The sequence below is a fragment of the Macaca nemestrina genome, chromosome 18, assembly GCF_043159975.1.
Source record: "Macaca nemestrina isolate mMacNem1 chromosome 18, mMacNem.hap1, whole genome shotgun sequence".
Lineage (NCBI taxonomy): Eukaryota > Metazoa > Chordata > Mammalia > Primates > Cercopithecidae > Macaca > Macaca nemestrina.
In genome coordinates, this window is record NC_092142.1 from 3,676,669 (window position 1) to 3,818,550 (window position 141,882).

Sequence of the window (141,882 nt, forward strand, 5' to 3'; positions counted from 1 at the left end):
AAGTATTCATTCCTTCTGCAGTCTATAGCAGTAAAAATGTTTCCAATTCTTTGTTTAGAATGTTTCCATTCTTGTTCAGTAGCTGAGGAAGATCTGACTCTTGGAGGACAGGATATTTTGGTCTTGCAACTGGTTTCCAGGGTAGAAGCTAAGATGGTCCCAGTATAATTGAGTTATTGATTATTAATGGTGGGAAGATACAGGGGATGGCACAATTATTAAGGGAAAACATTATATTTATTTTTTGGTAGAGATGGGGTCTCACTGTTTGCCCAGGCTGGTCTTGAGTTCCTGAGTTCAAGCTCTCTTCCCATCTTGGCCTCTCAAAGTGCTGGGATTACTAGCATTACATTTTAGAATGGCATATCAGAAATAGCAATTCTAGTAGTGTGTATCTGTGGGAAATGGGGGAGTATTCTAAGAGCAGGAAATCAGATGCCAGGAAAACACCTCAGGATATGGCCCTGGAGGAAGGTATCCAGCTGTTCTTTTGGTGAAAAAGATGAAGAAACAGTCCTTTGGCAATAGGTTGATGGATATAGCAACTTGAAGTCATGGAAACAGTGCTCCGTTGCTCCTCCTCTCAGCCCTGCCTTAGTTTAGTATGAGTTTTTCTTTGGTTGTCTGAGCCAGTTTTTAAATATCTCACTATTTCTCATTTCTGAAACTTCCTCTTAATCACCTTGTTCACAGAGGAGGGCAGTGGTGGTGTGGGGGTTGAGGGCAGGGAAGTGGAGGCTTAGGATTAGAGAGATCAGTGTAGGATCAACAGTGGTGGGAGCAGGAACACACTCCAGTGGAGCAGTGCAGGGTCAGCCAGGCTGCTGATGCCATGAACTGGGTGGAATGTAAAGCTTGTGTTCCTACAAAGCACTCTGGTTAAGATGGCAGTTTATGTGGACAGACTGGAAAGCGCCCCTTCCATCTACTCTTCCTCGGTAACATCACCCACAATCTTATGATGTGCTCCAACTGATGCTGCTCATACTTGGAACACTACAGCTTGAAGCTAGAAAATGACTCTCAGGTATTTGCCCTAAAAAGGCGTTCCAGTGGAACCCTTCACTCAATCTTCAGTCTAGTTCCCCTTCCAGCAAACTTCACATGCGTAACTGTTCTTGGCTTGTTTTAATGAGATGACATCACAGAAAATAACTACATAAAGCAGCACCATGCCTGGCATGTAAGGAAGTATTTGTGCCAAACGTCGACAGATGATCCAAAAGATTTCCTTCTAAGCACCTAACACTGACTGAGGTCACTAAGACCACACTGGCAGCAATTTCAGGGACTGATGACATCTCCTTCCCTTGTACTCATCTTTCAGAGAGCAGGTCTGATTCCCTTACTGCAGGCCCCCATGAAGTCTGATACCGTTTGACTCTGTGTCCCCACCCAAATCTCATCTCTAATTGTTATCCCCACGTGTCAAGGGAGGGACCTGGTGGGAAGTGCTTGGATCATGGGGACGGTTTTCCCCCATGCTATTCTCGTGATACTGAATTCTCCCGAGAGCTGATGATTTTAAAAGTGTGGCAGTTCCCCCTTCACTTGCGTGCTTGCTTCCCCTTTGCCTTCCACCATGATTGTAAGTTTCTTAAGGCCTCCCCAGCCACACAGAACTGAATCAATTAAACCTCTTGTTTATAAATTATGCAGTCTCTGTATCTTCATAGCAGTGTGAGAACTAGGTCACTGCAAGAGATGTCCAAGTTACTGCTTTTTCATACATACTTTTTTACATTAATACTTTACCCACTAGGGGTCTTGTAAAAGAAGCCAAAACCGAGTTTGAGTGGCACTTATGTCAAAGGGAGACTAGCCCTGGGACAATAAGGACCTCTAGCCCCTAAGTCCAAATGGGTACAAAGGGGTCTTGGGAGATGTGGAGTGACCCTAAGCAGCAGCCACACATCCTTAGCAAAGGTAGCACATGAAACCAGCAGGAAGGCTGGTGGGTGAGAAGCAGTGCCACATCTAAGCAGTGTGAAAAGGCCTGGCAGGGTCAGGTTGGGGAGCAATACTGACAAAGCCAGAGGTGGGATACAGACTGGAAGCAAGTGTTTTAAAAGCACTGAATTTTTCAGAAAAACCCATCAGAAGTCACTTTAAAAGTTTTGATTGCTGTAATGAAAGAACTTTTGGGTCTCGGCACTGTAATCTGAAATTTGAGGGCTTAGACTCCACTTTTTGTTTTGTTTGAGATGGAGTCTTGCTCTGTCTCCCAGGCTCGGGTGCAGTGGCGCACTCTCTGCTCACCTCAAGCTTCGCCTCCCGGGTTCACGTCATTCTCCTGCCTCAGCCTCCCAAGTAGCTGGGACTACAGGCGCCTGGCACCACGCCCGGCTAAGTTTTTGTATTTTTAGTAGAGACGGGGTTTCACCATGTTAGCCAGGATGGTCTTGATCTCCTGCCCTCGTGATCCACCCACCTCAGCCTCCCAAAGTGCTGGGATTACAGGCGTGAGCCACCGCGCCCTCGCGGCCTAGACTCAGCACTTTTTAAAGAAGAGTTTACTGTAGATTCATTACATTAACTGATACAATTTAGGAATGTGCAAAGTCAGCACTGCTTTACAACTTGTAATTTTTGTAAATGTTTCACATGCATTTGAAACAACTAAGTATTGTAAAGTGTCTTAATGTGTGTTACAGGAAAACCAACTAGCAAATTTCTTAGCACTAGGAGACTTAATTTTGGGGGTCAGGAACTCAGGAATAGCTAGATGAATTCAAGCAAAATGCATTTATTTATTTGAAGTATTTTCTTTTACTCTTCAGTCTAGCTTGCGAGCATTCCCAATTAAAAATTGACTTCTGTTCTTGAAAGGGCAGTTAATATTTCCTTCCCATCATACACTTTTTAATAAGAGCAGCTAAACCTTGCCTGAGTGGTGCAGTGAAGAGGCACTGGGATGATCTAGGTTAAGTTCAACAACGACAAAATGGTTGAGGAAAAACGACTCAGATCACAAAAAAAATTCTGATCTTCCAGTTAATGTTACTGTTCTCAATTAGCTACAGAGACACCTTAAATGTCTCAAAAGATTCCGTCAGAAATCTGGTGGCTCTCAAGCATCCCCAACCTGTTCCAAGGAGAGTAATATTTCTCCAGGCAGCGAGAATGGGAAAGAAAAACATTAAGGAGTATCGTTCTCAAGTCCAGGCTATGCTTTTGGACATCATGAGGAAATTGCTTGCCCTCCATTACGTCCAGGGGGGCCAGTTCCCTACTCCTGAGGTGCTGCTGCCCTTGAGGGAGTTCTCGGCTCTGCTGGGCTTTTCGGGAGGAGTCCAGCCCCAGCACACGGCACAAGGGTGAGTGCCTGGGCTTCTCGGAGAAGTTCCAGTCCCCAGGAGTGATTTGCAGAACCAGAGACTCCCTTTTCAGGCTTGGGCAAAGCAGACGACTCCTGCTCCGCATCGGATCACACGCGGCCGGGCCCACGAGCCTCCTCCAACCGCCGTCCCGGGCCTCGGGGCTGCCGCTCCCCTCAGCTTCGGCTGTGCCCCTAGAGGCGAAGGCCGCCCTGCGCCCGGTCCCAGCCTTTCCCTCCCCTCTGGCCGGTCCTACTTACGTGGCCGTCCTGGGACCTGTGCCCAAACCCCTGGGGCCACGATCACGCCCCTCCCCTTCCTTCCCGCGTTCCCGCCCGGGTGGTGTACGGTGGTTCCGGGCCGCACGCACAGCCGCAGGGGTTTCCTCTCCTAGACTCGAGGCGGTGGCGCACCTGCAACCTCTAAAACTCCCGTCGACCCTCGCGGTCTAGCGGGAGGCGCGGAGGGCCGAGCAAGGCGATGGGAGAGCCGAGCCGGGGTGCGTGCGAGCGGGTGCCGGGAAAGCGCGGGGCCGCCCTAGGGGCTGGGCCTCTCTTTAAACAGTGGGAGGCCCACGAAGCGTCTAAAGCCCCAGGCTTCTCTTTTTGTTTGAGTTCGCTCTCTTCTGGTACAGGGTCGGAAAGAATGGAGAGGGGACAGAAAAGGCAGGCAGGGCAACTGAAGAGGCAGAGTCGAGGCAGAGGGTCAACGGGGCCTGGACCAGGGCAGGGCAGTGAGGAGGAAGAGTAGAGACGAGAGATTCAGGAAGTGTAGCGGTCAAGACTACGTGGGCCGAGACCCGTCTAAAATCGTAGGATGTCCCCCAAAGACCCTGGCCTTGACCTCTTTCCTGCTCTTCTCCGCCAGAGGCCCCCAAGGCAACGGTCCAGGGACCTTTCAGCTTGCCTGGGACATCGCAGAGACTGAGCCCCTGCGTCACAAATTTAAAGCCCATCTCAAAAGTCACGCACTGTCCTCTCAGACACCTCCCCTGCTATCCAAGTCTCAAAGCCCCTTCCTATGTTCACTTTGGCTCCCGCCCTTACACATGCCATGGTGGTTTGTTCTCATTCATTTTCTTGGTTATTCAGAGCTGAATCTCCAACAACATGCTTATTGTCTAGTGACATGAAACAGTTAACAGGAAGTTTCCAGAATCAATGAGTACTTTTGAAAACTGGGGTGACTTTCGGTCACTCTAGGAATTTATTATCACTAAAAAGAATGATGTTTGATGCAAAGACCCAAACTAAAAGGAACTAGAGAACTGCCCAGAGTCCTCATCTGCCATTCCCCTCCACTTCCACAATCCATCCTGTCCCAGGCTTGTAAGGTCTTTCAAAAGAGGCAAAACAACAAGCAAAGAGTAATTACTGCCCTCGCCCGCACCCAACCCCAGCGTGCGGTCATTATGGACTAATCTAAGAAAAAAAAAAAGTCAAGCTGCTTCATGTGAAAGGTCTCCCACCTTCCACCAAGCTGCAGACTGAATAAGCCAGGGAAGCACAAATCAAGCCAAAACTGAATGTAAAAAGGATGCCCAGTGGCAATGTGGATACACTTTGTCTACAAGTTCTGGGTAATAAGACAAAAAAGAGATAACTACTGAATTTATAAGGTGAAAATATCAGCAATCACTACTAATAAAAAAGGATCCCACTTACAGCAACAACAAACCTACCTAGGAACAATAAAAAATATGAGAACTCCATTAAATGAAAACTGCACTTACAATTTGAAAGGAGAAAAAAGGAATGTAAATTCTTCCCAATTTTACTTAAGTTATGAATAAATTCCCAGAGGGAGTTGGTGTCTGGAGGAGGCTTGAATAAATTTTATGCTGAAGGTGACTCAGGATAGTAAAAATAGCTTGTATATTTTCAAACATGGAAAGTGGGCATTTGCTTTTTATTAAAATTCACAGGCTGGGCGCGGTGGCTCACACCTGTAATCCCAGCACTTTGGGAGGGTGAGGCAGGCGGATCACGAGGTCAGGCGTTCAAGACCAACCTGACCAACATGGTGAAACCGCATCTCTACTAAAAATACAAAAATTAGTCGGGTGTGGTGGCGCATGCCTGTAATCCCAGCTACTCAGGAGGCTGAGACAGGAGCATTGCTTGCACCCGGGAGGCGGGGGTTGCAGTGAGCTGAGATCGTGCACTGCACTCCAGCTTAAGTGACAGAGTGAGACTCCATCTTAAAAAAAAAGAAAGAAGAAAAAAAAGAAAAATTCACATTAACCAGTAATGAAAACGGCAAGGTACTAGAGCAAGAGTAGACACCAGTAGTACTGTATTTAGTCACTAATTTTATACTATAATTGCCTAGTATTCACCAGTGTAATAGAATATGCATCTCGGAAACAGATTCTTGAATATATGAGAAAGGAAACACTGAAAGCCAATAACTAATTATCCAAAGCAAGCTTATTATTTGCAAATATCAGCTCACCTGACACCTTATATTATACTAAATAGGGAACAGCCATAAAGATACCATTCTTTTGGTTACAAAATTAGCAAAAACTAACAGCATAACAATATTCAATGTTGGGATTGGTGCATAGGGAGAAGTACTTTCAAAATAATGGCGGGAATGTGAAAGCAATTTAACAGTGTGTATCGAAGTTTTTTCAAAAGTTCATTCTTTGACCTGGTAGTTCAACTGATGTTACATCCCCTGTTGGGGTATTAAAAAACCATCCATTGTGAGGTTAAGAGATTTTAATGATCTAAGGGAAACTCTAAGAAATAGTGCAGCATGAATGATGGTTAAAAGCCTGAGATTTGGCATTAAATAGAATTTAACTCTCATCTCTGCTATTTACTAGTTTATGTGACCTTTGTTACTTAATCTCTCTAAATGTTTCCTTATGTATTTGAAAAGGGAAGGCATTATTATGAAGACTAACATATATATACAATCCTATATACTCAATAAATGCTAACTTATTAACAAACCATAAAATATGTTAAGACAGTAAGAGGTAGGATTTTATTTACAATGTAATCTGCCTATTTAAAAAATATATGGTATACACCAAAGTGTTGAGGATATCGTTAGTCAACAGAATTGAGTGCTTTTGATCTTTTTTATATATCCCTATAATCAGCACGCTACTTTCACAGTAAGAGGAAAACAAACACTAAATAGGTAGTAACAGAGTTAAGAAAGCAGCGTGTTTTATCATTAAATTGAAAACCTAACCTATCCTTATCTTAAAGCTAACTAGAACTAGTCAGCACAGTTTCCTTGTCGTAGGCTATGATTACAAACTAATGCTTTTCTCAAAGGTATTCCACCTTAGATAATCTGGGACAATACTTCATTATTCAGATCCTTATGTAAAATTAAAAAAAATGAATTTATGAAACATAAATTTATTTAAATAAATTTAAAGAAACACAAATGTGTTATTTTCAAATTGTAAATTTTATAACCATTATATAAATGGGCACTGATATACAAAATAATGTCAGTTGCTAAAACATGACAATTCACAGCAGGCCTACATCATATAATGGCAGAAATCTTTAAACACAAAATCTAATGATTAGAACCAGAAGTTGAAGGCCCACTGAAGGAGTCCTTAATATTATGAGGCCTAGGTTTCAAAAAGCTACCAGTTCTAGAACGGATTTTACTCTGGAACTGTTTCTTGACTATTTCTTGTTGCATCTCTTTCAGCGTGAAGTGGAATCTCTGAAACTCAGGTGTGGCATCAACAAAGTCAAGAAGGTAGTCCAAATTCTCTCTTACAGCAGATAATTTAAATTCAGCAGTCTGCTTCTCAGTTTCTCCTCCTTTTTGAACAACTTCCTTTGTTATTCCACCTTTGGTTTTTAGGAGACAACCCTTTTCTTCATCTCCATTTAACCACACCCTATTATCATCCAACTTAGTTTCCAACTCCCCACATTTTTCAAGAATTTCTCTATAATCCCCATCTTCTAAGCCTTGAAAATCATATTCAGGTTCCTTTTTGTAAAGAAGATTTTCCCATGCATTTGCTATGGTTATTTGTTTTACTTCATCCCAACTTTTTGCCCAGTTAAAAATTGCACTTTTTATATTGTACATTTTAATTTTGGAAACTCCTTTATCTCCTTTCTCTTGCTCATCATCACTTTCTTCAAATATTACAAGACTCTCTTCAAGTTGCTTCCATCTATACAGTCGTTTGCAACTCAAGATCACACCTTGATTCATTGGCTGAATCAAGGTTGAAGTGTTATGGGGAAAGAACATACATTTTATTCGACCATCCTCACTGGTTAGTGATTCAGAGGAAGGATGAGCTGGGCAACTGTTCAGAAGTAACAACGCCCTGATGTCCTCTTCATGAAATCTTAGGACATTAACTTGAAAATGTCGGACCTCAGGAACAAAGTTTTGAAAAAACCATTCTGAAAACAATTCTCTGGTGAACCAAACATCTTTACTGGGTTTATATATCACAGGCAATGTACTTGTGTCCTCTTTCACACTTTTGGGCAGTTTTGATTTTCCAATAATGATTGACTTTAATTTATGAGTTCCATCTGCATTTGCACATAAAAGGGCAGACAACCTTTCTTTGTTTATTTTCTTCCCTGGTAGGCAGATATCCTTCCTACTTGCCTGAGAATTTTCTGGCATTGACTTCCAAAAGAGGTCTGTTTCATCCCCACTGTATAGCTGAGCTAGACACAGCTTCTCCTCTTTGATTATCATGGACAGTTTTTGTCGAAATGGTTCAACATTTTCAGAAACTGAACTTAGGACTTGTTCGCCACATCCTTTTCGGTTCCCAATTGCATGCCGATTTCGAAATCTAAAAAGCCAACCAGTGCTAGCTTTGAAATCTGTTCGCCCAAAACACTGTGCGAATCTCTCTGCAGCAGCCTGAAGCTCCACGCCTCTTACCGGAACACCAGCTGAGCGTTTCTGTTGGTACCACATGTAGACCGCATCATCTACATCACCATATTTGGCTCCGGTTGTCCTCTTTCTCTTCTCAGCCCCTACTAATGGCATGTCCTGCTTTAGTACAAAGTCTAGAATTAACTTCTTATTTTTTTTAATGTCATAAAATGTTGACTTACTGATTCCAAATTCATCCATTACACTTTTAAGTGATCGTCCAGCTTCAATTCTACTTAGAACCTTCATTTTCTCCTCCAGATTCAGTGTTGTATATTTCCCTCTCTTATTCATACTGAATTTAACTCTGAACAACCAACAGGAAAAAACAAAGGGAAAAGCCTTAATGAACTGGCAAAAAAAACCCCCACATTTTTAAAACAAAACAGCTCAAAGCCCCAGAAGGCATGGGCATTGTATTGGAGGATAATGGACTGAAGGGGATAACCATGGCTGAAGAGTTAGTCTAGAGGTGGAGGTCTTACGTACTCCGAAAGCTCCCAGTTCCAAAGTCCTGTCTGGCTCTTGCTCCTGCAAGCCATGAGTCATCATTTTTCGGAATGCCACCTACTTCTTCTCTTTTGACAGATATAACAGCCTCGGTCAGGAATGACAAGAATACCTGCATACTTTCCCTAACTCAATACAGGAAAAGGGACAATATCAAGAGAGGAGGGACTGAGCAAGATGTGCTCACAAGAAAGGACCCAGGTGGAATAAGTTTCAATAAAAACCGATGCTTGAGAAGAAGGGAGTGTGAAAGACCCAAAGGCAATGACAGAGTAATCTTGTGTGTAGCAGAGATGCAATGTGGCTTCTCCCCTTCCAAAAAGACCTGATTTTACCTCACTGCCTGAAAAGAGAATGGCGCTCATATTGCTTTGTATATAGCGCTCACTGGGCAGCAGTTCATTTATCTGGATAAGGGCTACAAGGACCCTGACATCGGGATGTATGGAGAGTTGGAATTTAGGAACAGTTGTACCGAATCTTGAAGTGAAGAAGAAAGTAAGTCGTTTTTGTTGTACGTATGAAAGAAATCCAACTTTTACTGCATTCAATATAGTATTCTCAAGCACCGTGCTTTAACTTGAGTGTCTCTTGTGTTTGCCAAGGTAATATATAAGTATGTAAATAATTCGTTAGTGGCACTTTACCATTCTCAGGTCTTCTTTCTTGGGAACATCTGATGTATTCTCAAGTGCTATTTTTCACTGAAACTGTTCTCTGAGAACAAGTTTCAGAATCACAGTAATTCTTAGAGATGAGCCCAAAAGTTTTACAAATATTTCACCATAGTTAAAACATTTTAAAGATCTGTCCTTTCATTTGCTTTCCTAAATTTACATTGTAAGTAACATGCTTTTCATATTTGAGAGTTTGATTTCTCTTCAGTGTTTATTTTACTTAATTTGAACCAAGACTCAACTTTTCCACAGAAGAAATCTAAAAGGTTTCTCTGCTGCTGTTTCTGATCAATTGTTTCTCATAAATCCTGCTGGCAAACTCTTCTGTCCCTCTAGCCCTCAAATACTCTTTTCGGGTCCTCCTGGTGCTCCCCAAAGCCATTCCAGGTCCTTAGAAATGTCTTAGTCTAGATTAATTTCCTGGTTCTCATTCCAGATACACAACCTCATGGGAAGAAACAAAAACTGCCACTTTTATCCATTCCAGGTGCTATGAAGAAAAAAAAGTATGTCAGAGAAATAAGGGAAATGGCTGGTATCTCAGTTATTCTTCCTCTTATTTAGGGCAGAATCTGACTGGCCCATTCATTCCCCAACTACATAGAATTCTCTCTCTCTCTCTCTCTCTCTTTTCTGAGACAGAGTCTTGCTCTGTCACCCAGGCTGGAGTGCGATGCCACTGTCTCAGCTCACTGCAACCTCCGCCTCCTGGTTTCAAACAATTCTCCTGCCTCAGCTTCCTGAATAGCTGGGACTACAGGTGTGTGCCACCACACCCGGCTACTTTTTGTATTTTTTTGGTAAAGACAGGGTTTCACTATGTTGGCCAGGCTGGTCTCGAACTCCTGAACTGGTGATCCGCCCGCCTCAGCCTCCCAAAGTTCCGGGATTACAAGCGTGAGCCATCACGCCTAGCCCAAAGAAATCTCTTAAGTCTCTCATCTAATAACCCAGAAGAGTCAGACTACTGGTTTTCCTCTAACATTCACTGCAAGAAATGCCAACTATGAGTGATGGAGCATGGAGAAGATTACAAGAGAATATGGTAGTAATTAGGGTGTGGAACCAATGGCAGGCTAAGATAAAGCAACTTTCTAAATGAGGCAACTATAAGGCAATTAGTAAGTGATAACTCAGAGATAAATCTTGGTTTATTTCTTTCACTTGTAAATGGAAAAATAAAGTATCTGCTAACCAATAGCAGCACCATTAACTCCAGCCAGTCACCTAGCAAAAATATTCAGTTCACTATGGCAGTTGTGTGGGTGTCTCAAAATTAATGTATTTGCTTTCAATGCTTCTCAGCTGTACCGTCGTCTCTTTTTTTTTTTTTTTTTTTTTTTTTTTTTGAGATGGTGTCTGGCTCTGTCGCCCAGGCTGGAGTGCAGTGGCGCAATCTCAGCTCACTGCAACCTCTGCCTTCAGGGTTAAAGCCATTCTCGTGCCTCAGCCTCCCAAGTAGCTGGGATTACAGGCACGCACCGCCATGCCCCGCTAATTTTTGTATTTTTAGTAGAGACAAGGTTTTGCCATGTTGGTCAGGCTGGGCTCGAACTCCTGACCTCAAGTGATCCACCCACATAGGCCTCCCAAAGAGCTGGGATTACAGGTGTGAGCCACTGCGCCAGCTATGGTCATCATCTCTAAAACAGTGCCCAAGCAAGGGGAGGTGAATGAAACCAAAAGGAAAGGCTCGAGAAACATTTGTGGGCTTCAAAGGATAAGCCACTATGGCAGCAAACCTCACATAATGAAAATCATCAGTGGCCCTCATTCACTATTCACAATTTGTGCCTTGCATGCCTCTTTTTCCCATGAATCCCTTTTCCATTTTCTTCTCCCTTTAACCAACTTCCTAACTATATTATGAATCAGGCCTGTCAACGATATCCAAGGGCACTGCTTAGCACTGCTAGCAGAACTTCACTTATTCAACTTAATAAATGCTAATTATATATTCAGCATTGGGCCAAGTGATAAGAATCTTAATGCTGAGGGCGTTACTGTCCACTGGTTCTGACAGACTGAGAACAATACTTACTTCTGAAGAAATGAAGTCCCAACCTGGCTGAGATATTAAGGAAATGAACCTACTTAGACACATATTCAAGTGACTTAGGCAGACGCTCATTATTAAATCTGTTTATCTTTCCCTCTCACTTAAAAAGGATCAAGATCTATGCCTAAGATGAGTTACATCCCACCCTATCCAAAAGCAAACATAGCATAATGACCTGGCAATGGCCTCTCATCTTCATTCTCACCTTAAACTTACCTTAGATGAACTGCCCTAGAAAGAAGCTCGGTCAAAAACGCTCAAATGGTGCTCCAGGATTTACTTTCTTTTTTCTTTTTTTTTTTTTGATACGGAGTCTCGCTCTGTTGGCCACGCTGGAGTGCAGTGGGCAGATCTCAGCTCACTGCAAGCTCCGCCTCCCGGGTTTACGCCATTCTCCTGCCTCAGCCTCCCGAGTAGCCGGAACTACAGGCGACCGCCACTGCGCCCAGCTAGTTTTTTTACTCTTTAGTAGAGACGGGGTTTCACCATGTTAGCCAGGATGGTCTCGATCTCCTGACCTTGTGATCCGCCCGTCTCAGCCTCCCAAAGTGCAGGGATTACAGGCTTGAGCCACCGCGCCCGGCCCCTCAGGATTTACTTTCTTAAATGCACTCTTTTCATTCCCATTCAAAGGACTCCAGTATAAGTTCTACATAAACTCGTTTTCTAACTTTTAAAACTCTTCCTCTAAATGCAGCCCAACTCAGTAAAAACGTACTTAAGATCTCACACTCTAATAGTTTCCAGCTTTTAAAGCCTTTACTCCCACCCTTCCCTCGGCCTGGAATGTGTCTCCATACCCTGCTGTGGACAAAATCCCTGTGGACAAAAGGTCTTTTATAATTTCCCCAACCCCAAATCAACTTTGATTTTCTCGGAGTTCTCACAGAATTCAGTTTATGTCCTATTCTTACTTTGTGTTACTGATATTCATGACATTGCCTCAGTCCTTTCAATAGACTGCTTAAGGACAAAGACGTCTTTTTTTTTTTTGAGACGGAGTCTCGCTGTGTCGCCCAGGCTGGGGTGCAGTGGCGCGATCTCGGCTCACTGCAACCTCCACCTCCCGGGTTCACGCCATTCTCCTGCCTCAGCCTCCGAGTAGCTGGGACTACAGGCGCCCGCCACCACGCCCGGCTAGTTTTTTGTATTTTTAGTAGAGACGGGGTTTCACCATGTTAGCCAGGATGGTCTCCATCTCCTGACCTCGTGATCCACCCGCCTCGGCCTCCCAAAGTGCTGGGATTACAGGTTTGAGCCACCGCGCCCAGTCAAGGACAAAGACGTGTTACTCAGCTCTGTAACACTGGCTACGCATAGCTGACTTAATAGTCCCTTGACTGCTATAGGCTGACGTTACAAAAACTGGTAATTCGGAAACCACTCATACTGGACTTATTAAATAATCCCTCAACTGGTACAGACTGACATTACAAAAACTGATTAATTCAGAGATCACCGAACACCCAAAACACTTAGATTCTTATAACTATGATTCAGTAAATATGTGTGGAATGCTTATCTTATCCAGGTGACTATGTTAGGCGCTGCATGAGATACGAGATGAAAACAAGGTTCCCATTTTCCTGGGAAGAATACTGGAGTGGAAAACGCAGAAGATATCACAACAGGAGAGCTATTTCCGATTAGCCGCCGCCACTGCTGAGCTATGTGACCCTGAGCAAGTCATTAGGTCTTCGTTTGTCTGTCAAGGAGAGGTAGAAAAAGTACCTATTTCACAGGTTCAAACCTACCTCACAAGAAAAAATAGTTGTGGGGAATGCGTCTCGAGACCTAGAAAACGGTACAAAACCCTCGGGGGGCCGTTGTTTCTGAGCTAACCAGTGGCCCGACCCGGACAAAAAGCCTCTACGTCGAGGAGGCTGCGACGAGCCCAGCAACAGCTCGAGCACTGCCGGCCGGGCCGCGGGAAGCCCGAGGACGCGGCGCGCGCAGCTGGGCGGCGACCCTTACCCGGCGAGGCTCCCGGGCCCCGACAGCCACACAGAACAGACGTGGCAGTGCGACGCCTCCCCCACTGGGGACACCAGACGGCGACAGCCACGCGGTGAGCCGGTGCAAGGCCCTCTAGGCTTCCGCGGGTCTGGAGACTCGGTAGCGTTAACCCTTCCCCACCTCCGGGGCCGGCAGCAGTTTCTCTGGCGAGGAAGTAGGACGGTTTCAGACGCCTTAGCCGGAAGGCGGGCCTCCGCGCGCCCTCGGAAAGCGTCACTTCCACTTCCGGCCGACTCTCGGGCTCTGAGCCTGGACAGGGCAGCGGTAGGGCAGCACCGCTGTGGGACGGCGGTTGCGCGCCTCAGGTCGGCAACCTTCCGCGCGGCGGCTTGAGTTTGAGCGTCAGAAAGCGAGGAGCGGCCTTCACGGAAGCCAGGCTGGCCGAGGTAACCGAGAAGCAGCTTCCCCTATGGCTTAGACCCTGAAGTCGCTGAAGCGGCGGCGGCCGCAGGGAGGCAGACATTTTCCGTAGGCGGCGGCCGCGGCGCTTCCGGGCCGCGCGGCTGGATCCTGAGGCGGGGCCCCCGTCGGGCTCGAGAAACCATTCTCTCCCTGCTTTTCGCAGCTATAGTCCAGAGGCGCGGCTGAAGCTCGCTGGGACACTGCCCGCTTGCTTAGTGCCCGCCGGCACGCCTGTCGCAGACACAAGCTGTGGCGAATCCGAGTGCTGGCAGGCAGCAGTGCCTGCAGCTCCTTTACCTCAGACCCTTTACCGCCTCCGCTGGCATTTCCGTGTCCGGCTGATGTTATGCGGTCGGTTGAGCCTCAGGGCTAGCGGCTTCTGCTGATGCAAAAACACAGGAAGTGTCTCTGTGCTTCCGGAGCCGGGGTGGGCAGCGGGGCGCTGGCCACTTCTTTGAATACCGGTGGCATCCTGGCCAGAATTTCGGTGCCGTTTCTGCTGGCTTACTTCAGGAAAAGTGAGGCTCACGGCTCTCCTCAGCCCCACTTAGAAGTCTAAATGACCTTCCGAGAAATGTAAAGTCAGCAAAAGTTTCACTTTCATCGTCACCAGCTCCTATTGGAGTTGATAATTCGTAGACATCAGCGACAAAAAGAAAATATGACTTGATATTTTGTAAATAAAATATCCTTTCTTACAACGTGATATTTTGTAAACAGACCAGTTGTGATTTTGTCCAGATCAAGTAAGCACAGTTAAAAATGCGTGTAGGCCTGGCGCGTTGGCTCGCGCCCGTAATCCCAGCAATTTAGGAGGCCAAGGTGGGTGGATCACGAGGTCAGGAGTTCGAGACTAACCTGGCCAAGGTGGTGAAACCCTGTCTCTAATAAAAATACAAAAATTACCCGGGCATGGTGGTGTGTTCCTGTAATCCCAACTACTCGGGAGGCTGAGGCAGGAGAATGACTTGAACCCGGGAGGTGGAAGTTGCAGTGAGCTGAGATCACGCCACTACACTCCAGCCTGGGTGACAGGGAGAGACTTCATCTCAAAAAAAAAAAAAAAAAATTAATATAAATCATCTGCATGGCACGCTTTATGTGTCTTGCAAAGAAGAATGATGGGCATATTTTTGCTTACTTGGGAGACATGGTCTGACAATAGTTTACTTTTTTACTTTCCTTCTGTAGTAACCCCTCCCCCCACTTTATCTGGGTTTCACTTACCCGCTGTCAACTGCGGTACAAAAAATATTAAATGGAAAACTCTAGAAATAAATAGTTCATAAGTTTTAACCCTTTTTTTTTTTTTTTTGAGATGGAGTCTCGCTTTGCTGCCCGGGCTGGAGTGCCCTGGCGCGGTCTCAGCTGACTGCAACCTCTGCCTCCCGGATTCAAAGAGTTCTCCTGCCTCAGCCTCCTGGGTATCTGAGACTACAGGCACGCACCACCACACCTGGCTAATGTTTGTATTTTCAGTGAAGAAGGTTTCACCATATTGGCCGGGCTGGTCTTGAAGTCCTGATCTCAGGTGATCCACCCACGTTGGGCCTCTGAAAGTGCTGGGATTACAGGCATGAGCCACCGCGCCCCGCCAGTTTTAAGTAACTTATTACAGTGTTTTATTGTTAATCTCTTATTGTATCTCATTTATAAATTAAACTATCATAGCCATGTATACATAGAGAAAATAGTAAAATGCAGTTAGATGCTGTTGGGGGTTTTAGGTATTCACAGAATGTACTGGAACTTACACCCCTTGGATAAGGGGGTACTACTGTATTTTGATCTCACTGTCTCAGCTCTTTTGCCAGTATTCCTACAATGGAAAATCTAAAATGTTGTTTTTTAAGGTGCCTTTATTTTTAGTTTTTAAATTAGAGAGACAAAGTCTTGCTCTAACTCCCAGGCCAGAGTGCAGTGATGAGGTCATGGCTCACTGCAACCTTGAATTCCTAGGCTCACGTGACTCTCCCACCTCAGCCTCCTGAACTAGAACTACTAGTGTGCTCTACCATCCTGGCTTTTTTTTTTTTTTTAATTTTGTGTTTTGTAGAAACGGGGTCTTGCTATGTTGCTCAGGCTGCTCTGAAACTCCTGGCTGAAGTGATCCTCCCACCTCGGTCTCCAAAAGTGCTGGGAATACAGGCATGAGCCACTGCACCTGGCCTAAAATGTTTTTAAAGTGAAGGCTTCCATCTTCACAAGAGGGTGAAGGGTCATAAAAGTTGTACTCCCCTTACTAAAGACAGACTGGGATGATCTGTTAAAATTTAAGAGAATCTCAGAATGTTTTCCTAATCTTATTTTCTCCTATTCTTATGGGGAAGATGGGATAGGAGGCACACCAGTTAAATCCTTGGAAAATCCCAAAATACCTTTCAGCCAGTGGGTGCCAATTTTCTTACCCACCAACCTTTCCTAAATTGTTTTTCTTTTTATAAAAAAGACAGTTGTCCACTGACATTTGTCTGTTTTGTGCTGTGCTTGAGCTGAATAATAGAAAAGGAGAAAAACAAAGAACCTGCTAGTTGATTTTGAAGGGAAGACAGGACATCTTTTCTGTTCTTTTTTCTCATAAGTAGCAAGTGATGAGGGTCATGTGAGTTTCTTATTGATATGTACTTTTTTTTTCTTGTCCTCAGTGCTTTTAGGAAGAAGATCCTTTTATTGCTTTTGTACAAGACCAGACGGGATCTCATTTGTCAAACGTGGTACCAATTGGGTGTCTTAACATAGGAACAGAACTTCCTAGAGCAGAATGATGATGGTAGATCTGAAAGTGGCTGCATACTTGGACCCTCAGATCAGGGCTTTGTGGGAGACCAAGGGACCTGCAAGAGAGAGCTCCGGTCAGAGTAAAAAATCTCCTCAAATGGACAGTCTCGATCCTAAGAGCTCTTGCTGGCACTTCCGGAACTTCACTTACGATGAAGCAGCTGGACCTCGTGAGGCTGTCAGCAAACTTCAAGAATTATGTCATCTATGGCTGAGGCCAGAGATCCACTCAAAAGAGCAGATACTGGAACTGCTTGTGCTAGAGCAGTTCCTGACTATTCTGCCCAGGGAGACACAGACCCAGATGCAGAAGCACCATCCACAGAGCATTGAGGAGGCTGTGGTTCTGGTAGAACACTTGCAGAGGGAATCTGGTCAAACATGGAATGGGGTGAGAAGAAAGATTCCTGGCATGTACAGTGAAATAGGATGCAGGTGGATATAGTAGCGATGGTGGCAGTTAGTTGAGAAATTAGATGCATTAGGTCACTGTTTTTTTTTTAGGACAGTTAAGGTGGGAGTTGAAACTACAGACCCACAGAAAAGTTCAGAGGTTTCAGAGATTGTGGCAGATACTTCCCTGGCCTTAGAGAAAGAGAGTTGCTTTTGCCCTCTTTGGAGCCAGGGTGAATTGAGGGTGATGGGCCTAGTCTGGCTTGGCCAAGGAGACAGGACTTAAGTACTTAGAAACAGAATAAAAGGTAATAAAGAGTCAGGGAGGCCGGGTGCAGTGGCTCACATCTGTAATCCCAGCACTTTGGGAGGCTGAGGTGGGTGGATCATCTGAGATCAGGGGTTCAAGACCAGCCTGGACAACATGGTGGAACCCTCTCTCTACAAAAATAAACAAATTAGCTGGGCATGATGACTGGTGCCTGTAATCCCAGCTATCCTGGAGGCTGAGGAGGGAGAATCATTTGAACCTGGGAGGTTGCAGTGAGCCAAGATCACGCCATTGCACTCCAGCCTGGGTGACATAGCAAGACTCCATCTCACGAAGAAAAAAAAAAAAGGGGGGGGGGCCGGGCACAGTGGCTCACACCTGTTATTCCAGCACTTTGAGAGGCCGAGGCAGGCAGATCCCCTGAGCCCAGCCTGGGCAACATGGTGAAACCCCATCTCTACAAAAAACATCAAAATTAGCCAGGCATGGTGGCACACACCTGTGGTTCCAGTTACTTGGGAGGCTGAGTCAGGAGAATCACCTGAGCCCAGGAGGTGGAGGTTGCAGTGAGCTGAGATCGCACCACTGCACTCCCTTGGGTGACAGAGTGAGACCCTGTCTTAAAAAAAAAAAAAGGGGGCAGATCCACAAGGAGAACACAGGAAAACAAGGACATTTAAAGAAAAGGAGAAATTGCCAGGTTCGGTGGCTCATGCCTATATTTTGAACACTTTAGGGGTCGAGGTGGGAGGATCACTTGAGACCAGTCTTGGGAACATAGTGTGACCTTGTTGCTATGAAAAAAAAAAAGAAAACAAGCCAGGCTAATGGCACATGCCTGTAGTCCCAGTTTCACAAGAGGCTGAGGTGAGAGGATTGCTTGACCCAGAAGTTTGACGCTGCAGTGAGTTGTTATTGCAGCATTGTACTCTGGCCTGAGCAACAGAGTGAGATCTTGTCTCTAAAAAAAAAAATGTTTTAGGCCGGGCACGGAGGCTCACACCTGTAATCCCAGCACTTTGGGAGGCTGAGGCGGATGGATCACAAGGTCAGGAGTTTGAAACCAGCCTGACTAACATGCTGAAACCCCGTCTCTACAAAAAATACATAAACTAGCTGGGCGTGGTGGCATGTGCCTGTAATGCCAGCTACTCAGAAGGCTGAGGCAGGAAAATTGCTTGAACCCAGGAGGCAGAGGTTGCAGTGAGCTGAGATCACACCACTGCATTCCAGCCTGGGCAACTGAGCGAGACTCCATCTCAAAAAAAAAATGTTTTTAAATATTAGGAAAAATCCAGCCTGGGCAACATGGTGAAGCTCTGTCGCTACAAAAAATACAAAAATTAGCTGGGCGTGGTGTCGTGTGCCTGTAGTCCCAGCTACTCGGGAGGCTGAGGTAGGAGGATCACCTGAGACTGCAGTGAGCCATGACTGCACCACTGTACTGCAGCCTGGGTGACAGAGTGAGACCCTGTCTCAAAAAAAAAAAAAAATAAAATAACTAGGGGAAGACTGCAAAAGAAAAGAGAACATAGAAAAAAGGGAAACAAAGATTTGGAAAAAAGAAAAATCCCAACAGAATAGCCAAGGAGAAGAAATGCACTGATGGGTAATGTCCTCCCTACAGTAGATGAAAGCCTCTACTGCCTTCCCTTAATGGTGGTTCCTTGGCTCTGCTGACAAGTAGGGAGCCAGGGTATGACTTTGGTGGGTGGCGACACATCTACTGACCTCAGGTCTGCTGGGAAGAATACAGGGCAGGACCTATGTACTGTGTCAAAATCATCTGGAGGTAGGTTGGAGCCACTCTTTCCCCTTTTTTCTCCATTCTGTCCCAATTCTCTGAAAACCTGTGGCTGTAGGCATAATCAGGCTGACAGGAAGACTTTTAAATTAATTTCTTTGAATTTTAGTGAAAAGTAGAAGATAGAAAACCACAATTGTGGGTTTGAAGTCAAGAGAAAAAGCCTGACAAGACAGCATTAGAATGAGTGGCCTGCCCGGCCGGGCACAATGACTCACACCTGTAATCCCAGCACTTTTGGGAGGCCGAAGTGGGCAGATAATCTGAGGTCGGGAGTTCAAGAGCAGCTTGACCAGTATGGAGAAACCCCATCTCTACTAAAAATGCAAAAATTAGCCGGGCATGGTGGTGCATACCTGTAATTCCAGCTACTTGGAAGGCTGAGGCAGGAGAATCACCTGAACCTAGGGGGCAGAGGTTGTAGTGAGCTGAAATTATGCCACTGCACTCCAGCCTGGGCAACGAGCGAAACTCTTCACAAAACAAACAAAAAAAAGATGAGTGGCCTGCCCAACCCTGCCAGTGGCCTGACCTAGACCATATACAGAGGAGTAGAAGCTGCTGTGTTGAAGGGCTGGCAGGAATCATGGTTTGTTTCCTTTTACCCTAGTTTTCTCCTATTTGTGTATAGACATTTGTGGAACATTGGTGGCCCAGTATCTTTAAGCCTTTGTCATTTTTTTTAGTGTCTTACACTACCGACAATGTGGGCTGTATACCTGTTGCTCTGCCTCCATCCCCACAAACCAAAAGTAAGTTCTGTGGTAACAAGGATGGGAATTATTTCTAGGTTGCAGTCCATGAGCTGGGAAAGGAGGCAGTGCTCTTGGGAGAAACAGCAGAGGCCTCAAGTTTCAGGCTGAAGTCAGCAGATTCCCAACCAGTGGACGTATCCCAAGATGAAGAATTTTGGAATACATACCAGGGTCTGCAAGAACAGCTCAGCAGGAATACTCATAAAGAGACTGAGCCTGTGTATGAGAGGGGTAAGGAGCTTCATGATAATTTCCTTCTCCTGGGAGCTGTGATAATAGTTTATTCACCCAAAATGTCATAGGCATTTTTTGAATACTCTGCTCTGTGGATTTGTAAAACCAGCTTTGATAGCAACTATGATGTCCTTCCAGACAGCAGTAGAAATGCCAACTGTGGATGAAAGTGGGAGTTGGCCGAGGGAACAGAAATAGCTAAACCCCAGAACTCTTCTTGGTAATAACACATGAACTCTGTTCCTTAGAAAAGTGGAGAGGAAGGAAAGAAATAGAGTGAGAAGGCTTAGGGTCACCTCATCGTCATAAAATACAGAAGGAGTTGGGATCAGATGGGCTGTTAGTGGCAGAATGTGAAAACAATTGTGTACCAGGAAAAACAAAAGACAAAAAACTTCATCTCCTACCATACGGTGGAGTCCCTGAGTACTTCATTTTAAGATATCAAATTTTGGTCTAACTCAGAAAAATATGAGAGGAAAAAGAGATTTCCCTTTTATTTCTCTGATGAAGACTGAGGAAATGGTTAATTGGGGAACTGGTTCTAGGGGCTGGTGGATATTTGGTTCTTATTTATGAAGAGACTGCTTCAGGCATCACATACACCACACGTGTAAAGGTGTCCTATCTGTACTTAAGTCAGGATCAGTATTTTAGAAATGAGCTCAGGATTTTATAGATAAAAGAGATTTCTTCTGGCTCTTTTCCCCCCACAGCTGTGCCTACTCAACAGATTATAGCCTTTCCTGAGCAAACAAACACCAAAGACTGGACAGTGACACCTGAGCACGTCTTGCCTGAGTCCCAGGTGAGCTGTGCTTTCCAGCTGTTTAGGGCTACCTTTCTCTGCTATACACGATTCAAACTGTCCAGGAGGGGTTCAGAGGTGTGTTAGTCCCGGGTGTTCTCTGGGCAACTGGGTACCTCCCAGGCTGTGGGCTGACCCCTTGGCTCCTTTTTTTTCTGCCTTCTCACTTAAAAAAAAAAATGTTCTGTTAATTCCTTTATCGCCTGGCCTAACATGCAGTTCACAGCCAGGTGGCTAGGCTGCTTCTGTATCGTGGCAGGTTCTGAGCTGAAGTCCATTCTCTTCTTTAGAGCTTGTTGACATTTGAAGAAGTGGCCATGTATTTTTCCCAGGAAGAATGGGAGTTATTGGATCCCACTCAGAAGGCCCTCTACAATGATGTAATGCAGGAAAACTATGAGACTGTCATCTCTCTAGGTAAAGATTTTCCCTTCCCTTTATGTAGTTGAGTACTCTATTCTTGGCTTACTGAGAAGGAACCCCAGTGAGGGGTGTCTCACTGTTCCAGGAGCTGGTTGATTCTCAACTAGATGGTGTAGGGGAGGGTGTAGGTAGTGTATCCAGATCACCTGGGGAGCTTTTTCCAAATGTACGTGCTGATTGCTTACCCTACATGGAGTTCTTAATCCCTTCCCTCTCTCTTCCACCAAACTTCCTCTTCTATGTCTTTCTTATCTCAGTAAGGGGCACAACCATTATCCAGTTGCTCAAGGCATACAAAGTAACAGTCCTCCTTTGTTCTGATCTTGTCATCATACCCCATTGTTAATTCATTAGCAAGTTTTCTTAGCTTTACTTTGACGTATCCTAACTCCAACCATGTCTCAGCTTCTTGCACTGTTAGCATCCTGGTGTAAGCCAGTGTCATCTTGAACCAGGCGTACATGAGTAGCTTTTTAACAGGGGCCCCTGCATCTCCTTGTGCCCTTACACAGTCTGTTTTCTATACAGAAGCTAGATTGAGCTTTTAAAAACCTAATCAGATCATGACATTTCCTTGCCTCAAAAGCCTGTGGTCACTTACATTCAGAAAAAAAAAAAAAGTCTGATATTACCAGGGCTCCAGAACACTCTACAGTCTGGTTCCTGCTCACCTGTCTGCCCTCATCTGCTACTCAAGCCCTTGCTCAGTCCTTACCAGCCACTTAGCTGGTCTCCTTGCTGTTAGTTGAATTTGTCAAGTTCATTTTTACCCTCTTGTTTAATTTTATTTGGCACACTGGGCTTCCTGAGTACTTCATTTTCAAATTGAGTACTTCTAAGTTTTGCTCAACTCAGAACAATTTATATCATGCGAGGGGGCAAAAAACCCATATATATATACATATCTCTTTTTATTAACTTTCCTCATGAAAACCGAGGATAATCATCTGGGGAACCGGTTCTAGGGGCTGGTAGACACTTGGTTCTAATTTACAAAGAACCAGGTGGTTACCATATACACTCTTAAAAAGGCGTCCTATCTTTCCAGAAAGAATCAGAATCTTCTGTATTTTAGAAATGAGCTACGGATATTCATAGAAACAAGAGAAATGCCCTCTGGCTCTTTTCCACCCACAGCTTTGCCTGCTCAACAGATTTTAGTCTTTCCTGAGCAGACAAACACCAAAGACTGGACAGTGGCACCTGAGCTCCTCTTGCCTCAATCCCAGGTGAGCTGTGCTTTCCAGCAGTGTAGGGCTACCGCAGCATGACCTTGTCTGCCTTTCCCTGCTGCCCAAGACCCATACTGCCCAGCATGTGCCCTGAGGCATGTTAGCCCCAGAGGTTCTACCCTGGACAATTAGGCTTGGCCCAGAGGGAACTGGGTACCTCCTAGGCTGTTTGCTGACCCGTTGGCTCCTTTTTTTCTGCCTTCTGCCCTGCTTTTTTTTTTTTTTTTTTTCCCTTAAATCGTGTTGTTAATTTCTTTAGCGCCTGGCCTACCATGCAGTTCATACCCAGTTAGGCTGCTTCTGCAGTGGCAAGTTTGGAGCTGAAGTCCATTCTCTTCTTTAGAACTTGTTGACATTTGAAGAAGTGGCCATATATTTTTCCCAGGAAGAATGGGAGTTACTGGAATACACTCAGAAGGCCCTCTACAATGATGTAATGCAGGAAAACTATGAGACTGTCATCTCTCTAGGTAAAGATTCTCCCTTCTTTTTGTGTAGAAGTTGAGTAATCTGTGCCCAGCTTACTGAGAATGAACCCCTGTGAGAGGGTCTCAGTGTTCCAGGAGCTGGTTGATTCTCAACTAGACAGTGTAGGGGAGGGTGTAGGTAGTGTATCCAGATCACTTGAGGAGCTTTTTCCAAATGTACATGCTCATTCCTTATCCTACGTGGAGATCTTGATCCCTTCCTTCCCTTTCCCCAAATCTTCTCCATCATGTTTTTCCCATCTGAGTAAGGGGCACCACCATTATCCAGTTGCTCAGGGCGAACAAAGTACTGTCATCTTTTTTTTTTTTTTGAGACGGAGGCTTGCTCTGTCACCCAGGCTGGAGTGCAGTGGCGCGATCTCAGCTCACTGCAAGCTCTGCCTCCCGGGTTCACACCATTCTCCTGCCTCAGCCTCCCAAGTAGCTGGGACTACAGGCGCCCGCCACCATGCCCAACTCATATTTTTTGTATTTTTTTAGTAGAGTCAGGGTTTTACCATGTTAACCAGGATGGTCTCAATCTCCTGACCTTGTGATCTGCCTGCCTTGGCCTCCCAAAGTGCTGGGATTACAGGCATGAGCCACCGTGCCCAGCTAGTACTGTCATCTTTTACCCTGATCTTGCCATCATACCCCACTGTTAATTCATTAGCAAGTTTTCTTAACTCTACTTCGACATATCCTGACTGCAGCCATGTTTCAGCTCCTTGCACTGCCAGCATCCTGATCTTAGCCAGTGTCATCTTGAAGCAGGTCAATGTCAGTAGCTTTCTAACAGGTCCCCTGCCTCCGCTCTTGTCCTCCCACAGTCTGTTTTCTACACAGAACGCCGATTGATTGTTTGAAAACATAATCAGATGGTTGCGTTTCCTTGCTTCAGAAGGCTGTGGTTACTTCTTACCATATTTGGAGAAAAATCTAAACTTCTTACCAAGGCTTCAGGACCCTCCATGGTCTGGTTACTATGGACTTCTTTGCACATGTGTCCTGCTACTGGTGTGCTTGTGCACTCAGTCCTCTTTAGCCACACTGGTCATCTTTCTGTTACTTGAACTCACCAGGCTTATTTCTACTTTTCCTTTGCCTTGCATACTTTTCTGCCATGCGGCAAAACTCACTTTTAGGTTTCTGCTCAAGTATTACTTTCTCAAAGAGGTGTCCCACAGGACCTTATCTAAAATAGCTTCACAGGAGCAGAATCTTAAATACTGTTTACCATGATTTAGTTTTCTTTAAAACATTTATCACTCCCTGACATTATTTTGTTTATTGATTGATTGTGCCACCCCTATACTATAATGTAAAGTCCATGAAATTAGGGGTCTTCTTCACTGCTATATCCCTAGCCCTCGAGCAGTGCCTAACACACCATAGCCACTCAGTACATGTTTGTTGAATGAATGAGTGACAGTTTCATATCTAGCAATCTGTAATTAGAGAAATTTCACGAAGTGATTTTGGTCTATTTCTTGTACCTGCATATGAACCAGTAATCTATAGGAATGGTAGAAATCTATCCTAGCTGAGGGCCTGTGGCTAAAGAATAAAGGCTAAATAAAAAGTAACTGTAATTATAATAGTAATCACTTGTGCTTATGATACTCAAGTCAGCATCCTTCACATTGGCTCCGCCATACCTGGTCTTATCCAGGCTGAGTCCTTCTAAAGAGTTAATAAGACCAGCTTATATTCCCTGCAACTTCTGGAGCTTGGTTCCCCCTTGGTTGGATATAGGGTATTGATGGCAAAAGAGGGAGAATGTGTACTGGATTCCCATTCCCTGTATCCTTTTCATTGATCCACCATAGGTTTATTTCTTAGTCTCTGCTTTGCATAGCTACCTATAAGTATAGCACAGTATAAACATGATACTAGATCTTGGAGTCTATCCATTTAACCATTTGGAGTAACAAATTGTAAAATGTCTTTGGTCATCCTGAAACAGTCTGGGATTAGTGGACCAATTCACTGTTAAGTTACCAGTCCTTGACCTCATTTTGTCCATTTGACAGCATTGTTTGTGCTCCCCAAACCTAAAGTGATCTCCTGTCTAGAGCAAGGTGAAGAGCCATGGGTTCAAGTATCCCCCGAGTTTAAGGATAGTGCCGGAAAATCTCCTACAGGTAAATATACCATGGGAAGTGGAGAAATGTGCCTTGATATGAACTTTTGCAAGGGCTTAACATTTTAAGATTTTGTTCCTTTTTTTAAAAATCATTGAATTTTTCTTTTTATTCCTATGATTTTCTTGTTCTGGGATACAGATGGGTGATTATGTTTATTCCAACAGGGTTAAAGCTCAGAAATGACACTGAAAATCATCAGCCTGTATCTCTTTCTGACTTAGAAATACAAGCATCAACAGACATCATATCAAAAAAGGCCAAAGTAAAAGTTCCCCAGAAAACAGCAGGCAAAGAAAATCATTTTGATATTCACAGATTGGGGAAATGGCACCAAGATTTTCCAGTGAAGAAAAGAAAGAAACTTTCAACCTGGAAACAAGAGCTGCTCAAACTTATGGATCGTCACAAGAAGGATTGTGCAAGAGAGAAGCCTTTTAAATGTCAGGAATGTGGGAAAACCTTCAGAGTTAGCTCTGACCTGATTAAGCACCAAAGAATTCACACTGAAGAGAAACCCTATAAATGTCAACAGTGTGATAAGAGGTTTAGGTGGAGTTCAGATCTTAATAAGCACTTAACAACACACCAAGGAATAAAACCATATAAATGTTCATGGTGTGGGAAAAGCTTCAGTCAAAATACAAATCTACATACACACCAAAGAACTCATACAGGAGAAAAGCCCTTCACGTGTCATGAATGTGGAAAAAAATTCAGTCAGAACTCCCACCTTATTAAACACCGGAGAACCCACACAGGTGAGCAGCCATACACTTGCAGCATATGCAGGAGAAATTTCAGCAGGCGGTCAAGCCTTCTTAGACACCAGAAACTCCACCTGTGAAGAGAAGCTTGTCCAGTGTCCTCATTCTGAAGACATTCACCAAATGGAGCTTGACACTAAAATTTGTGTAAAACAGAAATCACAAACCTTGAAAAATTTTACATCAGAAAATGGCGGGGATAAACATATGTTTCACAGAAAATAATCAAGACTTGGTCTGCAGCCACTCAGTAGTTTTCTGTGGTCACAGAAGTAAACATTGTTCGTTTTGCATTGATCTCTCCAGTCATTCTTGAACACATCCAATAGATACATTTGCAGCGTGGTCTTCCAAAATGAAAAGCAATAACATGCATGTTTAATTGCATACCATTCTCTTCACAGTAGCAGGCTTACTAATTTCAATAGTCTCATGAGGCAGAAATGAATTACAATGTAAAGTGTTCCAAGAATGAAATTGGATTTTCTTTCTTTTGTCATTGGACACGGTTTGCAAAGTTGAACATCATTTGAGTTCCTTCTTGAACTTTTTGGCAACTTCTGCTCTTGGATCCTGTTATCACAGTTTTCTACTGTGATGAAATCATGTTAACTTCACCACTAGGGAATCTTCAGATGAACTATTAATGCACTAACTTGTGCCTTTCTCATTGGTGATGTTTGGAAAACAGAAAACATCTCTAATGGAATCATGGGTAAACGGGTTGGAATTTGTAGCCATGGAATATAAGATGTAAAGAATTTTCTGCAATAAAAGAAACTAGACTTACAATGTCAGTAGGATAAAGCAGGTATAAAAATTCGTACTTGGCCAAGGCCTGAAAGAAAATTAGTGGGAATTAAGATCAACTCAGAATTTTGTTTATTTACTTTTTAATTGGTTTTTCTTTGTTACTAAGAATAAGAGACTTGGCCGAGCACGGTGGCTCACGCCCGTAATCCCAGCACTTTGGGAGGCTGAGGCAGGCGGATCACGAGGTCAGAAGATTGAGACTATCCTGGCTAACAAGGTGAAACCCCGTCTCTACTAAAAATAAAAAAAATTAGCCGGGTGTGGTGGCGGTCGCCTGTAGTCCCAGCTACTCAGGAGGCTGAGGCAGGAGAATGGCGTGAACCCGGGAGGCGGAGCTTGCAGTGAGCTGAGATCGCGCCACTGCACTCCAACCTGGGCGACCGAGTGAGACTCCGTCTCAAAAAAAAAAGACTTAATGTTTGTATGAGAGTTGGAGTGTGTGTGCTGCAGACAGGATCCTGTGGCTCATTTGGCATGGAGACCTGGACATTTAGTCAGGAGGAGACGGTTCCCTAAATAAAGGGTTTGGGAACTGGTGCTGCGTGTTGGGCGAGGATGAGCAAATCCACATCCATGTTGTTTTGTCCTACACTGTAAGCTCTACCTGTCTTTGTTCTTTCCAGCACAGCATTTAACAGCAGCGTCAGGTGATTAATTTGATGGATTGCCAAAAGTCTGTATAGCCTATGGATTTTCTTACAACTTGCTTATTTAGGTACAGCAGTGACTCAGGTGCATTCCTTTTAGAGCTCTTAGGTATATCAGGAAAGGGGTTAAATAACTGACCTCTTCCAAACTGCTTATTTATTTATTTATTTATTTATTTATTTATTTATTTATTTATTTTGAGACAGAGTTTTGCTCTTATCGCCCAGGCTGGAGTGCAATGGTGTGATCTCAGCTCATTGCATCTTCCGCTTCCCAAATTCAAGTGATTCACCTGCCTCAGCCTCCAGAGTAGCTGGGATTACAGGCGCCTACCACCACGCCTGGCTAATTTTTTGTATTTTTAGTAGAGACAGGGTTTCACCATGTTGAGCAGGCTGGTCTTGAACTGCTGACCTCAAACGCCCACCTCGGCCTCCCAAAGTGCTGGGATTACATGCATGAGCCACCATGCCCAGCCTATACTAATTATTGTTTCTTAAGTACAGCCAACTCTGGAGCTCTGGTCTGCATAGCTCTTACCCAGCACATTCTTAACCTAAGACCTCCAGGATTCTGTTTCTTCTCCCAGATCATGTGTGGCTTTCTTTCTGGCACTACATTCATTCATTCTGGTCAATTTAATGAAGGCCTATGATGTGCCAGGCACTGTCCTATACTCTGAGGACACAGGAGTGGCCAAGAGACAAAATTGCATCCCCTCATGGAACTTGTAGTGAACAGTAAAAAGAATGGTTTTTGCTTTCCTGCTCCTTGCACTAAGATGAGGTTATGAGACAGTTTTGGTCAATGAGTTGTGAGCAGAAGAAGCCTCACTTCTGGCTGAAGCTTTTCTTTTTTTTTTTTTTTTCTTCTTTTTTTTTCTGGTACAAGACCAGTGCTCTCCTTTCCTGCCTTAATCATGGAACCACATACAGTGAGAGGAGCCGTGAAATCAAAGCAGTCCAGAACACTGAGCCACTGCATGGAAGGCGGCTATTCCTGAGAGTCTCCAGACCGATAATGGACTTTGTGAGAACAAGAAATAAACATTCGTTCTATTAAACCACTGAGACATTGGTGTTGTGTGTTTCTGTACCATAACCTGGCCTATCTTTTTTTTTTTTTTTTTTGAGACGGAGTCTCGCTCTGTTGTCCAGGCTGGAGTGCAGTGGTGCAATCTTGGCTCTCTGCAAGCTCCACCTCCTGGGTTCACACCATTCTCCTGCCTCAGGCTCCCGAGTAGCTGGGACTACAGGTGCCCGCCACCACGCCTGGCTATTTTTTTTTTTTTTTAGTAGAGACGGGGTTTCACCTTGTTAGCCAGGATGGTCTCCATCTCCTGACCTCGTGATCTGCCCGCCTCGGCTTCCTAAAGTGCTGGGATTACAGGCGTGAGCCACCGCGCCCAGCCAACCTGGCCAATCTTAATAGAGCTTAGAAAAGGGCAGTTGGGGGAGTGACTGTTCTGCTGGAGCTCTGAACCTTTCTGTTTTCATTCTACCTAGCCTTTGACCCTCAAAAGAGATCTGGCTTCCCATGGATGCTAAACTGAGCTGATGCAACACTAATGGGACCACATAGGAGCTCCCAAGATTGTAGATGATAGGGAAGAAAGACATTGCTGTCTGGGACAAATCTTACGGGAGGTCAGTTCAAGGGGACAAGGCAACCCTCCTTCCCTATCTGGCCCACTTCCCTTATTCTTTGTCTCCCGGCACGTTGCCTCATGCACAAAACAGGCATTTCTATTGAATGGGCTGTGGTGGGGGGTAGGGGGTAGGGATTGCCTCCCTCATATGAGTGCAGATTTCAAAGAATGGTTTGTTAACTACCTCTGTCGTATCTTCAGTGAGTTGTGCCTCAGAAAACAGATGAGATACAGGGCAAAAGCAAATTTGCCCAGATCAGTGTAGACAGTAAGGTGTCTTGTCTTCCTGGACTAAGGGATGATAGACAATTGGGGAGAAACGGGCAGGGAGGCAGGAGCAGGACAGTTCCAGTTGTGGAGTGAGAATCCTCCAGGGGGAAAGTCATAGCTTAGCCAGTACTCAGCTGTTGCGCATAACATGATGTCTCATAACAACCTTCGAATTTGTGGGGTGGGGAGTGGAAGAAGGGTTTTCTGTAGCTTGAGATGAGACTGGATTACTAAAATGATACCAGATGATATGAGAACAGATTACTTACACCATGATATTAAAATCTATTGAGGCTTGCTTTAAAAATGAAATATGAGAAACACATAATCCTAGGTTTAGCCTTAAACATTAGTACTAAAGTTCTCACAAATATGTCCTCCATAAACCAGCAGGTGATTTCCAGGAAACAAGAAGGAAGCTTTATTTTAGCATGTTCAGATAGCAGCCTTACCATGGCTTCAAGGTTATATCTGAGAACTGTATCTTTGACCCCGTCTAGTCTCCTGACCTCTCCCCTGCACTAGTCTAAGTACAGTGCTGGGACTATCCCAGACCTAGAGTTCTCCCTGCCATTAAGCAGACTGGAACCTTGAGCTCACCTTGAGAACCTCAGATACATTTTATTTTTGAGACAAGGGTCTCACTCTGTTGCCCAGGTTGGGCTCACCACAGCCTCAATCTCCCAGGCTCAAGCAATCTTCCCACCTCAGCCTCCTGAGTATCTGGGACTCCAGGCATGTGCCACCATGCCTGGGTTATTATTTTTTTATTTTTAGTAGAGATGAGGTCTTGCTATGTTGCCCAGGTTGATCTTGAACTCCTAAGCTCAAGTGATCCTCCTGCCTTGGCCTCCCAAAGTACTGGGATTACAGGCATGAGCCACCATGCCCAACCTCAGATATCTTTTAACTTGAGGGAAAGAACAGAAGGGCTTAGAATCAAACTAAATCTCAAAACTAAAACTCCTAGGGTTTCTGTTAACTTTTGGAACTACTAAGAACAGCGTTGAATGTCCCAGGTGAGTCTGTGGAAGAATACCCAGCAGCCTCTTTTATCCAAATGGACAACTGGTAACAAAAGATTAGAGTTCATAAAGGATTTTCCAAATATTTGTTGAGTCATGCCACTGAAGCATTTACTCTTGCATTTCCTGGTTACTCCTCCCCGTTATGTATAATGAAGGCTGCCCTGTTACTCTTCACTTACAGGTTTTCTAGTGCATAAATACTTGCTGAAACTCTCCCCACATTCTTTCTGTGGACTGAATTCTCTGCTGTATAGACTGTCTGAAGTGCCCTCAAGTGGGAAACAAAGTTTTGCCCATACTTCGCGTTTTTACTGTTCGTCCCAGTAGAAATCCACCCAAACAAAAAGCATACTTTTGTTTCTGAATCTTTTCTACACTTGTCGCTTTTTCTTTCTTGTGTGGGTTCACTGGGGACCAAGGCGAGGGCACTGTTTGAAACATCAACCAAATTTGCTACGTGCCTAAGATTCCTTCATATATTAATCCTCCACTGGGCAATGGTAGATGGGCTGTACTGAAATGCCTTCTTCAGTCAAGCATCTGTAAGACTTTTCTCCTGTACAATTCACCCAAATCTGATAATGCATGTACTTTGCCTAAAGCAGTTCCTCTAGTCCTAATCCCTCCTGTGAAAGGAATTAAGCAAGCTACCTCTTGCATTGCATTTCAGATTTTCAGATTTAGAAAAACTATCTGAATCACTTTTCATTTCTGCCACAGTTTGGATAATGAATCTTGAGTTGCACCAATCTTAGTGCTAACATTAAAAATTAAGCTTTACAGTGTTTGGATACGATGCACCTTTTAGGAAAAACTAAGAAAGCTTACTGTTGAATTTTTTTTTTTTTTGACAAGTTAACATTTATTTTTGGGTCTTTCTTCCTATGTGTATTTCAAGTCTTTTTCAAAACAAGTCCCCAGGAATCTGCAGATTCAATTATGTCCCCGGACTTGGTCGACTGCTCCAGGAGTCTTAGGGAGCCTTGTACAAATGCCAGAGTTACTCATTTACCAACATTAAACCCTAGGAGAGAAGATGCAACAAAGCAGAACTCCTTCAGCAGACAAGGCGGCAGCCAATGTAGAAAACGCTGGAATTTTTCCTTGGAACTGGACTGCGGTGAGAGGTACTTGCCATGAACATAAGCTACTGTCTTTTCTTTAACCCTTCCTTTCCAGTTTTTGAAGATAAAGCAGGAAATAATCTCTGAAGATACTTGATAAAGAATCTCAAAACAAAAAAAACAAACAAAAAAACACACATGCTTCCACTTCACTGATAAAAATTTACTGCAGTTTTGGCCAGGCGTGGTGGCTCACGCCTGTAATCCCAGCACTTTGGGAGGCCGAGGCGGACAGATCACCTGAGGTCAGGAGTTCGAGACCAGCCTCAACATGGAGAAACCCCGTCTCTACTAAAAATACAAAATTAGTTGGGCGTGGTGGTGCATGCCTGTTATCCCAGCTACTCGGGAGACTGAAGCAGGAGAATTGCTTGCACCTGGGAGGCGGAGGTTGCGGTGAGCCGAGATCGTGCCATTGCACTCCAGCCTGGGCAACAAGAGCAAAACTCCATCTCAAAAAAAATTTTTTTTTTTTTTTTACTGTAGTTTGGCACCTGGATCTAGTTCAGCTGGCAGATGAGCTGATTGATGTGTTCACTCCAATAACCAGGTGTGCCCATCTCCTTGAGGAAGCCCACTGTATTTTTGGTAGCATGATGGGCCACTGAGAGGTGGAAAGGGCACAAGAACCGTGAGATCTCCTGGAAATGCTTCCCTGGGAAGGCAATTTCATGAATGAGGTCTTCCAAGCAAATGACACCAAACTTCCCCAGGTGCTCCTCAATCACTGTGTTGTCTGTCAGAGGGATGGTCTTATTCTTGACCTTGGCTTGTCCACGTTTCGGAATGAATTCCCAGACAGACTTCAGATTTGGAAATCCCCAGATCACATAAGTGTCCACTATACGCAGCATTTTTAGGTTCTGGGGGGTGACTTTTACAAAGACACCACTAAAAATTTTCTTTAGGCGAAGTCTTGCAGTGGTTCTCTGCACCAGTAAGTTCACGCCATTAATCCTTTTGATGCGTACAACAAAGGTCAAGGAATGTTTTTCTGGCAATTCCAAGACACGAGGTTTCACTTTAGTCATCTGAGACACACCTTGTCACGTTTCTGGAATCATGTAGGAATGATTCCAGTTGCTTAAACCTGAACCCTTTTCCTTTCCACTGCTCCTTCTTTAAGTCTTCCTATTTTTCAGGAGATTTTTGTGGAACCAAAGGGATTTTTCTTTGCTCTTGCTCCGCCATCTTTCTGGTGTTGTGCTACTGATCCTTACTGTTGAATTTTTAAAACCAATAGATATACTTCCAACATAATTTTCACACTAAGCATTTGTCCATGATTTGTACAATCAACTGAATGATTTCAGAGCATTTGAAACAATCAAAAAGTAAAGGATCTTTACTGTTCACAAAGACAAAATTAAATATTTGTAACATTAGAAAAATTCCTTAAAAATTTAGTATCATAGGGAACAACAGCTTGTTACACAAAAGAGTTAGGAAAAACAAATTTTTTTTTTTTTTTTGAGATGGAGTCTCGCTCTGTCGCTCAGGCTGCAGTGCAGCGGCTGATCTTGGCTCACTGCAAGCTCTACCTCCCGGGTTCACGCCATTCTCCTCTCTCAGCCTCCCGAGTAGCTGGGACTTACAGGCGCCCGCCACCACGCCCGGCTAATTTTTTTTTTTGTATTTTTAGTAGAGATGGGGTTTCACCATGTTAGCCAGGATGGTCTTGATCTCCTGACCTCGTGATCCGCCCGTCTCAGCCTCCCAAAGTGCTGGAATTGCAGGCATAAGCCACCGTGCCCGGTCAAAAAAATTTATTTTATTTTATTTTTTTGGAGACAGAGTCTCACTCTGTCCCTCAGGCTGGAGTGCAATTGCCCGATCTTAGCTCACTGCAACCTCTACCTCCCCAGTTTAAGCAATTATCGGGCCTCAAGCTTCCCAAGTAGCTGGGACCACAAGTGTCAACCACCACACCTGGCTAATTTTTTGTATTTTAATAGAGACAGGGTTTCACCATGTTGCCCAGGCTGGTCTTGAACTCCTGAGCTCAGGCAATTCACCTGCATAGCAGAGTTAATAGATTGGCAAAGGCCATTGAGTTGAGGAAAGCACATTATGCTGCGTCAGGCTCATGTTCTGAGACCAAATCAAAGTACTCACTCTACCGAATTGATCAAGCAATCATGAGAAAAATATCTAACTAAACTGCTGAGTGTTGTAATGGATTTCTCTCTGTGTATGTTTGTTTTATATATATTTTAGAGATGGGAGTTTTGCTCTGTTACTCAGGCTGGCCTTGAACTCCTGGACTCAAGTGATCCTCCTGCCTAAACCTCCCAAAGTCTGGGACTACAGGTGCATGCCATCACACCTCGCTCCTACACAGATACATATATATACTATATACCTACATATACATATATATGCTTACCTCAAATATATTGCAGGTTTGGTTCCAGGCCCATGCGATGATATGAATATCACAGTGAAGTGAGTTACATAAATTTTTTGGTTTTCCAGTACATATAAAAGTTATGTTTACACTGTACTGTAGTCTTTTTTATTTTTCAATTTTGTATTGTATTGTATTGTATTGTATGTTTTGAGGCAGAGCCTCACTGTCACCTAGACTGGAGTGCAGTGGCATCTCAGTTCCCTGCAACCTCTGCCTTCCAGGTTCAAGTGATTCTTTTGCCTCAGCCTCTGAAGTAGCTGGGATTACAGGCACCTGCCACCATGCCCAGCTAATTTTTGTGCTTTTAGTAGAGATGGGGTTTTACCATGTTGGCCAGGCTGGTCTTGAACTCCTGGCCTCAACTGATAAGCCTCCCTCAGCCTCCCAAAGTGCTGGGATTACAGGCATGAGCTACCATGCCCGGCCTATTTACTTATTTTTAATAGAGATGGGGTCTCAATATGTTGTCCAGGCTGGTCTGAAACTCCTGGGCTTAAGTGATCCTCCTGCCTTGGCTTCCCAAAGTGCTGGTATTACAAGTGTGAGCCATCACGCCTGGCCTGTAGTATAGTCTTTAAATGTGCAATTGCATTATGTCTAAAAAAATCAATGTATATATACCTTAATTTAAAAATATTGGCATAGGCCAGGCGCGGTGGCTCAAGCCTGTAATCCCAGCACTTTGGGAGGCCGAGATGGGCGGATCACGAGGTCAGGAGATCGAGACCATCCTGGCTAACACGGTGAAACCCCGTCTCTACTAAGAAATACAAAAAATAGCCGGGCGAGGTGGCGGGCGCCTGTAGTCCCAGCTACTTGGGAGGCTGAGGCCGGAGAATGGCGTGAACCTGGGAGGCGGAGCTTGCAGTGAGCTGAGATCCGGCCACTGCACTCCAGCCTGGGCTACAGAGCGAGACTCCGTCTCAAAAAAATAAAAAAATAAAATAAAAATATTGGCATGGAGACACGAAGTGAGCATGTGCTGTTGGAAAAATGGTAACGATAGACTTGCTCAACACAGGCTTGCCACAAACCTTCAATTCATAAAAAATACAGTATCTGTGAAGTGCCATAAAGTAAGGTACAATAAAATAAGTTATGCCTGTACATTAATACGTATATGAATACACTCTATGGATACCTATATTTCATATAGATATCTTAAGTGTATATATTTTTAAATATTAAGACATTTTTCATTACGTTTTTGCTTTGTTGGTGTAAAAGGGGAAAAATGTAAAAATATAAAATATTTCTCAAATTGCCACGCTAAATGAGGCATGTAGGTACCTGATGTGAGTATTAGTGATGGAGATTATCTCCAAAGCATGGAGATATTATACTGCAAGAGTACTCAAGTGCATTCTTTTTTTTTTTTTTTTGAGACAGAGTCTCACTCTGTTGCCCAGGCTGGAGTGCAGTGGCGCGATCTTGGCTCACTGCAAGCTGTGCCTGCTGGGTGCAAGTGATTCTCTTGCCTCAGTCTCCTGAGTAGCTGGGATTACAGGTGCGCCCTACCACGCCCGGCTTATGTTTTTATTTTTAGTAGAGACAGGGTTTCATCACGTTGATCAGGCTGGTCTTAAACTCCAGATCTCTTGATCGGCCCACCTCGGCCTCCCAAAGTGCTGGGATTACAGGCGTGAGCCACCGTGCCTGGCTCAAGTGCATTCTTATCATGACAGCCTGGGATGCCCAGAACAAACCCAGCACTCGCCCTACACCAGGCAAAATGATGCCTTTCTTCTAGGAGTAAATACACTCTCCAAAATGAAGCACATTGCACTTTCAAAACCATTCCCATCCACACCAGACACTGCCTTAAGGAAATGTTCCACCTCTACAGACTATCTAGGTCCCTGATCTCTGACCACAGCTTTACACCTCTATTGCAGTTTTAGAAGATATGGTTCAATGCCCTCTGTTCTATTCTACTAGAAGCTTTACACATGGGGAGTGTAGCAGACATTTGTTGATGGCCTCCTAACATCCATTTCACCCTTTTTCCTTTCCATCAATCCTGATTCCATTTGGAGATCTGAGAGGTTCCTGATCCTGGTTTCCAGGAATGGAGAATGTGACCTAACCTCAGTAAGAGAAAGATTCTACCTCCTTGATTAGACAATGGCTCAGGGTTAGGCATATGGCCTTAAGCTGGTCCTGTTGGGAGTTTTCTTGGAGATGCTAGAACAAATCCAGCTTTTGCCGGATGACGCATGTAACCCAGTACCTGTTCACAATCTTCTTGAAACTGGGAGATATATGATCCTTAGCATGAAACCAACATCATAGAAAACAGAACAGAGTGATAGAAATTCAGTCCTTGGTAACATCATTGAGCTATAGGATCAAGCATCACCTGATACCTAGAACTGCCCAGTACTTTTCAGCTACATGAATCTATACATTCCCTTTATTGTTTAAGCCAATGTGAATTGGGGATTCTGTTAATTGTAACTGAAAGAATTCTAATAAATACATAGAGTAATAACTGATTTAAAATAATATATATAGGAAATGGACAATCCTTTTCTATGTACCCACTTAGAGGTTTTTCTTATGGAAGTTATCAAACATATATAAATATGAAGAGACTAGTATAATGAACCCCCTCCAGGCCTTAAAAATCACCAACATTTTCCCAATCTTGTTTCATTTATCCCCTCCAGATTTTTTATTTTTTGCTTTTAGAGGGTTGTTGGTTTGCTTTGGAGTATTTTAAAGTACATCTCAGACATTCTAACGTTTTACCCATAAATAGTTCAGTTTATAAGAGATAATTCTTGACAATCTCTGCCCTAAACCATCTTTGAGGAACAGTTCCCACTCAGTGGAGGACCTCTCTCCCATAGGAGCAAAGCTCATCGAAAACACGGGAGCTGCCTTTCCCTTCCCCAGAGGGCGACCAAAACTTTACTGACAACTTCTCAAGATGGCTTTGTAAGAGGACCCTCTTGACCTCCTCCCTGGAGCATCCATTTATGAGAACACCAGGCATCCCAGATGCCTCATAATGAGAGTGGTCTGGAAGGGATACTAGATACCTGTAATGATCCCTGGAGCAACTTATTAATAACTTGAAACTAAGTGATCTACTCTTGCACTTTTAACAAGCCCCAGAGTGCTTCATTCATTAAGAGTTCAGTGGCATCAGTTAATTGTCGGTTTCCAGAAAGCCTACTGAACAAGAAACTAATAATAATTACACTGGGCATCTCCCCAGGAGTTCAAAGTGCCCTCAGAAGACTTTCTCATTTACTCACTTGCATTGGCTTTAATTTCTTTTTCTTGAAACAATGTGTAAATAAATATTCAAAGCATTAAAATTTCATTATAGTTCACCTCCCTCTTAGTGTACCTGCTTGATTTTATTTTGTTTTAATTAGCATTTGACCATCCCATTTGGGTAACTTCTAAGAAGAAAAATGACCTCAAAATTTAATATCCCTATTCTACTTTCTTCCTCATTTGTTATCATGCTTCCTTGTAATGAGGAATTTTCTCTCCTTTCCCTTGGTTAGTGTTCCTTCCTTACCTTGATCCTCTGTCTGGAGTTTTTCTTTTTTTTTTTTTTTTTTTTAAGACAGAGTCTGGCTCTGTCACCCAGGCTGGGGTGCAGTGGCCAGATCTCAGCTCACTGCGAGCTCCGCCTCTTGGGTTTACGCCATTCTCCTGCCTCAGCCTCCCGAGTAGCTGGAACTACAGGCGCCCGCCACCTCGCCCGGCTAGTTTTTTTGTATTTTTTAGTAGAGACGGGGTTTCACCGTGTTAGCCAGGATGGTCTCGATCTCCTGACCTCGTGATCCACCCGTCTCAGCCTCCCAAAGTGCTGGGATTACAGGCTTGAGCCACCGCGCCCAGCCTTGTCTGGAGTTTTTCTAAAGTAGTTACTCTATACTTTAACACCCAATGTCCTGATAGTCAAGAAGTGTGCTACAAACTGCTGCGAAAGATCCTTTATGGCCAGTTAATACTTGCCATAATTTATCAGTGTGGTTTTATAAAAACATACTTAGCCAACCAAGAGTTATTTGCAACCAGAATTCCTCGTGCCATAAGCTACTGTTAATTACCTTCTGCATTTCTCAAGTCAACACTTACATTAGCCTGCTGACAAAAATTCATTCTGTTCTTTTTTTTTTTTTTTTTTTTTTTGAGACGGAGTCTGGCTCTGTCGCCCAGACTGGAGTGCAGTGGCCGGATCTCGGCTCACTACAAGCTCCGCCTCCCGGGTTTAAGCCATTCTCCTGCCTCAGCCTCCGGAGTAGCTGGGACTACAGGCGCCCGCCACCTCGCCCGGCTAGTTTTTTGTATTTTTTAGTAGAGACGGGGTTTCACCGGGTTAGCCAGGATGGTCTCGATCTCCTGACCTTGTGATCCGCCCGTCTCGGCCTCCCAAAGTGCTGGGATTACAGGCTTGAGCCACCGCGCCTGGCCCATTCTGTTCTTATCTCTGCCTAAGGATTACTGAGGATTACTCTGCCTAATTTTACTCCCTAAAACTTTTTGAAAGATATGTACTCTGTGTGCTCATTCATTCATTCAACGTTGGGAAGATATTTATTGGTCACTTTTTATGTCAAAACTGCAAGGGAGGGAAAACAACAAAAACGTAGCACCTGTCTCCCGGGAGGACAATGTAAGCTTGGGTAGGTAGCCAGACTAGGATGGAGAGCAGAAAACAACTGGTATAGGAAACTGTCTCCCCTTTGGGATTCTGTGCTCACCCTCCCTCTCCTTATCCCAACAACTCTCTTGAAAAGAACATACCCAAATCAGAAGCATAGCACGTTAACTGAAGGCAGGGTCCCTGGTGGAGCAATGACAAACAGGGTTGACAAATAGGAAGAGTTCAAGCCCAGAGAGTGTTGCCAGAAGTACTATGCTCTGAGGGTGTTGCTCCACTCCCTGTATAAACTTGCCTGGTGGAGCACAGCTGGGGCCTGACCTTTGGTCTTTCCTTCACTCACTTTATCACCAAGGTAGCTGATGTGCACAGGGAACAGTCAACACAACACATGAAATAAAGACACATGAAATAAAACAGTTGGGCTGACTAGGAAAATTAATTAATTAATTAATTAATTTGAGGCAGGGTCTCACTTTGTCACCCAGGCAGGAGTACAATGGCACGATCTTGGCTCACTGACGGAGCCAAAGGAAACAGTCAAATAAGGAGTCAGTAAGCAGAAAGATCAGAAAGAGGAACACCTTTAGAAGGCATCAGGAAGGGATGGGAGGGAAGACACAGACACACACACACACACATAACTTAGATACGGAGTGGGAAGAAGAAATGGAAACATTCCGCTTGCATTTGTGTGAGGAGTATTAGGAGAGAAAAATAAACAATAATTAATATAGAAAATATCTGAAGAATGACCAAAAATGTCCCAGGATTAAAGACAAAAGAACACCAAGGAAAGAGTTTACAGGATAGATAAGAATAAAGGCCAAAAAGAGGGAAAAACATGCATACCTGGAAACATTACAGTAAATTATTATTATTATTATTTATTTTTTTTTTTTTGAGATGGAGTCTTGCTCTGTCGCCTAGGCTGGAGTGCAGTGGCACAATCTTGGCTCACAGCAAGCTCCGCCTCCCAGGTTCATGCCATTCTCCTGCCTCAGCCTCCTGAGTAGCTGAGACTACAGGCACCCGCCACTATGCCTGGCTAAGTTTTTGTATTTTTAGCAGAGATGGGGTTTCACTGTGTTAGCCAGGATGGTCTCGATCTCCTGACCTCGTGATATGCCTGCCTCGGCCTTCCAAAGTGCTGGGATTACAGGTGTGAGCCACCGCACCCAACCTTTTTTTTTTTTTTTTTTTTTTTGAGACGGAATCTCGCTCTGTCACCCAGGCTGGAGTGCAGTGGCGGCGCAATCTTGGCTCACTGCAACCTCTGCTTCCCGGGTTCAAGTGATTCCCCTGCCTCAGCCTCCCAAGTAGCTAGGATTACAGGCGCCCGCCACCATGCCTGGCTAATTTTTGTATTTTTAGTAGAGATGGGGTTTCACCATATTGACCAGGCTGCTCTCGAACCCCTGACCTTGTGATCCGCCTACCTTGGCCTCCCAAAGTGCTGGGATTACAGGTGTGAGCCACCGCATCTGGCCTTAAAATTTAACAACATCAAAGAAAAAGTGTGTTTGGTTTTGTTTTTTTGTTTTGTTTTGTTTTTTGTTTTTGTTTTGAGACAGAGTCTTGCTTTTGTCGCCCAGGCTGGAGGGCAGTGGCGTGATCTCGTCCCACTGCAAGCTCTGCCTCCCAGGTTCACGCCATTCTCCTGCCTCAGCCTCCTGAGTAGCTGGAACTATAGGCATCTACCACCATGCCCAGCTAACTTTTTGTATTTTTTTTTTTTTTTCAGTAGAGACGGGGTTTCACCGTGTTAGCCAGGATGGTCTCAATCTCCTGACCTCATGATCTGCTTGCCTCGGCCTCCCAAAGTGCTGGGATTACAGGTATGAGTCACTGCACCCAGCTAATTAGAAGACTTTTTCTAAAGCTACATTAATCCATTAATCAAAAATAGTGTGGTGTTTGTAAAGGAATAGACACATAGATCAATGGAACAGAATGGAGAGTCCAGAAATAGACCCACATAGATAGAGCCAATTAGTTTTACATAGGTAACTTTTTTTTGCCTTCTGAACTATTATAATCTTTATTTTTTTATTGATACATATATGTGTATATTTTGGAGGTACACGTGATCATCGAATACATTCATATAATGTGTAAACATCAAATGAGAGCCATTTGTATATCACATCAAATATTTATCTTTTCTTTACGCTAAGAACATCTGAATTATTCTCTTCTAGGTATTTATTTTTATTTTTTAGAGACAGAGTCTTATTTTGTAGCCCAGGTTGCATGTAGTGGCACAATCACAGCTCACTGCCATTTCAAATTGCTGGGCTCAAGAGATCCTCCTGCCTCAACCTCCTGAGTGGCTAGGACTACAGGTGTGCACCACCAGGCCCAGCTAATTTGTAATTTAAATTTTTTTTTTTTTTTTTTTTTTTTTGTAGAGACAGGGTCTTGACATATTGCCCAGGCTGGTCTTGAATTCTTGGGGTCAAGTCATTCTCCTCACTCAGGCTCCCAAAGCGCTGGGATTACAGACGTTCTTCTAGCTATTTTGAAAAGTGTAATAGATTGTTGTTGACTATAGTCACCTTAGTGACCTATTGAACACTGGTTCTTATTTTTTTTTACCTAACTGTATATTTGTACCAATTAATCAACCTCTTTTTATCCTCCCCTCCCCCTACCCTTCCTGGCCTCTGCTAATCTTCTCAGGCTTCATGAGATCCACTTTTTTAGCTCCCACATGTGAGTGAGAACATGTGCTATTTGTGTTTCTGTGCTTGACTTATTTCACTTAACGTAATGACTTTCAGTTCTATCTGTGATGCTACAAATGACAAGATTTTTATTCTTTTTTATGGCTGAATAATAATATTCTATTGCATATATTTATACATACACCACATTTTCTTTATCCATTCATCCATTCATGGACACTTAGGTGGCTTTCACATTTTGGCTTTTATGAATAGTGTTGCAATAAACATGGGAATTCAGATATCTCTTCAGTATATTGACTTCCTTTCTTTTGAATATATATCCAGTAGTGGAATTGCTGGATCACATGGTAGTTCTATTTTTAGTTTTTTGAGGAACTTCCAACAGTTTTCCATACTGGCTGTACTAATTTACATTCCCAACAACAGTGTACAAGGGTTCCCCTTTCTCCACATCCTCGCCAGCATCTGTTATTTTCTGTCTTTTAAAATTAAAGCTATTTTAAAATGGGGTGAGATGATATCTCATGGTGGTTTTGATTTGCATTTCTCTGATGATTAGTGATATTGAGCATTTTTTCATATGCCTGTAGGCCATTTTTATGTCTTCATTTGAGAAACGTGTATTCAGATCTTTTGCCCATTTTCTAATTGGATTTTTTTCTTTTCTTTTTTTTTTTTTTGCTATTGAGTTGTTTGAGTGCCTTATATTATTGGTTTTTAGTTTCTTGTCAGAGGGAGAGTTTGCAAATATTTTCTATGGGTTGTCTCTTCACTTTATTGTTTCCTTTGATGTACAAAAGCTTCTTAGTTGGATGTAATTCATTTGTCTTGTTGCCTGTGCTTTTGAGATCTTACACAAAAATATCTTTGCCCAGACCAATGTCCTGGAGCATTTTCCCCATGATTTCTTCTAGTAATTCATAGTTTCAGGTCTTAGATTTAAGTCTTTAATCCATTTTGAGTTGATTTTTGTATATGGTGAGAGATAGGGGGCTAGTTTTATTATTCTGCCTATGGATATCCACTTTCCTGAGCACCATTTATTGAAGAGATTGTCCTTTCCCCATTGTATATTCTTTTGTGTGTGTGTGTGTGTGTGTGTGTGGAGGGGACAGGGTCTCACTCTGTTACCCAGGCTAGAGTGCAGTGGTGCAGTCTTGGCTTACTGCAACCTTCTCCTCCTAGACTTGGGTGATCTTCCTACCTCAGCCTTCTGAGTAGCTGGAACTATGCGCATGCCCCACCATGCTTGGCTAATTTTTTTTTTTTTTTTTTTTGAGATGGAGTATCACTCTCTCGCCAGGCTGAAGTGCAATGGTGCGATTGCGGCTCGCTGCAACCTCTGCCTCCCAGGTTCAAGTGATTCTCCCGCTTCAGCCTCCCGAGTAGCTGGGACTACAGGCGTGTACCACCACGCCCAGCTAGTTTTTGTATTTTTAGCAGAGACGGGGTTTCACCATGTTGGCCAGAATGGTCTCAATCTCTTGACCTTGTGATCCGCCCGCCTCGGCCTCCCAAAGTGCTGGGATTACAGTCTTGTGTCTCTTCAGCCAGCTGCTAATTTTTGTTAAGTTTTTGTACAGACAGGGTTTTACCATGTTGCCCAGGCTGGTCTCGAACTCCTGGACCCAAGCAATCTGCTCAACTCAGCCTCCCAAGTGCAGATGTTGGGAGACCAAGGTGGGCAGATTACTTGAGTCTAAACTATTCCCAAAACACAGGGATTACAGGCATGAGCCATCATGCCCAGCCTTCCCATTGTATATTCTTGACACCTTTGTTGAAAATGAGTGGGTTGGCCGGGCGCGGTGGCTCAAGCCTGTAATCCCAGCACTTTGGGAGGCCGAGACGGGCGGATCACGAGGTCAGGAGATCAAGACCATCCTGGCTAACACGGTGAAACCCCGTCTCTACTAAAAAATACAACAAACTAGCCGGGCGAGGTGGCAGGCGCCTGTAGTCCCAGCTACTCGGGAGGCTGAGGCAGGAGAATGGTGTAAACTCGGGCGGCGGAGCTTGCAGTGAGCTGAGATCCAGCCACTGCACTCCAGCTTGGGCGACAGAGTGAGACTCCGTCTCAAAAAAAAAAAAAAAAAGAAAATGAGTGGGTTATAAATGCATGAATTTATATCTATGTTCTGTATACTGCTCCGTTGGCCTATGTGTCTGTTCTTATGCCAGTACCACGCTGATTTGGTTATTATAGCTTTGTAGTATACTTTGAAGAAAGCTAGCGTGATGCTTCCACTTTGTTCTTTTTTCTTTTCTTTTTTTTAAAGACACAGTCTTACTCTTGTCGCCCAGGCTGGAGTGCAATGGCTCAATCTCGGCTCACTGCAACCTCCGCCTCCCGGGTTCAAGTGATTCTCCTGCCTCAGCCTCCCCAGTAGCTGTGATTATAGGTGTGTGCAACCATGCCTGGCCAATTTTTATGTTTTTAGTAAAGATGGGGTTTCACCATGTTGGCCAGGCTGGTCTTAAGCTCCAGACCTCAGGTGATCTGCCCGCCTCAGCCTCCCAAAGTGCTGGGATTACAGGTGTGAGCCACCATGCCCGTTTCCACTTTGTTCTTTATACTCAGGATTACTTGCTATTAGGGGTCTTTTCTGGGTCTATATAACTTATAGGAATTTCTTATTTCTGTGAAGAATGTCATTGGCATTTTGATAGGAATTGCATTGAATCTATAAATTGCTTTGGATAGTTTTGTCATGTTAACAATTTTAAATCTTTCAATACATGAGTATGGAATATCTTTCTTTTTTTTTTTTTTTTTTTTTTTTTTTTTTTTTTTTTTTTTTGAGACGGAGTCTCGCTCTGTCACCCAGGCTGGAGTGCAGTGGCTGGATCTCAGCTCACTGCAAGCTCCGCCTCCTGGGTTCACGCCAGAGTATGGAATATCTTTCTATTTTTTGGTGTGTATACTCTTCAATGTCTTTCACCAGTGTTTTATAGTTATCTTTGTATAGATCTTTTACTTGTTTGGTTAAATTGATTCCTAGGTATTATATATTATTTGAAGCTATTGCAAGTGGGATTGCTTTCTTTATTTCTTTTTCATTTTTCAGATTGTTTGTTATTGGCATGTATAAATGCTACTGCTTTTTTTTTTTTTTTTCAGATTGAGTCTCGCTCTATTGCCCAGGCTGGAGTGCGGTAGTGCAATATTGGCTCACTGCAATCTCCACCTCCTGGGTTCAAGCGACTCTTATGCCTCAGCCTCCCCAGTAGCTGGGATTACAGGTGTCCACCACCACACCCAGCTAGTTTTTGTATTTTTAGTAGAGATGGGGTTTCACCATGTTGACCAGACTGGGTTGATTTTGTTGATTTTGTATCTACCAACTTTACTGAACTTGTTTATTAATTCTAAAAAACTTTGTGTGGAGTCTTTAGGTATTTCTGTATATAAGATCATGTCATGTGCAAACAAGACTAACTTCGCTTCTTCCTTTCTAATTTGGAAGCCCTTTATTTCTTTCTTTTTACCTAATTACTCTGGTCAGAATTTCCAGTATTATGTTTACAAGTGGTAAAAGTGGGTATCCTTGTCTTATTCTGAATCTTAGAGGAAAGGCTTTCAATTTTTCCCTATGTCAATATGTGGGTCTGTCATATATGGACTTTATTATTTTGAGGTGTATGCCTTTTATACCTAGGTGGTGAGAGTTTTTATCACAAAGAGATGTTGAATTATATTAAATGCTTTTTCAGAAACTATTGAAATGATAATATGGTTTTTATTCTTGGTTCTGTAAATATGATGCATTATGTTTATTGATTTGTATAAGTTGAACCATCCTTGCATCCCTGGGCTGAATCCCACTTGATCATGGTGAATGATCTTTTTAATGTGTTACTGAGTTTGGTTTGCTAGCATTTTGTTGAGAATTTTTATGTTCATCGGGAATATTGGCCTGTAGTTTTCTTTTTCTTTATTATTTATTTATTTATTTATTTTGAGATGGAGTCTTGCTCTGTTGCTCAGGCTGCAGTGCAGTGGCATGATCTTCGCTCACTGCAACCTCTCCCTCCTGGTTTCAAGCAATTCTCCTGCCTCAGCCTCCTGAGTAGCTGGGACTACAGGCACTTGCCACCATGCCTGGCTAATTCTGTGTTTTCAGTAGACATGGAGTTTTGCCATGTTGACCAGGCTGGTCTTGAACTCCTGACCTCAGGTGATCTGATTTCCTCGGCCTCCCAAAATGCTAGGATTACAGGTGTGAGCCACTGCACCCAGCCCTAATTTCTTTTTCTTTTCTTTTCTTTTTTTTTTTTTTTTTTTTTTTGAGACAAAGTTTCACTCTTGTTGCACAGGCTGGAGTGCAATGGCACGATATCCACTCAGCACAACCTCCGCCTCCTGGGTTCAAGCAATTCTCCTTCTTCAGTCTCCCGAGTGGCTGGGATTATAGGCATGTGCCACTACGCCTGGCTAATTTTGTAATTTTAGTAGAGATGGGGTTTCTCTATGTTGGTCAGGCTGGTCTCGAACTCCTGACCTCAGGTGATCCACCCATCTTGGCCATCCAAAGTGCTGGGATTACAGGCATGAGCCACTGTGCCCAGCCCATGCCTGGCTAATGTTTTGTATTTATAATAGAGACTGAGTTTCTCCATGTTGGTCAGGCTGGTCTCAAACTCCTGACCTTAGGTGATCCACCCACCTCAGCCTCCCAAAGTGCTAATATTACAGGCGTGAACCATTGTGTCCAGCCTTTTTTTTTTTTTTTTTTTTTTTTTTCTGAGATGGAGGCTCACTCTGTCTCCCAGGCTGGAGTGCAGTAGTGCAATCTCGGCTCACTGCAACCTGCACCTCCTGGGTTCAAGTGATTCTCATGCCTCAGCCTCCCAAGTAGCTGGGATTACAGGCAAGGGTCACCATGCCCAGCTAATTAAAAAACATTTTTTTTTTTTGTATTTTTAATAGAGATGGGGGTTTCACCATATTGCCCTGGCTGGTCTCGAACTCCTGACGTCAGACAATCCATCTGCCTCAGCCTCCCAAAGTGCTGGGATTACAAGCATGGACCACCACGCCCAGCCCTGACTGTGTATTTTAAAATAGCCTGTCTTGGCTGGGCACGGTGGCTCATGCCTGTAATCCCAGCACTTTGGGAGGCTGAGGTGGGTGGATCATGAAGTCAGGAGATCGAGACCATCCTGGCTAACATGGTGAAACCCCATCTCTACTAAAAAATACAAAAAATTAACCAGGCGTGGTGGCAGGCACCTGTAGTCCCAGCTACTCAGGAGGCTGAGGCAGGAGAATGGCATGAACCTGGGAGGCAGAGCTTGCAGTGAGAGGAGATTGTGCCACTGCACTCTAGCCTGGGCGACAAAGCGAGACTTCGTCTCAAAAAAAAAACAAAAAAAAAATAGCCTGTATCTCCTCTTCTTGATCCATTCTGCTGTTGAGCATCTCTAATGATGCAAGTATATTTCTCATTTCCAAGATTCCTGTTTGATTTTTTTTAAAAATTATCTCAATCTTTTTGTTATATTTCTCTGATACATTTTTGAATTGTTTTCCTGTATTATCTTGATGACCACTGAGTTTCCTTACAAATGCTATTTTGAAATGTGGGTCAGAGAGCTCACATATTGCTATCTTGTTAGGGACAGTTCTGGTTCCGTCCTTGGTCTATTCATGAAGGTCAGGTTTCCGTGTTTGCTGTGGATTCTTGTGGATGTCTGTCTGTCTTTGCATTGAAGGAGTAGTTATTTATTCTGGTCTTCTCTGTCTGGCTTGCTTTGATTTTTATCGAATATGTTTTCTTAGGGATTTTTTGTAATTTACTTGTTGAATTTATTTCTCCCCTGTGCCTCCCCACAAGCTGCCCCCAACCCTAGGTAGGTCACTGCATCATTTTTGGCAGTAGACGGTGCCTTAAGCCCAGGTTTGCCTTGTCTCTAGTGAATGATTGGAGCACTGACCTTTCTGAATGGAGAAGGTCCCAAAGGGCTTATCCCAGTAGTGTGGGAAGACTGGCTAAGGTTTGGGTCCAGAGGACCTGTGGAATGCACTTCCTACGGCATGGTGCAGCCAAGCAATCACTCTGATTTGGTGTCTCCTTTGACTGAGTTACACAGCAGAGATTTCAGGGTTGGGAATGGTAGTTCCACTTACCCCCTTTGACTCTGGCAGTTCTCAGGGATATTTCTCCCTTAAGGCACTCATGATGCTTCCTGTGTGTTGAGGGAAGGACAGGTTTCCTGCCAGGGGACCCAAGATGGTGAGGAAGCTGGTTGTCCACCTTGATCTCATATCTTCCAGTGTAGAAACCATGACTTGGAAATTTTTCCATGTGTTTGGTGCTGGGCAGATTGGGGGCAAGGGGCATCATGGATATGGAAGTCTGATTCTCTTGTTTTTGGTTTTCTGTGGGGCTGGACAGGAGTCAAATATAGGCAACTTTTTAAATAAGGTGATAGTCACATAAAATAAAATTAACCATTTTAAGTGAACAATTTAATGACATTTAGTACGTACACAATGTTGTTTAACCACTAGCTTCATCTAGTTCCAAAATATTTTAATTGGCCGGGCGTGGTGACTCACATCTGTAATCCCAGCAATTTGGGAGGCCAAGGTGGGTAGATCGCGAGGTCAGGAGATCGAGACCATCCTGGCTAACACGGTGAAACCCCGTCTCTACTAAAAATACAAAAAAATTAGCTGGGCATGGTGGTGGGTGCCTGTAGTCCCAGCTCCTGGGGAGGCTGAGGTGGGAGAATGGTGTGAACCCAGGAGGCGGAGCTTGCAGTGAGCCGAGATCGGGCCACTGCACTCCAGCCTGAGCAACACAGCAAGACTCTGTCTCAAAAAAAAAAAAAAAAAAAAAAAAAAAAAATCAAAAAACAACAAAAAAAACCCTATTTTAATCACCCTGAAAGAGATTCCTTATTTGTTAGGTATAAACGTTTTCCCCTCCCCACAGTCCTTGGAAACCACAAATCGGCTTTTTGGTCCTATAGATTTAAATATTCTGAATATTAAACATAAATGGAATTACACAATATGTGACCTTTTGGGTCTGGTTTCTCTCATTTAGCCTAATATTTTAGGCTCATCTTCCTTGTAGCATATATCAGTACTTTATTCATTTTTGGACTGATTAATGTTCTATAACATTTCAGTATACCACAATTTGTTTATCCACTCATCTGTTGGTGAACATTTGTTTTTTTTTTTTTTATCTTTTTCTAAATGAATAGTATTGCTATAAATATGCATGTACATGTTTATTTGAGTATCTGTTTTCAATTCTTTTGGGTATATAACTTGGAGTGGAATTGTGGGGTTATATGGTAATTCTGTTTATTTTTTGAGAAACTACCAAACTGTTTTCTACAGTGGCTAAACCATTTTACTTTCCTATCAGCAATGTATGAGAGTTCTGATTTTGCTACATCCTTACCAACACTTATTATTTTCCTATTTTATATGTTATTATAGCCATTTAATGATTGTGAAGTGGGATTTTATTGTGGTTTTGATTTGCATTTCTCTAATGGCTAATGATCTTTAGCATCTTTAGCTCATGGATAGGAAGAATCAATATTGTGAAAATGACCATACCAACCAAGGTAATTTATAGATTCAATGCCATCCCCATTAAGCTACCAATGACTTTCTTCACAGAATTGGAAAAAACTACTTTAAAGTTCATATGGAACCAAAAAAGACCCCATATTGCCAAGACAATCCTAAGCCAAAAGAACAAAGCTGGAGGCATCACGCTACCTGACTTCGAATTATACTACAAGGCTACAGTAACCAAAACAGCATGGTACTGGTACCAAAACAGAGATATAGACCAATGGAACAGAATAGAGCCCTCAGAAATAATACCACACATCTACAACCATCTGATCTTTGACAAGCCTGACAAAAACAAGAAATGGGGAAAGGATTCCCTATTTAATAAATGGTGCTGGGAAAACTGGCTAGCCATAAGTAGAAAGCTGAAACTGGATCCCTTCCTTACACCTTATACAAAAATTAATTCAAGATGGATTAGAGACTTAAATGTTAGACCTAAAACCATAAAAACCCTAGAAGAAAACCTAGGCAATACCATTCAGGACATAGGCATGGGCAAGGACTTCATGTCTAAAACACCAAAAGCAATGGCAACAAAAGCCAAAATTGACAAGTGGGATCTAATTAAACTAAAGAGCTTCTGCACAGCAAAAGAAACTACCATCAGAGTGAACAGGCAACCTACAGAATGGGAGAAAATTTTTGCAATCTACCCATCTGACAGAGGGCTAATATCCAGAACCTACAAAGAACTCAAACAAATTTACAAGAAAAAAAAACCATCAACCCACCAAAAAGTGGGCAAAGGATATGAACAGACAGTTCTCAAAAGAAGACATTTATGCAGCTAATAGACCACATGAAAAAATGCTTATCATCACTAGCCATCAGAGAAATGCAAATCAAAACCACAGTGAGATACCATCTCACACCAGTTAGAATGGCAATCATTAAAAAGTCAGGAAATAACAGGTGCTGGAGAGGATGTGAAGAAATAGGAACGCTTTTACACTTTGGTGGGACTGCAAACTAGTTCAACCATTGTGGAAGACAGTGTGGCGATTCTTCAAGGATCTAGAACTAAAAATAGCATTTGACCCAGCCATCCCATTACTGGGTATATACCCAAAGGGTTATAAATCATGCTTCTATAAAGACACATGCACATGTATGTTTATTGTGGCACTATTCACAATAGCAAAGACTTGGAACCAACCCAAATGTCCATCAATGACAGACTGGATTAAGAAAATGTGGCACAGATACACCATGGAATACTATGCAGCTGTAAAAAAGGATGAATTCATGTCCTTTGTAGGGACGTGGATGCAGCTGGAAACCATCATTCTCAGCAAACTATCACAAGAACAGAAAACCAAACACCGCATGTTCTCACTCATAGGTAGGAATTGAACAATGAGAATACTTGGACATAGGAAGGGGAACATCACATACTGGGGCCTGTTGTGAGGTGGGGGGACGGGGGAGGGATAGCATTAGGAGATATACCTAATGTAAATGACGAGTTAATGGGTGCAGCACATCAACAAGGCACATGTATACATATGTAACAAACCTGCACGTTGTGCACATGTACCATAGAATATAAAGTATAATAAAACAAAAACAAAAAAACAGAACTATTGCAAATAAACAAGAAAAACAGAAAAATGAAGAGAAAAGTAAACAGAGGATATGAATGGGCAATTTACAGAAGGAGAAATAAAAATAGCTAATATATTTATTTGAAAATGTTCAACCTCATTAGTTATCAGAGAAATGCAAATAAAGTTGAGATAACATTTTATGCCCATCAGATTGGCATACATTAGAAAATCTGATGGCTGGGCGCGGTGGCTCATGCCTGTAATCCAGCACTTTGGGAGGCCCAGGTGGGCGGATCACGAGGTCAGGAGATCGAGACCATCCTAGCTAACACAGTGAAACCCCATCTCTACTAAAAGTGCAAAAAATTAGCTGGGTGTGGTAGCACACACCTGTAGTCCCAGCTACTTGGGAGGTTGAGGCAGGAGAATTGTTTGAACCTGGGAGGCAGAAGTTGCAGTGAGCCGAGATCAGTGCCACTGCACTCCAGCCTGGGTGACAGAGCAAGACTCTGTCTCAAAGAAAAATGTTTGACTATACTAAGTGTTGGGTAGAACATGGGAAAATCAGGAACCTCCCTCTATAGCTGGTAGGAATTGTAGACTGCTACAACCCCTTTGGGACAGCCTGTTGGTACAACTGGGTATATCTCTATTATTCAGCATTGTCAATTATCCATTTATGCAAAAAATATATATATCTCCCTTTATGGACCAGAATAAGAGTCTATCACATATATGTATGTGTGTATGTGTATATATATGTATAAATATACATACATATATAATATGCTAATTACAGCATTGTTGTCATTGTAGGAAATCAAAGACAAGCTATATGTTCATCCCTAGTGTAATGGACAAATAAAATGTGATAGATGCATATTGATCATTAGAAACATGAAACTGAACGTACACACAACAATATGGACATGTACCTTTGAACACATAAGTGAAAACATTGTGGGGGAAAAAGTGAATTAAAAAGTAAGAAATAAAATAAGAGGTATTGCACAATAAATACCATTGATGTAAGTTTAAAACATTTAGATACACAAAACATCATTATATGTTTTACAAAGATATACATACACATGGTATATATATACACACACATATGTATATATTTGTTTGGATGCACATATATGTATCATTCATATACATATCCAAACAATCACATATCAAACACATCAATAGAGTAGGTGCCTATGAGGGAGTAGAGAGAAATAAGCATGGGGATTCTTTCCCTTTCCTTCCTTCCCTCCCTCCCTTCCTCTCTCTCATTCTCTCTCTCTCTCTTTCCTTTTTCTTTCTCTCTTTCCTTTCTCTCCTTTACCTCCCTCCCTCCCTTCCTTCCTTCCTCCCTCCCTCTCTCCCTCCTTCCATCCCTCTTTCCCTCCCTCTATCTCTTTCTTTCTTTCTCTTTCAGACTGGAGTGCAGTTGTGCCAACATGGCTCACTCCAGACTCGAACTCCTGGGCACAAGCAATCCTCCTGCCTCAGCATCCCGAGTAGCTGGGACTATAGGTGTGCACCACCATGTCTGTCTAATGTTTAAATTTTTGTATAGAGACAAGGTCTCACTATGTTGCCTAAGTTGGTGTTGAACTCCTGACTCAAGCAATCCTCCTGCCTTGGCCTCCCAAAGTGCTGGGATTGCAGGCATGAGCTACTGCACTCAGCCTGATTTTTCTTCATAAAATTTATGATCACTTGATATGTTATAGACTTTGCTTTACTCTGTGTGTGTGTGTTTGTGTGTGTGTGTGTGTTCTGACTCTTTACAATCAGATTGCAAACTCCCTGAGGGCATAGACTATATTCCAAGTACCTAAGACACGGCCAGGAACATAGGGGTCACTGAGAAAATGATTGTTGAATGAATAAATGAATAGGAAAAGGTAACCAACCTTAAAGGCAAAGTATGAAGTCTAGAGGATCTCAGAGGAGATGCGAGTATGTCCAGCTGGACTCTGAGGTTGGCTTGAAAGTCAGTCCAGGCCGGGCGCGGTGGCTCACGCCTGTAATCCCAGCACTTTGGGAGGCCGAGGCGGGCGGATCACAAGGTCAGGAGATCGAGACCACGGTGAAACCCCGTCTCTACTAAAAATACAAAAAATTAGCCGGGCGCAGTTGTGGGCGCCTGTAGTCCGAGCTACTCGGGAGGCTGAGGCAGGAGAATGGCGTGAACCCGGGAGGCGGAGCTTGCAGTGAGCCGAGATCGCGCCACTGCACTCCAGCCTGGGCGACAGAGCGAGACTCCGTCTCAAAAAAAAAAAAAAAAAAAAAAGAAAGTCAGTCCAGTCTGCCATTAACCAGACCTATGGTCCCCTTGAGTGGGCCACCCAGGGTTCCAGCAACCTCAATTGGAAACAAACAAAAAAACTAGATGATATATGAGGGTTCCTTCTTGCTCTGAATGTTAAAAAATGTTTAACTTAAACTCTTTGTCACTTAAAAGATTTTAATGAAAATGTCCATTCATTTTTTTTTTTTTTTTTTTTTTTTTAGATGGAGTGTCGCTCTCACTCTTTCGCCCAGGCTGGAGTGCAATGGCGCGATCTCGGCTCATCGCAACCTCTGCCTCCTGGGTTCAATCGATTCGCGTGCCTCAGCCTCCTGAGCAGCTGGGACTACAGACACCCACTACCACACTCGACTGATTTTTGTATTTTTTTAAGTAGAGACAAGGTTTCATCATGTTGGCCAGGCTGGTCTCAAACTCCTGGCCTCAAGTGATCTGCCCACCTCAGGCTCCCAAAGTGCTGGGATTACAGGTGTGAGCCACCACCCCCGGCTTCCATAAAAGGGGAGGCCAGGCTGTAATCCCAGCTGCTTGGGAGGCTGAGGCAGGAGAATCCCTTGCACCCGGGAGGCAGAGGTTGCAGTGAGCCAAGATTGTGCCACTGCACTCCAACCTGGGTGACAGAGCAGGACTCTGTCTCAAAAAAAAAAAAAAAAAAAAAAAAAGAAGCCAGGGATGGTGGCTAAGGAGGGTAAGGAGGGAGGATAGCCTGAGCCCAGGAATTGGAGGCTTCAGTGAGCTAGGATCGCACCACTGCACTCCAACCTAGGTGATAGAGCCAGATCCATCTCTAATTAAATTAAACTAATTAAATTATCAAGGTAATGCAGGTTTACTGTAAGATATTCAAACAACACACATACTTTTTTTTTTTTGAGACAGAGTTTTGCTCTGTTGCCCAGGCTGTAGTGCAGTGTCCCCTCCTCAGTCCACACCTCCACTCCTCATATCAGCTGCCTGCTTTTTTCTTTCCTTCCAGAGTTTCCTGTTTGCATACAAACGAATATGTACATATATGTGGTTTTTCTCAGAAAATGAGATCATACGATGTGCATTGCTCTGCAACTGGCTTTTATCACTTAGCAATATGCCTAGGATGTTCTTCCATATCAGAACCTGCAGATCTAGCCCTTAAAAGAGTACACACATACACACGCACACACACGCACACGCACACACGTGCACACACACGGACATGCACACACACGCACACACATGAACACCCATGCACACACACACGCACATGCACACACGCACACACCCACTATAGCATTTTCTTGTGGTAGGTGGAAATTAAAGGCAAGTTATATATTCATCTCTAATTAAATGGATAAATAGAATATGATAGATGCATATTTAGCATAGAAACATTAAGTGCATCCCTAACAATGTAGATGTCTATTCAAACAAAGTGAAAAAGTTATGAAAAGGTAAGAAACAGAATGAGGGCTATTGGTGTAAATTAAAACATGCACATACACAAAATAACACTATATATTTTTAAAGGACACATATCTATCCAAACACTAATAGACCAAATGCATTAGATGCCTATGGGGCAATGCAGAGGAACGAGAATGGGGACTGGGAATAAAGTGGAAAAAGTGAATAAAATACAGTATTTAAGAGAGGTCTTGCAGAGACCAATGATGACAGCGAGCACAGCATTCCATAGAGGAGTCATCATTTACCGAATTCCCCTACTGATGGACATTGAGATTATCCAGTTTCTCATAAGTATGGATTTGGGAGTTAGATAGACCTCATTTTAGTGGCTGTGCAGTTTACTAGCCATTTGCCCTTTGACAAATTACTGAATACCTCTCAGCCTCAGTTCCTCTATTGTAAAACAGGAATAATAACACCTGCCTGGTGTGGTGGTTGTGATCATGTTTATAAACTGCTGGACACAGTGACCAGCACACAGCACAAGCCAGCAAACAGTTCTATGATCAGGAGAGATTTGCTGGGGCCAGGCCCACGGGACAGTGGGCCCCACTGGGCAGGAGCCAGACCGATCTTGCTCACCCTGTACCCCACCTGCACCTGGCATACTCTCCACCCTTAGAGACTGTGTCTTGAATGAATGTGGTTTCTGAGCCAGTAGTTTCAGGGTAATTCATCTTCTGTGACATCTAGTGGCCTATTCAGGTTGCCAGGCACCTGTTATGTGTTTATTGAATAGTGGCTGTAAGTTCTTGCTTTTCACAGGGTACCCTGTGAGTGTCTAAGGCTCATGTCCCTGATTTGTGGTTTATGTTGGAACCAGAGAAGCGGGACTCCCCTTCTCTGCCCTTGCCCCTCTAAAGAACAAAAACTCAAGGATGACAGCTCTCAGATGATGAGTCAAAAAGAGCAACTTCCTCTGCATAGGATAGCCTGTAGAAAAGCCATCACAGGAGTCAGGTCACTCCTGTGCGACCCTGAGCCTGTCATATAACCACTTTATGTTCAACTTACTCCTCTGCCAAGAGGAGATAAGGCCACCTGCCTTCCACACCCCCCACATCGTGTAGTGTTTTAGGAACTAAGTTTGATAATGTCACAACACCGTGAAAAGAATAAAATCATATAATTAGCAATTATGTAAGAAATACTGTCATTTTTATTACTAGTTCAATTACTAATCTGTGTTTGGGGAGGGAGTTCAGGTGAAAGACTGAGTCGATTCTTCAGGGACAGCTTTTTCCTGTGTTCTGGCCACACTGGCGCTTTGTGCTTATTGCTTGTGCAGGGGTGGAGATCTACCCTTGGGCTCTACAGAGTCAGCCAGAGCAAGCCAGGCTTCCAAATGAGACCCAATGTTTCTCCAGGGCCAGAAGAGCCCCGAGGTTAAAAGCTGTGGCCCCAGTTCGCGGGCAGGAGGAGCGCAGCACAGCCTCCTCCTTGGTCCCATGCCTGCCCTCTCTACTTGATTCACTAAGCATGGAGACAGCGGATGGATGTGGGGGAATCTCGAGGCCAAAGGTACATTTCCATAAACAATCCCTAGACTGATTATTAGAGAATCCAGGATGTAGGAGAGAGAGGCAAAGGGGGAAAAAAAGATGGGAAAAGGAAAATAGCAGATAGAGAATGAGAGAGAAAACGGACAGTGTTAAATAGCTTTTTAAAGGCACTGATTTGGGAGCCAGGTGTGGTGGTGCATGCCTGTAATCCCAGCTACTAGGGAGGCTGAGGCAGGAGAATAGCTTGAACCCAGCAGGTGGAGGTCACAGTGAGCCAAGACATCTTATTACTGTGATGTCTCTTAGCAGTAACAATTTCCATAAATTTACTATTAACTATGCATTTTTTTCTTTCATTCATCGTTAATTGACTTAAGATTCAAACTCCCCCATTTCTTATTCTTGAGTTCTAAGATTTGGGGAGGAGGAAAATCCCTGTTCACTTTGTCTAATACCAGCTCCCCCCCAGACCAAACAACTTTGGAAGAAGATGAGCACTGTCTTTCTGTCTGTTTCTCTTTCTTTCTTTTTTTTTCTTTTCTGAGGTGGAGTTTCACTCTTGTCGCCCAGGCTGGAGTGCAATGGCGTGATCTCAGCTGACTGCAACCTCTGCCTCCTGGGTTCAAGTGATTCTCCTGCCTCAGCCTCCTGAGTAGCTGGGATTTCCATCATGTACTACCCCGCCCAGATAATTTTTGTATTTTTAGTAGAGACGGGTTTCACCATGTTGGCCAGGTTGGTCTCGAACTCCCAACCTCAAGTGATCTGCCTGCCTTGGCCTCCCAAAGTGCTGGGATTACAGGTGTGAGCCACTGTGCCCAGCCCTGTCTGTTTCTTTTCCCTAAAGGGACACAAGGGAACGAGCACTTGAACTGGCAGGAAGTAGTCGAATGGATTTCAGGAAGAACTTCTGAAAAGAAAGATAAGCTGATTATTAGGTTAGTAACTCAGTTCCTCAGCTCTCTTAAGTCCTAGATGAAAAGAATAAGTAGGCCTGGCTCAGGGAGGCAGAGGTTGCAGTGAGCTGAGATTGCACCACTACACTCCAGCCTGGGCAACAGAGCTAGACTCTGTCTAAAAAAATTAAAAAGAAAAGAAAAAGAAAGACTGTACCTGGTCTCATGAGATGTTAAGAATTATTTGATGATTGGCTGGGCGCAGTGGCTCACACCTGAAATCCCAGCACTTTGGGAGGCCAAGGCGGGTGGATCATGAGGTCAGGAGATCGAGACCACCCTGGCTAACACGGTGAAACCCTGTCTCTACTAAAAATACAAAAAAATTAGACGGGCATGGTGGCGGGTGCCTGTAGTCCCAGCTACTCGGGAGGCTGAGGCAGGAGAATGGCGTGAACCCAGGAGGCAGAGCTTGCTGTGAGCCGAGACTGTGTCACTGCACTCCAGCCTGGGCGACAGAAGGAGACTCCATCTCAAAAAAAAAAAAAAAGAGTTATTTGATGAGTTAGAGGTGGGCATAGTAGTTATATACCTGAAAAGATAGGGATCTCCTCTGTAAATCTTGTAATTTCCCTTACTAATTACCCATTAACTAATTTAACCCCTTTTTGCATAACCTCTGTTTGTATATTTTGCCTTTTCCACCTAAATTTATTTAAGCTTAAGCGAAGTTTTGTTTGCTCTACATTGACCTCCTCTTAAATTGTATATTCCCAGCTTCTGTATTTGGAGCATAAGTCAATATTTAATCTTTCCATTATTTCTGCGATTTTATAGATTCATCATGTTATTCCTCAAACGTCATCTTTCTAGATCTAGCACTGAGGTAAAACTCAGAGGGGAGGGATGTAGAAGAGAGCAGAGGAAATTTAACAGAGATTTCTGGGGAGCTTTTCCAAATGCAATGTGTCTGCCTCCCCCTTCCCTGAGCGTATGAAAACCTTGGCTGGGGAAATGTGTTGTTGCTGTTGTTTTCAAGAGATAGGGTCTCCCTCTGTCACTCAGGCATTGGAGTACAGTGGCTCACTGCAGCCTTGAACACTGGAGCTCAAGCGATCCTCCCACCTCAGCCTCTGAAAATGCTGGGATTACAGGTGTGAGCCACCATGCCTGACTGAAATTTGTCTTTTGAGAATTTTCACATCTATTTCTAATGGTCAACTCTCTCTATCCTGTCATAGCCATTGTTCTCAACTGAAGAGCCCCTCAGTTCTTGGGGTCTTTTGGTTCTGTCATCATGAGGTATTTCCTTCATTTCCGTGTTAGCTCATGCCTGACATTCTGATGGAATCAACTTTTCCATTCGTTGTGTAACCAACATTAGATGGGGATTACAACAAAAGTTTGCAATCTAGGCCAGGCACAGTGGCTCACACCTGTAATCCCAGCACTTTGGGAGGCTGAGGTGGGCAGATCACAAGGTCAGGAGTTCAAGACCAGCCTGGGCAACATGGTGAAACCCTGTCTCTACTAAAAGTACAAAAATTAGCCATGCATGGTGGCGCATGCCTGTAGTCCCAGCTACTCAGGAGGCTGAGGCAGGAGAATTGCTTGCACCCGGGAGGTGGAAGTTGCAATGAGCCGAGATTGCACTCCAGCTTGGGTAACAGAGTGAGACTCTGTCTCAAAAAAAAAAAAAGAAAAAAAAAAGAAAAAAAGAAAGAAAAAAAAGCTTGCAATCTTAAAAAGTAAGTTGGAGTCCAGGTGCAGTGGTTCACGGCTGTAATCCCAGCACTTTTGGAGGCTGAGGCAGATGGATCACTTGAGCCCAAGAGTTGGAGACAAGCCTGGGCAACATGGCAAAACCCCATCTCTACAAAAGATACAAAAATTTTCTGGATGTGGTGGCACACACCTGTGGTCACAGTTACTTGGGAGGCTGAGACAAGAGGATTGCTTGAGCCAGGAAGATGGAGGTTGCAGTGAGCTGAGATTGTGCCACTGCACTCCAACCTAGGTGACAGAGAGAGACTCTGTCTCAAAAAACAAAAAATAGGTTGTTACTTAACTATGGATCCCAGATAACTATTAGACCATTCCTGATGCAAATCCACCTCAGCCAACAGCTTCTTCTTGACTTGCTTTTCTCCCAGCAGTTTGCTCTGAATGAATTTGTCAAGTGACTGAAGGCAACCAGTGATGGACGGGGCCAATGACAGCTCCTTGAAGGGCTTTGTTCTGATGGGCATATCTGACCATCCCCAGCTGGAGATGATCTTTTTCATAGCCATCGTTTTCTCCTATTAGCTGACCCTACTTGGGAACTCAGTCATCATCTTGCTTTCCTGCCTGGATGCCCGGCTCCACACACCCATGTACTTCTTCCTCAGCAACCTCTCCTCCTTGGACCTTGCTTTCACTACTAGCTCAGTCCCCCAAATGCTGATCAATTTATGGGGACCAGACAAGACCATCAGCTATGGTGGCTGCGTGACCCAGCTCTATGTCTTCCTTTGGCTGGGGGCCACCGAGTGCATCCTGCTCATGGTGATGGCATTTGACCACTACGTGGCAGTGTGTCGGCCCCTCCGCTACACCACCATCATGAACCCCCAGCTCTGCTGGCTGCTGGCTGTGATTGCCTGGCTGGGTGGCTTGGGCAACTCTGTGATCCTGTCAACATTCACTCTGCAGCTCCCATTGTGTGGGCACCGGAGGGTGGAGAGCTTCCTCTGTGAGGTGCCTGCCATGATCAAAGTGGCCTGTGGCGACATGAGCCTCAAGGAGGCTGTGCTCAATGGTGTCTGCACCTTCTTCACTGCAGTCCCACTAAGCATCATCCTGATCTCCTACTGCCTCACTGCTCAGGCAGTGCTGAAAATCCACTCTGCAGAGGGGAGGCGAAAGGCCTTCAATACATGCCTCTCCCACCTGCTGGTGGTGTTCCTCTTCTATGGCTCAGCCAGCTATGGCTATCTGCTTCCGGCCAAGAACAGCAACCAGGACCAGGGCAAGTTCATTTCCCTGTTCTACTCAGTGGTCACACCCATGGTGAATCCTCTCATCTACACGCTGCGGAACATGGAAGTGAAGGGCGCACTGAGAAGGTTGCTGGGGAAAGGAAGATGAGTTGGCTGAGAGAACACTCCTTCGTTATTTATTGCCTCTTCATCTCTACATGCGTTTCTCATTAACTCTCTCTGGCCAGGTGAACATGAAGAATACTAATTCCGGTAAAACCAAGGCATGTTCCTGACAACCCTAAGCTGACAGCCCTAAGCTGTCAGGAACATGGTTAGTGTTATTTGTAATGTTCTACACTTATTCACCAAAAATCCTACTGTGGACTACCAATAGCAGGGCAGACATGTTGTTGAGGGCTCAGAGGTTATTGACCAGTTACAGACCTGTCTCACTGTCTCTGTCTCTGTTGCCCACATGTTATTTATTATGCCTTATATTTCTGCAGAATTCTGTACTTTTCTAAGCAAAGTACCCCCACTTGCAGTATCTTATATAATGTTACTATCATTCCATAAAATCAAGTGATGTACTATTAACTTCATATGAAGACCCAAACAATTCATCTTTTTACCCTATTTGTCATCATCTTTGCCTATCTCTCTTTATCTCTTCTTCACTTTTTTTAAGAGTTGGAGTCTTGCTCTGTTGCCCAGGCTGAAGTAGAGTGGCATGATCATAGCTCACTGCAGGCTTCAACTCCTGGGCTCAAGCAATCCTTCTGTCTCCTGAGTAGCTGGGACTATAGGCACATGCTACTACACCTAACTAATTTTTATTTTTATTTTTGTAGAGATGGGGTCTCACTATGTTAACAGCCCAGGCTGGTCTAGAATTCTTGGCCTCAAGTAATCTTCCTGCCTTAGCCTCCCAAAGTGCTGGGCTTATGGGTATGATCTACCTCACCTGGCCTGTCTCTTCTTAATAATGCAGTATACCACCGGGTGCGGTGGCTCACACCTGTAATCCCAGCACTTTGGGAGGCCAAGGTGGGCGAATCACCTGAGGTCAGGAGTTCAGGACCAGCCTGACCAACACGGAGAAACACTGTCTCCACTAAAAATATAAAATTAGCTGGGCATGGTGGCACATGCCTATAATCCCAGCTACTTGGGAGGCTGAGGCAGGAGAATCACTTGAACTTGGGAGGCACAGGTTGTGGTGAGCTGAGATCGTGCCATTGCACTCCAGCCTGGGCGACAAGAGTGAAACTGCATCTCAATAATGATAATAACAATAATAATAACAATAATGCAGTATATCTCTCCATGCTTTCCATCCATATATCTCTCCATCATCTTGTTTACCCTCTCCCTTATGCCTACATTCCAATTTCTCTTCTACTAATCTATTATTTAATAAGAAAAGATTAAGCCAGGCATGGTGGCTCACGCCTGTAATCCCAGCAGTTTGGGAGGTCGAGGCAGGTGGATCACGAGGTCAGCAGTTCGAGACCAGCCTGACCAACACGGTGAAACCCTGTCTTTACTAAAAATACAAAAAAATTAGCTGGGCATGGTGGCGGGTGCCTGTAATCCCAGCAACTTGGGAGGCTGAGGCAGGAGAATCACTTGAAACTGGAAAGTGGAGGTTGCCGTGAGCCGAGATTGCGCCACTGCACTCTAGCCTGGGCAATAAGAGCAAAACTCCATCTCAAAAACAAACAAACAAACAAAACCAAAAGAAAAGATTAAAAAGGTCATTTGCAGCTGGGCGCAGTGGCTCATGCCTGTCATCTCAGCACTTTGGGAGGCTGAGGTGGGCGGATCACCTGAGGTCAGGAGTTTGAGACCAGCCTGGCCAACATGGTGAAACCCCATTTCTACCAAAAATACAAAAATTAGCCGGGTATGATGGCACACACCTGTAGTCCCAGCTATTCAGGAGGCTGAGGCAGGAGACTTGCTTGAACCCGGGAGGTGGAGGTTGCAGTGAGCGGAGGTTGCAGTGAGCTGAGCTTGCACCAGTGCACTTCAGCTTGGGTGATAAGAGCAAGACTCCATCTCCAAAAACAAAAACAAAACAAAATAAAAAGGTCATTTGCCTTTTGATTCTAGCCAAAGAGGGTCCTTTGCTACTGTCTTATTGAAATCATCCCACCCAAAAGTCCCAGCCATCAGATGTCCTACCAGCATTTGGGTATGCTAGTCTGGTCAGTGGATAATGGAATGTCCTAAGATTCTTTATGCAAATTTAAGACCCCAGGAAAGATCATCCATCCATAAAGTATGTTCTCTGCCTCAAGATCTAGTCTTGCAACCCTGCAGTTCCTAAAATTCAGCAATCGGTTCGCACACAATAACTCATCTTTCAGGAACTCACATGTTGGGATCAGAATGCCAATATGTGATTCTGCACATTCCTACAATTGCCAAAGGGATCCCCACCTGCTACCACAGTTTACTATTTTCCCAGACAGAGAAACCAGGTTAATATAAGAAAGTTGCATGACAATTACGTTACCATAGAAAAGGAAATCAATAGGTTTTAGAACTAGTTCAAAAGGGCCTTTGGCTTTGTGTCCCCATAATTTCAAAACACATGTCTTATACATAGTAGATACTCAATAAATGTTTAGCAAATATAATTAATAAGCTCATGAGTCCTCCTTTATCTTGCTAAGAACTAAATTTGTCAAATGGACTGTTTTCATGTTTTCCACTTTGGGGTCATCCCATCCCTTGGACAGCATTGAACAAACAATGATAAATGTTCCCTTTTCCACATTCCCATAATTCCTTCCAAAGACATCTAATCATACTGTCCTGTCGTGAATTTGTTTTTCCAATAGCAGATCAAAGCCATTTTGTCAGTTCCTCATACAGCAATACTCAAATACATCTCCAGAAGTAGACAACTGGTAACATTGTCTTGGTGAATTTATTAAAGTCCAGAGTCTTGCAGGCTCAACACTATTTTTTTTTCTTTCTTTCTTTCTTTTTTTTTTTTTTTTGAGACAGAGCCTTGCTTGGTTGCCCAGGCTGGAGTGCAGTGGCAAGCTCAGCTCACTGCAACTTCTGCCTCCTGGATTCAAGCAATTCTTGTGCCTTAGCCTCCTGAGTACCTGGGATTATAGGTGTAAGCCACCATGCCAAGCCAATTTTTTTTTCTTTTTGGTGGAGGCAGGGTTTCACCATGTTGGCTAGGCTTGTCTCAAACCCCTGGCCTCACGCAATCCACCATCCTCAGCCTTCCAAAGTGCTGAGATTACAGGTGTGAGTCATTGCACATGGCCAGGCTCAACATTTTCATTGATCAGTACACTCAGATTAGGTCAAATTCTCAGGAGGTAGGTTCACAATGACCAAGCTCCTAAAGCTGTTATGTAAAGCAAAATGCCAGCTGATTAATTTATGAGAACAGTACCAAGAGACTGAACAGTCATATCCTCCAGTCAATTCATTTAAGTTGTGAAATAACTTGGGAGGAAATAGGAAGAAAATGGACAGGTATTCCTGAGACATTTTGGAGTGCCACAGAGCCTCTATATGGAAAAAATTGGACATTTTATAACTAACATGGAGTTCTGGGTGTGGTAAGACACAGGGAATTAGAGGGAGAAGAACAAGCTAACTGGCTATGATGAGGAAATGAATACATCACAGGGACCACATATAACTTCATCAACGCACATACGCTTATGTTCCATTCTCAATGGTGTACATGAAACAAGGTCAAAATTTGGGAGGAAAAGAAGCAAATATGAAGCAAGCTCCTTGTTATTGAGAGTTTGGAGTTCTATTTCTAGGTGTCCAGGAAAAAAAAAATGTTTGGTGTCTTGTTCAATTGGAAATTCAGGAAATGACAGATAAAACCACCATCAAGGGGCTGGGCGTGGTGGCTCACGCCTGTAATCCTAGCACTTTGGGAGGCTGAGGTGGGCGGATCACAAGGTCAGGAGATCAAGACCATCCTGTAAATGATGAAACCCCGTCTCTACTAAAAAAAAAAAAATACAAAAAATTAGTCAGGCGTGGTGGCGGGCACCTGTAGTCTCAGCTACTAGGGAGGCTGAGGCAGGAGAATGGCGTGAACCCGGGAGGCAGAGCTTGCAGTGAGCTGAGATAGCGCCACTGCACTCTAGCCTGGGCGACAGAGCGAGACTCTATCTCAAAACAAAACAAAACAAAACAAACAACAACAACAACAACAAAAACTGCCAAGGGGCCGGGCGCGGTGTCTTACGCCTGTAATCCCAGCACTTTGGGAGAATGAGGTGGGCAGATCACTTGACGTCAGGAGTTCAAGACCAGCCTGGCCAACATGAGACTCTGTCTTAAAAAAAAACAAACAACTGCAACAACAAACCACTAAAACCACGAAGACCTATGAAAGGTTCACCAACCTTAGTAAAATAGAAATGAAAAGCATTTGAATATGCTCATCTGCTCAGTGGATTTAAGTGAGTTTGAGAGCCCATCTCATAGAGCCCTTCTCAGAGTCTGTCTGGATCCCATACCTTTCCCTTTAAGGTATCAAAGGTTGCCTGAATACCTCAAATGAGCAAATTCTGAAGCTGCCAATGAAGAGAGTCAATCCTTTTCCATTATTCTCAGCCTTCAGGCTCAAGTCCAGGAAAGATTAGGAAAGATTAGAATCAAGGAAATGGAAGGAATAGAAATTGAAAAGTGACTTTGGCTTGATACATATACGCTCTAGTATGCGAGCTCTGAATTAGGGACTAAGGCAGGATGCAGTGGCTCACACACCTGTAATCCCAGCACTTTGGGAGCCCGAGGAGGGAGGATCACTTGAACCCAGGAGTTTAATACCAGCCTGGGCAACATTGTGAGATCCTATCTCTACTAAAAAATTTTAAAATTAGCTGAGTGTAGCGGTGCTTGCCTATACCCCCAGCTACTCAGGACCGTGAGGCAGGAGGAACGTTTGAGCCCAGAAGTTCAAGACTACAGCGAGCCGTGACTGCATCACTGCACTTCAGCCTGGGTGACACAGTGAGATTCTGTCTCATATAGATACATAATTAAATAAATAATAGACTAATTTGGAAGCTCTATTAATGACTTTGCAAAAAGGTCTAGTCTATTTGACCAATGGTGGCTAAGTGTACTGAGTGGTAGCCATGTGCTAGATGAGGATCTAAACTCTACACACTTCCACTCATTCAATCCTCACAACCCATGGGCCGTGTGCTATTATGCTTGTCCTCATTTTTTTTTTTTTTTTCTGAGACAGAGTCTCACTCTGTCGCCCAGGCTGGAGTGCAGTGGCGGGATCTCGGCTTACTGCATATGCTTGTCCTCATTTTAAGATGAGGGCACTGCAGCACAAAAGGAAACTTGCCCAAGATTATGCTGTGTTAGGGCAGGGAATCAAAGCATAATCGTCTTGACTCTAAAGCTGTGCGTACTTTTTGTAAAAAAAAAAAAAAATCACAAATTTACAGAAAAGTTGGAAGCATGAAACAAAGACTTCCCCTGACCTCCATTCATTTGAGAGTAAGTTAGCAACCTGATACCCTGTCTTCCCCAAATATCTTGGGGTGTATTTTCAACAAACAAGGACATTATCCTACAGAACCACAATATAACCATCAAAATTAGAAAAATGGGCCAGGTGCAGTGGCTCACGCCTGTAACCCTAGCACTTTGGGAGGCTGAGGTGGGCAGATCACCTGAGGTCAGGGTTCGAGACAAGCCTGGCCAAAACAGTGAAACCCCATCTCTACTAAAAATACAAAAATTAGCTGGGCATGGTGGCACGTGCCTATAATCCCAGCTACCCAGGAGGCTGAGGCAAGAGAATCTCTTGAACCCGGGAGGTGGAGGCTGCAGTGAGCCAAGATAGCGCCACTGCACTCCAGCCTGGGCAACAGAGCGAGACTCCCATCTCAAAAAAATTTTTTTTCAATGAACATTAATACATTACATTATCTAATCTGCAGACCCCGTTCAATGTTTGCCAACTGTCCCAAGGATGCCTTTCATAGCAAAATAATTTTCTTCACAATCATACATTGCATTTAGTTGTCATGTCTCTAGTCTTTGTCAGTCTGAGATGGTTCTTCAGTCTTTTCTTGACTTTCATGATTCTCACACTATAAAGGATTGTTAGCCAGTTATTTGGTAGACAATGTCTCCATTTGGGTTTGATGTTTCTTCACACATAGACTCAGGTTAGCATCTCATTGTGTCCTATCAGGGGGTGTATATTTCAGTTGTTTTCATTTCTAATGGTGTTACTTGGATCACTAAATGAAGGTTGTGTTGACCAGCTTTCCCGTTGTTTCCCTCTTTGTAATTAATAAGTGTCTTATGGGGAAGTACTTTGAAACTATGTAAATATCCTGCTACTAATTCAACTCAATTTATTCATTTATTTGGTTCTATCTTATGCAATTAAAGTTTTCTGTTTTATTCAATGGTTTATAACAAGGGTCTCCAACCGCCAGGCCACAGAAAGAGAAATACATATGTGCGTATATATATGTATATACATATATCTGACATGCAAAGCAGTGCTCTGCCCTTGCTTTTTCCCACACTCAGGCTCTGCTTTCTCTTTCTCTCTCTCTTTTCTGTCCATTTAGTCATCTACTACCCTGCCCTCCAAATACAAAGGCAGCAGGGTGCCCCAGAAAGTTCAATGCTCTGGGAGTCAAGAGCTTGAGTATTTGGGTGCACTCTGCAACTAATTAGTTAGGGTAGTCAGTGGCTCTCTATAGCACTCTGTTTCATCATCTGTAAAATGACTATAATAGGTGGCAGGAACATTGCAGGAATCAAAATAGATAATCTACATAAGAAATGTATGTGTTTGGAAAACTCCTCCATGGTTATTCTTAATCAAAGAGGGCATACATTTCTTGGAAGTGTCATCAACCTATTTCACATCCCACTCCCTGTATTTATATCCTGATGAGCTACTACTCCTTTGTGCTACAAGGGCCTTCATAAATGATGGATGAAAGAAGGGGTGCAAGACTGAAGGCAGAAAGACTACATAGAAGCCTTAGTATGATCCTCCACTCTTCCTTCTCTCACACTCCACATCTCAATCCAGTAGCTCCTTCTTCAAAATATATCCAGAATACCCAATCCAGAATAACACACACGTGAAAAGTAGAAAAGTATTTGCATGTCCACCAAAAGAGGAATGGTGGATTATATATATTGTGGTGGGGGCAGGTGGGGAGGAGCATGGAAAAACACTGGCATGGAGACTTCAGTTTTAAGTGAGAATGTTTTGCAGTACTTAATATTAAGAAATGAAAACACCTTAGAGTGGGGGGGAAAAAACACAGGATTAGAAACGGCCGAGGCGGGTGGATCACGAGGTCAGGAGATCGAGACCATCCTGGCTAACACAGTGAAACCCTATCTCTACTAAAAATACAAAAAATTAGCCGGGCATGGTGACGGGCGCCTGTAGTCCCAGCTACTCGGGAGGATGAGGCAGGAGAATGGCGTGAGCCCAGGAGGTGGAGCTTGCAGTGAGCCCAGATCGCGCCACTGCACCCCAGCGTGGGCAACAGAGCGAGACTCCATCTCAAAAAAAAAACAAACAAACAAAAAAAAACAAACAAAAAAAACGAGTTCTAGTCCTTAAAGAAAGTCACTTAAACTGTTTTGGCTTCCTCGTCTGGAAGATGCAAATGGTAATATAATTGACTTAGTAGGGTTGCTGTAAGTATGAGTTAATGTGTAAATGTTTACAATTACGCATGGCACACAGCAACCGCCACCTTTTCCATCAGGGCTGTTCTCACCTAACTGTAAAACAGGAAGGCGCACCCAGCTGGATCCGGGCCCTGGGTTCTCAGGCATTGTGATTGGTCCCAGCATATGACGCAAGGCGGGTTTCATTGATGGAATTGCTGTCAATTACCGAAGGGCGGAAACCATGCGGAGAGGGCGGTCCTTTAGTGCCACACTTGCGCGACTCGCTCCTTTCTTTTCAGGCTTAGCTACTGCTCATGCGTCTGGCCCTCTTGAGGTTCCCGGCGTGCCCCGCAACAGCTTCCGGCGTGCTCCGCAACGACTTCCGGCATGACGCAGTAGAGAAGATGGCGTGGTAGGCGCGTCGTGCCCCTGAGGGCTTTTTCTGGTGAGGCGGGGCTTAAGGGTTGCGGCTCCGCTTTCTGTCCTGAGGCTCTGAGATTGCACTCTGGGTTCCTGGACGCAAAAACTCGGAGTGGCTGCGTGATGCAGAGTGAACTGGGTCCTCTGGGGACGCGTGGGGAACGAGGCAGCCCGGAGTGCCTGCCTTGTTGCCCTTCGGACCTCCAGTCCATTCGGGTTCCCCAGTGAGGCCTCTTTTAAAGGGCTCGGTGACTCTTGCCCTTCACGCTAAGAAAACACTCGTTTCCTAAAGCTCGACTGCGCCCTTGTGCTGAGCGGTGGGGACACGAAGACAGCACAGAAACACTGTTTACCCTCAGCGAGCCCCCAAACTGTTGGCGTAGATAAACCCACCAGAAACAAATTACAGCGTTAGGCGGGTTAAGATGGAGCACCCTGAGAAACGTTACAGACAGGACCGGAGAGTTCAGAGGATCAGGATGCTTCAAGAAGATGGGGGTAGTAGTGTCATCAGTCCTCATCCTGGGGTTTTTGTCTTTGATGTTGCACTCCTTGAGGACATGAAATTTTTCTTCGACGTTTCCAATACCTAGGCTCAGGGGCCCTTCCCTGATTGGGAGGGGTAGAGACCAGCTGTCTCTCGTGTTTATTATCTATGGAAAGGATGAATTAGGTCTTGGCGACTTAAGGAGGGAAAATTTTGGTGAGCAAAGGCACTATATGTCCCTAGACCAGGGGTTCTCAACCAGCGCCCCCCTCCCAGGGCACAATTGATACTGTGTGAAGACAATTTTGTTGTCACTACCGAGTGGTGCTACTGACATCTAGTGGGTGGAGACCAGGGATGCAGCTAAACATTCTACAAGGTTCACAGGGTTCCTATCCCACTCCCCACCCCCAAGAACTCAAAAAAACGATCTGGCTCAAAATGTGAGTGTGCTGAGGTTCTGAAACCCTACCCTAGTATGACAGCGGAAATGGAGAGAGCAGATGTTGGAGACATCTCAGCCGGAGACCATATTGAGTTTTGTCTCTCTTTTTTTTTTTGAGAGTGTCTCGCTCTGTCGCCCAGGCTGGAGTGCAGTGGCGCGCAATCTCGGCTCACGGCAAGCTCCGCCTCCCGGGTTCACGCCATTCTCCCGCCTCAGCCCCCAGACTAAGTGGGACTACAGGCGCCCGCCACCATGCCCGGCTAATTTTTGTATTTTTAGTAGAGGCGGTGTTTCACCGTCCTAGCCAGAATGGTCTCGATCTTCTTACCTCGTGATCGGCCCGCCTCGGCCTCCCAAAGTGCTGAGATTACAGGCGTAGGCCACCGCGCCTGGCCTCATTTTGTGTTCTTTATAATGCTTAAGTATTTGATGCGCAGTTGGTTAATCAGGTGTGATGAGCCCAGTCTTCCTTTTATTTTTTCACCTATTCATTCATTTGCCAGATACCTATTTAGCACTAAACACTATTCAAGATGCTAGGATTCCGCATTGAGCTGAAAAACCTTACATTCTTGGGCGGGGGACTTGACAGACATTAAAACTTATATGTCAAGTAGTAATATATGCTATGAAGTTCCTGCAAGATGGAGTTTCTCTTCCTACCACCACATACCATTTATTTACTTCCTTCTAAGTGCCAAGCACTGGCCTGGATACTTTACTGATATCTCTACTCTTTTCCTGTATCCTGCAAGATGGATATTATTTATTTATTATTTATTTTTTTGAGAGGGAGTTTTGCTCTGTCCCCCAGGCTGAACTGCAGTGGCGCAATCTCGGCTCACTGCAACCTCGGCTTCCCGGGTTCAAGCGATTCTCCTGCCTCATTCTCCCTGTGATTACAGGCACCCGCCACCACGCCCTGCTAATCTTTTTTGTATTTTTAGTGGAGACGGGAGTTTCACCATGTTGGCCAGGCTGGAGGCTGGTCTCGAACTCCTGACCTCAAGTGATCCTCCCCTCGCGCCCCCCCCGCCGCCGCCTCGGCCTCCCAAAGTGCTGGGATAACAGGTGTGAGCCACCGCGCCCAGCCCTGCAAGGTGGGTGTTATCCTCAGATGATGAAAAGTGGATCATAGGAGTTGAATAATTTGCCCCAAATCACTTAGTAGGGAGTTAAGCTTGGACTCAAACCAGATTCACCTGAAGGATAAAGTCTGCGTTATTTCCACTAGTTAACCTTGTGTCCCATATGTACAGCTGACTTGAATGGGATGAGAAATCTATACCTTCTTTGCTAGAGTTAAGAAAGTGAAGTAGAAACGAACTCACACTGACCTCTTTCTGTTTCCAGAGTAGAGTTTTTATCAGAACTAGCAGGAGGTGATTCTTCAGAGTTGCACCAACTGAATTAGGACAATAATTATAAGAGTGTCGTCATGGAAAGTGAGCAGTTTTTCTTGAAGGCCTAACTGAACTGGGTGAGCCATTAAGACATACAGGGTTTATCCTATATCTTAACTTTGACAAAGTTGTGTGATGATTTTACTAATATCGAGAAAGTCATAAAGGTTATGGGATTGACTTGAAATCATTTTCTGGAGGTTCGATTCCTTTTTCGTCTAGGTTGTCACGTTGATTGGCTCTTTGAATGTGTGGTAAGGTGGTGGACAGCCGTAAAGTCAGTTGTTAGAACTTTTCGTTTTGAAGCAAAGGCTTCTCAGATTATGAAAATTATTAGTATGACTGCTGTTAATGATATCGATGAGCCTACTGATTAGAAAACATTTAATGTGGTGTACACATTGGGTTAATTGGAGTAATGTTGAGGCACACTGATAGGCTGAGGAAGTGCTGTGGGAAAAAGGTTAAATTAACGCCTATAAATATAATGATGAAGTGGATTTTAGTGTAGGTCTGATTAGGTATATAACCTGAAAATAGGGGGAATCAGTGGACAACGCCTCCTATGATGGCAAATACTGCTCCTATTGATAGAACATAGTAGGAATGGGCTACAACATAATATATATCTTGTAAAATAATGTCTAATGATGAATTAGCTAGTATAATGCCAGTTAAACCTCTTACTGTTAATAGGAAAATGAATCCTAGGGGCTCAGAATATTGTGGGAGATCATTTGATATTACTACCGTGCAGTGTAGCTAATCATCTAAAGACCTTGACTCCAGTAGGGATAGCAATAGTTATAGTAACGGAGGTGAAGTATGCTCGTGTGTCTACGTCCATTCCTACATAGGAATGTAAATATATGGTGAGGCCATACGATAAATCCTAAGAAGCCAATTGATACTATGGCTCATGCTATGCCCATATACCCAAATGGTTCCTTTTTTCCAGAGTAATATGTTACGATATGACAGATTATCCCGAAGCCTGGAAGGATAAGGATATAGACTTCAGGATGACCAAAGAATCAGAATAAATGTTGATACAAGATAGGGTCGCCCCTGCCAGCAGGGTCAAAAAAAGTAGTATTGAGGTTACGATCAGTTAATAGTATGGTAATGCTGGCGGCTAGGACTGGGAGAGAAAGGAGGAGAAGGACTGCCATAATGAGGACTGATCACATGAAAAGGGGTGTTTGATATTGGGACAAGGCTGGGGGTTTTATGTTAATAACTGTCATAAAGTTAATGGCCGCTAAAATAGAAGAAACACCTGCCAAGTGGAGTGAGAAGATGGTTAGATCCATAGAGGCTCCTGCTAGGTTTCCTGCTAAAAAACTGTCCAGCCGGTTCCAGTGCCGGCTTCTACTACTGAAGATGCAAGTAGGAGTAGAAAAGATCGGGGGAGAAGTCCGAAGCTCATATTATTTATCTGGGGGAGTGCCATATCAGGTGCACCAATCAGAGGGACTAGCCAGTTGCCGAAACCCCCAAATATGACTTGTATGACCATAAAGAAAATTATGACTAATGCATGGGTGGAAACAGTAACATTGTAAATCTGATCTTCTCCTGGCAGAGTTCCTGGTTGGCCTAACTCTGCTCGAATTAGAAGGCTTAAGGCGGTGCCCACTATTCCTGCTCATGCGCCGAATAGTAAATATAGTGTTCTGATGTCTTTGTGGTTAGTTGAAAACAATCAACGATTAATGAACATAAGTGGGAAAAGGGTAAAATGGCTGAGTAAGCATTAGACTGTAAATTTTTTTTTTTTTTTTTGAGACGGAGTCTTGCTCTGTCCTCAGGCTGGAGTGCAGTGGCTCAATTTTGGCTCACTGCAACCTCTGCCTCCCAGGTTCAAGCGATTCTCCTGCCTCAGCCTCCTGAGTAGCTGGGACTACGGTCATGCGCCAGCACACCCAACTAATTTTTGTATTTTTAATAGAGACGGGGTTTCACCATGTTGACTAGGATGGTCTTGATCTCTTGACCTCGTCATCCACGCACCTTGGCCTCCCAAAGTGCTGGGATTACAGGCATGAGCCACCGTGCCTGGCTGGATTTATCTTTTTAATTAAGATTGGGATAAGAGCTATAATGTTCAGATGAGAAATCAGTGTGAGCCTAGCATTGTGATAAGAGTTCCTGTGAAAATAGTAAGGGAAATAATAAGTTGAGCTAATGGGTTAATTAGTACAGGAAGGGTATAACTAACATTTTTGGGGTATGGGCCTGATAGCTTATTTAGCCAACCTTACTTTAGGACTTGGTGTAATGGGTAGCACAGAGAATTTTGGATTCTCAGGGGTAGCTTCAATTCCTTAGTTCTAGAAATCAGAGGATTTAAACCTTTATTGTTTACTCTATCAAAGTAATTCTTTTGTCAGACATATTTCCTATATTTGGGGTGGGATGCTGGAAATTAGAATAGGCATTGAGATACATCATATGCAGAGTGCTGGTGTAAACGGTAGGACATTTTTTCATAGAAGATATATAAGTTGGTCATAGCGGAATCGGAGGTATGCTGTTCGAGTTCATAAAAACGGTGGTTAAAGAATGGTCTTGGTAATGAAATTTGTGGTATAGAGTTCTGGTGACTATACAGTGTGTAGTGCTCCTCGAAAAATGGTAGTAGTTATTTATTATGATAATATTCATATATTCTGCTATAAGAAGTGGGCAAAAATAAACCTGCGGCATATTCGATGTTTAAGCCTGAGACTGACTCTGATTCTCCTTCTGTTAGTTCAAAAGGGGCTCGGTTAGTTTCTGCTAGTGTGGAGATAAATCATATTATGGCTAGGGGTTATGATGGTAGAAGCAGTGAGAGGAATTCTTGCATTGTGATGATAAGTGCATGTAAGTTAAATGAGCCACTTATTAGTAGAACTGATAAAAGGACAATGACTAGAGTGACTTCATATGAAATTGTCTGGGCTACAGATTGTAATGTGACGATTAGTGCATAATTTGAATTAGATGCTCATCCTGATCATAGGATAGACGGCTAAGCTTGATGTGGCTAGTATAAATAGGAGGCCTATATTAAAATTAGAGCATCTGGTATGCGGAGGGGAGTTCACAAGAAGAGAGCGATCAGAACGGCTAGGGTTGGAGCAGTAGCATAAAGGGTAATAGTAGACATTGAGAGACGTACAGGTTCTTTGATGAAAAGAAGTTTTATTGCATCGGCGAATGGTTGAAGCAGTCTGTAGGGACCTACAGTGTTAGGACCTACAGTGTTAGGTAATTGTATGTAGCCTAAGATTTTTCATTCAATGGGTATAAGGAATGCTGTAGCGATTAAAGTGGTAATAATAAGTAGGAGAAGATTGATTATAGGCATATCATTAAGAAAAGGAGTTGAACCTCTGATTTTAAAGTTTTAAGTTTTATGCAATTGCTGGGTTCTGCCATCTTAAACGCTGTTCTTGGGTAGGGTGTGTGATGATTTTTTAGATTGAGACAGCATCATTTATGTGGGCAAGGGTGCTTTGTGGAGTGGGCCCTGTTTCTCTTGTCCTTTTGTACTAAGGAGAAATGTTAAATAGATAGAAACCGACCTGGATTACTCTGATCTGAACTGAGATCACATAGGACTTTAATCACTGAACAAACGAAGCCTTAACAGCGGCTACACCATTAGGATGTCCTGATCCAGCATCGAAGCTGTAAACCCTATTGTTGATATGGACTCTAGAATAGGATTGCATTGTTATCCCTAGGGTAACTTATTCCGTTGATCAAATTATTGGGTCAGTGTGTGCTAACTCGCTTAGACTAGTGCGGTGTTAGTTTAGGTTGTTTGGAGGTTGAATTATGCTCCGAGGTCACCGCAACCACATTTTAAATTTCTTTTATTTTTTATTGTTTATTTATTTATTTATTTTTTAAGACAGAGTGTGGCTCTGTCGCCAGTCTGGAGTACAGTGGCACGATCTTGGCTCACTGCTATCTCTGCCTCCCGGGTTCAAGCCATTCTCCTGCCTTAGCCTCCTGAGTAGCTGGGATTCAGGTGCATACCACTATACCCAGCTAGCTAATTTTTGTATTTTTAGTAGAGATAGGGTTTCAGCATGTTGGCCAGAGTGGTCTCCATCTCCTGACCTCGTGATCTGCCCGCCTCAGCCTCCCAAAGTGCTGGGATTACAGGCATGAGCCGCTGCGCCCGGCACCCCAACCAAAATTTTTAATGCAGAGATAGTAGGCTAGGGCCTGTAGCCTTTTTTTGAGTTTCTGTTTGCATTAATGAATGAAATCTCCATAGGGTCTTCTCATCTTATTTGTTTATACTGTCTCTTCACGGGTAGATCAGTTTCACTGATTGAAAGTAAGAGACAGCTGAACCCTCGTGTGGCCATTCATACAAGACCCTATTTAGGGAACAAGTGATTATGCCACCTTTGCACTGTCAGGATACCGCAGCTGTTGAACATATGTCACTGGGCAGGCAGTGCCTCTAATACTGGTAATGCTAGAGGTGATGTTTTTGGTAAACAGGTGGGGTAAGATTTCCCGAGTTCCTTATACTTTTTGTAATCTTTCCTTAGAGCATACCTGTGTTGGATTAATAGTATAAATGGGGTATTTATTATTTGTTAATATTAGGCTGTTACCTATCAGTGGATTATTCTGGTTTGATGTAAGCTTATATAATGGAGAATATCTTCATGTTACTTATATTAACATTATTGCTTCTATTAAGTAATAGATTAGTGTAATGTAATGTTAGGAGTTCAGTAGAGTGATTAGGATTTAAAATAATTGATGTTGAGCTTTAAAGCTTTCTTTTTTTCTTTTCTTTTTTTTTTTTGAGACGGAGTCTCACTCTGTCGCCCAGGCTGGAGTGCAGTGGCTGGATCTCAGCTCACTGCAAGCTCCACCTCCCGGGTTTACGCCATTCTCCTGCCTCAGCCTCCCGAGTAGCTGGGACTACAGGCGCCCGCCACCACTCCCGGCTAGTTTTTTTGTATTTTTTAGTAGAGACGGGGTTTCGCCATGTTAGCCAGGTTGGTCTCGATCTCCTGACCTCATGATCCGCCCGTCTCGGCCTCCCAAAGTGCTGGGATTACAGGTCTTTTTTTCTTCTTCTTCTTTTTTTTTTTTTTTTTTTGAGACAGAGTCTCACTCTGTCGCCCAGCCTGGAGTGCAGTGGCACGGTCTCGGCTCACTGCAACCTCTGCCTCCTGGGTTCAAGAAATTCTCTGCCTCAGCCTCCCAAGTAGCTGGGATTACAGGCACCCACCACCACGCCCGGCTAATTTTTTGTATTTTTAGTAGAGATGGGGTTTCACCATCTTGGCCAGGCTGGTCTTGAACTCCTGACCTCGTGATCCACCCGCCTCGGCCTCCCAAAGTGCTGGGATTACAGGCGTGAGCCACCGCGCCCGGCCTCTTCTTTCTTTTTTTTGAGATGGAGTTTCGCTTTTGTTGCCCAGGCTGGAGTGCAATGGCGCAATCTTGGCTCACTGCAACCTCTGCCTCCTGGGTTCAAGTGATTCTCCTGCCTCAGCCTCTCGAGTAGCTGGGATCACAGGCATGTACCACCACAGCCAGCTAATTTTGTATTTTTAGTAGAGACGGAGTTTCTCCATGTTGGTCAGGCTGGTCTCAATCTCCCGACCTCAGGTGATCTACCCACCTCGGCCTCCCAAAGTGCTGGGATTACAGGCGTGAGCCACCGTGCCTGGCCTTAAATGCTTTCCTCATTGGTGGCTGCTTTTGGGCCAACTATGGTGGTAATATTTTTTACTCTTTGGAGCAAAGTTATTTCCTAGGGTCTAAAAGCTGTTCCAAAGAGGGACAATATTAAGGATGGGAGGTTTGTGTCCTGTAAAATGCATCCTTTCTCCTCTGCAGGTTATGTTCACCTGGTCCTGCTCTGAATGAGAATATCCTGGTGCCTGAAAGGCCTGCTCTGTGATGGAGGGATTGCATTGCCTAGCAAGGTGTGGGTGCTTTAGATAAGTCCTCAGTGTCTGAGTCACACCTCTCCCCCAAACAGATCAATACAACTGGCTTTCTGCCCAAGAGACGACCGAAGGCCAGGCACGGTGACTCACTCCTGTAATCCCAGCACTTTGGGAGGCCCAAGCGGGCGGATCACGAGGTCAGGAGTTTGAGACCAGCCTGGCCAACATGGTGAAACCGCGTTTCTACTGAAAATACAAAAATCAGTTGGGTGTGGTGGCACGCGCCTGTAATCCCAGCTACTCAGGAGGCTGAGGCAGGAGAATGGCTTGAACCCGGGAGGCGGAGGTTGCAGTGAGCCGAGATCACGCCATTGTACTCTAGCCTGGGCAACAGAATGAGACTCCGTCTCAAAAAAAAAAAAAACAAAAAACGAGAAGGGGGACTAAAGTGGGGTTGGGTACTATGCAGCACGGTGTGACAGAGCTGTGGATCTGGGGTGGAAGGGGCCACAGACCTTCCTGCACTGCCCTAAGCCAACAGGACCCTGATGTGTTCTATGTCCCTGTGGTGCTAAGGCCTTGACCACTCTTTTATTTTTTCCTCTTTCCAGCTTTTATTTTAGGTTCGGGGGTAAATGTGCAGGTTTGTTACACAGGTAAATTCCATGTCGAGGAAGTTTGGTATACAGATTATTTTGTCACCCAGGTAATGAGCATAGTATCCAATAGGTAGTTTTCCAGTCCTCATCGTCCTCCCATTCTCTACCCTCTAGTAGGCCCCAGTGTCTGTTGTTCCCCTCTTTGTATCCATGTGTACTTGTAAGCTCCCGGTTACAAGCGAGAACACATGGTATTTGGGTTTCTCTTCCAGGGTTAATTCGCTTAAAATAATGGCCTCCAGCTCCATCCATGTTGCTGCAAAGGACATGATTTAATTCTTTTTTATGGCTGTGTAGTATCCCATGGTGTATATGTACCACATTTTCTCTATCTGCATCACCATTGTGGGCATCTAGATTGATTCCATGACTTTGCTATTGTGAATAGTGCTGCAACGAGCATATGCGTGCCTGTGTCTTTTTGGTAGGATGATCATTCCTTTGGCTATATGCCCAGTAATGGGATTGCTGGGTTGAATGGTAGCTCTGAGTTCTTTGAGAAATCTCCCAACTGCTTTCCACAGTGGCTGAACTAATTTACATTCCCACCATCAGTGTATAAACATTCCCTTTTCTCTGCAACTCACCAGCATCTGTTATTTTTTGACATTTTAGTAATAGCCATTCTGACTGCTGTGAGATAGTATCTCATTGGGGTTTTGATTTGCAATTCTCTTTTGATTAGTGATGAGCATTTTTTCATGTGCTTCTTGGCCACATGAATGTCTGACTGCTCTTCTAATTCTGTTCTGCTCAGCTGCACCTGCCCCGCCTGATGATGGGTGAGTGAAGCCTCTCTCAGAGTGAGAACACCTGAAAGACTGTTCACCAGTGTGGGTTTTTCAGTGGGCACTGAAGTGGGAGCTATTGTTGAAGCTTTTCCCACACTGTGCACACTTGTATGGGATTGATTTTCAATGTGAAAACAAAGTATAAAAACTATTATTGGAGTTATTTCTAAACAGAACTAACATTAGAATAGCCTGAATCATCAGCATTGTCTTTCAGAAAAATCAGATTCATCAAATAGATCTTTGGCCTACAACTGTTAGAGAATTATGTTAACATCATATGTAAGAATGCTACATTTTCTAGGATTTGACATTTTCAGTGATCGAGAATTACTGTATTTTGTAAAAGGAAATACCACTACTAAATGCTGTAAATAGAATGATGTCCTTTGCTTCCAAATTTGATATACTAGAGCAGTGTGAAAATACTAAAAGCAAGATGACCAGGAGTAGTGGCTCACACCTCTAATCCCAGCACTTTGAGAGGCTGAGGCAGGAGGATCACTTGAGGCCAGTTCAAGACCAGCCTGGTCAACATGGCAAACCCCGTTAGTTGGTCATGGTGGTGCAGGCCTGTAGTCATAGCTATTTGGGAGGCTGAGGCATGAGAATTGCTTGAACCTGGGATGCAGAGGTCGCAGTGACCTGAGATTGCACCACTGCACTCCAGCCTGGGTGAAGAGAGAGACCGTGTCTCAAAAAAATAAATAAATAAAATAATAAAAGCAAGATATTTTGTGGCAAAGTTATCTCAGGGTAAACACTGCAGCTGCAAGCACTGCTGGCAAGTATTCTTGGGGCAAATGCTTAACTTTTCAAAAAGCTCAAGAGACCATGATGCTTTTCACCATACCTTAGACAACGTCCTGCTACCTTGTGTGCACCAGCCAACAACCGTAGACAAATGTACCTGTCTTCTACCACTTTTTATCCATGGCGATTTCATAAAAGTTTAAGTATCTGTGACTCATCATAGATGAATTTTAACTTTGGTTCCTAGTGCATCTCGTTCCCATCCTTCCTTTCATCTACCATTCTCATCTACCAAACTCTTCAGGAGTCAGAATCTCCTGATGAACCTTGTTTTTCCCTTGCTTCTGTGATCTTCACTCTCATGATGGCACAAACCCTTTCCAACCCAATTCATTTCCTCTTTTCCCTATTTCCTACCCCTAGAAGGCTCTGCATGTCCTACTTCCCTGAAGCAGACTCTACACTTACATATATGTCATTTTCAGGACCCTGCAGGCTTCTGCATGAGTATAGTTTCTAATGGAGAAAATTACAACCAAAGGCCAAGGAAATGGAGGGAGAAACAACTTTATTTTCATCAGAAATTAGTAATGTTTATAAATTTGTTTAGTTTGTAAATTATTATCAGAAATAGTAATGTCTATAAACCACTTTAAGAGACAATCAGGAACTATGATGAGGGCGATAATAAAAGGATAAGTCTTATAAAAAATTAACCTGGATGTTACGCTTGCTCTAAGGCTGAGTCACTTAGGGAAACAAATTCAGTATTATCCAATGGCTTAATCCTCCTCCTTTTTGTTCCCTTTTTGGTGGTGGCTGGGTTACAAAGAGTAGTGTCTTCTTCCCTGAAGTTAGTACTAGTATGGCAGGTGCCTAGAGGTCAATTATTGGTTTAGAAGAGATTCAGGCTCTTAATTTCTACATGTGCTTCCCAGGAAAGGGGACACTTTCTTTCTCAGCCCTGTGTGAGGACTGCGTTAGCCCAGAACGTGTTCTCAGATCACTGGGTGCCCATTCTCAGTTCTAGGAACAGGAAGACCCTGGTTTCCTGGCAGAATTTATGGACCCTACAGCTTTCTCTCCATCAAACTTTAAGTTACAGTAAGATAGCACTCTGGAGTCACAGGCACACCCAGGAGAGGTCAGCATCCTTATGCTGATTCCTGGTCCTGGACATGGGTCTTAAGATCCAGTAGTCAGTAGGTCTGTTGCCAAGTCACGGACTGGCTAGATCTCTCCATAACAGAAGAAAGCCCTAAGGAACGCATACATGCTGACCTGAGGAACTAATCTGACAGTTTTCCTACACACTCATAACACATCTCTTCCTTCCTGTGATGAGAGTACTACTTTCGAGTGTACTGTCTGATGACGGGTGAGGGCAGAGTTCTTACTGAAGCCTCTCTCACAGTGAGAACACTTGTAAGGCTTTTCACCAGTGTGGGTTTTTCGGTGGGCACTGAAGTGGGAGCTATTGTTGAAGCTTTTCCCACATTCTGCACACTTGTATGGGCTCTCACCAGTGTGGATGCGCCGGTGAGCACTGAACTGGGAACTGTTGTTGAATCTCTTTCCACAGACAATGCACTGGTAAGGCTTCTCCCCAGTATGGGTCCTCTGGTGGACAATGAGGCTGGAGCTCTGGTTGAAGCTTTTCCCACACTGCCCACACTGGTAGGGCCTCTCCCCTGTGTGAGTTCGTAGGTGGGCAGTGAGGTTGGAGCGCTCACTAAAGCCTTTCCCGCACTCACTGCACTTGTGAGGCTTCTCGCCTGTGTGGATTCTCTGATGCCGAACAAGATAAGAACTTCGGCTAAAGGTTTTCCCACATTCTGGACATTGAGATACTTTTTCCAGTTCGAGTGCTGGCTTGTGGGGAGAATGCACACTCTGAGAGCAGTTTTTCCCACAGAGGATATGTGTACAGGCTTTGTCCCTGGCACAAAAACTCTGGTGACTCATCTTCTCCTGGGATGGGGTTTTCTCCTCACTCTCCCCTGGAGAATTTCTACATTGCCTTCTTGATGTTGGCTCACTCTCCAAGCCTTTTTGTAGCTCAGAGTGCCAAAAAACTCCTCTGGACTTTCTCTGTAAAGCTTTGTGTATTTCTCCTTCCTCTGAGTCATCCCATTTTAGATTTTCTTTTTTAATCTCATTCTTGATCTCAAAATCTGGAAAAAAACCCCCACAGAAATACAATGGACTACAGAGAAGGAAAACAATGGAATGCAAAGTTATAACTATACTATGTAGAAGAAATATCTAATTGAAATTCTTCATGTGATTAAGTCTCCTGCTAATTAACAGCTTTTTATTTTCTAATTGTAATATTTTTGAGCTCCAAATTATTACAGAAAAATTATGCCCTAAACTCCAACTTTTCTCTTATCTTTTTTCGGATGTTCTGACATAATGACAGACTGAGGCAAGACATCAAGCTCTATGTCATCTGCCAGTCTGTTTATAGGTGTACCCTCAATTCTTGAATGTTCTAACTTCTGGCAGCAGAACAACAAAAGGCAACCCTGGTCTTGGCCAGCTCAAACAGGAAGAAAGCAAAGTGCTAAGTACCCAGCCAGCATAGGCTCAGGCTGTGAAAGGCAAGGCCATGCTAGAGGAGGAGAGAGAAGATAGACCTGGTCTGGAGGCCTAACCAGCAGTCTGACAATGCAAAGTAGTGAAACTCCATGGGAAAAGATGAACTTAGTGAAAGAGGTTGGCAAATGCAAAATCAGGGCTCTAAAATGCAAGAGGAATAATCTTTAAACTCCATGAAAACCAAAACTCCTGGCTTGGATAGGGTGACACATCAAGATGATGATAATACCAGGATCAGTGACAGCTCCCACTCAATTGCTAGACTAATGGCCTCTAAAGTGGACTTTGCCATCCTTTGACTATCAGAGCCAAGGGAGTCTTACCAAGTCTGTTTGGGAACAGCACTGGCAGGTCAACTTTCCTGACTTCCTGGCCAGGATTCCTGAAGTCCTTTTCATCCCTGTCTGCACCATCCACAGTGCCATCTTCTACCTCCGTGGGCTCCCCGTTCTGGTGATTCAGCTCTCCCGCCTCAATATCACTTCCTTCTTGGCCAGGAACAGCATCACTTGCCATAGGAGGTGCAGAGGCCCAGGAGCTTGAAAGAGCATCCATTTCCTCGTAAAAGATACAAGGCTCAGGCACACAGCCTCTCCTCACTTTGCGGTAACTCAACTGTAGGCTTTTGAACTTGGTGCGACACTGTTCTGGGGTCCGCAGAAAACCCCGATCCCAGAGTTGTTCCGCCATGGCCCTGTAGATCTGGCTGTTCTGCTGACAGGTTTGGAGTTTTCCATAAAATTGAGAACTACTAAGAATAGCCAGGAGCGTCTTGGTCTCTTCATAGCCCCAGGGCACACCTGTTGCTGGGAGACAAAGAATAGCTCAATCAGATCTGTCAGTTAGATCATGGAGGACTGTACATACTGCAGTGTGAGGTTTTAGCAGCTTAAAAAGTTACATCCTAGGCTGGATGTGGTGGCTCACACCTGTAATCCCTGCACTTTGGGAGGCCAAGGTGGGCGGATCACAAGGTCAAGAGATCGAGACCATCCTGGCCAACATGGTGAAACCCCGTCTCTACTAAAAATACAAAAAAAATTAGCTGGGTGTGGTGCCATGTGCCTGTAGTCCCAGCTACTCAGGAGGCTGAGGAAGAAGAATCACCTGAACCCAGGAAGCAGAGGTTACAATGAGCTGCGATTGTGCCACTGCACTCCAGCCTGATGACAGAGCAAGACTCCATCTCAAAAAAAAAAAAAAAGTTACATCCTGGTTTCTCAAACTGTGCCACAACTGGCTGTTGTTATTTCTAGGAAGAAATCTCACTGTGGCCATTTGTCTAAAACATGAAAACTTTTAGTATAATACAAAAGACATTCCCTCCACTGAGAAGGACTTGTAGGGTTATTTACTCAAGCTGCCTTTTAAATTTGTCTTTTTTTTTTTTTTTTTTTTGAGACGGAGTCTCGCTCTGTCACCCAGGCTGGAGTGCAGTGGCCGGATTTCAGCTCACTGCAAGCTCCGCCTCCCGGGTTCACGCCATTCTCCTGCCTCAGCCTCCGGAGTAGCTGGGACTACAGGCACCCGCCACCTTGCCCGGCTAGTTTTTTGTATTTTTTAGTAGAGACGGGGTTTCACCGGGTTAGCCAGGATGGTCTCGATCTACTGACCTCGTGATCCGCCCGTCTCGGCCTCCCAAAGTGCTGGGATTACAGGCTTGAGCCACCGCGCCTGGCCGCTAAATTTGTCTTTAATTATCCTCAATCCTACTCATTTCTCCTGGAGAGATGGCTGGCAATAAGGGTAGTGTCTTGCCTGCCTTGACAGTTGTGGGACTTCCTGAGGGTGGCCACATAAGAGGACACAGCGAACAGGTGACGCTTGAGTAAAGCAAAGATTCAGGGGACAGAGGAGCTGGTTGTAAGGATATAGCTGCCTGTTCCCTCCCTGATACAGGAATACCTCCTCATCTGACCCATCTCTATCTGTTTATATCTCCTGTCATCCTTGTAGATACAAGAAAATGACAGCAGTTAACACACCAAGGTAAGAATAAGCAGTAAACATCTGAGAAGAGCAGTTCAGGATGACTGGCTACTCAAGAACCCTCACCACACACTCCTGCTGCCCATCTGGGCCAGTTGATGAGGACTGATTTGACTAGAGCTGTCCCAGCAAGTGCACTCCAACATCTGGTTGTGATATTCTGAAGGGCACCAGCCTCTTCTTGTCACCCCCTCTGCTCCACACTGAGCCACCGTCACCTCATGCCTGGATCACTGCCATAGCCTATCTGGTCTTCTTGCTTCCACTCTGGACCTTTTACAGTCAACCTTCAACCCAGCAGCCAGAGGGAGTCCTCTCCTTTGTTATTCAATTTAACTAACAGTGCCTACAATGCCAGTTTCTAAGAAATATAAATATTACATGAACCCTGGCTTCAAGGAGGTCACAGTCCTGTAGAAGTCTCTCTAGCAAAAAGAGACATGAATAAATGTTTACATAGAGTTAAGTGCCAAATAAAGTGAAATACTCAAAGTGGTCCTTTTAAAACTATTACTCCTCTGCCCAGAAGCACACAAGACTCCCCCATTTCACTCAGAATAAAAAAGTCCTTCATGTAGGGCCTGACGATCCTGTATTAGTACTTCTCAAATTATCTATGAAGGACGGGAGTCTTGTGCTTATTTCTTTTGTAAAATACAATAAAAATACAACTGAAAAGTGCAGCAATGTTAAATTGTTATAAAAGTTTCTAATTGCTCCCTCTCAGTCTCAGCTGACAGCACTCATTTGAGCTGGCTTTCTGAGCTCGTTTTCTCATTACTCATGGGTGCACTCTGTGCCAGTAAACTGGCATGCCCACCTCGCTCCAAGCTGTCATTGCGTCTGTCTTACACTCTTCCTCCATGTGGGATATGGCTGCATGGCTCATCCCTCCTCCTTCGGTAAGTCTTTTCAAATGTCATTTTCTCAGTGAGAGTGACCCTGAGGACCCAAACTGAAAACTGAAAACCAACCTCTGTCCTGGCACTCCCATCACTCTGCTCTGCTGTTTCTCTCCCATCGTGCTTATCACCCTCTAACATCTTCTGCCGCTTACTGATTATGCTATAGTCTATCTCTTCCCACAGGGCAGGAATCTTTATCTGTTTGTTCACTGTTGTATACCTAACGACCTAGAAGTAGGTCTGAGATACTATAGGCACTAAGTTAATATTTGTGGAAAGAATGACTTGTCCTCCCACATTCTGTCTCAACTCTTACCTCTAATTTTAAAGGATCCTGAATGGTTGACAAGAAACCAAAAGTGTGTGGGGAATACAAGCCTTCATTTGATAAGCCTAATGTTGTAGAAATTAAAATTACAGGTACCATTACATGAAATATTCAGAATAGTGCAATCCATAGAGACAGAATGAAGACTGGTGTCTGCCAGGGGTTTGCAGGGGGAGGATGGGGAGAAACTGCCGGATGGTTGTGGGATCATACTTTGGAGTGATGGAAAGGTTCTGGAACTGGACGTAGTGGTAATTACACAACACTCTGAATGTGCTAGATGCCAAAGAATTGTTCACTTTACAGTGGTTAATTTTATGTCGTGAATTTCACCTAATAAGTTAAAAATCACAAATACAAAAATATTTATATCTCACTTTACTGTATTATCCATATATATTTAGTAATACAAAGCGCAAAAAGACACTATACTCTCCTGCAACTGGACAAAGATAAGGTGCAGGAGAAGCCTGAAGAAGCAGCAAGAAATGGCATATGCTGAAGCCAGGAAACTGGGAGTTCCTGGCAAAGGAGGGGAGGGATGGCAGGGGCAGAGCAGGGAAAAACCACACACCACTGGGGAGGACAACATTGTAAAGTGAGGCAGGGGCAGTGTCACAGGGCCTGTGTTCACGGCCTTGTGTAGTCCCTCCCACCCTGGGCTTGGCCAGGAGAACCCTGCATGTGAAGCAGCAGACGAGACATCTAGGCCCAGTGAGCTGCAGTGTCTGTCTCTGAATCTGGATAGTCAGGGAGGCTGCTCTGAGGAGGAGGCATTTGGCCCAGATGGGACAGAACTGATTTGAGAAAGGCAAGAGAGCGGTCTGTTTGGCAGAACCTTCCCCAAGTGTCCTGAGATGCTGGGAAAGGGCCTGGAAGGCCCGGGCATAGTAGACTGTCCTAGTTGGGTGGTTTTATTTGTTAATCTCCTGTGCCACTGGAGAAACTCGGGATTGACTACTGCTACCTGTGTGCATGAGCACACGTTCAGCATGAGCACATCTGTGCTCTTGTTGGCCACCTGTCTGGCTACAGCTCCGGCCTGCTTGTTCTGACTCTGTCTCACTATCACTTTTTGCTTCTCCACCCCCTCACCCTACATCTCCCATGTTCTTGACTGCCTGTCACACATGCTACCCCTTTCTTTTGATTTCTGCCTGTGTCTCTCTTGCCTGCTCTGGTTCCCCATTTACTTCCTCCTTTCCCTCCACCCAACAGTCTCCCCACTCCCTCTGTCTCCCTTCCTCTCACGTCCTTCCAGCTTCTCTGAACAACTGAACACATCCACCTGGACCTGGAGGGAAGATGGATCCTTACCCAGCGAGATGTGTCTGTTCTTCCTCTGCGTGGCACCCCTGTAGAGGGCCTTTCGTGCAGGGCCTGGGCACATCCATTCTTGCTGACAGAGGGATACAGCTCTGTTGTCACACGTGGCTGGTCCCTGTAACAACACTGGAGCTGGCTACCGGTAAAATAGCACCACTCTAGCCTGGGGTGGGGGCAGAGACAGGATCACAGTTGTCAGATCAGGGGCAAGGCAAAGGCAGGGGAGGTCAGCCCCCAGGGACAGGTTCTGAGCCGTGTGATGATGTCAGAGTGGACAGAATCAAAATAACCCGAGAAGCCCCGTGGACCACACAGAATCCTTCTCATGTCTCTGGAAATGAGGGTTTTGGGGTGAGAGTGGGTAATCAGGAGACAGAACGCATCAACCACAGCTCACCTGGGACCCAGCTGTCCAGACCACAGCACCTGTCTCCTGGTCGTGGAGACCTGTGTTTTGGGGCAGGTTCCTGGGAGCCTGAGGAGCAAGCCAGGCTGGGGGAAAAAACAGCCGCTATTAGAGGGCGGCTTCCACACAACAGCACAAAGCAGAAGCTCTCAAAGTGGGCTCCTGGGCCAGCTGCATCAGCAGCCCCTGGCAACCCATCAGAAATACAAATCCTGGGGCCCCACCTCAGATCTTCTAAATCAGAAATTCTGAAGGTGGGGCCTGGGACTCTCCCACCCTGGATGAGTCTGAGGCAAACTCAAGTTTGAGAACCACTGCCAGAGCACACGGCCTCTGTGAGTTGAGAAGTTCCTTTCATGAGATTCCTCTTGGCATAAGAGCTTTAATTTTTTTTTTTTTTTCATTTTAAAGAAAAAGATACATGTCAGGGAAAAAAAGAGAATCATAGTGGGAAAACAAAAATATCTCCATAGCCCTGCCACCCAAAGATAACCACAGTACTCTTTAAAATACCACAGTAACAGAAACCTTTTATATTTTTCAGACCAAGATAATACATTTTTTCTCAAGTCTCCAACTTCAAGAATTACACAAATATGACTGTGACATTGCTTAAAAATATAGGAAAAATTTTTTAAAAATTGTACAATCCCAGCACTTTGGGAGGCCGAGGCAGGCAGATCACGAGGTCAGGAGATCGAGACCATCCTTGTTAACATGGTGAAACCCCATCTCTACTAAAAATACAAAAAATTAGCCGGATGTGGTGGTGGGCGCCTGTGGTCCCAGCTACTCGGGAGGCTGAGACAGGAGAATGGCATGAACCCGGGACGCGGAGCTTGCAGTGAGTCGAGATCGCGCCACTGCGCTCCAGCCTGAGCAACAGAGTGAGACTCCGTGTCAAAAAAAAAAAAAAATTGTACCAATAAAATGAATCATGTTTACTACTTATTAATGAAACTTCAATGGCAACTCAGAGGTATGTGACCCCTGGAGAGGTAACAACATTCCAGATCTGTGAGTGGCCCATGGGCCTAGGAAGCAGAGGGAGCCTAGCCTGGAAGGCAGCGAGTCCTGCTTTTTACTCACAGCCCCTGCTGTCCCAAAGCCTTGGAAATCACACACAGAGAACACAGGGGTTCCCAAGGATTAAAAGGAAATAAATGCTAAGTGGCAAAGTTTATAAAGATGTTAACAAGAGTATTACTTTGCTTAAAAAAAACTTGAATCAGCCGGGCACGGTGGCTCACGCCAGCAATCCCAGCACTTTGGGAGGCTGAGGTGGGCGGATCACCTGAGGTCAGGAGTTTGAGACCAGCCTGTCCAACATAGCGAAACCCTCTCTCTACTAAAAATACAAAAAATTAGCCGGGCATCGTGGCAGGAGTAGGTAATCCCAGCTACTCGGGAGGCTGAGGCAAGAGAAACACTTGAACCCCGGAGGCAGAGGTTGCAGTGAGCTGAGATCATGCCATTATACTCCAGCCTGGGCGACAAGAACGAAACTCCATCTCAAAAAAAAAAAAAAATTAAAATCTGAGACAATTTTCTACTTTATCAACACAATTTGCCAACTTAAACATCATCAAGACACAGTGTTTTTCAGGCTGGGTGTGGTGGCACATGTCTGTTTTCCAGCACTTTGGGAGGCTGAGGCAGGAGGACTGCTTGAACCCAGCAGTTTGAGGCAACAGTGAACTATGATGGCACCACTGCACTCCAGCCTGGGCGACAGTGCAAGACCCTGTCTCTTAAAAAAACTTACCTAGCAACCTGTAATGGCAGCTTTCAATTAAACAGAAAAGGCAGCAAGTATATAGCCAAATTACTTCATGGAAAAAGACTTATAAAAATACAGACCCTTGGTATATCCACGCAATGGAATATTATTCAGCCATCAAAAGAAACAAAGTACTGACATGCTCAAAACATGGAAAGTGACAAGAAGGCAGACACAAAAGGTCACATAACACATGTGATTCGATTTATATGAAATGTCCAGAACACGTAAATCCATGGAGACAGAATGGGGAGCAACTGTTTAATGGGTACAGGGTTTCCTTTTCGGCATGATAAAAATGTTTTGACGATAGAGGTGATGGCTGCATAACACTGTGAATGTACTAAGCATAACTGAATTGTTCACTTTGAAATGGTTAATTTTATGTTATGTGACATTCCCTCAATTAAAACAATTTTTTTTTGGTAGAGACAGGATCTTGTTATGTTGCCCAGGCTGGTCTTGAACTCCTAGGCTTAAGCTGCCTCCTGCTCCAGCCTCCCAAAGTGCTGAGGTTACAGGCATGAGCCATCGCACCCAGCTAAGATAATTTTTTTAGTTAAAGTTTTCTAAGGCCGGGCGTGGTGGCTCATGCCTGTAATCCCAGCACTTTGGGAAGCTGAGGGAGGTGGATCACGAGGTCAGGAGATCGAGACCATCCTGGCTAACACAATGAAACCCTGACTCTAATAAAAATACAAAAAATTAGCCGGGCATGGTGGCGGGCGCCTGTAGTCCCAGCTACTCGGGAGGCTGAGGCAGGAGAATGGGGTGAACCTGGGAGGCGGAGCTTGCAGTAAGCCGAGATCGTGGCACTGCACTCCAGCCTGGGCAATGGAGCAAGACTCCGTCTCAAAAAACAAAAAAAGTTTTCTAAAAAAATTAAGACAAGTAAAAACAAAAAATAGAGCTCTGGAAGAAAGGCAAAAATAATACAAATATATTCTGGAAAAGATTAAGTTGGATGGGGAAGGGGATTTAATGTCTTCAAGTATATGAAGAACTGCTGTGCAGAAGGTGAAGGTAACATGTTCACCTTTAAGGACGCCTGATTCTTTAGTAACAGAATTGTAATAAAAAAGAATTATGCTAACACATAAAGAATCTCTGTTCCTACTTTAAGTGCTATTACCTTCAACTGAAATTTGTAATCTTGCTTTTGGATATGGATATATTTCTCTTTTATTTTTTTTTTTTGAGGCAGCCCAGGCTGGAATACCAATGGCGTGATCTTGGCTCAGTGCAACCTCCATCTCCTGGGTTCAAGCGATTCTCCTGCCTCAGCCTTCCAAGTAGCTGGGATTACCATGCCCAGCTAATTTTTTGTATTTTTAGTAGAAATTGGGTTTCACAGTGTTAGCAAGACTGGTCTCGAACTCCTGACCTCAGGTGATCGGCCTGTCTGGTCTTCCAAGGTGCTGGGTTTACAGACATGAGCCACCACGCCTGGCCGGTTTTTGGATATATTTCAAAGGCATTTAGTCTGGAACCCTTGAGTGGACCCAGTTCAGACCTTTGTTTCCAGTAAATGATTGTTCCTCACCTGCCTCAGGTGAGGACAGAGGCTTCTGCTTACCTTCCGACTGTTCCCCTGGTCTTTGGTGTGAGCTCTGTGATCCCTTTAAAGTCGGCTTCTCTGGCTGAATCTCCTGTTTCCATTGGGATCTCAGTGATTCTCTGGTTGTTCCCAAAGGGGCCATCTCCTCCATGAGTACTTTCAAGTCCTTCTCAGAATCTGGGACCTGAGGACAGACCCCATCATCCATCACTACAAATTCCTGCCTAAGCTGGACTTTACAACTCCTAAGAGTGGCATTAAAAAATAATGTGTAACATAAGGAAGCAGAAGAGAAACATCTAGGAGCCACTGTATTGCTGCTGTAATAAAATAAAAATTAATAGAATTAGGTCTTTGAGGGTGCAGTGGTTCACGCCTATAATCCCAGCACTTTAGGAGGCCGAGGCAGGTGGATTATGTGAGGTCAGGAGTTCAAGACCAGCCTGGCAACATGGTGAAACCCCATCTCTACTAAAAATACAAACATTAGCTGGTGTAGTGGTGTGAGCCTGTAACCCCAGCTACTTGGGAGGCTGAGGCAGGAGAATCACTTGAACCCAGGAGGCAGAGGTTGCAGTGACCCAAGATCACACCACTGCTGTCCAGCGTGGACAACACAGCAAGACTCTGTCTCAAAAAAAAAAAAAAAAAAAAAAAAAAGTCTTTGAAGTGGTTAAGATTATTTATATGACAGCACCTAGCATAGAGCCTGACACACCAGAACTGTTAAAAACTGGTATATATTTGTTAGAAGAGAGAATGTCAGCTTTCACTTTAGCATGCCCCCATGACTTCCACACTAGGCCATTTCCTCTGCCCCCCGCCCCAATCCAATATCAGTTCTGTCTTCAAAAGAGACCTCCTTTGGTCCTCTCCACCTCCCAGCTCCATCAGGGTCCAGGACACTATCTGCTGTCTGTATCCTCTCTACTGCTGAACCCTCCAATCCATTCTCTCTACGTGGAATTCAGTGTGATCTTTTTAAAATCTAGACTCCTATCCCTCCATAGTAACAACACTCTTCAGTGGCTTCCCACTGCACACAGAATAAAATCCAAACTCTTCTTCGTAGCCTAAAAGGCCCAGCATGATTCTGCCCTGCCTCCTCCCTTTCTCTCACAGCACTCTTCCCCAGTCTCTGAGCTCCAGCCACAAGCCCTCCCTTCCTCTCAAACCTGCCCAGTCCTTTACCACCTTAGGCTCTTGGTATGTGCTGTGCCCTCTGTCTGGAGTACTCTCCCCCAACTCTTGGGACAACTGGTTCCTTCTCCTCCTTCAGTGTCACCTCAGAGAGGCCCTGCCTCACCACCTATCTCCCAACACTCCAGTTATCACATCACTGTGCTCATTTCCTTCCAAGTACTCATCTGAAACGATCTTTATGGTTTACTTTTGATTTATGATTGTCTGTTTCCCCCATGGACTGCGGGCTCCAGCAGGCCAGGGGCCATGCCTGTCCTGTTCACTGTAAAATCCCCAATATCACAGTCACTTAAAATCAACTTTTGTCTTTCAGAGCCATCTTCATTCCTTAAGTCCCATGCTTATAACAGACACCCTTAAAGGGAATGAGGAGAGGTACTGAGAGGCAAGTGGGGTCCTAAGAAATTATGTCAACCTCTATTACTACTACCCACCTCCACTTCTTGCTCTCTCCTTCACTTTCATGATAGGTGATACGGTTTTGCTGTGTCCCCACCCAAATCTCATCTTCAATTGTAGTTCCCATAATCCCCATGTGTCATTAGAGGGACCCAGTGAGAGGTAATTGATTCATGGGGGCAGTTTCCCCCATGCTACTCTAGTGATAGTAAGTTCTCACAAGATCTGATGGTTTCATAAAGGACTTTCCCCTTCACTCAGTTCTCATTCTTCTCTTTCCTGCTGCCATGTGAAGAAGGATGTGTTTGCTTCCCCTTCTGCCATGATTGTTTCCTGAGGCCTCCCTAGCCATGCAGAACTGTGAGTCAGTTAAACCTCTTCTCTTTATAAATTATCCAGTCTCAGATATGTCCGTATAGCAGTGTGAGAATGGACTAATACAATAGGTTTCAAATAGGTGTTTAACCTATACACTCCTGCACTGTTTTATATTAAGAGTGTGGGCCAGGCACAGTGGCTCACACCTGTATTCCCAACACTTTAGGAGCCTGAGCTCAGAAGGTCAAGCAAGACCAGCCTGAGCAACATGGCAAAACCTCATCTGTAATAAAAAACAAAAATTAGTTGGGCATGGTGGTGTGCACCTGTAGTCCCAGCTACTTGGGGGGCTGATGCAAGAGGATCACTTGAACCCAGGAGGTTGAGGCTGCAGTGAGCCACATTCATGCCACTGCACTCCAGCCTAAATGACAGACCAAGACCCTATCAAAAATAAAATAAAGTAAAAGAAAATAAAATTAAGTGTGATTCCGAGATGGTTAAGGATAAGAGGAGAGAGCATCAAACAGAGTGATGGAAGGGGACCTGGGCTAGGATGACTATTGGCATGCTGGGATTCCCACTCTATTTATAATAGTTCAGTTCTCCAAGCTCTACCTTCTTACAAGTGCTACTGCACCTCTCCATTCAATCTTACTTATGAGTAAGAGTCCCAGTCCCACAGACTTCAGACTAATTTCCTCAACTTTTTCCCTGATGCATCACCACCAAGCTGCTCTTCCCGTCTCTAAATTAAGTCAAAAGTACTAACTCCTCAATCCTACCAAATTTCATCTACATCCCCCTTCACCCATTCCTCTTCCCACAGGCCGTGCATATCCCTACCTCCTCACTGGGAAACACAAGCATATCTGCTGCCTAGGTCCTTCCCATTCCAGCTATGCAGACTCTGGCACCTAGCAAGCTGCTTCCTGCTCTGATCACAGACCCACTCAGGCTGACCAATGTTCCTCTGACCTGTGCCCTCCATTACTCTAGGCCTCTCCCAGACTTAACCGATTTCAGTTGCCTTCCTCCTACCAACTCCTCCACAACCAAAGCTGGCGTGTTACTTTTCTCTTCCTGTGCCTTTCCCACCTCCCTGCTCCCAGAAGATATAAGCTGGTTACACTGATCAGATCTCACACCTAGTCCTGACCGTAAGAAGATATTTTATAAATCCATCAGTGTCCCATACTGAACACTTAATCTCGGCAGCAAGAACCAGGGCAAGGCTTGGCTCTAACTTAATTTTGTTGAGTGTACGACACATGGCACTCTGCCCTCAAAGAAGCTCCTAGCAAGAAACTAGATTTTCGTTCACCAGCATCTCTACTTTTCCTCCATCCCCTGAGTGAAGGATAGTTGTCCTTTCCCTGGCCTTGTTTTGGAGAATTTTTCTGAGTGTTTTTACCACTTTAATTAAGGACTTCAAACATTACTAAATATATGAATATCTAACAGCTGTATCCACAGATGAGAAATTCTTCCCGTACTATAAGGGCATAGGACCAACCCGAGATAGCCAAGACCTTCTGTGGGCAGCAGAGGGCTACTGTGTGTTTCTCAACCAAGCACCCCTCCAGTAACTGGATTTCCCAACTTCTTCATAACCCAAACCACAAAGTTCCGACTTCCTTTTCTCACCTGTTGTCCAGGAGCTCTCTGTACATCCTCAACCAGAGCCACAGCTTCCTCCCCATTTTCTGGATGCTGCTCCCTCACCCAGGTCTGGATCTCCTCTGGCAAGATAGTCAGAAACTGCTCCAAAACCAGCAGCTCCAGGATTTCCTCTTTCGAGTGCGTCTTCGGCTTCAGCCACTGACAACAGAGTTCCCAGAGTTTGCTAAAAGCTTCATGGGGGCCAGTTACTTCCTGGTAGCAAAACTGCCTGAAGCGCTGACGGGAGGCTTCGGAGTCAGGACTGTTAACCTGGAGGGCTGATCTCTGGCCCCGTGTGGGATCCTTGTTTGAGGATGGGTGTGCCTCGGGACTCTTTGCTGCAGCCATCATTTACCTCGACGAACTGGCTTACTCTGGTTGCCACTTCTACCCTGGAGATCAGAGTCCATCTCTTCCCACATCACTGGGAAACCATGTTCTCCTGCAAGGAATGTCTTTCTCTAATCCGTGAGACATGAGAGTGTCAGACATGTATAGAGACTCACAGCTGAAAATAAGTGCTCAACTTTGAAGGATGTCTGAAGAGGATGGAAAAAGACAATATAAACCTATCACATTCCTTCACTCTGCTTCTTGTGATTTACTTTCTATCCTTTTCCTCCCTCCACAAATCTATACCAATGATCCAAAACACTAGAAATATTTAAACTGTCTTTGCAAAAACTGTTAACAGTGAGAAGATTATGACACTAAAAGAGATAGGATCTAACCAACTCCATCTTGCTTTTAACCTCCAAACTGCCCTTGGTCATTCCTGGGCATGAGGCAAGCTAGCTTTGGGTGAAATTTAGTTTATAGTTTGAATGATAATAACCCTTCCCAAAACTAAACTCCTCTGTGAAACTAATTAAAGACCACCAGGTTAGGAGGATGAGAGGGGCCTGAATTCTGCTAAGATGTAGGCCTAATGAAATGATTATCCAGAGGTCACAAGATTTGCAACTTCCCCAATTAAATAACATCACCATTGTAGAACCCAAGATTGGTCTTTTGAGATGTCTTTTCAGGCCTCTGCTTTCTGACAACCAGATGGCCCCACCCAGACTAGGGACTCCTCTGTGGCTCCCACCCAAAATCGCACTCAGCACACAAGAGCCATCTTCCACAGCCCTGTGAGTGCATCCCCAACCAGTCAGCATTCCCCGTTCCCTACCCAACTGCCTGTCAAAGCCCTAGCCTCTGAATTTCTGGGGAGGCTGACTTGAGTAATAAAACTTGTCTCCCATTTAGCTGGTTCTGTGCATATTAAATTCTTTATTGCAATTCGCCTGTCTTGACAAATTGGCTTTATCTAGGCAGTGGGCAAGATGAACCCACTGGGCAGTTACAGTAGCAAAAAATAGTTTTCTCCCAGCCAAGATTCTGTGTCTGCTAACAAGTTACTCAAACTGTTCCTGACGATGTAGTTCACCTGTTCCTTCCCTTCTTCCCTCACGTACCTAAGTCTTTTTCTTGTCCTTCCCTATCCTCAAGAAGCCTGGACTCATGTTCCCAGTTGCTACCCTCTCCTCAGGAGAGTACTAGTGTGTGTGCACTTCTTAATTAACTTCGTCATCACTATTATTCCACACACACACAACGTAGATAAGTGACTGTTTGGGTTTGCTGTATGTTTTTATTTTCCCGCATTCCTTTCCCACTTCTAATAGCAGCATCTTCTTCCTTTGTGAAAAAGTCCCTCTCAACCGGGTGTGGTGGCTCATACCTGTAATCCCAACACTTTGAGAGACTGAGGTGGGTGGCTCACAAGGTCAGGAGATCTAGACCATCCTGGCTAACAAGATGAAATTCCATCTCTACTAAAAAGACAAAAAAATTAGGCAGGCATGGTGGCACACGCCTGTAGTCCCAGCTACTCAGGAGGCTGAGGCAGGAGAAGTGCTTGAACCCAGGAGGCAGAGGTTGCAGTAAGCCGAGATCTCGCCATTGCACTCCAGCCTGGGCAACAAGAGCGAGACTGTCTCAAAAATAAAGAAAGAAAGGAAGGAAGGAAGGAGGGGGGGGGGGAGAGAGAGAGAGAGAGAGAGAAAGAAAAAAAGAAAAAGGAAGGAAGGAAAGAAAGAAAGAGAAAGAAAGAAAGATTGATTGATTGGTTCTGGTGGGGATATTAATTACAATACCTGCCTCCCCAGAAGTGGGCATATGACACACAGCTAGGCCTATTAAAATTCTTTACTCAAATTTTACGTGAGAAGTAGGGAAAGCTCTTAATTTTCTGGGAATTGCTAAATTGGCCAAATGTAAGACCAGAGTTGTCTGCAACTATGTCCCACTCTCTACTCCACACTTCCGTCACAGGAGCCTGTTCACAAGAGGACAATATACTCGAGTCCTGAAAACATGTTTGGATCTCCAAGGCCAGTTTATGCAAGGCAATATTTTATTTTTTTGAGAGTTAATTTTAAAAATAGTTTTATATAATTTAAAATTAAACAATAAATAACTTTTAAAAATAATTTTATGTTTTTTTTTGTTTTGTTTTTTTTTTAATCTTTAGAGATGGAGTGTCACTCTGTTGCCCAGGCTGGTCTCAAACTCCTGAACTCAAGCAATCCTCCCACCTCAACCTCCCAAAGTGTTAGGATTAAAAGCATAAGCCACCATGCCCGACCTTAAAAACAATTTTAAATAGAGGCTAACTTTTGTATTTTTTGTAGAGATAGGGTTTCACTATGTTGCCCAGGCTGGTCTCAAACTCCTGTGCTCAAATGATCCTCCCACCTTGGCCTCCCAAAGTGCTGGGATTACAGGTGTGAGCCACTGCACCAGTGAAGGCAGTCTTTTTTTCATTAGTTTGTGTTGGTTTTTAACTACTTAAAACACAGATTAAAGCAGATCATAATTTACATTTTCTACAGGAGCTGACACACCCTCACCACGTGGTATTAAAATGGATCCAGCATGCACAACAATATGAATATACTCAGGACTACTGAGCTGTACACTTAAAAATGGTTAAGATGGTAAATGTTTTTTAAAAAAGAAAATTTTTTATATTTTAAAAATGGATTTCGGTTCCCTTTTCTCAAAGAAATTGAACTGCCTTCACTTAAATTCTCTTTACATTTTGGTGCTTCTAGAGATAGAGAAATCAAGGGCATTATTATTGTTAGTACTGCTTTTTAGCCAAAAAGAAACTGAGAGCGATGAAGTATCTTGCCTAAAGCATCACACAGCAGAGCTCTAGGCAGCAAGGCCAGGACTAGAACCTGCACCCCTTGCCTTCATTATGTTCATCCTGTACCTTACCTGGCTGAAGAATAATATAATAAATGCTCTTCTAACTTCATGCAGAAGGCGGAACCTGCACCCCTCTGGGCCCTTTTTGACCCCTTACATCCCACTCATCGTTAAATTTTAAAATGCTGTTCTCTGAAAATTTTACTTCACTCTAGCGATGGCCCAAACCCTGGGAAAAAAATGCAGCATGAGGATGGGGAGCCAAGTGGATAGGTTTTTCACTTAGTAACTACTTATTGAGTACTCAGAACGCACTCGGTGCCAGAGTCAGGCACTGTGGATGAGTAGGGAGTGGACGAGACAGGGACGAGATAAGCAGGGTCAAGGCCAGGGGGTCCCGGGGCGCCGGCGCTTAGGCTCGGGGTGATCCGCGCAGTGGGAGCGGGGCACGTGACCGCGGCGCGTCTGGGGAAGCCCGGCCTGAGGGAGGCCGCCTGTCCCACGGAGACGCCCATCGGAGTCGGACCCAAACGCCTCCGAGAAGGCTCTCAGCGGGGAGGGACTCCTCGGCTGTTGTAGGGCCCAGCCGCTAGTCCCGCCGGCCGCAAGGAAGCGGAGGACTCACCGGATACCAGTACTCGGGACTCCACAAACTCCCTCAGCCTCCGGGCCGGAAGTCAGGGGCGCGATTCGCTCTGCCCACTACGCACGCCCCTGCGCAGGCCCGCAAGTCGAGCTGCTGGACTGCAGCTCCCGGGATGCACTGCGACGATATTGACAGAGGCAGCAGCCAATAGACGGTAGAGGATGCTCGACAGGAGGCGGGCCCTCTCGGTAGTTCCTCAGCAGCCAGTGGGCGTCTCCGCGGCGAGTGGAATCGACCCCGCCCCCAGCCCGTGCTCGCAGGTGCCGGGTCCCAAGTCCCGCGGTCCCGGGTTCCCAGAGAGGTGAGTCGGCTGCAGGTGGGTGCGGGGCGCCGGGCTGCTCGGGGTAGCGGTGTCGCAGTCGCCAGTCCGAGCTCGCACCGGCAGTGGAGTTCAGCTGCGCACCGGGTTGCGGCAGCTTCGCCAGGCCTGGGGCTGGCTGGGCCGCGGGGCCGCCCTGGAGGCCGGAGCCACCGGGCCTGCGGCGCCTGGGCAGGGAGCAGCCGCTTCGCTCGCGTGCAGGAAGCTGTTCGCTACCTCACACCCCCGGCTGGCGCTGTGGCCTTGCTCAACTCTACCGTTTAACACCCGGTGACATGCGCCAGGTCGGTTGCTGCCGTCATGCGGGAGAGTTGGGGCAAGCTACCTGTGACAGCTTGAACTTTTCCTAGGGATTCCGCTCCACCCGCCAGTTAGAGCGTATTGCTCATTAAACCCGAGACCTGTGTGCTTGCTACTGAAATAAAAGAAATATTTTTTCCCCAGAGTCCTTTTAGGACATTATGACTTTTCTCCTTTGCAAGACTTCAAAAAACTGACAGGAAGACAAAACTCTTCCCACTCCCAGGGACCGCGTTGTCTTGAGTTTGGCTAATAAAGGCTAGCAAGTGAGGCCTTGTCTCTGCATCCCGTTCTCCCTAACATCCTCAGAGAACGTTCGTGTTTGGAGTCTTTCTAGTATTCAGAGACTTCTCCAAGGTCATGATCCCAAAGGCTTAACACGTTTACAAGGAGAGAGTTGTCTCCTGACGCCCAAAATGGCAGCTAAAATGGAGATAACTTTAAGCTCCAACACTGAAGCTTCCTCCAAGCAAGAGAGACACATAATAGCCAAACTAGAAGAGAAACGGGAGCCTACTCTGCAAAAAAACTGCCCCGATCCTGAGCTCTGCCGCCAGAGCTTCAGACGCTTTTGTTATCAAGAGGTGTCTGGACCCCAAGAGGCACTCTCCCAGCTCCGACAGCTCTGCCGTCAGTGGCTGCAACCCGAGCTGCACACCAAGGAGCAGATTTTGGAGCTTCTGGTGATGGAGCAGTTCCTGACCATCCTGCCCCCAGAGATCCAGGCTCGGGTCAGGCATCGATGTCCAATGAACACCAAGGAGATTGTGACCCTCGTAGAAGATTTTCACAGAGCATCCAAGAAACCAAAGCAGTGGGTAAGGAGGGTCCTCTCCCATCATCCTGGGGATTTCTTTTTCATCTAGGTAATGTTTGGTATCTGGATCTCTCCCTATTTAAGGACTGAGTCTCAGAAGTGGACTGGATGGCTTCAGAAGTTGCTTCCAGCCTCTGTCTGGGAACCTATTCCGAGTTGTTAACAGGTTTTTAGAAAATCTAACTACTGATACCCAGTGAGGCAACAGAGGACCAACGTTCTTGCCATTCCTTTATGCACCTTATGTCACCAGAAGTAAAAATTGTAAGGTTCTTGAATCCCTTCTGTCAGCTCTTCCCACACCATCTTAGTTTTCCTACAAGCAGAATTCTTAGCAGGCAGGGTCACCCTGTTTAGTAGCAGTTGGACTTTGAGGAACTTCATTTCATTGGAAGTTCTAGCTTATTGTTTTTTTTTTTTTTTTTTTTTGAGATGGAGTCTTGCTGTGTTGCCCTGGCTGGAGTGCAGTGGTGCCATCTCAGCCCACTGCAACCTCTGCCCCCGGTTCAAGTGATTCTCAGGTCTCTGACTCCTGAGTAGCTGGGATTACAGGCACCTGCCACCATGCCTAGCTAATTTTTGTATTTTTTAGTGAGAGGGTTTTCACCATGTTGGCCAGGCTAGTCTCGAACTCCTGACCTCAAGTGATCCACCCGCCTTGGCCTGTCAAAGTGCTGGGATTACAGGTGTGAACCACCACACCTGGCCTAGCTTATTGTCTTTGATTTTTTTTTTTTTTGGGGGGGACTGGGTCTCACTGTGTTGCTGAGGCTGGAGTGCAGTGGTGCAATCTCTGCTTGCTGCAGCCTCCACATCCAGCTCAAGTGTTCCTCACACCTCAGCCTCTCAAGTAGTTGGGACTGCAGGTACATGCCACCATGCATGGCTAATTTTTGTACTTTTGTAGAGACAGGGTTTCTCCACATTGCCCAGGCTCTTGGGCTCAGGCAATCCACCTGTCTTGACCTCCCAAAGTGCTGGGATTACAGGAGTGAGCCCCACAGTGCCTGACTAGCTTGTTGTCTTTGGATCAGGAAGTTACAGTTTAACTGGCCAGTGTTGCCATTGCTGGCCACTCCCCTCCCCGAAGTCAGACCCCAGTCAGGACTTGGGCAAGAAGCAAACAGCAGGTACTTCCGAAAATAGAACTTGTTAGGGAATGAGGGTAGGGTAGTCCTCTTAGACCCCTACTACTACTGGAATCTCCTTACCAGGAAAGCCTTTGGCAGAACAATGTATTAGATAAGAAGAGTTTGTAACAGCCTCTCACCATACTGCTTCCTGTTTCTACAGGACCTATTTCCAGCAGAAGTAGGTTGCGGGGAGGGCGGCGGGGGGGGCGTGGTGTGTAGAGTGGGCATCTGATGGTCCAGTGTCGTGACTGACTCTGATATTTGTGCCAGCAGCTACCCTGATAACTTTGACTCTGGCCCTTGGGAAAGGCCCAAGCTTTAGGGGAAGCCACTCGGCTGACTTGTAGCATCCTCATTCCTGTCATTCTTCACATCCTTCCCTTTACTTCCTTTGAGGGTTTCAGTGGTTTCTATGAAAGTTGACCTCTAGATGGTTATCAGCAATTCCCAAGGTAAACAGGTCATTATACAACAGTGAGAGATCAAGCTTCCCTCAGTCCTGATGGATGGAATTAATGGGGCTTGTTCCTAGGTGGCCGTTTGTATGCAGGGGCAAAAGGTGCTCTTGGAGAAAACTGGATCTCAGCTTGGAGAACAGGAACTGCCAGACTTTCAACCGCAGACTCCTAGGAGAGATCTCAGGGAGAGCTCTCCAGCAGAACCTTCCCAGGCGGGAACTTATGACCAGCTGAGCCCCCATCATTGGGAGAAATCCCCACTCCTCCAAGAACCAACCCCCAAATTGGCTGGGACAGGTAAACACTCTGCCTTTTCTCTCCCTCTCATCAGCCCTTTATCTCCATCAGTGTATCTCATGGTTCTGCAAAGGCATAGACCACATGTGTGTGTTTTTTAAAATGTTGTATATAATAGTAGATGATTACTCACTAAACAAATTTCACTAATTAGAATGGTGGTGATACTACAAATAAGTATGTTTTGTCATTTTCTGTTAATGAATATTTGACAATCCACTGCATGACAGGGTTGTACCTACTTTTCTGTCCCTTTCAGAACTTCTTATAGAAAAGACAGATCCAAATATGGCCACAGATGAACTTCCATGCAAGCTATGGCTGAGTTTCATTGCTTAAAATGCTCCTTTGTTTAGAAGGGGCCTGGTAGAAAAAAAAAGCTCACCCTATATCATATATCTTTGTCCTCCTCCGTGATGTTGCTTATACTTTAAATCCTCAAATCTATTTCCCTTTCTCTGGTGTGATATTTGTGTAACTGCTGGCCTTGTTCTACACAGTCCTGTGATCTCTAAGCCTGAATGACAGTGACATTTTGGCCAAGCCTGGTGATGTGAATACAAGATACAATCAGCACATTAGAGAGGAGAGTTACAAGAAGACAAAAATCCTTATTTTCTTAACATTTGCTACATTCAATGAGGTACTTTGTGTTTTAGGCTGTTCAGGCTGCTAATATAGAATGCTAGAGACTAGGTAGTTTATAAACAACAGGAGTTTATTTGTTATAGTTCTAGAGGCTGGGAAGTCTGAGTTCAAGGTGCCAGCATGGTTGGGTTCCAGTGAGGCTCCTCTTCCAGGTCACAGACTGCCTACTTCTCAGTCCTCATGTGGCAGAAGGGGAAGACAGGCTCCTGTGGGGCTCTTTCATGAAGGCATTAATTCCATTCCAGTGAGGGCAACACCCTCGTGACCTAATCACCTCCCAAAGGCCCCACGTCCTAACACTATTACCTTGGGAGTTAGAATTTCATATGAATTTGGGGGAACATAAACATTCAGCCCCTGGCAACCACAGTCTACTTTTGTCTCTAGACTTGCTTATTCTGAACATCGTATATAAATGGAATCACACAGGCCGGGCACAGTGGCTCACGCCTGTAATCCCAGCACTTTGGGAGGCCAAGGCAGGCGGATTGCTTAGGCTCAGGAGTTCGAGACGAGCCTGGGCAACATGGCGAAATCCTATCCCTACAAAAAAATACAAAAATTAGGGGGGCATGGTGCTGCACACCTGTAATCCCAGCTTCTTGGGGGAGCTGAGGCAGGAGGATCACTTGAACCTGGGAGGTCGAGGCTGCAGTGAACTGAGATTGTGCCACTGCACTCCAGCCTGTGTGACAAAGTAAGACCCTGTCTCAAAAATAAATAAATAAATAAATAAATAAATAAATAAATAAATTGAATCACACAATATGTGGTCTTTCGTGTGTGGCTTCTTTCACTGAGCATGTTTTCAAGTTTTATCCATGCTGTAGCATGAATCAGTGCTTCATTCCTTTTCTGTGGCTGAATAATAGGCATTGTATGGATATATTACATGCTGGTTTTTTGTTCATGTTGGTTCATCTGTTCATAGACTTTTGGGTTGTCTCCACTTTTTGGTTATTATGAAGAATGCTGCTATAAATGTGTGTGTTTTTGTGTAGACATGTTTTCATTTCTCTTGAGTATATACCTAGGAGTGGAATTACCATATGCTAGGTCATATGGTAATTCTATCTTTGACTTATGAGGAACTACCAGACTGTTTTCCAAAGCATCTGTACCATTTTACATCCCCACCAATACTGTGTGAGGATTCTGATTTCTCCACATTCTTGCTAGCCCTTGTTATTGTCTTCTATCCATCCTATTAGGTTGAGAAATTTTGATTTGAGGTTTTGATTTACATTTCCCTGGTGACTAATGGTGTCAAACATCTTTTCATGTGCTTATTATCCAATTACATATCTTGTTTGGAAAAATGTTCAGATCCTTTGCTCATTTTTAAATCGGGTTATTTGTCTTCATTTTTTATAAGAGTCCTTTATATGTTCTAGACACTAGACCCTTATGTGTAATTTGCAAATCTTTTCTCTCATTCTGTGGGTTGTCTCACTTTCTTGATAGTGTCCTTTGAAGCACACGTTTTTCATTTTGCTACAGTGTAATTTATCTATTTTTTTATTTCTTTAGGCTTTGGTGTCATGTGTAAAATACCACTGCCTAATCCAAGGGCACAAATATGTACAGCTATGTTTTCTTCAAAGAGACATAGATTTAGCTCTTACTTTTAGGTATTTGGTCCATTTAAAGTTAAATTTTCCTCCATACATAAAGAAACAAGTCAATTTTTATATAGGATTTGAGGTAGGGGTCTGTCTTAATCTGATCAGGCTGTTATAACAAATTGTCTTAGACTAGGTAATTTATAAACAACAGAAATTTATTGCTCACAGTTCCTGGATGCTGGCAAGTTCAAGATCAAGGTGCCAGCAGATTTGGTATCTGGCGAGGTCCCATTCCTCATAAATGGTAGTCTCTTGAGTTTCTTTTATAAGGACACTAATCCCATTTATGAAGACTGCACCCTCATAACCTAATCACCTCCCAGATGCCCCACCTCCCAAGACCACTGCACGGAGGACTGTCAATATATGTGTGTCAGGGAACAGGGGGTAATAAATATTCAGACCATAGTAGGGTCCAACTTCATTCTCTTGTATGTGGAAATCCAGCAGTCCTAGTATCATTTATGAAAAAGACTATTCTTTTCCCATTGAATTGTCTTGTCAAAAAGCAATTGACCCTGATTGTATAGGCTGATTATTTACATTTGAATTTAAATGAATTAAAATTAAATAAAATTTAAAATTAGGTTCCTTAGTCACGGTAGTCACATTTCAAGTACCCAGTAGCCACATAGTCACATGTGGCTAGTGGCTGCCATATTGAACAGCATGCATGTGCCTGTGCATGCACATGCACACACACGCATTTTCCACATCACAAGGGATCCTTCTCCAGATCCTGTGACTTCCCACAGGCTATTCCAGCTCATCTCCATCCAGACTGTCAGTCCTTCTGTAATTAGGATACATGGCTAAGCCCATATTCCAGTTTCTGAACTCATATACTTCAAATTTGTAATGAAAGAAAACATCACAGTCTCTGAACTTACTATCTTTTGAAGAGAAGGTGGTTGTCAGTTAGTGTTTACGAAGTGAGGGGTATTTGTTGAAATAGCTCAGGCACCAGACTACAGCAGTAAAATTTACAATGTTGAGATTTCACCTCTCTTCCTTCTTTCATTCATTGGTCGATACCCAGTTCTGATGGGTTTGCTTTTCCCTGTTCTTCCTTTCCTAAACCTTTCCCTAAAGGGAGAAAGGAGGAAGGAGGTTGGAGAACTTGGTTCCTAAATTTAATATAAATCACAATCATCCCAGGAGCCTGCTAACTGTGCAGATTATCAGGCCCAACCCCCAGAGATTCTGACCCAGCAGCTTTGGGGGAAGGGTGAAGAGCCTGTTTGTTTAACAAATGGCCCAGATGATTCTAATGCAAGTTGCCAATGGAGGGCCACCCTTTGAGAAACTTTCAGAGTATTTCATAACTCTTGCTGAAGTTATTTCTTCCAAGTGCAGAAAATGAAGCATTTTCTTTCTAATTATAGAGGCCCCCAGAATGAGAAGTGACAACAAGGAAAATCCACAACAGGAAGGGGCTAAAGGAGCAAAGCCATGTGCAGTGTCAGCTGGCAGATCCAAAGGGAATGGTCTGCAGAGTCCTGAACCGAGAGGGGCAAATATGAGTGAACCTCGGTTGTCACGGAGGCAGGTCAGCCCCCCAAATGCTCAAAAGCCATTTGCTCACTACCAGAGACATTGCAGGGTGGAATACATCAGCAGCCCCCTAAAAAGCCACCCACTGAGAGAGCTGAAGAAAAGCAAAGGAGGTAAACGGAGCCTGAGCAACCGTTTGCAACATCTTGGTCACCAGCCCACCCGCTCAGCAAAGAAACCCTACAAATGCGATGACTGTGGGAAAAGCTTCACGTGGAATTCAGAGCTGAAGAGACACAAGAGAGTCCACACAGGAGAGAGACCCTACACGTGCGGAGAGTGTGGAAACTGCTTTGGGCGGCAGTCAACCCTGAAGCTGCACCAAAGGATCCACACTGGAGAGAAGCCATACCAGTGTGGCCAGTGTGGGAAAAGCTTTCGCCAGAGCTCAAACCTTCACCAGCATCACAGGCTCCACCATGGGGATTGAAAGGACCACTCCATGCTTTAGATTCACAAGGAAGGTGTTTGTGTTTCTCTTCCCCCTTACTTGCATGTAAATCACAAAGACTGTGTGACTTACAAGGAAAGCAAGAGGCCCATGAGGAATGATGATGCACATTCTGCTGTGAGGAGGCCCAGAAAAGGCCAACCAGGGCCCAACCGTGCATGATGACATGGTGAAGAGATGGCAGTTCTAGGTATTGGGGCAAAGAGAACTTAAGTCTCTGCAGAGAGCAAGGAATAACTTCTGAGAGAGAATCAGGACAATCCTGCAGGTGGCCCGCTTATTGTTAAATCGTCCCTCTGTTGCTTTATCCTCTAAAATATGTTAAGGGATAAATTCTATATATAGTTATGCATTTGCTGTCATACCAGACAATTTTTTATCATGCACACGCTTCTTTAATAAAGATGAGTGATCTACCAGAATTTCAAGGCAAAGTTCATTGGAAAATAGATCCCTCATATTCTTTCTGTAATTACTAGCTGTTTATAGCAAAGGATGAATTAAATGAGAATATGCATGTTTGTGTGAGAAGAGTTTCCAAGTAATTAGATGCTGCTTTTACAAAAAGAAAAGAAAATTACATTTGAGGGATCTTTTTTGTATCAAAGCATCTTTTATTTTTATTTTTTGAGACAGGGTCTTGCTATGTTGCCCAGGCTGGTCTCGAACTCCTGGACTCAAGCAATTCTCCTGCCTTGGCATCCCAAAGTGCTGGGATTAGAAGTGTGAACCACCGTGCCTGTTCTCAAAGCACCTTTGAGGGAAAACAAAAAACAAAAAAACAAAACAAAACAAAAAACATCTATACAGTTGCTGCAACCCCAGCCTAACACATAAGGAAAAGCTACAGTGAGAAGAAAGTAGTGGACGAAGAATACTAAGGAGATATAAGAGGGAATTCTTCCTACTCTCCTTTCTCACTTAGCCCATTAGCTTTAAGAATAACAAAATGCTGTGAGGGTACAGTGGCTCACACATGTAATCCTAACACTTTGAGAGGTTGAGGCAGGATGACTGAGCCCAGGAGTTTGAGACCAGGCTGGGCAATGTAGCTAAGCCCTGATCTACAAAAAATACAAAAATAAGCCAGGCATGATGGTGCATGTCTATAATCCCAGCTACTCTGAAGGCTGAGGCAAAAGTATCGTTTGAGCCCAGGAGTTAGAGGCTGCAGTGAGCTATGACTGCACCACTCCACTCTAGCCTGGATGACAGAGTGAGACTCTGTCTCAGGGAAAAAAAAAAAAATATCAAAAGGATTGGGGTAATGAAAATATTCTAAGACTGGATTACGGTAATGGTTGCACAAGTCAGTAAATTTACTAAAATCACTGAAATGGGCTAATTTTATGATACGTAAATTGTACCTCAACAGCATATTTTTAAGTGACAAAATATATTTATATAAAATGAATCCTGGAACTAAGCCTGAGAGATCGGCTAATGCCACCTCCTTGTTTTCTCAAAGTGGAAATTAAAATGCAAATCAGTATATAATTCCTAGCTCATTGCTCAGTTTAGAGAAAAAGTTTGGCAGATTAGTGCATTCCTAATGCGGCAAATAGAACCAGGTAGCTTTTTTTTTTTTTTTTTTTTTGAAACAGGGTCTCACTCTGTTACTCAGGCTAGAGTGCAGTGGCGTGATCACGGCTTACTATAGCTTCAATCTTCTGGGCTCAAGCAATCCTCCCGCCTCAGCCTCCCGAGCACCTGGGACTACAGGAATGCACCACCATGCCTGGCTAATTTTTCTATTTTTTTTTGTAGAGACAGAGTCTCACTGTGTTGCCCAGTCTGTCTTCGAACTCCTGGGCTCAAGCCATCCTCTCACCTTAGACTCCCAAAGTGCTGGGATTACAGGTGTACGCTCAGCAAGGTAGCATTCTTCCCAAAACATCAGTATCATGAAGTGATTACCAGTCACCTCAGGGCTGTGGGCTGAGCTCTTCTGTCCCCCACAAGGAACTCTTGTCCCTTCTAACTGCTGAGGGACATGTGCACACCTACAAGTCCTCTTTGGGGTCTTGCACACAATTGTTTCCTTTGCCTTTAGTTCCTGATGTTTCCCATTCCCTCCTGCCTCCTCCCTCTCACAAGAGTTTCCTTCTCTCAAAGGCTTCCCTGAGGAGCCCTGCAGACTTCTGTTAAAATTGGGGTCCAGTCTCTCTACTAGACCCTATACACCAGGGCTGCTAAACTGGGAACCCCCCAGGGGATGTCGGACAATGTCCAAAGACACTTTTGGTTGTTATGACTGAGGGAGGGAGGGTTGTTGCTGGCCTCCAGTGGGTCCTACTGCACCTCCTGCAGTGCTGGGACAGCCAGCCCCCACAGCAATGACCTGGCCCAAAAAATCAGTATCGCCAAGGCTGGGAAACTACCATGCACTATAAAAGCTCTTTCAAAACAAGAACATTGTTTTTCCCTAACTTTAGCTTTGCCAATGCGCAGCCAAGAGAAACAGATGTTCAATATTTAAACAGTTGAGAATCCCCGCTGTATCCAAGGGCCCATTTCTGCCTGAATTCAGAGATCCTCGTGACAATCTGTTGAATGCACAAGTGAGCTTCTGTCTCTTGGGCAGAGGCTTATTGAAGGCCCAGCGGCCTTCCTTATAGCTTTTATGGTCCTTTAGGTACTTTAGGCCCAGATCCCATTCCCATCTGTTATGTTAAATCACGAAGAATTTAGCTTCTGTATCCGACCTGCCCCATACCTGGCTCCATCCTGATACCTCTCCCTGGTCAAGCCCTCTTTCTTCCTCATTGTGTTTCCACCTCACCCTACTGAAACCAGGCTGATTTCACTGTTGTCCCTTAACCTCCAAGTCATAGTCACATCTGTATTAGGTACCTATTGGTGTGGTAACAGATGACCACAAACTTAATGGTTTAAAACAACACAAACTGGGGCCTGGCATAGTGGCTCACACCTGTAATCCCAGCACTTTGGGAGGCCAAGGTTGTCAGAAGTTCATCTGAGGTCAGAAGTTCAGGATCAGCCTGGCCAATATGGTGAAACTCCATCTCTACTAAAAATATAAAAATTAACCGGGTGTGGTGGTGCATGCCTATAATCCCAGCTACTAGGGAGGCTGAGGCAGGAGAATCACTTGAACATGGGAGGCAGAGGCTGCAGTGGGCCGAGATTGTGCCACTGCACTGCAGCCTGGGAAAAAACAGTGAAACTCGGACTCAAAAAAAAAAAAAAGAAAAAAGAAAAAAGAAATACAAAACAACAAAAAAACTCCCACAACCTTACCGTTCTAGAAGTCACAAATCCGAAATTAATCTCACTCAGCCAAAATCAAGCTGTTGGCAAGGCTGGTTCCTCTGGAGGCTCTGAGGTGTGAATCTCTTGCCTTGACTTTTTCAGCTTCTAGCAGCCACCCACATCCTTTGGCCTCTATCTTCAAAATGCATCACTCCAATCTGATTCCACCACCTTCTCCTCTATGACCTTCCTGCTTCCCTTGTATAAGGACCGTTATGATGTCAGGCCCACCGGGATAATCCAGAATAATCTCCCCATCTCAAGATCCTTCCCCTTTTGCCATATAGGGTAAACTTCATGGGTTCCAGGGATTAGGATGTGGAAACATTTGGGGTGCCATGACTCAACCGACCACATATACCCATCCTGAATCAAGTTAGACAAAGAGCATCTGTCCTAAAAGAGAAGGAACATAGATTTCTACTTAATTATAAGGCTTGGGGCCAGGCGCAGTGACTCACACCTGTAATCCCAGGACTTTGGGAGGCCGAGGGAGGTGGATCGCTTGAGGCCAGGAGTTCAAGACCAGCCTGGCCAACATGGTGAAATCCCATCTCTACCAAAAAAAAAATTAGCCAGCTGCATCACCATGCCCAGCTAATTTTTGTATTTTTAGTAGAGATGGGGTTATTTTATGGCTTATTTTATAAAACAATTTTTTTTGTACACATGGGGTCTCACTATGTTACCCAGGTTGGTCTCAAACACCTGGGCTCAAGCAATCCACCCACCTTGGCCTCCCAAAGTGCTCGGATTACAGGGGTAAGCCACTGCACCTGGCACATAGATCTCCTTTTTAAGGCTGAATAATGCTCCACTGTGTGTGTGTGTGTGTGTGTATATCCATTTATCCACCAGTAGCCACTTAGGTTGCTTTCAAGTCTTGGCTACTGTAAATAATGTACCTTAGGTATACACAGTATCCTCATAGATATTGCAGTTTTGATTCCAGACCCCTACAATAAAGTGAATGTCCCAATAAAATGAGTCACACAAATGTTTTGATTTCCTGGTGAATATAAAACCTATGGTTACACTATACTGTAGTCTATTAAGTGTGGAAAAGTATTACATCAGATAAAGGTAATGCTGATAAGGGTGGTGGCTGCACAGGGTTGGGGTGGCAGAGACAATTTCTTAAAATAAGATAACAATGAAGTTTGCAAAATCAGTTGACTCTTCCTTTCACAGAAGATTTATTCAGGGCATGTTATAATGGGTGATAGCATTTTGGCCATAGTAAAACTTTCAAAATCTTCTCAAATCCTGCTGCTGCTTCATTAACTAAGTTTATGTAATATTCTAAATCCTGCTGTCATTTCAACAACATTCACAGCATCTTTACCAAGAGTAGATTCCATCTCAAAAAAACACTTTTAGGCTGGGCAAGTGGCTCATGTCTGTAATCCCAGCAATTTGGGAGACCAAGGTGGGAGGACTGCTTTGTGAGCTCAGGAGTTAACACAGGGAAGACCCCATTTCTACAAAAAAAATTTAAAAATTAGCTGGGCATGGTGGTGTACACCTGTAGTCCCAGCTACTTGGGAGCCTGAGGTGGGAGGTTCACTTGAGCCTGGGAGGCTGAGGCTGCAGTGAGTCGTGACTGTGCCACTTGTACTTCAGCCAGAGTGACAGAGCAAGACCCTGTCTCAGAAACAAAATGGTTGGGTGCCATGGCTTATATCTGTCATTCCAGCACTTTGGGAGGCTGAGGCACCCAGATCACTTGAGGTCAGGAGTTCCAGAAAAGCCTGGCCAACGTGGCGAAACCCATCTCCACAAAAACAGAAAAATTAGCTGGGTGTGGTGGCATGCTCCCGTACTCCCTGCTACTCAGGAGGCTGAGGAAGGAGAATCGCTTGAACCCAGGATATGGAGGTTGCAGTGAGCTGAGATCACGCCACTGCACTCTAGCCTGAGCAACACAGTGAGACTCTGTCTCAAAAAACAAAAACAAAAGCAAAAACAAAACAAAACACTTTCGGCTGGGGGCGGTATCTCATGCCTGTAATCCCGGCACTTTGGGAGGCTGAGGCGGGAGGATCACTTGAGCCCAGGAGTTCAAGACCAGCTTGGGCAACATATCAAGACCCCATCACTACAGAAAAAAAAAATTTTTTTGAGACAGTCTTGCTCTGTTGCCAGGCTGGAGTGCAGTGGCAATATCTTGGCTCACAGCAATCTCCACCTCCCCGGCTCAAGCAATTATTCTGCCTCAGCCTCCTGAGTAGCTGGGACTACAGGCACGTGCCACCATGCCCGGCTAATTTTTTGTAGTTTTAGCAAAGACAGGGTTTCACCGTGTTAGCCAGGATGGTCTTGATCTCCTGACCTCGTGGTCTGCCTGCCTTAGCCTCCCAAAGTGCTGGTATTACAGGCGTGAGCCACCGCACCCAGCCTACAGAAAAATTTTAAAAATTGAGCAAATGTGGTGACACATATTGTAGTCTCAGCTACTTGGGAGGCCAAGGCAGGAGGATTACTTGAGCCCAGCAGCTAGGCTGCAATGAATTATGATCGTACCACTGCAGTCTAGTCTGGGGGAGTGAGAGCCCATCTCAAAAAAAAAAAAAGAAAATAAAGAGAAAGATGAAATTACTCTTTGATCCATGGGCTGCAGAATAAATGTTGTGTCAGCAGGCACGAAAACATTAACTCCCTTGTATATCTCCATCAGAGCTCTTGGTTGTCCAGGTGCATTGTAATAAACTGTAATATTTGGAAAGGAATCTTTTTTTTTTTTTTTTTTCCTGAGCAGTAGGTCTCAACAGTGGGCTTAAAATATTCAGAAAACCATGCTGTAAACACATAGGTTGTCATCCAGTCTTTGTTGTTCAATTGATAGAGCACAGGCAGAATAAACATAATTCTTAAGGGCCTCAGGATTTGCAGAATGGTAAATGAGAACTGGCTTCACCACCTGCATTCGTCCCTAACAAGAAAACCAGCCTGCCCTTTAAAGCTTTGAAGCCGGACATTGACTTCTCCTCTCTAGCTAGGAACGTCTTAGATGCCGTCTTTCCCCAGTAGCAGGCTGTTTTGTCTACATTGAAAATCTATTCTTATTGTAGCCACTTTCATCAATGATCTTAGCGAGATCTTCTGGATAACATGCTGCAGTTTCTCCATCAGCACTTGAAGCTTCACCTTGCACTTTTATGTTATGGAGATGGCTTTTCTCCTTGAACCTCAGGAACCAACCTTTGTTAGTTTCCAACATTTCTTCTGCACTTCTTCACATCTCTCAGCTTTCACAGAACTGAAGAGAGTTTGGGCCTTGATCTGGATTAGGCTTTAGTTTAAGGGAATGTTGTAGCTGGTTTGATCTTCTATCCACACCATTCAAACTTTCCTCATATCAGCAAAAAGACTGTTTCACTTTTTTTATCATTCTTGTGTTCACTGGAGTAGCAATTCAAATTTCCTTCAAGAACTTTTCCTTTGAATTCACAATTTGGTTAAACATTTGGCACAGAAAACCTAGCTTTTGGCCTGTCTCAGGTTTTGACATGCCTTTCTCAATAAGCTTAATCATTTCTACCTTTTGATTTAAAGTGAGAGATGGGCTGAGTGGTGGCTCATGCCTGTAATCTCAGCACTTTGGGAGGCCAGGGTGGGCAGATCACGAGGTCAAGAGTTGGAGACCAACCTGGCCAACACGGTGAAACCCCATCTCTACTAATACAAAAATTAGCCAGGCGTGGTGGTGCGCACCTGTAGTCCTAGCTACTCGGGAGGCTAAGGCAGGAGAATCACTTGAACCCAGGAGGCGGAGGATGCAGTGAGCCAAGATCATGCTACTGTGCTTCAGCCTGGGCGACAGAGCAAGACTCCATCTCCAAAAATAAAGTGAGAGATGTGTGACTCTTCCTTTCACTTGAACACTTAGACGTCATCGTAGAGTTCTTAAGTGGCCTAATGTCAATATTTTTGTGTCTCAGGGAAAAGGAAGGCCCAAGGACAGGAAGACAGATGGAAATATGGCTCGTCAGTGGAACAGTACTGAAAGTTCCATGCAAGCCAGGTGTGGTGACTCACGCCTGTAATTCCAGCACTTTGGGAGGCCGAGGTGGGCAGATCATGAGGTCATGAGTTCAAGACCAGCCTGGACAGTATGACAAAACCCCGTCTCTACTGAAAATACCAAAATTAGCCGGGCATGGTGGCATGCACCTATAGTCCCAGCTACTCGGGAGGCTGAGGCAGGAGAATCGTTTGAACCCAGGAGGCAGAGGTTGCCGTGAACTGAGATCCTGCCACTGCACTGCAGCTGGGTTGACAGAGCGAGACTCCATCTAAAAAAACACCAAAAAAAAAAAAAAAAGAAAGAAAAAAAAAGTTCTGTACAGTATTTTCTGGCCTCCAGCTCCATCGATATTCCTGCAAAAGACATGATCTCATTCTTTTTTATGGCTGCATAGTATTTCATGGTGTATATGTATGTTTTCTTTATCCAATCTGTCACTGATGGGCCTTTAAGTTGATTCCGTATCTTTGTTACTGTGAATGGTGCTGCTGGAAACATTCATGTGCATGTGTCTTTACAGGAGAATGATTTATATTTCTCTGGGTATATACCCAGTAATGGGATTGTTGGATCAAACTGTAGTTCTATTTTTAGCTCTCTGAGGACTCACCATATTGCTCTTCACAATGGTTGGGCTAAATTTATACTCTCACTAACAGTGTATAAGTGTTCCCTTTTCTCTGCAATCTTGCCAGCATATTTTTTGACTTTTTAATAATAGACATTCTCCCTGGTGTGAGATGGTATCTCATTATGGTTTTTATTTGCATTTCTTTAATGATTAGTGATACTGAGCTTTTTTTCTTATGATTGTTGCATGTACGTCTTCTTTTGAAAATTGTTCATGTCTTTTGCCTACTTTTTAACGGGGTTGTTTTTCTCTTGCAAATTTGTTTACATTCCTTATAGATGCTGGATATTAGACCTTTGTCAGGTGCATATTTGTAAATATTTTCTTCCATTCTGGAGATTGTCTGTTTCCTCTGTTGATAGTTTCTTTTGCTGTGCAGAGGAAGCTCTTTAGTTCAATTAAGTCCCATGTCTCAATTTTTGCTTTTGTTGCAATTGCTTTTGGAGTCTTTGTCATGAAATAGTTTCTGATCTTATGTCCAAGATGGTATTGCCTAGGTTGTCTTCTAGGGTTTTTATAGCTTTGGAGTTTACATTTAAGTCTTTAATCCATCTTGAGTTGATTTTTGTATATGGTGTAAGGAAGGGGTCCAGTTTCAATCTTTGGCATATAGCTAGGCAATTATCCCAGCACCATTTATTGAATAGGGATTTTTTCCCCCTCATTGCTTGTTTTTGTCAGCTTTGTTGCCGTTCAGCTGATCTTAGGAGTGTGGCCTTATTTCTGGGCTCTCTATTCTGCTCCATTGGCCTATGTGCCTGTTTTTGTACCAATACCATGCTATTTTGTTTACTGTAGCCCTGTAGCACAGTTTGAAGTCAGGTAATGTGATGCCTCCAGCTTTGTTCTTTTTGCTAGGATTGCCTTGGCTATTCAGGCTCTTTTTGGTTCCATTTTTTTTTTTTTTTTTTTTTTTGGAGCCAGAGTCTTGCTCTGTTGCCCAGGCTGGAGTGCAGTGGTGCCATCTCAGCTCACTGCAAGCTCCGCCTCCCGGGTTCACGCTATTCTCCTGCCTCAGCCTCCCGAGTAGCTGGAACTACAGGCGCCCGCCACCACGCCCAACTAATTTTTTTGTATTTTTAGTAGAGATGGGGTTTCACTGTGTTAGCCAGGATGGTCTCGATGTCCTGATCTCATGATCCGCCCATCTCGGCCTCCCAAAGTGCTGGAATTACAGGTGTGAGCCACCGCACTGGGCTGGTTCCATGTGAATTTTAAAACAGCTTTTTATAATTCTGTCAAGAATGTCATTGGTAGTTTGATAGGAATAGCATTGAATCTACAAAATGCTTTGGGCAATATGTCCATTTTAATGATATTTATTCTTGCTATCCATGAGCATGGGATGTTTTTCCATTTGTGTCATCTCTGATTTCTTTCAGCTGTGTGTTGTAATTCTCATTGTAGGGATCTTTCACCTCCCTAATTAGCTGTATTTCTAGGGATTTTATTCTTTCTTTTTTTTTTTTTTTTTTTTAATGGAATCTTGCTGGGATTACAGGCATGAGCCACTAAGCCCAGCTCGGTATTTTATTCTTTTTGTGGCAATTGTGAACGGGATTGCCTTCCTGATTTGACTCTCGGCTTGGCTGTTGTAGCTACATAGGAATGCTAGTAATTTTTGTACATTGACTTTGTATCCTGAAACTTTGCTGAAGTTGTTTATCAGCTGAAGGAACTTTTGGGCTGAGACAATGGGGTTTTCCAGATAGAAACATGTCATCTGCAAACAGGGATAGTCTGACTTCTTTTATTCCTATCTGGATGCCTTTTATTTCTTTCTCTTGCCTCATTACTCTGGCCAGGACTTCCAATACTATGTTGAATAAAAGTGGCGAGAGAGGGCATTACTGACTTGTGCCAGTTTTCAAAGGGAATGCATCCTGCTTTTCCTCACTCAATATGTTGGTTATTTTATGTTTTCTTTAGAAAAGTGTCCATTCAAGTTCATTGTCCATTTTTGAATCGGGTTATTTGGTTAATTTGTTATTGAGTTGTGTGATTTCCTCATATATTTGATAACTTTATCAGGTATATTATTTGCAGGTATTTTCTTTTAATCCATAGTCTACCTTTTCATTTTGTTGACTGCCTCCTTTGCTTTGCAGCAGTTTTTTAGCTTCATGTATTCCTACTTGTTTCTTGTGTCTTGCTTTGTTTTTTTTTTTTGCCTGAGCTTTTGGTGTGATATTCAAAAAATTATTGTTGCCTGAGTGCAGTGGCTCACATTTGCAATCCCAGCACTTTGGGAGGCTGAGGCGGGCGGATCACCTGAGGTCAGGAGTTAGAGACCAGCCTGGCCTACACGGCCAAACCCCATCTCTACTAAAAGTACAAAAATTAGCTGAGTATGGTGGCACACACCTGTAATTCCAGCTACTTGGTAGGCTGGGGCAGGAGAATTGCTTGAGCCCAGGAGGTGCAGGTTGCAGTTAGCCAAGATAGCACCACTGCACTCCAGCCTGGGTGAGACAGAGCAAGACTCTGTTTCAAAAACAAAACAAAACAAAAACAAACAAACAAAAAATAAAAAATAAGGAAATATTTACTATTGACATTTTATTAACTATTTTCTGTTAGTCTTATAGTCCTTCTTTCCCTCTTTTTTCTCTCACTGTCTTCTTTTGTATTTCACTGTTTTTTGTTTTGTTTTGTTTTTTGAAACGGAGTCTTGCTCTGTCACCTAGGCTGGAGGGCAGTGGCACGATCTCAGCTCACTGCAACCTTCGCCTCCTGGGTTCAAGCAATTCTCCTGCCTCAGCTCTCCGAGTAGCTGGGATTACAAGTGTGCACCACCACACCTGGCTAATTTTTGTATTTTTAGTAGAGATGGGGTTTTGCCATGTTGGACAGGCTGGTCTCGAATTCCTGGCCTCAAGCAATCTGCCCGCCCCAGCCTCCCAAAATGCTGGGATTACAGGCGTGAGCCACTGCACCTGGCCATATTTCATTGCTTTTGTATTTATGTTTTCATTCTTTTCTCTTTTTCTTTAATTCTATAGACATTTTCTTTGTAGTTACCAAGTGTTTACATAAAATCTCTTATGACAGTCTACTTTAAGCTGATAACTTCCCTTGCATGTCAGAACTTTGCTTTTCTCTTTCCTCCTCTGGCTTATATGCTATTGATATCACAATTAACACCTATTTATATTGTACCAATTAACATAATATAGTTGTTTTACTACTTTTGTCTTTTAACTTTTATAAGAAAACTAAAATTGACCTACCCACTACTATTATAGTAATACAATATTAGTTTTGACTATATATTTACCTTTGCCAATGAGTTTCATACTTTGTGTGCTCATGTTGCTGTTTTCCATACTTTTGTTTTAACCTTAAGAACTCTCTTTAGCATTTCTTGTAAGGCAGGTCTAGTGGTGATAATCTTCCTCAGCTTTTGTTTGAGAAAGTCTTTATTTCCCTCTCATTTTTGAAGGATGGGTTTGTTGGATATAGCATTCTTGACTGGTACTTTTTTTCTTTCAGCACTTTGAATCTGTCATTTCACTCCATTCTGGCCCACAAGGTTTATGCTGGAAACTCTGTTGATAGTTTTATTGGGGGTCCCTTGTACTCAGAATTTGCTTTTCCCTTGGTTGCTTTCAAAATTCTGTTTCTGACTTTTGACAATTCGATTGTAATGTATGTCAGTGTGGGTCTCTTTGGATTCATCTTTTTTTTTGTTGTTGTTGTTGTTGTTTTGAGACAGAGTCTCGCTCTGTCGATCAGGCTGGAGTGCAGTGGCACGATCTAGGCTCACTGCAACCTCCACCTCCCAGGTTCAAGCCATTCTCCTGCCTCAGCCTCCAGAGTAGCTGGGATTACAGGCACATGCCACCATGCCTGCCTAATTTTTGTATTTTTAGTAGAGACGGGGGGGGTTTCACCATGTTGGCCAGGCTGGTCTCGAACTCCTGACCTCAAGTGATCCACCTGCCTCAGCCTCCCAAAGTGCTGGGATTACAGGCATGAGCCACTGCACCTGGCTGGATTCATCTTATTTCATGTTCCTTGGGCTTCTTGGGTCTCGACTTCTATTTAATTCCCCAATTTTGGAAGGTTTTCAGCCATTGTTTATTTGAACATGCTTTCTGTCCATTTTGCTCTCTCTCTTTGCCTTCTGAAAATCCAGTAATGCATACATTAGTCTACTCGATGGTGTCCCTTAAGTCCCTTAAGCTATTCTCTTTTTCTCATTTTTTGCCCCTCTGATTGGATGATTTCCAATGACTGGTCTTCAAATTCACTGACCCTTTCTTCTGCTTGATCTAGTCTATGGGTGAAACCCTCTAGATAATTTTTCAGATGAGTTATTACATACTTCAGATCTACAACTTGTTTGGTATGTTTTTATATTTTCTCTCTTTTCTGAGAGAGGGTCTTACTTGGTCACCCAGGATGGAGTGCAGTGGTGTGATAACAGCTCACTGCAGCCTTGACATCCCAGGTTCAAGTCATCCTCCCACCTCAGGCTCTAGAGGAGCTGGAACCACAGGTGTATGCCACCATACCTGGCTAATTTTTAATTTTTTGTAGAGATGGGATCTTACTATGTAACCCAGGCTGGTCTTGAACTCCTAAGCTCAAGCAATCCTCCCACCTTGGCCTCCCAAAGTGCTGGGATGACAGTGTGAGCCACCGTGTCAACCCTGTTTTTGTATTTTCTCTTTGTTGAAAGTCTCGGTTTGTTCATACATTACACTCCTGACATCAGTGAGCATATTTATGATTATTTTTAATTGTTTTTAGTTTTTAGTTTTTTTTTTTTTTTTTGAGAGGAAGTTTTGCTCTGTTGCCCAGGCTGGAGTGCAATGACATGATCTCAGTTCACTGCAACCTCCGCCTCCCAGGTTCAAGCAATTCTCCTGTCTTAGCCTTTCGAGTAGCTGGGATTACAGGTGCCTGCCACCATGCCTGGCTGATTTTTGTATTTTTAGTAGAGATGAGGTTTCGCCATGTTGGCCAGGCTGGTCTCTTAACATCTAACCTCAGGTGATCCGCCCGCCTCGGCCTCCCAAAGTGCTAGGATTACAGGCATGAGCCACTGCACCCGGCCTATTTTTAATTCTCTAATAGGTAAAATCACTAATCTACATTTCATTGGAATTGGTTTCTGGAGATTTATCTTATTATTTTGTTTGAAACGTATTTTCTATTTCTTGATTTTTTTGTTGACTGTGTTGATTTTCATGCATTAGATAAGACAACTCTCTTTCCAAGTCTTAATATCTGATTTTTTGTAGGAGATGAACCTCACCAATCAACCCAACCAGAGATTCTAGGTGCCTCTCAAACTTTTGTGCTTGTACAAACTGCTGTCTTTGTTCTTAGTAGCTGCAAGAGATTGGGGTGCACCAAATGCCATCAGTGCCCCAACACTGGTGATATTGAGGACAGTTTCTGAAATTTAGCTAGAAAAGTTGGGGTGTTATGTGTTCCAGTTCCTTCTATCCTCAAGGAGAAGCTGGGAACTGTTGTTCATCTCCCACTTGCCCTGTACTAAGCTGGGGAGATAGTATGTAGCAAATGCATGCATTCTCATTCAGACCGCACACTCTCTCAACCCATTGCCTAATGTGTTGTTACCCCCAGGGGCCTAGTGAATAGTAGCTCCTATCTGCTGTCAGGGACAGATGGATTGTTCAGAGGCTTGGCTCCATCTCTAGAGTGAGCCTGCAAAAGGAATTGCAGAAAGCGACTGCATGTCCATTCGGGCTCCCAGAGGACTACTTATTGCCTGCCCAGTCAGTGGCCAGATATAGGCTAGAAGATAAGGCTAGAGGCCTGACTTGTGGACAGCGGCTGGGAAAGTTGGGACGTTAGGTGTGCAGTCAAACCCCTTCCTGGGGGTAAACTGGGAGCTGGGTGTTTTTGTCTGCTCACTTTGTACTCAGGGGAAACGGATGCTAGAACTGCTCAAACACCCTTTTAAAATCACTTTTCTTCTCTGTAGTCTAAGGGGACTTGTGAATGCAGTCTCATTAATTCCCAGAGACAGATGATTTAGGAGCTTAGGAGCTGGTCCCTTGGGTGGAAGCTGTAAAAGTTGGGGTACACCATCCAGGAAGAAGCTAGAAGCCTAGTTTTTTTACTTTTGTTGCTTTATTTTTGAGACAGAGTCTCACTTAGTCACCCAGGCAGGAGTACAGTGGTGCAATCTCAGCTCACTGCCACCTCTGCCTCTCGAGTTCAAGCTATTCTCCTGCCTCAGCCCCCAGCGTAGCTGGGACTACAGGCACACCTCCCCGACACCCCCCAACCATGCCCAGGTAATTTTTTGCATTTTTTTTTTAGCAGAGACAGGGTTTCACTATGTTGCCCAGGCTCATCTTGAACTCCTGACCTCAAATGATCCACCCGCCTCGGCCTCCCAAAGTTCTGGGATTACAAGGGTGAGCCACCATGCCTGGCCCCTAGTTTTATCTCTGAATGGAGCAGTGGCAGAGGGGAGAACACCAGTGAAGTTCCCACGTGCCTGTTCATGCTCCTGGAGGTCTATTGTTTACCAGCCCTATCAGCTACTATATGTAGGCTACTTAGAAGCCTAATGTTGAAGCAGCAGTTGGGGAAAATGTGTAGACAAATCCCTTTTAGGAAGACTATGAAACTGTTTTTTTTTTTAAATTCTTTTTTTTAATCTTATTTTCTTTTTTTTCAGAGACAAGGTCTCAGTCTGCCACCTAGGCTGTAATGCAGTGGCTCCATCATAGCTCACTGCAACCCTCAATCTTGGACTCAAACAATCATCCTGCCTCAGCATCCTGAGTAGCTAGGACTACAGGTATATGTCACCACACCTGGCTAATTAAAAAAAAACTGTCCCCCAGGCTGTTTTCAAATTCCTGGCCTCAAGTGATCCTCCCGCCTCAGCCTCTCAAAGCACTGGGATTACAGGCATGAGCCATGGTGCCCAGCCAGAACGGTGCCTTTCTGCCTGCTTGCTCTGCATTGACCCTGGGGGACAGCCACTGAAAGTGCTCACATACCTGTTTAAAATGTCCTCTTATGGCCGGGCATGGTGGCTCACACCTATAATCCCAGCACTCTGGGAGGCTGAGGTGGGTGGATCACAAGGTCAGAATATCGAGACCATCCTGACTAACACTGTGAAATCCCATCTCTACTAAAAATACAAAAAATTAGCCAGGCATGGTGGCATGTGCCTGTAGTCCCATCTACTTGGGAGGTTGAGGCAGGAGAATCGCTTGAACCCAGGAGGCAGAGGTTGCAGTGAGCTGAGATTGTGCCACTGTACTCCAGCCTGGGAGACAGAGCAAGACCCCGTCTCAAAAAAAAAATAAAAATAAAAAAATAGCTGGGTGTAGTGGCGCATACCTGTAATCCTAGCTACTCAGGAGGCTGAGGCAGGAGAAATCGCTTGAGCTCGGGAGGCGGAAGTTGCAGTGAACCAAGATTTTGCCACTGCACTACAACCTGGGCGAGAGGAGCGAAACTCTGTCTCTAAATAAATAAATGTCCTCTTTTTTCTCAGGGGACTCACAAATGCTGAACCCTGTCCATTCCCAGAGTAAGACGATTGAGGAGCCAAACTCTCAGGTGGAAACTGTTTAAGTTTGGGAGTAGTATGTCTGGCCTACACCATTCATTCTTCAAAAATCTGGAATTTGGGGATTCCTTCCTAATTGTAAGATACTGTGCCCAGGTTTGTGGTTTACATTGTGTCTCAACTTGTTGGTACCCATTTTGATGTGGATATATTCTCAGTTGCCCAGTGTGTAGGAGTCTCAACTAGTTTCTATATTTCTCTCACAGAGAACTGATCCATGTGTAGATATTTATTCAGTGCATCCATGGAAGGAAGGAAAGTCAGAAGTTTCCCATTCTGTATATTGTTGATGCCCACTCAGTGAAATGAAACTTTTTTTGGGCAGGGAGGAGGTTCTCATTCTTTTAGCCAGGGTGAGTGCAGTGGAAGAATCACAGCTTACTAAGGCCTTCACCCAGGCTCAAGCGATCCTTTCCTGAGTAGGTGGGACTACAGGCATGTGACACCATGCCCGGCTTTTTTTTTTTTTTTTTTTGAGACGTAGTCTCTCTCTGTCCCCCCAGGCTGGAGTGCAGTGGTGCGATCTTGGCTCACTGCAACCTCCGCCTCCTGGGTTCAAGCAATTCTGCTGTGTCAGCCTCCCAAGTAGCTGGGACTACAGGTGTGTGCCACCATGCCCAGCTATGTTTTTTTTTTTTTTTTAGTAGAAATGGGCTTTCACCATGTTGGCCAGGATGGTCTCGACCTTTTGACCTCGTGATCTGCCCACCTCAGCCTCCCAAAGTGCTGGGATTACAGGTGTGAGCCACTGTGCCCGGCCTAATTTTTAAATTTTTGGTAGAGATGGGTCTTATTATGTTGCCCAGGCTGGTCTGGAACTCCTGGCCTCAAGCAATCCTCCTGCCTTGACCTCCCAAAGTGCTGGGATTATAGGCGTGAGCCACTGCACTGGCCATCTTTGCTAAATTATTCCCTTCAAGCCTATAGGGCATCATTATATATTTATCCTGAAAGCTTTCTTCGTTTTTTTCTAAACTCCTTACAGTTTCTTTGTGTACACTGTTACACCTCTTGCCTACTAGTAACTGACAGCACCAGTGTCCTTTTTTTTTTTTTTTTTTTCCCACAAAGTCTCACTCTGTTGCCCAGGCTGGAGTGCGGTGGCACAATCTCAGCTCACTGCGACCTCCACCTCCTGGGTTCAAGCAATTCTCCTGCCTCAGCCTCCTGAGTAGCTGGGACTACAGGTGCACACCACCATGCCCGGCTAATTTTTGTATTTTTTTAGTAGAGATGGGGTTTCACCATATTGGCCAGGCTGGTCTCGAACTCCTGACCTCGTGATCTGCCTGCCTTGGCCTCCCAAAGTGCTGGGATTACAGGCATGAACCACTGCACCCAGCCCTCTGTCAGTCTTTAAGCTGAAACCAACAGTATAAAAGTGACAGCTGTAGTAGTTTCATTCAGTGCATAATTTTAAGCATCTACCATGTTCCTGGTCTCTGCTCCTATAGAGACAATGAAATTTTATTAGTTACATAATTACTATTCGATTACAAGCATATTGCTATAAGGAGGGTAAAACAAAGAATGCAGGAATTGAGAGGGTTGTTCCAAGTAAAAGAAAACGTATGTGCACAAAGGAAAAGTAAAGAGCTTGGTATATTTGATGAATTGAGCGAAAGTGTAGCTGGAGAGGGGTAGGAGAAAAAGAACAGCTGGAGTTGATGCTGGCAGGGAAGTAATGACTAGGAAGGTCTTGTTGAAAATTTAAATGTCCCTAAGGACAATGGGAAGCCAATGGAAGATGTCAAGTTGGATGATGAGATAATCATAATCATCTGGTACCTGACCCTCTACTTCTGTGCAGCAAAGACTGGAAAGATCAACATCTAGTGTTGTCTTCCCTCAATAATGCTGGAATTTTCTGCTGAGTTTCAGGGAGCAAGCAATTTTATAATACTTCTTTTATTACATGGCAGTGTGTTAGCTGTGTTGACAGAGAACAAGAGTGATATGAAAGTCATCAGCAGGCTATTTCAGGTAACCCAGGTGAGTATCGTTGGACAGGATGGGGACAGTGGAGACAGAAACATTCAGGTTTTGATGATACTTTTGAGGTAGAATCCATGAGACTTGATGATTGAGTGGATATGATGTCTTAGTCTGTTCTGGCTGCTATAAAAAATTACCGTCAACTGGGTAGCTTATAAACAACAAAATTTTTTTTCTCATAGTTCTAGAGGCTAGGAAGCCCAGATCAAGGCACTGGCAGATTCAGTGTCTGGTGAGGGCCATTTCCATGTTGGCACCTTCTTGCTGGGTCCTCACAGGCTCAAGCACAGTGGCCCAATCACAGTTCACTGTAACCTCGACTTCCTGGACTCAAGCAATCCTCCTGCCTCAGCCTCCCAAGTAGCTAGGACTACAAGCACCAGCCACCACACCGGGCTACATAAATGTTTTGTAAAGACGGGGTGCCATTATGTTTCCCAGGCTGGTCTTGAACTCCTGGCTTTAAGCAATCCTCCCACCTTGGCCTCTCAAAGAACTGGGATTACAGACATAAGCCACCACACCCGGCCTGCAGTCTCTTTTATTAGGACACTAATCCCAATCATGAGGGGTCTGCCAAAGTCCCCACCTCCTAATAACATCAATTAAAGTGTTAGAATTCGAACACATGAATTTTTAGGGTACACAAATATTCAAGCCATAGCAAGAGGAAAGAGGAGGTGTTTGTAGATATCATGAGCAATTGTATGGATGTGGCCCCACATACTGGAGGCAAACAGATGAGGCGCTAAAAGCATGAGTTAAGGGCACGTGTTTTGATCCCTGAGAGACATCCAAAGGACGATCTCCTGTAGGTACTTGAAAGTAGGAATCTGGAGTACATAGAAGAGAAGTTGGAGTTTGACCTAAAGTGAGGTCTTTGTAGCCATGGAAGTGGCTAAGCTCACCTGGGGAAGATACCATTTACCAAAGGTAAGCCGAGGGTACAGTTCAGCTAACCAGAAGCATGTTAGAATTTGGCTGCAGAGCATACCAAAAGCCTAAGAGATTGGTACTGGTCCTAAAGAAAAGACACTCTATCCAGCACAAGTGAGATGCACAAAGTATCCAATTCAACAAGCCAGAGACACACATGCTAGACAGGCCCACAGCTCTGCATTGCCTAAGTGGGACTAGAGCTGGGACGGTGGCGCACAGCTTCTTCTCCAGTCCTAACACTTAGAATCATGGGATGGAGATTCGTGTTAGTGCCCGACAGTCACACCCGTGTTACCCTCCTGCTGATGTGGAGGAAGAGACCTGAGGAGTTCCTCCGCAAACGCTTTTACCCATATTGCTAGATTTACATGGAGATCACCTAGCGATATGCAGTAGACATGGCAAGGCACACGGCCAAACCCCACTGATGGATCTCCACCGTTCACCACATCCCACTTGCCCAGGAATGCGCAGGCGCTGCCGGAACCGGGCACCGGAAGTGGCTCGTGGCTTCCGGTTCCTCACCAGTGTGCCGCTGTAGCGCAAGTCATCTCGTTGGCACTTCCGCTGACCCGTGCGGTTGGTGGCCAAGCGGAGACCCAGGATCTCCCTGAGGCCGCGCGAGGTCTTCTGGGAGTCCTACTCACCACATCCGCTACTCGGACTCCAAGCTTTAAGTGGCGACCCGCGCCAAGCAGTAGCTGTTCCGTGAAGACGGAGGTCATTGCCCCTGTACTTCTGTGTACAGCAAAGACGAAAGGAAATTGAGGTCTAGCGCTAGCTTCCCAGAATGACGCCGGAATTTTCTGCTGAGTTCCAGGGAGCAAGCGATTTTACTTCCCTTATTAAGCAGCACAAAGTCATTCACTTTCTAAACCACAATCCTAACAGTCTTCAAAATTTACCTCATTGCCACCTAAAACCACTTAAGTATTTTTTTTAAAAAGTTCACTTCATTGCCATCATCATAAAATATCATTTATTAGAAGCCAAATTGCACATTAGACGTAATCAATAACTTCAGAGCTTGCAAACTAGAGCGAAGACTGATGAGAATATGTCAAAAACAGTAAAACCAAAACATTAAACAGTATAAGTGTATACAATAAATATAATTCTGAGGTATCCAAAGGAACTGGGGATTACAGCACATTCTTATGTTTACACAGAAGAATATTTATATTGTATTCTCCCCTACAGACTTAATGCAACGAGGAATGTCAATTTTAAAAGACAAAACACCTGTACTACTTAGATGGGCCTTGGAAAGATGGGTAATGGTCATCTTTGAATCAGATCAATAGCTCTCCTAAATTACAAAACTAAGCCACATGAATATATACACTTCTAATGTAATGAACATCATTTTGTTAAACAGATGGTCAAAGCAAAAACACTTTCCTACTAAAATCCCACAGGGATAACAAGTTTAATGAACATTCAAAATAGACTATTCATATAAACTATAACCTGCTATGTCTCCCTTTGTACACATAGGCAGTAAATTGCAGATTACTTTGATCAGACTCTGCAGTTTCAGATTGTATGACATCTTATGCTGCAGTCACTAGAACATTGCCACTTAATTATATGGAAACTCAGGAGGCAAAGACTCAAAATGGCATTTACTGTGAAATGTCATTAGAGTTTTAACTCCCTGAATTATTGGGTTAGTCATTTTCTATGTTAAATGAGGAGGTGTCAATAGACTACCACCTGTAGCAACAAAGCTCTAAATAAAACTATTTTGAGTCCACCTCATTCAAAACAACTACATTCCACAATTTCTTAAATTACAAAATGTAAACTGCTGACAGCTGAATTCCATTGGAAAAATGCTGTTTCCATCAATGATGATTGTTTAACAGACTGTTTATTCCAGCAATCATGTTAAGGAACTGTTGGAAACACATTTTCATCACTGCATCAACAAAAACGAAGAAATTTGTCTGAGTCAATTTATTCAGCATAAAGTTTTCACTCTCATAGTGTGATTTCCATGCTGCAAAATGCAGTTAACCAATCATTCATAGCAATAAACTCTTGCATTTAGTTTTTCATTCCCATATTAACTTTTATCCAGTATTTGTGAATAGCACCTAACATGGTATAGGCTAGTATCTCTGAGTTAAGGACAATTTTATGGAATTTATCTCCATCAATTGACACTGTAAACAGAAGGGTGAAAAGCCATCATCACAAAAAGCCTGAAGCTTACCAGCAGATACATCTTTTCCTTCAATTCCCTGGGGGCAAAGCAGCTTGAATTACATCCAGCAAATGTATTTAAGTACAAGTGCACAATAAGCAAACAACTGAAAATATGCCTATTTCCCAGTAACTGACACTTAGGGGATTTTCATTTTTTTCTGCATACCAATCATTAACAGTATTATACCAAAAAGCCATTTTAGTTATACCCACATGTATGTTAATGTTTCTGAAAAGGGCTATTTTTTCTAATCTTTTAGGGAAGTTTGTCATAATCTTCCAAAATCTGGAGAATAAACTGTAAAAATTAGAGGTTAATTGTGAAGGAAGACTCATGTGAAAAGGCAAACTTCCCTATTAAGGTGCAAAACAGGATGTATGGCACAAACTCTCGCTTTCTGCTATGTTTTCTAGGAGCCAAAACAAAAATGACAGCATCCATCTTTTGTATCACTCCCATTCTGTCCAAGTGCCTTCTTTTTTTTTTTTTTTTTTTTTTTTTGAGACGGAGTCTCGCTCTGTCACCCAGGCTGGAGTGCAGTGGCCGGATCTCAGCTCACTGCAAGCTCTGCCTCCCGGGTTCACGCCATTCTCCTGCCTCAGCCTCCCGAGTAGCTGGGACTATAGGCGCCCGCCACCTCGCCCGGCTAGTTTTTTGTATTTTTTAGTAGAGACGGGGTTTCACCGTGTTAACCAGGATGGTCTCGATCTCCCGACCTCGTGATCCGCCCGTCTCGGCCTCCCAAAGTGCTGGGATTACAGGCTTGAGCCACCGCGCCCGGCCTTGTCCAAGTGCCTTCTAAGATATTCCCCTCTACTTCTTTCTGCAGCAACTCTGCTAATCCAGACCTTTCCCAATTTCATCCCCCATCCTGTGACTCATTAGATCTTTGACTGAAATATTAGGGTCCCTGATAAGTGCTGAGCCACCTGCCAGTTTCTCCCACTGAGGGCAAAAGCAGGAGAGCAAGGAGGTGGTGTTCTTGTTGTTATTTAACAAAGATCATGATAATCTCAGAGTTGGCTAATACGTAATCTAACTGGAGACTATCTTTCTACACATTTCAAAGCACCTCAGAGAAACCTGGAGGCTGGTGTCCTGTCTCCTAAGAGTGGAGACATCAGAAACAAAGAGCCAAGTCTGACCTTGACATACAGAGCAGCACATAGTCTCAACTGTGGATCTGCAAACCAGAAACAAGACAAAAATGACAAAAAGAGAGAAACTCTCTCTGGGTTTTTGTTAGTTTCAGTTTTCCTCTCACCTGAACAGTATCTTCCTGCCTCTACTCAGTAATAAGAGCTTAGCTGAGTAGCCAGCATCTTTTTGTACATTCAGTCCTCAATCTGCTGTTCTGTAGGACCACCTTCTGCTACCTTCCATACAATTAGTCCTCAAGAGTCTTTTATCTTTTCTCATGACGATTCCCAGCAGCAATTCAATTTTAGCAAATATTATACTTTTATACTGTCTATTTAAGTAGAATGAGAGCATTCTTCCATCCTAATCAAAACCCATGTAAATACTGTTTTGCTGACAGGCATACAATCAACTTTAATGAGAAATTGTATATGAATCTATATTTACAAAATTCTGTGGTTCTTTAACATTAATAACCATACTATTTAACAATATTTTGCTCCAATATTTATCTATAATAGCAGTATGTAAAGATCTACATATTATTAAGTATTTTGGTTAAAATCTAACAATTTTCTATATGCATTTTCTTTGGAGATGGAGAGGAAATGTTATGGGTGTTTTTTAAAAAACCAAAACCCAACTAAGACCTTCAGTACTGTACTCTGCAAAGTGTGAAATCTCTTATCTGATTAGAGAGACAAGAATTCAAACCTGAAGTCCTGGAGAGTCTTCTGCTGCTTTACAACTGTATATGTAAGTCAGGCTTTGGGTACAGCACAAAGGGAATGAAGGGGTTCCAGGATGCAAGCACACTGAATCGCCTTCATGATGACCATTCTCACCTACCTATCTCAGCTCCCCTTTCCCTGGCTGCTTGCAGTGTTACTACGTGGTGCAAATGCCAACAAATGCTGCAGTCTTGCAGACCTTTGGAGTCACAGAGACCCAAGCTTAATGTCAGTTTCACCACAATGTGATTTGTGTGCTGGGCAAAGTACTGACTTTACCCTCTGAGGACTTCAGTTTCCTCGTTTATGAAACAAAGGTTTTTTTTTTTTTCCCCTCTGTCACAGATTTATTCTGAAAATTAAATTAGATAATATATCGAAAGTAGCTAGCATGCTCACTGAGAAACAATTACAATTATTCATAGTAAGACAGGTAATGTGCTTCAGTAGCGATTTGGAGGCAAATCTTAGAAAAGAGCAAGTACTTTTTCCCCTCCCCAAGTCAAGTCCAGCCTCCAGAAAAGGGCTGCAGTTAGACTTCTAAAATTCTTGCAAACAATTGGGTCCTAAATGCCAGTACCTGCCCCTGGCATCAGAACCATGACAGAGAACTCTGTGGATACTAATGGCCATCAAGATATAAACTAGTCCACCCATTTGAGAACTTTTACAGGGCAGAAAAAAACTTCTAAATGCCTATGGGAATGCACATGTAAAACAGCAATCTTATACAAATATTACATTCAAATAGTTATAGCAAAAAAAAAGTATAAAACATATAAAAGCATTTACTTTCCTAGATATAGCTGCAGAACTGGCAAAATATAAATAAATTCTCCTCCTTCTAAAAGTTAGAAACTACGTAAACAAAATTAAAAGAACTCTAGCAAAAGCCTTCATTTTAATGAAAATTGAATTTAAACAAAAGTTTTGTATCTTTTTCTGGCTCACAGTTGAACAGTAACCGAGTTCAAATCCTGGGTTCATTCACTAGCTTTGTGGCATGGATTTTGCGTCCCTAGTTATAAAATGGAAATGATACTGCCTAAATCAAGGTTGTGGTGAGAATTAAGTATTACATGGGAATGTGTGTAAAGTGCTTAGCACATTGCCTGGGACATATACAGTAACTGCTTCCCACCATACAGATACTGAAAAGCCCAATCACTAATAACAAGTTGTTAAATTTATGTGGTGTTTTTTATGTGAGTTCGCTTATGAGTAATGAGATGCAAATTTGACCTGAAACTTTTCCCACACACAGTACATTTAAAAGTTTCCTCTACCATGTGGCTCTTCTGGTGGCATGCAAGTTCTGAGTCCAAAGCAAAACTTTTCTCGCATGTTTTGCACGTATAGGGCCTTTCCTCTGTATGAATGTTCTGATGGGAAATAAGCTCAGAGAAACAAGGAAAGGTCATGTCACAGTCAGGACATTGCAAGGGCTTGAATTTTGAGAATGAGAAGAAATTGTCCCCATCATCGCTGCAGCGTTCAAAGTCCTCGTCGTGGCTCTTCTCAGAAAGGGCAGGATATGAGGACTGCCTGAAGCTCTTCAAGCACTTAGTGTGCTGGTACTGGGGGCCTGATATGAATGTTTCCTCAGGCAAAGCAAGATTTGGTTTCTCATTAAAATGTTTATCACGGTTAGTAGATTCGTAAGCTTTTTCAGCACTGTGGCTTTTCTGATGCTGTGCCAATCCTGGGAGCCACATAAAACCTCTACCACATATGCTACATGTATAGGGCTTCTCCTTTACATGGCTATTCACGTGTCGGGACAGATGCGAGTGCTGGCGAAAGCTGGCACTGCACTTGGCACACTTATAAGGTTTCTCACCAGTATGGATTCTCCTGTGTGTCCTCAGGTTGGCTCTATGATTGAAGATCTTCCCACAGTCACCACATTTATGTTTTTTCTCTCCTGAATGAACTTTCTGATGCAAAACCAGGTATGAATGATCGCTGAAGTTTTGGTCACACTCAGGACATTTATACACATTTTTGGCTCCTTCCCAGGAAGAATCAAGAATTTCAGAAAGTGTGTTGGTTCCTAAATATTCAGAGAGTTCTACTAACGGGGTGTGGTTTTCAATGGTAACTAAAAGGCTGATGACCCTTCTCTTGCAAGTGGGAGTTCCACTTAATATTTTCCCTTCAGGGTTTCCAACTCCATCCTCAGAGAATTTTTCTGGGTAAGGGACAAGGGGTGCAGCAATGGGGTACTTTTCTAGGGCAAGCTCGTCAAGTTCCATAGACTCTAGGTTTAACTGCTGATTAATCTCTGGCTTGCCTTCCTCTCCTGTTGATAAAAACAAAAGAAAGCAAAACATAGACAATACCTTCAAGGGATACTGGGAAAAAAGTAAGCTAAAAGGTAGTTACAAAGAAGACCAGGAAACTTTAGAAGGGTTATCCTATAACCCAGACATGAAACACACAAAATCAGGACGAAGCAGACTCTCCTGGTCTCCCAGAAGATCCAGTTTTGGGTGAATATCCAAAGGTAAGGAGGGGAGAATAGCTATAACTAATTCAGAGTCCAGTGGGATAGGTACTAAGGACAATCTCGGTAGTGGCTGTCTAGAGGTGAACTTTTCCAGCTTGTCTATTTACACCTCAAGAGCCTTTCATTTTTGAAGCTATCTCAAGCGACAGCAGAACAATTAACAATTGGAAAAAAGATTAGGATTCATATTTATCACGAAAGAGAGGGGTTGGGTAAGTGTCTCACGCCTGTAATCTCAGCACTTTGGGAAGCTGAGGTGGGAGGATCACTTGAGGCTAGAAGTTTGAGACCAGTCTGGGCAACATAGTGAGACTCCATCTCTACAAAAAATAATTTTTAAAAATTAGCCAGGCTTGGTGGCACATGCCTGTAGTCCTAGATACTCAGGAGGCTGAGGCAGGAGGATCACTTGAGCTCAGGAGTTTTGAGTTGTGCCATTGCACTCCAACCTAGGTGACAGCCTAGGTGACTTGTTTCTTAAAAAAAAAAAAAAAAAAAAAAGATAAGATGACAGCAAGAATGAGGGAGAAAGAAAATAATTTTTAAAAAGAAAAGAAAGCAATCAAGTGAGCATTTTTCTCCTATAACAGAAAAGCACACAGGTTATCAGAAACAGTTTCATTATCAACAGGAGAACTCTCCAAAATCTCTTTATCCCTCACTGAGGAAAGATCAAGGTAGAAGGCTATGTGTACTGCATGAAAATAACAGCCAATCTACTTACAAGGATGGCTGACAAAACTAACATTCCTTTGTAATATTTTCCAAGTATTCTTCAGTTATAACGCAGATATATCAATACAAAAGGAACCTTTCTTTCCAGAGAAACAAAGTTCTATGATTTTCCCAACTCACTGACTAGAAAGGGCTGCAGTATAGTGCATGGGAATCCAAAGAGTACCAAGTGGTTTTGCTGATTTGAGGAGACTGAGTTCAGAGATCAGGGATGCCAAGGCAGCTAGAATTTGAAAGCAAAACAGCAAAGAGGCAGCTGCTCAGAAAGAGCGCTCAGGTCATCTACATGGGGTCCTCTTAAGACTTTCCTGAGGCTAGGTACAGTGACTCACACCTGTAATCCCAGCACACTGGGAGGCTGAGGTGGGAGGATCACTTGAGCCATGGAGTTCGAGACCAGCCTGGGCAATATGGCAAAGCCCTGTCTCTACAAAAAAAACAAAAAAATTAGCTAGGCATGGTAGTGCATGCCTGTAGTCCCAGCTACTTGGGAGGCTGAGGTGGGAGGACTGCTTGAGCCTGGGAGGTCAGCGCTGCAGTGAGCCGTGATTGTGCCACTGCACTCCAGCCTGAGCGTCAGATCAAGATACTGTATCAAAAAACAAAACCAAATACAAAAAAACCCACAACTTTGGCTGAGTAATCTACAAGTGCATGAAGAAACTACCCAATGCTGTGGAAAGAACCGCCTAAAAGGAGTAACAGAGCAATAACCAGTCCATGTTGCCTCCAGCCAAAGTGGAAAGACATAAGACATTGAGCAGCAATGTCCACGGAAAAATACTGCCTTAGCAGTAACTCAAATAAGCCCTAGCAGAAAGCTTGATCTGAACCCATCCTAACAAAGCAAAAAAAAAAAGCACACCTTGAAACAATCAAACTGACCCCAAGTAACTTAACCGCCTCCCACAACAAAATCCAAAATATTTTAAAAAATGCAACGAAATCCTGGCTCCAAAAACATAAAATTCTTAATCCAACATCCAACCAAAATTTACATGAAAGTAAAGAAAATATAGAAAATATAACCCATAACTAGAAAACAAATCAATTAATAGAAACAGACCCAGAAACCACATCAATGATAAAACTAGCAGGAAAAAAAAGTTTAAATAACCATTATAAATATACTCCATAAGTTTAAGCAGATAGAAGACAACATGAACATGATGAAGAGAAAAGTGGAAGATAGAAAATATGAGTTATTTAGAATAACTAGTTATTCTAGTTGTTCTTTTCTAACTAGGATTGAGTATCTAAACTATTCCAAATTATTTAGAATAATTACTTAGAACAAATAAATAGAATAGTTTAGATACTCAATCCTAGTCAGAAATAAAATCCACTGAGGCACAGGAGTCCATCTGTGTATGGTTCCCCATAGGTGAGAAAGGCATAGCACCCCTTAAGAGTAAATCAATTTCCAGTCTTTAGCAAATGATAGTGATCGATACTAACGGGATTTCCCAAGTAAAATTGTAAACTAACTGCAATAAATGTTTGTGAAAGATTACCAAATACTGCCATCTCTTGTAGTAAACCACAGGCACTGTACTAGACTGAAGTTTTGTCTTTAAAAAATCATCTCGGCCGGGCGCGGTGGCTTATGCCTGTAATCCCAGCACTTTGGGAGGCTGAGGCGGGCAGATCATGAGGTCAGGAGATTGAGACCATCCTGGCTAACACGGTGAAACCCCGTCACTACTAAAAATACAAAAAATTAGCCAGGCGTGGTGTTGGGCGCCTATAGTCCCAGCTACTCGGGAGGGTGAGGCAGAAGAATGGCGTGAACCTAGGAGGCGGAGCTTGCAGTGAGCAGAGATCGCACCACTGCACTCCAGTCTGCGAGACAGAGCCAGACTCCGTCTCAAAAAAAAAAAAAAAAAAAAAAGAAAGAAATCATCTCATATTTTAAAACTTTTTCTCTCATACAATTATCATCTCCACATAAATTACTCAGGCACAGGTCCCACTCCACCATACCAACATGTGGAAAAAGCATTAAGTTCTCATCCTAGAACTGACAAAAGTTCCAGATGCAAGAAAAACAATTGCCTTACCCATCAAGGCCGCATCCTCCAAACACTCCTTTGTAGCATCTCTACTGAGGGACATCTGGGCAGGGTGCAGAGTCACACACTCCTCTTGAGAAAAATACACTGCCAGATCCTCAAAGAGTATTGGTCCCTGAAACATAAGAGCCTGTGTCAGTACAAGAGGGTGGAGGGTCAGTCCCTTACTTAACCTAGGAAGGATGAGAAGAGCTAGAAACATCAGATGCATGGGATAAAAGGGCTTGGTGTAAAAGGTTCTTGAGTGCAGGAGTGGGGTAAATGGGTTCTAAGGGGTGGGGTGAGGGTTGGAAAGAAGAGAGTAATCATGGATATTTTTAGGCAGTGGTATAAGGATGGTGGACTGTGACAATTATAGTCTATCTTGGAAGAGAAAAGATAAGGGAACAGCTCTTGGGGGAAAAACCATTAAGTAAGGATGCTCTAAGAAAAGGAGAAGGTTGGGGCCGGGTGCGGTAGCTCATGCCTGTAATCCCAACACTTTGGGAGTCTGAGGGGGGGCGGATGACTTGAGGTCAGGAGTTCGAGACCAGCCTGGCCAATATGGTGAAACCCTGTCTCTAGTAAAATTACAAAAATTAAGGCCGGGCACAGTGGTTCATGCCTGTAACCCCAGCACTTTGGGAGGTGGAGGCGAGTGGATTACCTGAGGTCAGGAGTTCAAGACTAGCCTGACCAACATGGTGAAACTCTGTCTCCACTAAATACAAAAAATTAGCCAGATGTGGTGGCGCATGCCTGTAATCCCAGCTACTTGGGAGGCTGACGCAGGAGAATCATTTGAACCCAGGAGGAAGAGGTTGCAGTTAGCCGAGATTGTGCCACTGCACTCCAGCCTGGGCAACAGAGCAAAATTCCATCTCAAAAAAATAAATAAATAAATAAATAAAATAAAAACAAATTAAAATGAAAATAGCTGGGTGTGGTGGCATGTGCCTGTAGTCCCAGCTACTTGGGAGGCTGGGACAAGAGAATCGCTTGAATCCAGGAAGCAGAGATTGCAAGGAGCTGAGATCGCACCATTGCACTCCAGCCTAGGCATCACAGCGAGACTCCATCTCAAAAAATAAAAAAAAGAAAAAAGAAAAGAAAAGAAGGTTGGGTAGCCCAGGAAGAATCATAAAGAGATAAAGGTTACAGGATTCTCCCAACATCCTTCCCTTTGCTATTTCCTCTCTTTCGTCCCCATGACACTCATTGCTAAGCTCACTCCAGCGCTTCATCCAGGCCTACCCCACCTTCCCTAATGGTGTGATAATGAATCACCTGGGATTTACTATTACTCTACAAGTGCAGAGTCTAGAAATGTGCTTAATTTAAAAATCCATTCAAATTGGATAAGTACCAAATCCGTACTTTTGGGAACCATTCCAGAAAGTCACTTTTAATCCTAGCACTTTGGGAGGTCGAGATGGGAGGACAGCTGGAAAGCCAGGAGTTCCTGGGCAAAGCCACAAGACTCCATCCCCATAAAGAATTTTTAAAAGTGGCCAGACACTGTGGTATGCGCGCCTCTCAGCTACTCGAGAAGCTGAGGCGCGAGGATTCCCTGAGTTCCAGATGGAGCTATGATGTCAGCACTGCACTCCAGCCAGAAAAGCAACACTCCAGCGACAAGGCCAGACCTTATCTCTAAACAAAACAGATAAGACACTGAGAAACTCTCTCAGAGATTCCTCCAAGGGCCCCGCTCCCAGTTGGCAGTTCTGAAAGAAGGAAGTTGGTAAACCACTTCTATATGCCTGGTCTTGGAAAGAAGAACGCTTGGTCAAAGGGCTATTTGGGGCTCAGGTGCACTCCTACCACAACATGAATGCCCAACCCTCCTCCAAAGGAGGGGGTCAGGAAGAGACCGAAAGCAGCAACAAACTTGGACGAAAAAGGTACCTCCACTCACCTGGGCCTCGGGAGTCGGGGGCATGGACGCCATTTGGCGGATGGGGAATGCCTTCTTCAAGACGCCACAGGGACTTCGAGACGAAGCTGCGGGGGGAGAGAATAGTCTTTAAACGGACCTATTCTGCGGCCAGGCTCCTCCAGTACCCCAGCCTCCCTCGATTACCTCCGAACCCCCCTTAAAAACCTACGCTGACTGCACCTCCTCCTGGCCCGGCCTCGAAAGGGGCCCACTTACCGCTCGGCTGCTAATGACAGGCTTTGCGCTCCCGGACGGGAGCTGCAGAAAGCGACGCCCGACCGGGACGCGACGAAGAACGCCACGGCCGCTGCAAAACTCCCACGCTCTCATGCTCCTCTACGCAACAGCTGCGGGAAAAGCCGCCGGAAGCGACCCGCCCCCAGCCGTATCCGCCATTCTGCCCTTTGATTGGTCGGAGTTCTCCCGAAGGGGAAGTCCTTCTTTTGTGTTGACCAATCGAACACCTTAACCGAGGACCTGTAGCTACTGGGCAGCTGCGAGAAGTAGTTTTCCTCCTTTTCTCTAAGCAAGCATTTCCGCTTCCGCTGGCGGGGTCTCCCCTCTGAGCTCCGGGCCTGTTTACCCGCTAAAGTAGAGTCTTAGGGTGAACCCAGAGGGACGTAATGTTTCCGAGAAGAAGGGCAGAAAGAAGACTGGGAGACACCGGAACTCGAAAGAAAATCGGTAACAAAATGTGGGTTTGGCCAACAGTGCCCTGTAGGCCTGAAATTTTGGTCTGGCCAGAGCGGGGTGATTGAGAGGCCGGGGGTTCGGGCCTAGCCTGGGCTTGAGCTGTCCTTTGTGTCTTGGGCGGATGGTGGGGCCGTAGAACATGAAGGAATGTCTTTTTCTACGTTCACAACGTTGACATCGGTGTAGGCCAGGTTGCTAGGCTCCGACTCCAAGTGTTCTAGAGGCATTATGTATTTTACCCGTAGCTGCAGCCTAACCGAGCCGCGTCAGCTCCATAGTCACAGAGGACCCCACGCGGGTATAGAGCCCTAGGTTTGCGTCGCGGGACATTGTTCGCCCCCAGATACCTCACATTCAGCCTACCCTAGAGCCAGTTATTTCCTATTGTTTGTTGGCGGAAGAGGGAGTGCCCTAGTGTAGAGATTTGGAATTGGAAAATTGAACTCCGTCCCAAGCTCTGACACTGATTGGTTGGTAATCTTGGCCAGTTTACAACTTTGCTTTCCTCAGCTGCAAACAGCTCAGGATGCCTCTCTGGGCTAACTCAGAGGGTAGTTTCAGATTATAAGATAATGTAAGTGAAAGAAATTGTCCGTTTATAAAGGTGTTTGGGGGGGAAAAAAAAGACGAAAATGATAGGTACCTTCCTTGATAGAAAAGCCTGAAAAGTCCCAACATATTTCCTTATTCTAGTGCCAGGCACATCCCTGTATCTAAAAGCTTAATGAATGGCTGCATGGTTATTAAAACAATATTAGGAGATTTGACAAGTTAGGTAATGTGATTTTGTGGAATATCTGATAGGATAGTTTCAGCTACAAGTAACAGCAAACCCACCGAAATGATTTTCAAAGAGCAGTTGCAGGTTGGTTAATTTGGTGGCCCAGTGACAACATCAAGGTCCCAGTGCTTCTCCTCTGCCACCCTTAGCATGTTGGTAAAGTTGACAGTAGAATCCAGGTAAAATATGCAGACATGTATTGTGTCATGTACCCATCCTAAACTAGTTATTACCAAGAATAAATATCATAATTATTTGGGGCCCATCATGCTTCAGCCCTTGTCACTAGGGGAAGGACCCAGCCTCCCATGATACTCTACCTGCACAAAATCAGGGCTTTGTTACAAATGAAAAGAGATGTTGAAAGTAAGTTAGATAAGAAACAGCAGTATCTGCCACAAATGACATCTCTTGACAGCTAAGAGCTAGACCTTATGGGGATGGATCACAAAAGAGGTACCTGGGGAGTCCCAGTAAAGGTGCTTCCAGGACAGGTGGAAGAATGGTAAGAACAAACTTCCCTACAGGCTAGACCAGTCCAAAGCATACATGTTGAAGAAGAACTAATAGCCTGTATATGAAGGTGTAAGCCAAATAAATGTTCATTATTGAGTCACTGTGGTGTTAACGTAGTCATCTTTCCATTCTCGGTTTGTGCTTATCTTTTTTTTTTTTTTTTTTTTGAGACAGAGTCTCACTCTGTAGCCAGTCTGGAGTGTGGTGGCACAATGTCAGCTCACTGCAACCTCTGCCTCCTGGGTTCAAGTGATTCTCCTGCCTCAGCCTCCCGAGTAACTGGCACAGGCACCTGCCACCACACCTGGCTAATTTTTTTTTTTTTTTTTTTTTTGTATTTTTAGTAGAGATGGGGCTGCATCATATTGGCCAAGATGGCCTCGATCTCGTGACCTTGTGATCCACCCGCATTGGCCCCCCAAAGTGCTGGGATTACAAGCATGAGCCACCGCGCCCGGCCTATTTAATGCTTTTTTTTTTTTTTTTTTTTGAGACGGAGTCTCGCTCTGTCGCCCAGGCCAGTATGCAGTGCCCGGATCGCAGCTCACTGCAAGCTCCGCCTCCCGGGTTTACGCCATTCTCCTGCCTCAGCCTCCCGAGTAGCTGGAACTACAGGTGCCCGCCACCTTGCCCGGCTATTTTTTTTGTATTTTTTAGTAGAGACGAGGTTTCACCGTGTTAGCCAGGATAGTCTCGATCTCCTGACCTCGTGATCTGCCCGTCTTGGCCTCCCAAAGTGCTGGGATTACAGGCTTGAGCCACCACGCCCGGCCTTTAATGCTATTCTTATATCAGTGATGTCTCATTGTAGTCTGAGATTCTCCTGATCTGGATTTGTGGCTCTTTCACCAAGAACAGGAGACTCCCATGGCTCTCTTCTTTAAATCCTGTTGCCATAATTACAAAGAAACACAGTTTCCAAGGCTTTGAAATGAAGCCTGTGATATTAACTCAGTGGATTACCAGAGAGAGGGATATACCTGAAATGGGAGAGGAAACAATCTTCCCTAGACTATCTTTCCTAAGAGCTATCAAAACTATAAACAAGTAGACCAAGGAGGAGGAAGCTTGAAAGCTTTATCTTCCTGAAAATAAAGAGATGACATACAAAGTCCAAGATAGACCAAGATTGAAAAATTAGACTGCATTATACCCCAACTCAGTTTTGTAAAAAATCACAAATGCTTGACTGTATATCTACTATATGTTCAAGTAACATATTTTAATTATCAAAATTTAAAAATCCTTCCACCACAATCTTTTGCAAGTTTTTCCATTTCTGTCTTTAACATGGTACCAGTAATAACAACTACAACCTGTTTGTGTTGAAATTCTTTCTATAGCCCAGCATCTGCTTTCTCTGAAAATTATCTTTTTAAAAATATTAAAAATAACATAATTACAAAAGCAGTATATGTGCATTTTAGAAAGTTAGAAAATACAGGGGGAAAAATGGCACCACATTCCTGTCACCCAGAGATCACCACTATTTACTATTTATTTATTTATTTATTTGTTGAGACACAGTCTCACTGTTGCCCAGACTGGAGTGCAGTGGTGCAGTCTCTGCTCACTGCAACTTTCGCCTCCCGGGTTCAAGTGATTCTCATGCCTCATCTACCAGAGTAAGAGTAGCTGGGATGACAGGCACATGCCACCACACCCATTTAATTTTTGTATTTTTAGTAGAGATGTGGTTTCCCCATGTTGGCCAGGTTGGTCTGAAACTCCTGACCTCAAGTGATTTGCCCACATCAGCCTCCCAAAGTGCTGGGATTATAGGTATGAGCCACCACACCTGGTCTACTCACTGCAACCTCCATCTCCTGGGTTCAAGCGATTCTTCTGGCTCAGCCTCCCGAGTAGCTGGTACTACAAGTGTGCGCCACCATGCCTGGCTAATTTTTGTATTTTTAGTAGAGGACAGCGTTTCCCCATATTGGCCAGGCTGGTCTCGAACTCCTGACCTCATGATCTGCCCACCTTGGCCTCTGAAAGTGCTGGGATCACAGGCGTGAGCCCCTGCCCCTGGTTACTTTTTCCCTAGTGATTTTTTTATGATGATGCAGCTATATATTGAAATGGAAAGGTACTCGTTTTGGGGAGTAAAATTGGTTATGAAACAAAAATAATAACAAAGTCGCTTTTGAAGACTATTAAAATGTTAGTGGTAGTTATATTTTTAATTTTTATGGGTACATGGTAGGTGTATATATTTATGTGGTACATGAAATGTTTTGATGCAGGCATGCAATGCGTAATCACTTCAAGGTAAATGGGGTATCTTCCCTGGCGATGTTTAACATGATTTCCAGAATGAATTGCTCACTATGTTTGGTGTGTTTTCCATTCCCAGGTGGTACTGCCTTTTAAGGTCTATTACTTAAACATAAATATGGCTCTGGTTCTTATGGCCTTTACTGTATCCTTCATGAGAAGTTGATACTGATCCGAAATTGACACAGAGCCTTCTCACCTACACCAAGGGAGTCTAGGTAAGCAAGATTATCTTTATCCCAAATTCAGCAAGAGGTTTTCTTATTGGTGTTCAGAATGCTTGATTGAGCAGTTAGAAAACTGTTGCTACCTAGTCTCCAGTCTTATCAAGGAAACAATGGCTGCAACTCATGCCTGCAAGAACAAGAGGCTCACACAGTTTTGAAATTAGTGCAACTTCTAGCTGGATGGGAATCTTTTTAGTTTCATTTAGCCTTGACTTGAAACTAATAGGAGTCTTAAAATGAGAAAAAGGCTCAGGCTCTAAATGTACCTTTGACATGTTAATTCTGTTACCAAAAACTGGCTTTGCTCTGTATTAACTCCAGCAGAATTGTTTTTCAGTCACTGAGGCCAGAGGTGCTTCCAGAGAAATGTTCCTGACCTACTGATCCTGAATAATTATTGTTACTAGAAGCTGCAACCAAAGACTCCTGGAGGGTGGTAAGAGGTACAGAGAATGCAGGTTAGATACAGTGAGGACAGAGAAGAAATAATGGGTTGGAGGCTGGGTGTGGTCACTCACACCTATAATTCCAGCTACTCTAGAGGTTGAAGCAAGAGAATCACTTGAGTCCAGGAGTTCAAGGCTGCAGTGAGCTAGCATTGCGCCACTGCACTCCAGCTTGGATGACAGAGCAAGACTTTGTCAAAAAAAAAAAAAAAAAAGATGGGTTGCTTTGTAGTTTAGAGAACTACCTGTTTAGATAGTTATTATTTCCCCAAAAGGGCCCATCAGATTGAAATTCTGAGATCCAGGGTTTGTCTGACACTCACTAGCCTATGAGTTGTAGAGATGGGATGGCCAGGAGTGAAGTGATGGCCTTGTGTCTTTCTCCCCTGCAGCATACAGAACGGCTGTACCTGGAAGAAGGAAGTGCGGAGCCAGCCTGAGTTGGGAGTAGAGCTCCAGAGAGTGAGTCAAAGCCCTCTGTGTCCTGCTATGAATGATGCCCTCATAGTCAGAGGAAGCCTACTTAAGTGAAATCTATTTTTGACTTGTCAAGTTTAAATATTTTCTTAATTTTTAGTACTGAACAATAGAAGGCATCTAGTGAAACAAATGCTTTCACTTTCTTGCTAGGAGGGTAAATGAGTATATTCTTGCATTAGGTACACAAGGATACAGTACAAGTATGCTAGCCTCTCTCAACTATAAACAAGTAAACAAGATTTGGTTTAAGCATCAGTCTCTTGTGAGTCCGACTGGTAAGCCCAGTCTCAGGGCACATTGGCAATGTTAGTGGAGAACGAGACTCTCCCAGTGTGCTGCCCTGACCCCCCCGAGATTGGTCTGTGTAGCCATGTGGTGGTCATCCTGTACCACTTCTGGTTTGGTTCTAATCAAAGGAAGCAGTATCATCTTTAGTGATCCGTCTTATACACTTGCATCATTTGGTACCAAAGGAGAATTTCTTTTGTTAAAAATTTATTTTTCATTATCTACTCATAAAGAAGGAACCAAAGGGCTGGGCGCAGTGGCTCATGCCTGTAATCCCAGCACTTTTAGGAGGTGAGGCAGGCAGATCACTTGAGGTCAGGAGTTCGAGACCAGCCTGCCCAACATGTTGAAACCCCATCTCTACTAAAAAACACAAAAATTTAACCAGGCGTGGTGGTGCCTGACTGTAGTCCCAGCTACTCGGGAGGCTAAGGCAGAAGAATTGCTTGAACCCAGGAGGTGGAGGTTGCAGTGAGCCAAGATCATGCCACTGCACTCCAGCCTGGGTGACAGAGTGAGACTCCATCTGATATGGTTTGGCTGTGTCCACACCCAGATCTCACCTTGAATTCCCATGTGTTATGGGAGGGACCTGGTGGGAGGTAATTGAACCATGGGGCAGGTCTTACCCGTGCTGTGCTTGTGATAGTGAATAAGTCTCACGAGATCCATTGGTTTTTAAAAAGGGGAGTTTCCCTGCACAAGCTCTCTTTTGTCTGCCACCATGTGAGACGTGCCTTTTACCTTCCACCATAATTGTGAGGCCTCCTCAGCCACGTGGAACTGTTAAGTCCATTAAACCTTTTTTTTGGTAAATTGCCCAGTGTCAGGTATGTCTTTGTCAGCAGTGTGAAAATGGACTAGTACATCATCTCAAAAAAAAAAAAAAAAAGGAAACAAAGAAGAATTTATTTGAAAGCAAAATATTTGGCATCCAGGGTTTTGATCCATGCATACATTAATAAAGCCTTCAGAACCATGAGTTGGGATAATTCACTGTCCCTCATGTCAGTCTCATGGAACTTTGCGCTTTTCTGGGAGTGCTCCCAGGGTGGTCTCAAGGCCTCTCAGGCAGAGCAGAGGCTGGTCAGCGAGCGACAGGGCTTGCCATAAAGTGGTTGTTCATGATTTGTTTCTAGGACCCTGGGAAAAATGTTTTCAGGGTCTGCCTGCAAAGGCTGCTTTTGGAAACTCGTGGATTTCTTCCTGGGTGAATCAGGAAAGTTGTGATCCTGCCGGGTGCGGTGGCTCATGCCTGTAATCCCAGCACTTTGGGAGGCCGAGGCGGGCGGATCATGAGGTCAGGAGATCAAGACCATCCTGGCTAACATGGTGAAACCCTGTCTCTACTAAAAATACAAACAATTAGCCGGGCGTGGTGGTGAGCGCCTGCAGTCCCAGCTACTCGGGAGGCTGAGGCAGGAGAATGGCGTGAACCCGGGAGGCGGAGCTTGCAGTGAGCCGGGATTGCGCCACTGCACTCCAGCCTGGGCAACGGAGCGAGACTCCATATCAAAAAAAAAAAAAAAAGAAGAAGAAAAGTTGTGATCCGAGGGAAAGCATACGGGTTTTAATGATGAACCAGTTTGCTCCTTTGTTTCCTGGCTTTCATTCTTCATGGCATGTGCTCAGGGCAGCCACTGGAGAGAGGCATCATTCTGTATGGTACAGAGGCCTTGGGTGGGTGTTTCATCATCTGTAAAATGAGGACAACAATACTGAACTTTAGCGCCATTGTAAATCAGAATATACAGTACAAGCATTGTAAGGTAGAAGTAAATTAGAACATACAGGAGGGATTATAACTCAGTGTTTAGCGTATAGCAGACACTTAGTAAATAATGCATTCACTCTGTTCCATTCTAGAAGCTCCATTGTTATTTGTACAAAACACCTCTCTTGCAGTGCTTATCAGATCGTCTTGTAATCACATAATTCCTCAAAGGCAGGATGTTGTGTAATCATATATTTCCTTGGTCACCATTTGTACCCAGAATGGGGAATGAAGAAATGAAAAGAATCCAGTATCTAAGCTCAGCCTCCATTTCACTTGCACTTGCCTTTTATTTATGAAAATACAGTACTTGTCAGTGTAAATAATATCTCTGAATGGATACCAGGAAAATGGTGAGATGAATTAGCTGGAGAACTTGGATACTGAGTTGGAGGGAGGGAAACTTATTTTTCACCAATGTATCCTTTTGTTCTGCTTTAAAATAATTTACCACAGGCATGCATTACTTATTAAAATGTTTAGTGTCAGAAAACCCCCCAAGTTAAACCAAAACCAAAATATGTTTAGATACATCTGTAACACTCATTATAAAAGATGACATATAAATGACTCAAAAATAGAAAAGGCGATCGAACTTACTGAGAAATGTGCATTAAAACAATGAGCTCTTTTTCACTTAGATTGCAGAAAGGTAAAGAATAATACCTGGCCAGGTGTGG

At 44.1% G+C, this 141,882-nt stretch overlaps 7 protein-coding genes and 1 pseudogene across 29 annotated transcripts in view; 4 read left to right on the forward strand and 4 right to left on the reverse strand.

The window, feature by feature from the left end:
• Positions 1-5,728: 5,728 nt before the first annotated feature.
• On the reverse strand, positions 5,729-13,679 carry LOC105467872 (tigger transposable element derived 7). 6 transcript variants are annotated; one of them, XM_071084007.1, is made up of 3 exons: positions 13,443-13,679; positions 13,068-13,173; positions 5,729-9,899 (listed from the first exon to the last, which is right to left on the reverse strand). In XM_071084007.1, the coding sequence occupies exon 3, from the start codon at positions 8,514-8,516 to the stop codon at positions 6,867-6,869; it is 1,650 nt and encodes a 549-aa protein (XP_070940108.1). In that variant the 5' UTR covers positions 8,517-9,899; positions 13,068-13,173; positions 13,443-13,679; the 3' UTR covers positions 5,729-6,866. The 6 variants fall into 6 exon arrangements, with proteins under 6 accessions (XP_070940108.1, XP_011715970.1, XP_011715966.1 ...); XM_011717668.3 differs by lacking the exon at positions 13,068-13,173 and having other exon boundaries at positions 13,605-13,679; XM_011717664.2 differs by lacking the exon at positions 13,068-13,173.
• A 37-nt stretch (positions 13,680-13,716) lies between these two features.
• On the forward strand, positions 13,717-86,178 carry LOC105467873 (zinc finger protein 75A). 15 transcript variants are annotated; one of them, XM_071083999.1, is made up of 10 exons: positions 13,717-13,870; positions 16,532-17,055; positions 19,923-20,118; positions 20,838-20,929; positions 21,220-21,346; positions 22,490-22,581; positions 22,928-23,054; positions 25,085-25,195; positions 31,398-31,496; positions 36,756-37,245. In XM_071083999.1, the coding sequence occupies exons 2-10, from the start codon at positions 16,648-16,650 to the stop codon at positions 36,821-36,823; spliced, it is 1,320 nt and encodes a 439-aa protein (XP_070940100.1). In that variant the 5' UTR covers positions 13,717-13,870; positions 16,532-16,647; the 3' UTR covers positions 36,824-37,245. The 15 variants fall into 15 exon arrangements, 10 of the variants coding, with proteins under 10 accessions (XP_070940100.1, XP_070940101.1, XP_024644287.2 ...); XM_071084000.1 differs by lacking the exons at positions 31,398-31,496; positions 36,756-37,245 and adding an exon at positions 28,315-28,493; XM_071083997.1 differs by lacking the exons at positions 31,398-31,496; positions 36,756-37,245 and adding an exon at positions 25,363-28,493 and having other exon boundaries at positions 13,719-13,870.
• LOC105467929 (ribosomal protein uL30-like) lies at positions 31,994-33,514 on the reverse strand (annotated as a pseudogene).
• LOC112424278 (olfactory receptor family 2 subfamily C member 1) lies at positions 52,892-59,657 on the forward strand. Its single transcript, XM_024788525.2, is given in 1 exon segment — positions 52,892-59,657. A coding segment is annotated over 1 exon segment (939 nt). The 5' UTR covers positions 52,892-58,718.
• On the reverse strand, positions 76,235-92,867 carry LOC105467865 (zinc finger and SCAN domain containing 32). Its single transcript, XM_024788512.2, has 6 exons — positions 92,502-92,867; positions 88,953-89,118; positions 85,588-85,682; positions 85,182-85,305; positions 80,966-81,448; positions 76,235-80,215 (listed from the first exon to the last, which is right to left on the reverse strand). The coding sequence occupies exons 1-6, from the start codon at positions 92,865-92,867 to the stop codon at positions 79,356-79,358; spliced, it is 2,094 nt and encodes a 697-aa protein (XP_024644280.2). The 3' UTR covers positions 76,235-79,355.
• Positions 92,868-96,585: 3,718 nt separating this feature from the next.
• Positions 96,586-109,290, forward strand: LOC105467866 (zinc finger protein 174). Of its 3 annotated transcripts, none has more exons than XM_011717653.3 (4): positions 96,586-96,664; positions 97,127-97,800; positions 99,465-99,687; positions 103,346-109,290. In XM_011717653.3, exons 2-4 carry the CDS (start codon positions 97,399-97,401, stop codon positions 103,942-103,944), a joined length of 1,224 nt encoding a protein of 407 aa, XP_011715955.1. In that variant the 5' UTR covers positions 96,586-96,664; positions 97,127-97,398; the 3' UTR covers positions 103,945-109,290. The 3 variants fall into 3 exon arrangements, with proteins under 3 accessions (XP_011715955.1, XP_011715956.1, XP_070940112.1); XM_071084011.1 differs by having other exon boundaries at positions 96,661-96,679; XM_011717654.3 differs by lacking the exon at positions 103,346-109,290 and adding an exon at positions 99,947-103,339 and having other exon boundaries at positions 96,608-97,800.
• Positions 109,291-127,370: 18,080 nt separating this feature from the next.
• Positions 127,371-134,076, reverse strand: LOC105467867 (zinc finger protein 597). Its single transcript, XM_011717655.2, has 4 exons — positions 133,937-134,076; positions 133,700-133,785; positions 131,791-131,917; positions 127,371-128,788 (listed from the first exon to the last, which is right to left on the reverse strand). The coding sequence occupies exons 2-4, from the start codon at positions 133,730-133,732 to the stop codon at positions 127,674-127,676; spliced, it is 1,275 nt and encodes a 424-aa protein (XP_011715957.1). The 5' UTR covers positions 133,733-133,785; positions 133,937-134,076; the 3' UTR covers positions 127,371-127,673.
• Positions 134,077-134,265: 189 nt separating this feature from the next.
• Positions 134,266-141,882, forward strand: part of LOC139355295 (N-alpha-acetyltransferase 60, NatF catalytic subunit) — a 40,322-nt gene continuing 32,705 nt past the window's right edge. Inside the window, exons 1-3 of one of the 2 annotated variants that reach the window (XM_071084014.1) lie at positions 134,266-134,404; positions 138,067-138,205; positions 139,053-139,122. The gene's annotated coding sequence lies outside the window, so the exon portion shown is untranslated. The remainder of the gene's footprint in view (positions 134,405-138,066; positions 138,206-139,052; positions 139,123-141,882) is intronic. The other variant, XM_071084015.1, reaches the window with a different exon arrangement.

Excerpts from the sequence above, each read along its gene's own strand:
- LOC105467872 (XM_011717668.3), bottom strand. The coding sequence starts at position 8,516 with ATGAATAAGAGAGGGAAATATACAACACTGAATCTGGAGGAGAAAATG.
- LOC105467873 (XM_071083997.1), top strand. The coding sequence starts at position 16,648 with ATGATGATGGTAGATCTGAAAGTGGCTGCATACTTGGACCCTCAGATC. Across the intron at positions 20,930-21,219 it reads ACGTCTTGCCTGAGTCCCAG|AGCTTGTTGACATTTGAAGA; the intron begins GTGAGCTGTGCT and ends TCTCTTCTTTAG. Across the intron at positions 22,582-22,927 it reads TCCTCTTGCCTCAATCCCAG|AACTTGTTGACATTTGAAGA; the intron begins GTGAGCTGTGCT and ends TCTCTTCTTTAG.
- LOC105467865 (XM_024788512.2), bottom strand. The coding sequence starts at position 92,867 with ATGATGGCTGCAGCAAAGAGTCCCGAGGCACACCCATCCTCAAACAAG. Across the intron at positions 89,119-92,501 it reads AGAGAGCTCCTGGACAACAG|GTCCCAGATTCTGAGAAGGA; the intron begins GTGAGAAAAGGA and ends GTCTGTCCTCAG. Across the intron at positions 85,683-88,952 it reads ACCAGGGGAACAGTCGGAAG|CCTGGCTTGCTCCTCAGGCT; the intron begins GTAAGCAGAAGC and ends TTTTTCCCCCAG.
- LOC105467866 (XM_011717653.3), top strand. The coding sequence starts at position 97,399 with ATGGCAGCTAAAATGGAGATAACTTTAAGCTCCAACACTGAAGCTTCC. Across the intron at positions 97,801-99,464 it reads CCAAGAAACCAAAGCAGTGG|GTGGCCGTTTGTATGCAGGG; the intron begins GTAAGGAGGGTC and ends GCTTGTTCCTAG. Across the intron at positions 99,688-103,345 it reads CCCCAAATTGGCTGGGACAG|AGGCCCCCAGAATGAGAAGT; the intron begins GTAAACACTCTG and ends TTCTAATTATAG.
- LOC105467867 (XM_011717655.2), bottom strand. The coding sequence starts at position 133,732 with ATGGCGTCCATGCCCCCGACTCCCGAGGCCCAG. Across the intron at positions 131,918-133,699 it reads CCCCGACTCCCGAGGCCCAG|GGACCAATACTCTTTGAGGA; the intron begins GTGAGTGGAGGT and ends CTTATGTTTCAG. Across the intron at positions 128,789-131,790 it reads GGAGGATGCGGCCTTGATGG|GAGAGGAAGGCAAGCCAGAG; the intron begins GTAAGGCAATTG and ends TTTTATCAACAG.